This window comes from Diabrotica undecimpunctata, chromosome 2 (genome assembly GCF_040954645.1).
Source record: "Diabrotica undecimpunctata isolate CICGRU chromosome 2, icDiaUnde3, whole genome shotgun sequence".
Taxonomy (NCBI): domain Eukaryota; kingdom Metazoa; phylum Arthropoda; class Insecta; order Coleoptera; family Chrysomelidae; genus Diabrotica; species Diabrotica undecimpunctata.
In genome coordinates, this window is record NC_092804.1 from 149,419,202 (window position 1) to 149,542,155 (window position 122,954).

At 33.1% G+C, this 122,954-nt stretch overlaps 4 protein-coding genes across 6 annotated transcripts; 3 read left to right on the plus strand and 1 right to left on the minus strand.

The window, feature by feature from the left end:
* Positions 1 to 596: 596 nt before the first annotated feature.
* On the plus strand, positions 597 to 6,147 carry LOC140435039 (proline-, glutamic acid- and leucine-rich protein 1-like). Its single transcript, XM_072523721.1, has 2 exons — positions 597 to 2,901; positions 5,889 to 6,147. Coding segments are annotated over exons 1-2 (2,139 nt in total). The 5' UTR covers positions 597 to 763; the 3' UTR covers positions 5,890 to 6,147.
* Positions 6,148 to 17,991: 11,844 nt separating this feature from the next.
* PNKP (Polynucleotide kinase 3'-phosphatase) lies at positions 17,992 to 20,688 on the plus strand. The gene is made up of 2 exons (XM_072523722.1): positions 17,992 to 18,108; positions 18,833 to 20,688. The coding sequence occupies exon 2, from the start codon at positions 19,060 to 19,062 to the stop codon at positions 20,671 to 20,673; it is 1,614 nt and encodes a 537-aa protein (XP_072379823.1). The 5' UTR covers positions 17,992 to 18,108; positions 18,833 to 19,059; the 3' UTR covers positions 20,674 to 20,688.
* Positions 20,689 to 31,263: 10,575 nt separating this feature from the next.
* LOC140435041 (DGAT1/2-independent enzyme synthesizing storage lipids) lies at positions 31,264 to 118,188 on the minus strand. 3 transcript variants are annotated; one of them, XM_072523723.1, is made up of 6 exons: positions 117,843 to 118,188; positions 70,943 to 71,179; positions 56,968 to 57,135; positions 42,284 to 42,474; positions 38,044 to 38,247; positions 31,264 to 31,506 (listed from the first exon to the last, which is right to left on the minus strand). In XM_072523723.1, the coding sequence occupies exons 1-6, from the start codon at positions 117,886 to 117,888 to the stop codon at positions 31,396 to 31,398; spliced, it is 957 nt and encodes a 318-aa protein (XP_072379824.1). In that variant the 5' UTR covers positions 117,889 to 118,188; the 3' UTR covers positions 31,264 to 31,395. The 3 variants fall into 3 exon arrangements, with proteins under 3 accessions (XP_072379824.1, XP_072379825.1, XP_072379826.1); XM_072523724.1 differs by lacking the exon at positions 117,843 to 118,188 and adding an exon at positions 78,584 to 78,741; XM_072523725.1 differs by lacking the exon at positions 117,843 to 118,188 and adding an exon at positions 78,579 to 78,710.
* On the plus strand, positions 64,341 to 66,421 carry LOC140433496 (uncharacterized). The gene is made up of 3 exons (XM_072521484.1): positions 64,341 to 64,777; positions 65,124 to 65,629; positions 65,781 to 66,421. Exons 2-3 carry the CDS (start codon positions 65,133 to 65,135, stop codon positions 66,196 to 66,198), a joined length of 915 nt encoding a protein of 304 aa, XP_072377585.1. The 5' UTR covers positions 64,341 to 64,777; positions 65,124 to 65,132; the 3' UTR covers positions 66,199 to 66,421.
* Positions 118,189 to 122,954: the final 4,766 nt, after the last annotated feature.

A 122,954-nucleotide genomic window follows, 5' to 3' on the forward strand; every position in this document is an offset into this window, starting at 1 on the left:
GAAAAGGTTTACAAGACCAAATGACAATATATGTACAATCTAAAATGTAGTAATTTATTAAAAAGTAGAATTCTAATAAAAAGTGTACAAAAATATCTACGGGTTTATTTTTCATGCTATTTTGATGGATATAAAAATCAATAATATCATGGTTTGGAATAAAATTTAACCTTATTTTGTAAATGTTATTTATTGGATGTAATAATTTATGATTTATATTTAAATATATTTAATGCTGGATTAAAATTTCCAAAGTGAACTATCGCCAGAGATATCCCTCCCAGGCCCAGGCAACCATTTTGCTCGATGAAGGCAACTCAGGGATGACGGACTTGCATAGCATGCATGAGACTTGCATGGCCTAGATCAGTGACATATAAGAGAGGCCTCTCTTCCATACCATATCACTGGCCTAGATGTAATGCTATCTTAAGAACACATTAGCAATATATTAAGACTAGGTAAACAGATTTCTTTGAAGCGAGATTATGTTGAATGACAAGATCCTGGACCATAGAACACAAGAAATGAAATAGAAATAAAGTTAGTTCAATTTTTTAAATAATTTTTCAATGTAAAGAGAAGAAGAGTGGTTTGCATTGTAAACACGTACATAACCTCATTTCATCGTTGACCTCATACCTCATGTAATGGTGCTATTCAATTCAAATTCAAATACAAATATTACTAAATGGTTAATAGGTTAATAGTTACAATTACGTATCTGTGAAATAAAAATACCTTAAAAATATTTGATTTAAATATGAATAAGGCGTTTGAAATTTATTCGCATAATGGACCTAGAGATGCTGATATTAAAAAGCTAAATACCTTATTATCTAATTCAAAAACGATCGTGGAGGGTTTGGTGTTATTGAAATTGCTTTTTAAACACTGCAGTGTTGAAGTTCTTAACGAAAATTTGATAAATTGGTTAGATCTTTGTTTAGTGAAACATTCTGAGCATTTTACAGATTTAAAATTATCACTTATTGAAAAGTTTATTGAAGCATCCTTCAACAATCAAGAGTTGGCCAAGAAAATAAGCTCGGAGTATTTATCAAAAATTATTGACCTTTGTCTCACTAGCAAGAGTAACTATAATGAAATAGAAGCTGCTTTTGATGTCCTGAATATTTGCATGAAGAAATACAATAGTTGCACTACACATAAAACCAAGATAGAAGCACATATTCTATCATTTATAGAACATTCTACAAGTTTGCTTGTTAAAAAAGCAGCAGTAGCATTTTTATATCTTCAACAAACTGGTAATGCTGGAACTAAAAGTAATAATTATGTAACTAATTTTAAGACAACAGTAAGTAAGTTATGTGGCTCTGCACATAACTTATTTGATATATTTTTTCAAAACAAGGAAATTGAACAATATACTCAAACTTCGCAGGAATCATTTCAGTTAGATATATATCTTGATGGTGATGTTAATGCCACAGCAAGATCTATAAAGAATATTATTATATTTTTAAGTGTATTCATACAAAACGATTTTGTAGTATGTAAAGAAATAGATGCAGTGGAAATTTTAAATCTTATTAAAAGGGGCATTGTTATACATCATTGTATTAGTGAAACATTGGACAAACAACACTCTTCGGCTGATTATGAGTTTTGTATACTTAATACTGACATTCAAGTAGAATTACTCTCTCTGCTAAGAATATTAATTGTATGGTTAAGAAGTAATTGTCTTATTTTTGCTTTTACAATAAGCAAAATTTTACTCGATTCATTGAAGAGAACTCAAAAGTGTTCATGTTTTAATATGAATTGTGTTTATCATGAAACAGTTTACATTGTCTTAACAGAATATATCAATATATGTCAGTGTTCATTAAATTCACATTTTCAGACAGACATGATTAAATGCATTTTAAATGATATTAAACCCAGAAGAAATGAAATTGCTTTAAAGAAACAGTCAAATGATAAGAAAGAACTCTACTTGAAACAAAAAAGCACTAATACTATAATTTTACGAAATAAAGAAAATCAATATGATATACATAAAAGTAAGCAAGATATAGAAAATGATGAAATTATATGCCAATTAGCTTTAAGTACTTTAACTGCATTGTTCAAAAATAGTTACTTAAGAGTAGAAAAGAGCCTTATACATAGTATATTTAGTTTGATAATGAATGTTTTCAGTGAAATTATGAGTTCAAGAATTCCTCATCCATACAAAAGTAGCCAATCGCAATTAAAACTTCATGAATTACTTGTAGCTTGTTGTGAACAAGAGACATTGACTGATTTTCCTATTATTTCCATGACATTAAATATTTTGCAGCTTTCATCTTGCTCCAAATCCAAAAGTTTAGCTCAAACATGCCAGGAAAACCTTAATGTGTTAGAAAAAATATGTCAACCAATTTCTACTCCATTTCCAACATTTAGTGTTCAATCAAGTCAGTTAGAATATTCAAATGTCAGTGATAGTCCACCTAACGGGAATGGGATTGAACAAGTAACAAATGATAATATAGATTTAACAAATATTAATGATGAAAAGTCAGCAGATAGTTCAGTTAAAGTTAATATAATCAGCAATGAATTGACTTATTCACCTGATCTGTTTGATCACAATAAATCTAGTACTCCTTCATATTTAGATAGGTCTAGTAGTAATAATATTGCCTCGTTGGAAGAAGATTATGATAATTTTAATAAAAATCATAATGCTGATAGTAAAGAAGATAATAAATCAAATGATGCAGAATCAGATGAAAGCTTTGAACCAGTTTTGAAGAAATCAAAGATAGAAGGGAAAAAAATTACTAATAGCCAAAATGTATCAGATGGATGTAAAAATAATTCTGTATGTGAAGATTCATCTGATGTTGATATTTCATTTACAGATGAAGTACAAGATTATTGGTAAGTGTTAACATTTAAAATAAATTCTAATAAGGTCTTTATCATCAAATGTCTGCAAGGGCCATTGGCCTTTTGAAGTTTCTTTCTTGCTTCCCATACTTGTTTCACTCTTGTCTCTTGATTCATTCTTATCATGTGGATATACCATCTCAGCTGGGTTTCTTCGATTTTCTTTTGGTTTTACTTTTACTAAATTGGATGTAGCTTAAAACATTATCTTATTACCTTGTTCCAAATCCTGTTAATTCTAGTTATACTGTACTTATCTATACCTTATATACTTTATCTCAGTGCTTTGTAGCTTCTTTAATCAACTGATGAGTGGCCAACTTTCACTTCCAAAAAAGGTTTCAATTCGTTTTAATGTGTAGTCATTGATTTTTATTTTTGTACTTTTGTATATTTTTCCAATATGCTAGTTTTTGTTTTATATTTATGGATCATCAAATGACATTTAGTAAGTTTATAACCCTATGTTTGTATTATATATCCCATATATTATCTGTTCTGACTCTGTTCCTTGTGGTTTTGTATATACTGATAATGACTTTATGAGTTTAGTATCTTTCTCTGTTCTTTAAACTTTTGTTGATGTCTGTCCACTGGACTCTATCAAATACCTTTTCTAGGTCTATAAAGGTTTGATACAGCTCCTTACATAGTCTATAATGGATTCTTCCTATCTGTTTTTGACTTTTCAATCATATTATGCACATCTTTATGTTGAAAGAATTAATTAATTGCTATCAGAATACTCTGTCTGCAGAAGTCTATTATACATTCTCCATTATTGTTGTGAATCCTACATGTAAGCCTACTATGTGCAAGGAATTTCTTTATCTTACAACAACTCATTTAAGTCTAATATTATCATATTACCCTCTGGGCTGCCTATTACCTCTGTGTCCGTTTCCCAAAAAGAGTCTTTGATGTTTATTTATTTGTTATCAATTATCTCAATAAAACAAACACTATTTATTTACTGTCTTCATTAGAAATTAACCACAATTTCAGTTGTTTATTTGTTTAAATATTATTTTGACATTTCCATTTCCACTTCACAAATTGTTCTCAAAATACAAATTATTGAAGTGAATACTTCTTATATCTCGGTATGATGTTTTGCACAGGCGCCAAATTTATAATATCTTGGGAATGACTGGATCGATTTGACTAAATAAAGTAAAATTAAATACAGTTAAATAAAATTAAGTAAAATATACATAATGTATGTTTTAAACTCACACAAATAATTAGAATTTGTTGTTAATATTGACAGTTAACTAAATGTAGGGCCAAATTTTCCTCATGATTTACAATGGAATTACTAACGGCAGAATTTACTGTCATGATTGGGTGGGAAATTACCTTCAAAAAAATATTAAACCAAACATATCAACAAATTTCTGCTCTTTCCTTTCAGTAATACATTCTGAATCTTTAATGTTTCCTAGACAAGTTTCAATTGATTAGGCAGCCTACACCTTTACTTGTCCTTTCCATTTGGGTTACTCCACAGGAAACTACTGTTTTCTAAAAATGGTATGCTTTTGTGTGTTTTGTCTTCAATATTTCTGTTGTCTGTATTGACTTCTTAAATTCTTTCGCGGGTTGGGTCCCTTTTACATTGAGACTTCTTATGTTCCAAGTTGCTATTGCCAGGTACTTTGTCGTTTTATCCATATACTCTTGATCTTTTTGTTTGCAGTTAGTATGTGGTTTTTTTGGTGTTTCTCCTCTTTTTATTCTGTGTCTTGCTTCCTATGTATATTTATATTTCCATCCTGGTTTTTGCCTCTGGCTGTATAATTACTTGTGTCCTTTTTTGTTGCCTTTTTCGTTGTCATTTTCCAATATTGTTTTTTGTTAATTTTTTGGTTTGAAATAAAATAAAATATTCAATTTCCTTTATTTTTCCATTTCCATTCTTTTTTATTTATCACAATTTATTAGCACTAACCTTTCACTAACACTAATCTTTCTTCCCATTCCAAATCCTCATAGATTTTTGTATTTCTCTCTCTCTCTCTCTCTCTCTCTCTCTCTCTCTCTCTCTCTCTCTCTCTCTCTCTCTGTGTCTCTCTGTCTTTCCCTCTCTCATGGGTAGACGGAATGGACGATATTTTATTTGATTGTGGATAATAGGTCTCTATGTTTAAAGTAACCTAGTGCAGTCATCTCTTTAATTGAGACATTTGAGGTGTTTTTGATATCTATGGCTTCTCGGATAATTCTTGGTTTATAGAAGCGGATGGGGGTTATGGTTCTGGAATTTTCAAAATCAGTTTTGTGACCTATATAAAGATGGTGTTGACCTAGAGTTGAAATTGAATCGGAATTGCGAACATAAATGAAATGTTCATAAATCCTATTTTGAATTCTTCGATTGGTTTGGCCTATGGATCATGGGCAGTCTATACAAGGAATTTCATAAACTTCGTGTTGTCCACTTGGAGTGTTTGACGAATTTGACAAGAGAGAAAAGTTTTTGTTGAGGAGGTAAATATCTTTATTCCATTGGATTTGAGAATTTTCTTGATTGTGTCAGTGAAACCTGTGATATAGATAAAGAAAGTTTTCGTGGGATGAAGATCTGATTCTTAGGATTGAATTGAGCGGGATGTTGATGCCTGAGAATGCCTCCTCTTGATATTATTTTCGCGGTTACCATTTTGGTATTTTCGCGGTTACCATTTTGGTATTTTCGCGGTTACCATTTTGGTTCGATAATCCAAAGAGAGATGACGGTATAGGGTTGCCTTCAAGATGGAGACCTCCTCTTAATTGTAATAAAATATCGTCCGCTCCATCTACCTATCCAGCTCCCGCCTCCATCTCGCGGTTTAACCAGGAAACCTAATCAATTTTTACATTAATTTTTGTAGTATAATATTAATATTAGCTTATATATATATATATATATATATATATATATATATATATATATATATATATATACCTATTAAACTTCTTATTTTCATTTTTAGATATATTTTACAAGTACTCTCAAGACAATTTTTACTGTGGCTGAACTGCGAACTGCTGAAGAGAACAACTGAAGACCCTGGTGCAAAAACCGGCTACGTGCAGTTCTTATAGTTTTGAGAAAAATGAAAAAAACATTTAAGTCATGTAGTTTTATAAAATTTAATAACTTTATATTTTCTGTGGAAAACAGAAATCAAAGGCTTTATATGTAGTACTTTTTGAATTTGAATTTTTGAAAATAAAGTTTTTTTTTTGAAATTTCCATGTGGACTTTGTGGGGTTTTTGCTCCCAAAATCTAGAAAAACTGAAAATTTAAGGAAATACATAAGGAAAAAACTAAAATATCAAGTAAATACAAAAAATAGTAGTATATTTTAAAGCAAAACATTACAAAAATTTTTGTGATTTATACATAAAATACAAAATGGTGGGTAAATATAGTGTATTTTAGTCATAATCACTATCTGCATCGTTTTGTTCTCGTGTAATAGCGTCGAGAGGTACATTTTTTTTAAGCCCTTCTCTCTATTCTGATCGCCGAATATAGACCTCTCCTAATTCTCGCCATTCATCTATGTTGTTTGTGAGACGTTTCCACATTGGTCCTGCAGTTCTTTTAATATGGTCTCTCCAGCGCATTTGCGGTCTTCCTCGTGGTCTTTTGGCTTCATATGGCCGCCAATTCCCGATTTATTTATTCCATCGGCCATCCTTAAGACGTTCGTTATGTCCAGAAAATTTCCATTTCAATTTAGCTGCCTGTTTGACAGCATCTTTTACTTTTGTTCTATTACGAATGTCTTCATTGGTTTTATGGTCTTTGAATGAGATACCCAGCATATGTCGTTCCATACCTCTCTGAATTTTTCTGATCTTATCCATGTTTATTTTAGTGAATGTCCAGGTTTGAGCTCCATATGTAAGTACAGGCAGGATACAGGAATTAAACTCTTTTGTTCGCAGTCTTTGAGGTATATTTTTATTTTTAAGTACATATAAGAGTCTTCCGAATGCTGCCCATCCCATTTTTACACGTCTGCTTATTTCGGCAGTCTGATTTTCTTTGCTTACTTGGACATTTTGACCCAGATATGTATATTCATCTACGTGTTCTATCTCTGTCCCTTGGATATTTTTTATCATAGGTTTGTCATCTTTGTTTGACATTAGTTTAGTTTTGCTGAAATTCATTTTCTATCCTTTTTTTAGGGATTCTGTGTGTAGCTCTTCAATCATCGTATTCAGTGCATTCCACGTGTCGGCTATTAGTACTACATCATCTGCGTATCTAACATGGTTTAAGTATCTTCCGTTAATAGGGATTTCCTTATTTTCCCAGTCTATTGACTTAAAGATATCTTCTAGGGTAGCTGTAAATAATTTTGGAGATATTGTTTCTCCTTGTCTTACTCCTCGGTTGATTTTTACTGGTCTTGTTTCGATTCCATTACCCAACATCACTATCATTTCAGCTTGTTCATAAATATTATGTATTAATATTCTGTGCCTGAAGTCGATCCGGTTGTTGACTAATGCTTCTTCTAGTGCCCATAGTTCTACACTATCAAAAGCTTTTTTATAATCTATAAAAGCCAGACATAATGGGAGATTGTATTCGTAAGTCTTTTCTATTAGGATTTTCAAAGTATATAGATGGTCACAGGTACCCTTTTCTAAATCCGGCTTGTTCTACTGGTTGATATCCGTCAAATTTTATTGTTAATCTGTTTGTAATAATCTTTGTAAAGGTTTTGTTAAGTTGTGAAATGAGTGAAATTGGTCGATAATTTTTCAGGTCTGTGGTGTCTCCCTTTTTGTGTATTAGTATTGTTTTATCAGTATTCCATTGTTCTAGTATGTTGCCTTTGAATAGACATTTATTAAATAGTATTTTTAGATATGCGATGGCTTCTTCTTCGCCTTCCTTCGGCATTTCTGCTAGGATCCCATCGCTTGCAGGAGCTTTATTCCCTTTTATTTCTTTTACTGCCCTTTCTATTTCTTCGTGGCTTATTTCAGGCATCACTTCCTAGTTGACGTTAATTTGTTATCTGCCTTTTCAAGTTCTGCTTTGAGGAGTCCGGGGGATCGTTGCTGAACGATACAGATCGGCGTAGAACTTTTCAATTGAGTTTGCTATATCAGATTTACTTTTTTCTAGTTGTCCTTGTTCATTTTTAATGGTTATTATGTTTTTCTTTCCTAATTTCGGTTTGGTGCATTTGAGACTTCGGCGACTTGTTCTATACGGTCTTCTTGATGTTTTTAATGCTTCTTTTATCTGTTTTCTTATTACTCGATTAAGTTCCTTAAATTCTGCAGTATCTCTTTTGTTTTGTCTCAGAAGATTTTTTCTTTGTTTCAGGATGTTTTTTGAGTCTACACTTATTTTGGATTTTCGTTTACTGTTAGCGGTTGCCACTTCTGAACTTGCATTTAATAGTTCTTTTGTTATGACTTTATTGATTTCATTTAAGCTGAGTTCATCTAGATGTAATACTTTCGCGGGTTTTAACTTGCTTTTATATTGTTCTGTATTAGATTTTAGTTTATCTGTGTCTATATTCCAAGTTTTTATAAATTTTTTTACTATTGGTATAATACTATTGGTAGGGCCTGCGTAGCGCAAGCGGTAGGATGCTTGACTCGCAAGCCGGTGGTCCGGGGTTCGAATCCCACCGCCGGCAAAAACATCTAGACATTTTAAAAATGTCTATAGGCCCCAGGTCGACTCAGCCTGAATAAAAATGAGTACCTTGGGTAAAACCAGGGGTAATAATAGACGGTTGAAGCGTAGCACTGGCCATGTTACCTTCCTTGTATACCGTAGGCCCTAGATATAGCAGACTACCCTGCTATACTCCCAACGCCACGACAGCGGTATAAAACGGGAGACTATTATTATTATAATACTATTGTATTTCTTGTATTTACTTGAGTGAGAGTTTTTCTTTATATGCCAATGGAATTGTATTTAGGTCTATGAATGTACCTGGGTATTTATAAAGGGTAACAGGTTACACAAGTAGGATTTTGAGATTCTGTTACGCACACATTTTCTGGCATTGTAGAATCATAAATAAATATTCGGTACTTGGATATTGTAAATGGTTTTTTCTTGACAACTGAAGTCTTTTTAAAGTGTGCCTCCAAAAAGAGTTAACATCAAAAATCATTTCTTGTGTAACACGTTCAACAACAAATTTTTTACCGCAGCTTTCTACCATAGAGTACCACTCTTCAGGCAAGTGTAATATTTCTTTTTTGCGCTTTTTTTGTTCTATAGTACCAAAGTCACGATCACATGGTAGAAATCTGTGACCTGGCTCTGGAAAATGATGTACTATTTTTAAAAATCGTTTATTATTAACTAAAACTGTTAACAAATGAACCATTACAGCAATTTTGTTTTGCCCGGCCCAGTAGTCAGAACATTGTAAAGGGTTTTTATTTGGTCTTAAACTAAACTAGTATTAAAGTAAAGTTAAATGTGTTAAAGACGAAGGCTATGATAATAACAACTAAATACAAATACTCAAATATTGATATAAATACTACTAATCTTCAAATTGACATTGATAAAATAGAAATCATCACAACAATTAAGTACCTTGGTTTTCAATTTCTAAAAAATTATACTTTTTTTCAAGAATATTTAAAAATTTGTCAACTTCAACTAAAATGACAGTTTTTAATGGAATTATTCAACCTTACTTTGATTTTTGCTCATCGGTTATTTTTCTCTTCAATTTAAATCAATTGGCCCAGTTGCAAAAATTACAAAATCGTGGAATGAGAATCATTCTTGGTGGAAGCAGATATACACCTATCGCAACAATGCATATCATGCTGCAGTGGGTTTTAGTTCAACAAAGGTTATTTTACCATACAATGGTGTTCATTTATAAAATTTTAAATAATTTGGCCCCTGCTTACTTTTGTGAGTTTATTATGCGGAATTGTGATATTCACAATTACCCTACTCGAGGTAATTGCAATTTACACGTTGTGAAAACACAAAGGACGGCTTCAAGAAATCTTTGTTGTTTAAGGGTTTTGATCTTTTTAATAAGCTTCCTCAAACAGTTAAAAGTTTTTCATCTGTACAAATGTTTAAAAGCAAATTAATGGACCATATTAAAAGCACCACTAGTTAGGTACTTGTTTTGTACTCATGTTTGATGTTATATATTATTGTTTTATATTTTTAATAAGTGTAGGTAAGTACTATATTTTAAGTGTAATTGTTATTTTTATCTTATTATGTATTAATATTATAAATTTATTACTTTTGTATCTATTAGGGCTTTCCCTATTTTTGGATAAATAAACTTCTTCTTTTAATGTGTGTAAGTGTGCAGTGTGTATCTGTCTGTGTCATCGTAGCTCCTAAACGGATGAACCGATTTTGCTTTAGTTTTTTTTAATTTGAAAGATCATGTAGTCGAAAGTGTAAAATATCTACCTATTGTTACCTAGTCCCGATTCAAGAAATTCGGTTCAGCCGTTTAGAAGTTATGAACGGTTAAAAAAAAAACACATGATTCTTCCCTTCATTATTTTTGTTGCTGGAGGAGCCACTGGTGGAATCGCTTTCTGCAGTAATATGCTTGTTTTGGAACTCACGTCTGTTGCTTGTGATTTCAGAACAACTAAGAGTAGCTGGTTCTGCTTCTGTAAAAACCATTAAACAACCTAGATAAATAACTAAATCCAAAAAAGAACCAAAACACTTACCTCCTGTATTTTTCTGGCCAGTATCACTTTCCAATATATAATCAGGATCATAATCACTATTATCACCAAAAGGATCACTTTAGCTGCCAGAAACTCTCTCAAAATTACTCATCTTTAACAAGTTTAATATTCGTATTAACACCACACAGAAAGTAGGGTTCGCTCTCACTACCTATTGGGGGCAAAAACCGGTCATGTGGAGCACCTAGCCGCTTTTTTCACTAATGTTTAGAGCCTGACCCACTACTCGGTGCAGACTTGCACAGTTCATTTGTATACATTTCTGATTGTGTCAATGAGGTTTATGTGTATTGTTGGTTGTGAACATGTTTTTTTAAAAATTAATAATATAATTACTTCAATCCATCTATTTAATCCGTTTGATAAATTTGATAGTGTTTATAAGAATAACTCCAAAATTAATTGTAAATAATAGCAATTCAAAATTAAAGATCTTTTAAAATACTTTTTGCGCATTTTTTCCAATAAAAATTTGTTATTTGTATACAGGATGTTGACTGATGTTATATATTAGTTACTATGATACCAACATTCTTATTTTAAATGAAACATTGGTTATATTATACAATTTTTGGATTCTGCACAAAATTCCCAGAACTTTGATATACTTATTGCATGTTATAGTTTTAAATAACTTATTTTAAGATACAGGGTGGTTAATGAATAGATCACTCTCTGTGTGTCTCCTTATGACTTTAAAAGGTTCTATACCTAATTTCATAAAGAAGAGTGAGTCCATTTTCGTATCTCAACTTGTTTTTAATAATGTCTATAGTACTCTAAGATATGTACTTATATTCTTTTAAAATACAGATGTCAAATAAATGAAACCTGCCTATATTTTACCAGATGGTAAAGGATATAATATATATAAAAGTTAATATAGAAGGGATTGTGCCTTTAATACATTGTATAGTAAAAACAGTTAAATAAAACATGGCAAATCCAATACATTAAAGTTCTTTGGGTCTCTAAAACGTTTTTGAGCAAGCCAAAAAAATTACATTATAAGGCATGAATGAATTAAATATGTAGCATCTTTTTTGTAGATGTATTATTCAAAAACAAACTGAAAAGTTATTACTATAAAAAGGGATCTGTATAGCTGTGGCTAAGCTTGACAAAACAACGATTAGATAGAAAAAAAATCACAAATTTTATTAAAATTGTCTATACTTTTTAAATGTTAATATAATTTGGTACTTTGATTTGTATATGTAATATTTTCTAAGTGTTTATATAAATAAATAGTCTAATTATAAATGTGCCATTAGATAAAACTTTGAAAACAATTAGGACCAAATTACAAAATGATAGATTAACAACTGCAACCAAATTAAATGTATCAGCTATAATGGAACTGTTAACATTATCTACTGACAACACTTGAGACCTCTATTTGCAAAACAACCAATCTCCACCCTGGAAAATTTGCCGTAAATCGTAATTTTTTACCGTGGACATATTTGTAAAACCTGGAGCCACAAAATTCGTTATCCATAAACTTTGTTCAAAATTAGTTTTTCGTTGCCAGTTTCTTGGTTGTTATTAAAATACTCTTTTAATTAAAGAAAAATATTTGGAGATTGGCTACTTTGCAACTAACAAGTGGATATTGGCCATTTTGAAATGAATAGACTGATAGAGATTGGTTATTTTGTAGTAAAAACACAAATATTTAATAACAGTACTTAATACATTAAAATATTTATTAATACCAAAATTCTATACTCTTAAGACTTCTTCGTCGTTGTCATTATCGAGTGGTTCGCAATAAACGTCGTCTTCTTCAGGGACACTTGGAACATTTTCGTAATGTAGGACGTTTTTGAAATAAGCCAGTTTCGGATCATTTTGCCATTCTTCGCCGTAATGACTTTCCAGTAGCTTCCTTACGTCCTTCAATTTCTCTTTACTAATATTGGCCAAGTTCCCGACTCCTATTTCATTTGGATTGATGTTAATGGTCGATCTACCTTTTTTTAAAATACTTCTAAACAAACCGATGCTTGAGTTGTAGCTTTCGTCCCCTTTAACTAATACGACATTATTTTGTTTTGTTGATCTTGCCAAACAAATCCTTTTTATTTTAGATATCTGAAAGTGCCAACTCTGCAGTGCTTTGAATGTAGACAATGCTTCGGTTTTCCAATCGTAGAACTTGAAATACATGTTCGGGCGCTGCAAAGTTGTACTTTCAGATATTATTTTAAAATAGTCCTCAGGTGTCGGAATAACTTGCATCCTTTTAAGTTTTTTTTCGATCGTCCCAAACACCCTGTCTGATGGCAAGAAGGAATGCCCTCGAACGGGATACACTATTTCAATATATTTTATGTTTTTTGGCGCTTGTATCAGCCAGCGACTTGCCATGGATAAAATTATTTGGTTCTTATTCTGGCCTCCACATCCGTCACACATTAATCTTACGACACAGATATCTTTTAAATCAGTGTTAGACAGCCTGTGATACATTGCTGAAGCCACTTGATTAGAGCCCTTGCCATACTCATCCTCTGACCATACATAGCTAAAACAATTTTCTTTCGTTAATGGGACTTTAGAATGTCCCACTACGATCGTTAATGGGACTTTAGAATGTCCCACTACGATCGTTAAGTTATGTACATACAGCTGTCTGCTGTAGTACGCTGCCTGATCCGGGACTTTAGGCAGCCGAAGGTTTTTTTGCAAGTCAAAGAATAAAGTCAATAAATAAGGCTTAGCTTCAATAATGCAAAAAAGGCTTTCGCTCTAAGCTTGTGAATTCTTTTAGCGGCCATGAAGGATTGCTTCACCGATAGTGTCGTTTCCTTTGAGATTTTTTCAGTGAGTGAAATACATGTCGAACACATGTCCGTCTGAAATGAAATGTTGAATTTTCTATTAAAAATCATTCGAAAATATCCTTTTTTTTACCTGTCTCTCTGGTTTGGCTTGAGCGTTGTAAATTTTCCACAGTATTAATGCTCAGATCACCTGATGCATACTTGCGCTCACCTCGACCCCTACAGTAATGAGACTCCACGCATTTTATACTTTTAATAAATTCGACCACGCTCCTCAGTTTCTCTTTATATAAATGCGTTCGTTTGTCTCCTCCCCTTTTCTCACATGGAAGATTACTTTCCTCTCTAAAATTGTTCATTATAGTTCGGAGTCGGCCCCTTGTGATCCTCAAGGCATTAGTGAAAGTCTTTTGGCAAACGGGTAACTTGCCATCTGGACCTTTTATGAAACACTTAATGTTGTATGTAGTTGTCTTATTACGATTTACTCCAGTTTTTGGGCGACGTCTGCGAACAGGGTTTAAATCTAGGAATTGCAGTATAAAGGTGTCTTGTTTAACTTTCTCTTCATTTTTATGAAAAGCTTTATAAAATGCCATCACATCCGCAATATTGAGTTTTGTGCACTGGTAGGCTCTCCCGTCATACTTGCATGTTGGCATTTTAGGCTCCTTCGTTTCCACATACCTACAAATAAATTAAATTCCCATTCTATTCTAAATATCTGGTAATTATATGTAAATCATTTTTTGAATGTAAAAAACAATGAAAATTATACATGTTCCCTGCATTTTAACAAAACTGCGAAGCATGTTGCACTCACGACAGACGACATTTTTTCTTCTATATAGATTTAAAAATATACTAACCTTAGCCGTTTTCTCACATTTCTCGCCCATTTCTCTGGTTGTGCGATTCTTTTTCTGCACTTTGTAGGCGATAATACTTCTGGTGTTGTCTCCATTTATTATTAAAATTCAAAAACTTTAGAAAATAATGTTCGTTTTCTCAGCTTTGACACTAGTATGATCGCCATCTTAAAAATCACCGACCACGTGATACAATCCAGCGCTCTGATTGGTGCAGAGGGATATTGGTTGTTTTGAATCCTACACGACCTTGGAGAATGGTCGTTTTGAAACAACAACCAATTTTCTCTATTTAATTTCAATGGGAGTTTGGTAGTTATGTAACGAAATTTATGCATAGCGGGATGCGTCTTTTTACAAGGAATCCAGTGGCGTATGCAGATCAGAGTGCCCAAAAAGTGGAGATTGGTTGTTTTGCAAGTAGAGGTCTCACTTATTTTCATCTAAACAATGATTTCAAACAAAATTTTTTGCTGTGTTTAAATCCATTATTAGCAGCTAATATATCTCTGATGTTTGGGAAAAAGGGCTTAAGTCATAAAATCAAAGTTTACAGGGGGAATACTTGAATGTTTCAAGAATTGTTATAAATCGCACATGTTACCTTTAACCAATTTAGTACAATAGTACCATTTAATGTACCATAATAAAATAATAATTATAGTAAGAATACGATTTTCGTAGATTTTTAATATTTTAAATGCACTTAAGACATATAGATCTTACTATTTACTGACTTAAGACCTACTGACCGCGACTTTTCTATATCTATATTTTTGTGTATCTACCATTGAAAGTGATTATAATGGATTGGGAATTAAAACCAAAACAGCATTAAATATTTTACTGACAAAATATTGACAAATGAATATGTTTTTAACAAATAATTATTAATAAAAATGAAAAAGTAATATAAAAGTAAACCAGATCTAGAAAATAAAGATGATTATTATAGCAACAGTCTTTCAAATCTCTGGATCTATTTCTTCGAGATCTGGATCAATTTCCGGTATATTTAGGGTAGTTGGAAGATCCTTGTAAAATTGATGAAATATTGGAGGTATCAAATCAATGAGATCTAGTAGATCTTTCTTTTTTTCTTTTGTGACAGGAAGAGGACCCGTGTACGCAGAAGTGACATTAATGGTGTGACCGCGACCTCTCCTTCTTAATGACATACGCTTAAAAGGTGTATCACATTTTAGAGATGTATTATAATCGAATTGACCGAATATCCGGCCATAAATCAACCATTGGCACTCACGCCATAAAAAATGCTCACCGCTGTTATTCTTGTGTTTTTGGACTAATGGACCATTTAAAAGTTCTGCGAAGTCCAAAAATTCGTTTTGTTTCATTTCTACTATTTTAAATTTATTACTGGTACATCTTATTAATGTAGCCCAGTCGTGAGGATGAGCTATTAAAGTAGCAATCTTTTTTTTCTTTTTTTCTATTAAAGAATGATCTGCATCACATTCCATTCGGGTGTGGCCGGGTATTAGAAATTTGTGGTGAATTTCTTCTATTGTATTTTTCTGTTGTAGTAGATAGGTGAACATAGCGGCTACGTGCGAGTTCTTGTTCTGTCCTCCACATGTGTCAGAGTATAGAATAATTTTTTTGACTGAATCTGGTAAATCCATTATTTCTTTATAGAGGCACGATGCAATTTCGTTTGCACCACGCTTGGCTAAAGTTTCGTGCCATAAATAACAAGATGCCTTGCCTGTAGCGCAATCGTGAATGGTCAAGTTATATGTCCAATACAACCTTTTGTAAAACGCCACAGAGGTTTCTAGATCTGGCGTTGGAAGACACTGCTGTAAATCAAAGGTGTAGCATTTAATGGATGGATCAATCTGAGCTCTTGCTTTATCCTCTTTCTTTGTGTTATATGCTAAGTCTGCTGCCTCATGATGTGAATTGGTCTCTTCCACAATCATCTGTTTTTGTTCCTCATTATCACAAACTTCCAGTTTCATCTTATATACATCACATTTGTGACACGTATCAGTTTTTCTTTCTTTAAATTTTAATTTCATCTTGTGAAATTCTTCCTCGTATAGGGTCCTGGAAACTGGCTCAGTTACTGCCTCACGATAAAGTTCATACATTTTTTTCAAACTGAGATGATTGGGAAGATACTTGTTATTGTTGTCTCTGCGAGTATAGTGACTTTCGTATTGCGGAAATGAGTTAATATGATTTATAATTAACTCTCTCATATGTTCGGTTTTTTTGTTTCCAGGTGATTTTCTTCCTCGTTTATCTGCATCTGTAATACCTGATCTGTGGTTACCTTTGTTATTTAATGCAATTCTTACAAATTTCTCTTTTTCATCTAAAATATCCATAAAACACGTTTTACATACAACACGACGTTCACCTTTGTATTCTAAATGGTATATATATGTGACTTGTCTGGATTTGGCAGAGTCTTGATTTCTTTTTCTGGTTGTCGTAGTATTTTTGCACGAAACTAAGCCACTAATGTACTGTGTTCGCCTATCGTGAGACCCAAGTGACCAATATTCTTGAAATATTGTCTGCCTTATAGCAAAGGTAAAGAAATCTGCACATTTGGATCTACATGATTTCAATGTCTCTTTTACCATTCTTTGAGCTACATGCTTTCCTGTTACAGTAACATAACTTTCTCCACGATTTTTTTTATCTGTTCTTTCTTTTCGAACAACTCGAACCCAAGGTCCCACTCCTCTTTTTCGTTTTTTAATACTTGTACTTGTATCACAAGGTTCTGTTACATCTGTCTGGTCTACTAAATTATTAGTTATTGATTCGTCTTCAGGTAAAATATAAACGTCCAGACTAGCAATATCAATCACTTCTGTTGTTTTTTCCTCAAGTTGTGAATAAACAATGTTTCCTAAAATATTTAGAAATGCTGCAAAAATGACTCCAAAGAATTTGTAGAATAATCATACCTTTTGAAATTTCAGTCTGGCAATTACTAGAAGATTCCTCAGCAGGAGAGATACCCATGTCAACAATTATTATTTCTGTTGCTTCTAATTTCTCCACTTGTGGATTGACAATGTTTTCTAAAATATTTAAACATGATCATTAGCATTTGCAATTACCTCGTATACGTTGTACAATAACAGACATGCATACCTTTTGAGCTTTCAACATGGTCGACAGAAGCAGTGATACATGCTAAACGTGCTCTATCAATATCAATAAGTACTTCTGTTGCTGTTGTTTTAAGTTGTGTCTCTATATTGTTTTCTTCTAGAATATTAAAAAAATATTAGTATTTAAAATCGCCTCGTAACAACCTAATAATACCTGTTGAAATTGCTGCATAGTTGGTCATCGAACTATTGCATGACTGAGAATCATCGTTATTTTTAATAACGGCTTGATCTGAAAGGAATATTATTCTTATGTTATTGTACTGTCACAATAAAACTTACGAAGTAGATGCAAAACAATAATCTTTAGTTTATGCCAAACAAATTTTAAAGGAAATATTTCAATACTTACCCTTTAAACTACTATGACGTACAAGTGCCATTATCTTTTCAACTCTTTTCATTTTGATATTAATTTTTAAATAGATAGTTACTATTAATAAACTGAAACTGAAAGTTTAACAAAATAATACAAAATGCCAAGTTAAACACTTATACAGCACACAGCTGACTGAAGTGTAAATACTAAGGAATGTTTATGAGTAATTTGACACGTAAGTTTGAATCAGATACAAAATATTTGCGGATTTTGCCAATACAACTAAAATAAAAAAGTGCTGTGCTAGAAATTAGATAACTATTTAGTAAGTAATTAAAATATAACTAATGTCACTATGTATTATTATTTATTAGCCAAACTTTTATTTTTCCGTGTATACACAATATTTTTATAAAAACATTTACCTATTGATCAAACAACCGAAAATAAATTAAGATCAGCAAGGCTTATGTCAAGACATAATATGCCTTCTAGATCATAGCAGTTATTCTCCAATATATGGTACAAGAGATGTAAATTGACTTAAGTCTTATTGCCATACCATATCGAACAATCATGTTTGTGACCTTCATATCATCGTGAATAACTTTGAATTATAATGTGGTAGACTTAAATCGTTTGTACCAATAAAAATAGCTGATTTTTTTGGTCCAGAATGCATCAAAAAAATTTTTTGCGAAATTCTCACTTAAGCCCTTTTTCCCAAACATCAGAGATATTGATGGAAGACTTTAAAACAAACATTCCTAATCAAAATTTAAAGCCCACAATATGTTGGAAATATGTAGATGATGTGTTGGACATATTTCTGATTAATATAAATAAAAGGTAAAAGGAGGAGTCAATAAAATTTACAATGGAAAAGAAATAAAATAATAACTCGTTACTTTTTCTGGATGTTTTAATCTCAAAGGAAAATAGTGGATACATGGACTCATGTATACAAAAAACCAACACTAGAACTAAAATTGCCTATTATAATGACAATTCGTTTTTGCAAGAAAAATAATTATTAACATCTATTTTAGTAAAAAATAATTATCCGATGTCGGACGTCATGCGTAAGTCTGTCAGATGTTATCCCCCATGGTCATTGCCAAATAAAGGTAGAAGAAGAAGATTTAGTTTCGTTAGGTTAGGATTTAATTTTTTATTTAAATTCAGTTACCAATAATGTTATCAAGGTTTAGTATTAATTCATAGATTAGATAAATAATCAGTAATAATTTATAGGTATAATAAATGATAAATTGTTATGGTAATTAGCATTATTTCATTGTGTGGAATTAGATATTTATTTATAAAACAAGTACATATTTTTAAACCTTACAAGTTCAATAGAGACATCAGTATGTCAAGAAAATGTTACCTGGTACATCTGGCTAATAAAATAAGAATTCATTTACCGAATGGTAAGTTAACAAAAGTAGGCCGCAGTGTAGAAACCAAAGTGGATGATGTTTATGTTTCAAAAGAACAAATTGAATGTATAGCTGATACTGATTCATGTACAGTAAAAATAAAACCAGTTGGAAAGTCTATTTGTGGTGTGGATGGATATGCTGTAGTCAAGGATAAGACATATACATTGGGACCTGGTCATGTTATAGAATTCCGTTTGGGATTTCATCCTTTTGAAGTTGTTTTTGAATCTCTAGAAGAAAAAGTGGAACAAGCTGCTAAGAGACCAAAATTAGATGTTATTTATGCAGAACCAAATAATAGTGCCTTTTTTAATGGAGCAGGTAAATGGGAAGATATTGACCAAAGAGAATTACTGATTTTTACTCCAGACAATATTCAGAGTCAAAATAAAATAGCAGCATTTGATATAGATGGTACAATTATTAGAACAGAATCAGGTGCAAGATTTCCTAGAAATTTTGATGATTGGATGATGAATTTTAGTGAAATTCCTTCAAAATTACAGAAAGTGTACAATGACAATTTCAAAATTGTGTTTTTCACAAATCAGTCTGGTGTTGGGAAAGATTCATCCAAAGTAAAGGAATTCAAAAGAAAAATTGAAAATATTTTAAAAAAAATCGCTTTACCCATCCAAGTTTACATTGCTCTTGGGAGATCCAAATATAGAAAACCTATAACAGGAATGTGGGATGTTTTAAAAACCCAAAAAAATGATAATATTAAAATAAATATTAATCAATCTTTTTATGTTGGAGATGCTGCAGGAAGAGAACTACATTGGGCACCAAGAAAACCAAAGGATCATTCTAGTGCTGACCGTCTATTTGCATTAAATATTGGAATAAAGTTTTATACTCCTGAAGAATATTTCACAAAAAGTAGATCTGCACCATTTACAATGCCAGAATTTGATCCTAGAAAACTAAGTTCTGGAAATCTTCCTACTTTCAACTATGAAACCCCAAATGTAATTATTATGGTAGGTGGCCCAGGTTCTGGTAAAACCCATTATTGTAAATCTCATATAGTGCCGAAAAACTATGTCCACATTAATAGAGATACTGTAGGATCATGGCAAAAATGTGTTAAACTATTAGAAGAATCTCTTCAACAAAAGAAAAACTGTGTTGTTGATAATACAAATGTTGATAAAGAATCAAGAAAAAGATATATAGATGTTGCTAAAAAATTTGGAGTGCGTTGTAGATGTTTTATAATGATGACAAGCTTTGAACAATGCAAGCATAATAATAGATTTAGGGAGTTAACAGATAAATCTCATCAAATGGTCAGTGAAATTATTATGAATACTCTAAGAAAAAATTATCAAACCCCAGTAATGGATGAAGGTTTTTCTGGAATGGTTTTAATTTCATTTGTTCCAAAATTTAACAGTAGCGAAGATGAAAAACTGTATAAAATGTTTTTATTAGAAAAGTAAAACTACTTAATTAAACTCTTACCTTTTATTTTTTTTGATATATCTCTTTGATACCAACAGGGCTACTAAGTTTTTTTATATAATGAATAATTTGGGGATTGGCAGGGAATTGTGGGATGTTGGAAAAATGGAAAAGTCTTTAACTTAAAAATACTGACATTTTTCTTTTATACTGACAATGCTATTATTATGTTATTAAGTTGATATTCATTCTATAATGACTAATTTATACAATGTATAATGTAAGAGTATACTGTAAGTGGGAGGTTATGTTAGTAGGTTTACAGGATGTTGTTTCTGTTGGGGAGCTTTGTCACTTGTAGGAAAAGAAAATGGTAACCCTTAATTTGACAAATATATCTCTAGGCATTGTTATTGAAATTCTAGTATATATGAAATAATATTTTAGCCAGAAGGAACGGATTTTAGCCAGAAGTAACGGATTTTATAAATACTTATTTTTTTGAAAAAAGTGTCAAGGGTAAATTGTATCCAATAGAGCTCACTACTAAATATTGAAACATGTTAGGATATTTTATTATATATGGGAAAATTGTTTATTTAGTCATATCTGATATTACTATTTGGCCTAGGATTCACAGGATGATCGTATCTCATGGTATTTATCTTATTTTATCAAAAGAAATGATCAGTAGGTATCTAATCCACTTAAATACACAATCAACCAGAACAAGTATTGATGCCATTAATTTTATCCTAGAAGATTATGCTGAATGTTTTGCTCTTTGTTTAACTGAGCACTGGAAAACAAGAGCAACTGAGGGACTATAATGTGAGGAATTTTCAACTGATCTCTTCATATTGTAGAAGCAGTCAACAGGAGATAGTGCAGTATAAATCAAAGACACATTTATTGCAAAAGCCTGAGATTAGTTTTCCAGATCTAGTTTATCAGAAAGATCAGTGCTTGAGTGTTCAGTTGCAGGGGTGTGAATTGATAAAAAGAAGATTGTAATCCTATCCATCTACCGAACAGAAGACCCACAAGTTGGAATAAACAAATTAGACCAAATACTTTGTGATTTAGTTGACAAGAACTCCATAATTTTTATGGCTGGTGATTTTAACTTAGATATGCTGCTTGAGGGTGCGAGGAGGTCAGACATATTAAAAATGTTTTTGAGCTCCTTTGATATTAAACCTTCCATCAAAGACTAGGCACGCATACAAAGTAACAAAAAAATGTATAGATAATATTTTTACAAATCTTGACATATTTTATTTTGTTTTATTCAATCCCCATACATCTGATCATACTGGTCAAAAGGTAAAATTTGAGATAAATATAATAAAAAAACGAATTTTTAGTGAGGAAAATAACGATTTTTTTAAATTTATGTTGGGTAATGTAGACTGGGTATCAGTTTTTAAGACATTAGAGGTAGATAATCAGTGGGATGCTTTTATGAATATAGTTCAGAAAATTGTTATACAATCTTTTCCACTCAAAGAGATAAATACAGCAAATAAAAAAATCACAAAAGTACTTTAAAAATGATGATATAAAAAACTGTAAATCTAGGCTTGATGTTTTGTTTACATTGTCTAATAATAATGTTGAATATAAAAATATCATCAGGACAGAAAAACGCAATCCAATTCTTTACTCACTCAATCTCGAAAAAATTGGTATAAGGAACAAATTGAAAGTAGTGAAAATAAAACTAAAATGGCTTGGCAATTATTGGTAAAAGAGATTAAGGGTAATTCCAAAAATGAAGGTAATTTCTGTTTAGATGGTGATTCTCAGGTGCTTTCTAACGAAATAAATTGATTTATGGCAAATGCAGTGCCAGAAGCTATAAAGAAAATAAAGCATGTAAAAAATTTTCAAATTAATATCGAACAAAATAATCATTGCATGTTCCTCTTATTTCAGAGAAAGAAATAAGCCACATAATAAATAACTTAAAAAAACAAGCATAGCTCTGTTTATGATGAAATGTCAGCCAACTTAATTAAATTTGTTGCATCGGAGATACCACTACATAAAAATGGTGATGTTACTAAGGTGGAGACTAACTATAGAGATAGACCAATAAGCCTTCTTCCATCGTTCTCAAAAGTATTCGAAAAAGCAATATATTCCAGGCTACAAAACTTTTTTTACTACAAACAACTTATTTAGTAGTTCACAGCATGGTATTCTCGCAGGAAAATCTGTTGAGGCAGCTACCTATCATTTTATATCAAAAGTTTTAGAAAAACTAGGGGCGAAGATGAAAAAACGATGTGCTTTTTTAGACCTATCTAAGGCTTTCGATAGACTAGATCATGTTCTCTTATTACAAAAATTACATCATTATGGAATACAGGGACCGGCATTAAAATGGATAAAAGCATTTCTCACAGATAGGTCACAAAAAGTGTGCTTGGAGAAACAGGGATGGATGTAAGGTTTACTCTGAACCGATCAACTTAAAATTAGGTATACCACAGGGGAGCGTCTTAAGGCCTTTTCTTTTTTTGGTCTATATAAACGACCTTCCAAATGCGGTGGTTAGTGGTTCCTAAAACCTTGTTAATTTTGCTGATGACTTTAACGCTTTGTTCTGTGAAAAATATTAGCAACACTCCTCACAGTGGCAGAGCAAACTCTAAGCAAGGGTGAACAGTGGAAACAGGCTGTTGCTTAATACTGATAAGACAGTTTTTGTTTACTTTAGAACCAGCCAGTCACGAGAACAGTTCCCATATATAATCAATTTTCTATTAAAAAATACAGAACCTGCTAGATCAGTTAAATTTCTTGGTCTTCATATTGACCATAAGCTGGATTAGGAAAACAAATACAAAATACGACAAAAAAACTGAATAGAGCCTGCTACTCATTAAGGATATTGAAGAACTATCTAGATCAGGAGATTTTACTATCAGTATATTATGCAAACTTTTATTCTGTTATGCGATATGGAGTAATCTTCTGGGGTGCTGCAGTGGATAGCTCAATTGTCTTTATAGTCTAAAAAAGGCAGTCCGGGTAATCTTTCTCCGGGCTGAGAAAGTGAGTACCTACTCCCCCTCTACAGAAGAACCGTTGAACACTATAAGAGAAAAACAATACAATATAGAACTACTCCAAGAACAATCAATAAGAGAATTATAAAAACAACGTCTAGACCAAAAACCAAAATTCAATTATCAACTAATTGACTAACAGATAAAAATGAATTCATTACCTACTTTTAATGGCCCAGGAACTAATTATAAACCAACCGATGTTAACAATGGACTTACTATACAGGCTGTCCCACCTTGCAGCACCCAACAATAAGTATTGTATGAAAACAGTGAGCAGACAATACGACCTCAGTGTATTGCAACTTAGCCAATTCTCACACAGTATGCAGCATCAACTAGCAATGAAGAATTCGATGAGAGTAGAAAAATAAATAAAATCCTTGGCAAGAAGCCAAAAAACCTTAAAATGTAGTAAAGTGAATGTAACCAATAGATCATCAGAGACAGTAAAAAATAACAAATTTAGTTCTCTAATACTCCCAAACCAAGAGGAAGAAGAAGCCCATAAAACTAACGAAAACGTAAATAAAACACCAAAACCACCTCCAATATATGTCTACGGAATAATTAAATACGATGAAATGATAAAATAAATGGATCTAATAGCAGAAAACACACAATATATCTCAAAATCCTTAGCAGACAACACGGTAAAGATAAATTGCGATACACCAGACACATACACATACTGCCGTCCTTAGGAAAAACATCGTATATGCAAAAATGATGAAAATTTAGTTGGTCACGAAAATTAGATCTAGAGAGTTTATATTACACGATTATTTAAGAAAAGTACAGTATTCACAATCCCAAATATATATTCTGAAAGAAATACTAAACCTAGCATCTACGAAAACATGCGTGGATTGGTGGAACTATGGAAGAACCCCGGAACTACAACATTACTTAGGTAAAACCCCGCATATACTTGACGGAGCCTGCAGTTACTGTGTTTATTCCAAGCAATACACAATTATCTGCTCTCTCACTCCTATCTGCTCTAAAAAAGAGGCGTGTGAAGGCGGCTTGTAAAAGCAAAATATCTACTCTAAACCTTGATAGGTACGCATATAGAAAGTTTTTAATCCCAATATATCCTATTACAGGCGTGAACACGCCCTGCATCGTAGATACCTGTCTAGTGATTTAACCATATAGGTCATGCACAAGGATTATTTAGCAACCTACCCTCCTAATCAATGCTCGTACAAGGTTTATTGAAAGCATCTTAAAAAATAAAAACATATCTTTCACAAATCTGAACCATGAAGAGTGTGAACTGTGTGAAGTATTCAAACTACACAATAAAGAGCATAATTCTGAGAACTTGAATCCAGCATGTAGTGAATATGATAACTGGAACGAACACATTCATCGTGCCAGAGATTCAAGGAAGTTATACCGTTTGGATACAAATGAACCAGATACATCAACGACCATTAAAGTCTGTGTTGAATTACAAAAAGTCATAATGTTACTAAGAATCGATATGTTTAAGAAAGCAATATTTACCCAAAGAATATCGACATCAATGACAGCTTTGTACCCCTGGGTAAAGGAAAAAAACAAAAAACTTTTGCATGCCTATGATATGAGCGAAAAGAAAAAATATGAAATATGAAATGATATGAAAAGAAAAAATAATTAGCCCATATAATGCTTTATTTGTACATTTCGAACAGTTTGTCGTTTGGGTTGATAACTGCTCAGGTCAAAATAAAAATTGGAGTTTTTTATATCTCCTTGTATATATTGTAAATTCTGACGCTATATCTGCTAAGATATTTGTATTTAGTATTTCGAACCAGGACACACCTTCATGTCCACCGATGAGCTTCTTTAAAAAAACAAAAGAAATCCTTCGATTTTAACGATTTTGTGACAGCTGTTGGAAATGCAATTTCAAAAAAGGTTACAATAATAACAATGCAATTTACAGGTTTTTTAAGTGGCAATATTTCGCGTCACAAGCAAAAATTAAAAAAATAGAGCCTCTTTCCTACTTGGCGAAAAAAGTAGAAATTGTTGCCAACAGGGGATCATTTTCTCCAAAGTACAAGTTAACAAATAAAACAAACTTCGATAGTATGTTTGGAATGAATTTTCTTCAAAATAAAGTTTTAAATAAAAAACTTCCCAGCCCTCAGGCTTTTACATCTCCATGTGAAGTATCAAAAAATAAAAAAAGAAACCCTTATTAAAAATCTCGAAACCATAATGCCTTCAAATAGATTACAATTTTGGCAAAACCTTGAGAAAGATAAGGATTAATAAGATAATTTCTTTCTATATTTAATTTTTTCTCTTTTGTATTAAATTTTGTTTGTTAGGGTTTATCCGGTCTAATAAATGTGGTTTTTTTTTATTAAATATGTATTTTTAATAAATTATTTTTCCCATTATCTGCCATAGTAAGCATAAAATTAGGATAAACTACTGCTCCTTTTTGTTAAACATAGTTGTTTATTTACGGATTTATTGATATAAAATAAAATCGTTTCTATCCGCATTGTTGTAACAATTTTCGCCCTTTTTAAAAGTTGCAGGTTCTTTGAAGTCCATTTACTCATTATTTTAAGTACTGCAGATGCTGTGGTTTTCCTTAGGAGGGCAGTATAGGAAAATAATAAAATACATGAGGGACAAAAATGTAGTACACCACATCTACCAACCTAAATAAGAGCGTGCCTAGAGAATAGTCATCAAACATCTACACCATAGGATGGACATCGGTGAAATAAAAACTGAATTAGCCAAAAATGGACATGAAATCAGAAATGCGATGAATTGCATAAGTAGACCGACGAAACAACTTTTAAATATATTCTTCGTCGATTTAGAACCAGCAGATAACAACAAAGACACTTACAAATTGACAAATCTTCAAAACAGAGTATACAAGTGGAACCCCCAAAAATAATAAAAGGCATCACCCAATGCATGAGATGACAGCAATATGGTCACAAAAAGTAAAGATACCCCTGCCAGGTGTGCTTTATGTGATGGTGCCCATCCAGCCAACTACAAAGGATGTCAATTCTTTCATAATTTATTCAAACCAAACAATGCCAACAATCGCATGAATACTCAACAAAATGCAACAACTAGATCTACGATGTCTACAACCACATCAGTGCCTCTAACCCATTATCCAAAACAGTCACAATGCACAGGCAGCTATGCTAATGCACTAAGAAATGGTACCGAACAACAACCAAATATTAATGACGTAATGAACAAATTCCTAGAGGAATTCAAAAATATGTTCTAACAAAATAATACAATAAAACACCATGATCCTAAACTTGCAAACAACGCTTATATCAAAAATTCAATAGCTTCATTTAAATAGCAGAGTGGAATGCGAATGGACTTCCACAGCACAAAAATGAGGTCGTTATTTCTACTATACAACAAAATTGACATTCTATTAATCAGTGAAAGTCATTTCACAAGTCATACTTACTTCAAGATACCTCACTACACAACCTATTTCATATTCCTCAAACCTTAGAAAGAACATATTCTTAAGAAGCGGAAACAAATTGACCTAAGAATGGAAGATTTAAACTGATTAGTCGGTAGGAAATCGAAAATGACCCTAGAAAATAAAATCCTTGTCTATAAAGCTATCATAAAATCTATCTGGACGTATGAAATACAACTCTGGGGATGTGCGAGCAAGTCAAATACCTTCCCGTTCATGCATGATGTGATTAATAAATATAGCACGAAACACCATGAAGGACTGGAATCACACAGTAGCCCCTTATTTCGACCTCTTATAGAACATATGCCAATAGGTTACTTAACTCAACTTAAGGAACTGGCCAGCTGACCTGAGAAACGTTTAAAGTGGTCTTGTCACTGGAGAAGACCTCACCAAGCCAATAGAAGCCCTTTGCTCTGCAGCCAGCAAATTACCTTATACAACATTATTTGTGTTTTGATTGTTAATGTGTTTTGAGTGTAACTAATAATCATACTACTTTTATAACAATATTAATAATACTACTTGCCTCAGTTTTCGTCAGTTCTTCAGGTCTATCAGGCGCGGCCGCCTGCGAATGGGGGATTCTTTCTGGGTATTTGTAGCACCGATACCCAGAGGGTAGCAGGGACACTTACACTTACTGTGGAACAAAAACTGACACCTGGTAGTAGGTATAAAATGCAAACCCATGAAAATGGTGAATAATGATTTATGTTTAGGGTCGCTGAATGGGCCTGTACGTCGGTGGTAGGGTGTTGAGGCCCTGTCATACAATCAGCTAGAGCCCAACAACAAGAAGTACCACAAGTGAGCCAAACAACGGCAGGAGTTATACTGGCTGAAGGTGCTGAGCTGGAACATCAGCCGGCGCTCACTCAAGCGGGACGACTGAGACAGCGCAAGAAATGGACTGTGTCTATAAACGCTTTTGCGCTTTTATTACAAGGTGACCAACCTAGGTCGAGAAACGATCGGCTCTCGACAACATCTGTATGCCGAATTTTGCAGGGAGTACCAAATAAGAAATAATCTTATCCCAGAGACTAGACGCGATACCATCAGAAGCGAAATCGAACGGCAGATTCATAACCCAGAGCTAGTTGTAGATCAAATCCCTAATGAGCAGACTGCTGAGTCTCTCATACAAGAAACTCAACCTGGTAATACGCAGAAGGACCACAACGAGTTGCACGATAGCCTGGTAAGTGAAATGGTACGTGCCGTACAAGATTTTAATGGGACAAACCTACTTAGTACACAACCGCTACCAAAAATAAACTATTGTAAGAAACTAGGTGCGCTGTTACAAATTTATGAACACTGAAGTCATACCCAAATATATCGTGGAAGCTCATACATTAGAATATGTGCATATGCTGATTCTCTGTGCATTATACTACCAGCTAGAAAAACGCTCCTTGATAGACCCATTGGTCAGAGAAGAGGAAGACCCAGAACAAGGTTCCTTGATAACATCGATGAAGACATGAGAAATATGGGAATACGTGTTTGGCGGAGAAAGGCGATGGATAGGGATGACTGGAGAGAAATTCTTGAGGAGGTTAGGACCCACACAGGGTTGTAAAGCCAGAATTATTTACTGTGCAGCAACAGCAATTGCTTATGTTATGGGCATTAAGATCAGAACACGGCGGGGTATTAATATCGAAAGGAATGATAGCAGAATTGCACCTTGGGAAAAACATTGGACAAATAACGGAATACATCCGAGGAATAAGAAGTAGAAAAATCATCAGGAGAGCTGAAGAGATATTTCTGAATATTCTAAGACACTCACAACATAATTATAAATAACACACCGCAACAATGCCTGTACACATTAAAACAAAAACTTTCCGTTTATTCAGGCCGCCTAAGGAGATACAAAGTAAGCAACAACCGAAAATGCGACAATATACTTTTTGAGTATGCAGAGAAGGCGTTTTATAGGAAACTTAATTCCACTATAGAAAATGAAAATAAATATACCCAAGCCAACAAGAAATTCATGAGTTCTGGGGAAATCAACTTTCAACGCCAGCTTCTCATAACACCAATGCTGGATGGATTGAAGACACAACGAACAACTGTCAACATTACAATAATATTCCTTATGAACCCTTCACCACTGAAGAAGTCTCAAAGAAACTGGAAATCTCCTGGACCAGACGGAGTTCAGAACTCCTGGTTAAAGAAGTTTTGGAGTGGCCATGAGTGTTTTTCAATATTGATTAATCATGTTATCTCTAATCCGCAGGAAATACCATCATTTCTTACACAGGGAACTACTGATCTAATACCAAAGGATCAAAATAACATCCAAGATCCAGCCAAGTACCGCCCAATTACTTGTCTTCAACTTTGTACAAATTGGCCACATCCTGTGTAGCGTATAGTCACAACACTGTGCTCTAAACAATATCATAGAGCCTCAACAGAAAGGATGCGCTAAGGGCTCCATGGGTTGCAAAGAACACCTTATTATCGACTCAGTCATTTCTAACCAGAAATACACCAAAAAAAGGAACCTTTTTACTGCCTTTATTGACTACTAGAAGGCCTTTGATCAGTGCCGCATGAATGGCTTATAGATATATTGAAAATATATAAAGTCGATGATAATCTAGTAACCTTTTTGAAGCATATAATGGCAGAGTGGAAGACTAAAATTCACTTTCAAATACCTGGTGAAACCAATGTCGAAACTGAAGATATCCCAATTAACCGGGGCCTTTTCCAGGTGGACTCGTTGAGTCCACTTCGGTTCTGTCTAGCAATGAACCCACTATCTCAGCTACTGAACTCTACTGACTCAGGATTTAGCATCAAAAATAACAATACTGTTGTGGCGAAGCTTAATCATCTGTTGTACATGGATGATTTGAACTTAATAGCTTCCACTCGAAACCACCTAGATCAGATGCTAAAAACTGTAGAAACTTTTTCAAATGATCAGTATGCATTTTGGACTAGACAAGTGCCGTATACTAAATATTCTTCTTCTTCTTATGCCGTCCCCAGGTTGGCGACCACATTTTTTAAAAGCTTCTCTGTCTTTTGCAACGTGGAATAATTCGTCTACAGTCATGTTTGTCCAGTCTCGAATATTTCGCAGCCATGACTTCCTCTTTGGACCATGATTATACTAAATATAAACAGAGGAAAGGCAGAACATTCAGCCGGAATGTTTCGATATGCAAGATGGCCAAGACATCGAGGCAACGGGTGAAAATGATATGTACAAATATCTCGGAGTAAAGCAAGCGCGGAAAATCGATCACAAACAAATGAAAATCGAAATAACTTCCGAGTTCGTACGAAGAGTAAGACAACTAAATCGGTCATATCTTAATAGTAAAAAATTTGTTTAACGCAATAAATACGTACGCTTGTTCCGCGCTGAGCTACTCATTTGGTATTATAAAGTGGTCAAAAACGGATATAGAGAGTCTTCACGAAAACTTGTAGGAGATACTCCAGCATACCAAGTCACCTAGGGCTCGATAACACGGACAGAGTCCCTAGACTCAAGAGCTCAATCCTTTTGATACCCTAGATATGAGTGAATGTTCCCCTTGGAGGGAGTGTGAGCCGTATGGCTAAATCTGGATACTACTTATATAACAATACTAACCAATTTTTTGCAAAAACTGAACACTCAAACTACTTTACATACAGTTCACAAGAAGGTAAATCTTGCATAAAATTATAGTTTATCACAGTATAATATAAATCTTTACCAATGAAATAAAGAATTAACGATCAATAACAGGTAGAAGAAATTTATAAATTTCAGGTATTTTGTTAAGGCGATCCTGGCAGTTTGGGTTACCGTGATAATCGACGGCAACAGAATATTTACAAACGTTTGTTTAATTTTATTGCTGCTATCGAAATCATTTCTTATAATACGATAAGTTGCAAATATAAAACAACATATTTTCGTTTCAAATTTCATTTATTTTGTAGCCACCATATATCTTTCCTTACTAATAATTTAATTTATTAATACTATGCTATAATAAACAATCTATATATAAATTATAACAATACAGTTTTCAAATTAAGTCATTTTTTATTTAAGTATAACATTCGATTAGATTGCACACGTTGTACATGTTGTAGAGGAATGTAAAAAAAATCACAAAATTATAATAAAAATAATAAAATATAAAAGCAATAAAAATTTAACCTATTTTCTGTTTTCTAAACAAAGGTATCCGATCTAGTAAGGCATACAGAATATTGCCTGGTATTCGTTGATGAGTGTTGATGAGATCTTCGATGGCAGCTGCTACCTACAAATTTAATAATCAATTAAAAATATACTCAGTGACATTATAAGTGTTACACCCAGAAGGAATAATTTATTGAACTTAATTTTTTGGCAACAGAATGACTATATTTAAAACATGCTATGATACAATGCCAATGTTTTATCTTTTCTACTTTTTGTAAAAATACAGTTTTATCTTTAAATTTTTTTAGAGACCGATTTAAGAAAACCGGTTCGTATAGAAATTTTAGTTATTATTCCTCAGTCTAGATGTATTTAGTGTAAGAAAATGCCTCGAGTTCGAAGACACCAAAATTACCACCATGATTTTGACAGGGGTAGAATTATTGCGTATAGAGATATGGGTTTGTCGTATCGCGAAGTTAGCCGTCATGTTAATTGTAGGAAATGACGGTTATGCGTGTCTGTCGTGTATGGAAAAACGAAGGTAGAGGAACACGAAGAAGACCAACTGGTCAACAGGGACGTACCACAGAGTGTCAAGATATGCGCTTTAGATTGCTGGCTCTGCGAGATCGTTTTGGTACTACGCGTCAAATTGCTGACCAATGGTTTGGAGTAGTGCTGTACCAACCGCGATTGATTCGTTCGTATTGATTCAATCACTTCAAAGTATTGAACGACCGAATCCCGCTAGTTCATAGCGATTCAATCGTTCGGTGACAAAATACTATTGATCGACCGCCTACTGCGTCGATCGAGATTTAATCAAAACAAAATCCCACACCCAATACCCAATACCACAACACCAATGCTCTCATTACTTTCGGTCCTCGGTCGTTCCTCACTTGCGACGAAGACCGATATATGAAATGTGGCTGAATGATTGCGTTCGTTTGAATGATTGAAAAATTATAATACTACATATTGAATTAAGAATAATTGCGTACAAGGCAGCGACTTATCTACAAACCGGGAGTATTGGAGTTGGAAAATATTATATCGGGCCCAATAGTTATTAGGTAGTTAAAAAAATTAGGTAGGTAATTAAATCTAAGCCCTAATCGCACTAACATAAACGTATGAAGGTCAATGAAGGTGAATCATCATCATCATCAATCAGCCAATCCCGTCCACTGCTGGACATAGGCCTCCCTCAGTTCTTTCCAGTGTTCTCTACACTGGGCCGCTTGTAGCCAGTTTCCCGCTACTCTTTTTATGTCGTCGGTCCATCTAGTCGGTGGTCGTCCTCGGCTTCTTTTATAATTTCTGGGCCTCCATTCCATAATTCGTCTTGTCCATCGTCCATCTTGGGCATCAAGATGGACAATGAAGGTGAATACACATATGAAATACGGTAAGCAATACTACCGGTTTTCAGTCAATTCAGCACAATCAATCGGTTACTTGTTATTTGTTTTAAACGGCAACGAAAAGTATTGAAACGAACTAACGATTGAAATGATTCGATCCATTTCAGAGTCAGTCACTGATTGATTCGGTCCTTGTAAAATGAACGATTGACACAACACTAGTTTGGAGTAGTAGGTAGACCTGTTAGTGTGCGTACACTATACTGTCGCATTCGAGCCTTTGGACTGGTTTCATTCCGACCACGACTAGTGCTTCCTTTAACTGCGGACCACCGTCATCAACATTTGAATTGGGTGGCAGAATGGCGTAATGTAGCATTCAGCGATGAATCACGATTCTGTTTAGGAATGCATGATGGTCGAAGGATGGTAAGACGCCACACGAGATATCAGGTTTGCCATTGAGAGGCATGTACACAGGACAGTTGGAGTAATAGTTTGGGGGGCTAATGCCCATGGTAGCCGATCACCACTTTTTCAGCAAGACAACGCGGGTCCCCATATTGCTCATCAAACTTAGGACTTTCTCCAAGAAGCTGGCGTTAATGCTTTGCTGTGGCCGCCCCGTGCTCCGGATTTAAAGCCTATCGAACATATATGATGGAATGAAGACTGTCCACTTTGCACCATCCTCCACAGACTCTGGCACAGTTAATACATAAAGTTCAAGTTGCTTGGAACGAGGTGCCAGAAGCAGACATCGATTATCTAATTTTGTAAATGCCTAGATGTATACAGGAGTGTATTCAGCTACGGGGTCGCCAAACACATTATTAATTTTTTTTTGATTACTTATTAATAAAAATTCTTGACAACATTATCGTTTCATTTTTGATATAAATCTATCATGTTCCAAAAAATTAAGTTCAAGAAATTCTTCCTTCTGGGTGCAACACTTCTAATGTCACTGAGTATAAATACAAAATTAAAACTACATAAAATAATTAAACCAGGGCGGATCTGTTTTGAGATGGATGTGAGAGGTAGCATTCGGATTTTTGCAGAAAAAGTTGTGTGATAGCTTGTGGACCAGACGAAATAGATGCAATAAAACTAATAGATGATAACAACATAAAACTACTAACCCTTTTAAACTATTAACATCTTTTTAACAACATATCTAAAAGTTGCTTAATACCAAAGGAATGGCTTAACTCAGAATTCATAGCTATACCAAAGAAATCTAGTTCCCGAAAATGCGACGAATTTAGGCTCATTAGCTTAATGAGTCACTTACTAAAAATATTCTTAAAAATCATACAGAATTGAATTTATAAAAAATGTGAAATAGGCATAAGTGAGTCTGAGTTCGGATTTAGAAGGGCCTTGGGAACAAGGGAGGCATGGTTTGCGAATCAAATACTCATTCAAAAATGCCTCGATCACCAGAAAAAAAATATATCTCTGTTTCATCGACTACCAAAAGATTTCTGATAGAGCCCAGCATGAAAAATTATTGTTGTATGAACTACAGAAAATGAAGCTAGAGAGAAATATAATCGCATAATTCAAAACTTTTATTGGAACCAAGAAACAATCTTAAAATATTCCAACCACACTACTAAAAGCGTCCGTATACAGAGAGGTGTCCAACAAGGCTGTGTCATGTCTCTATTGCTCTTTAACTTGTACACTGAATGCATATTCAAACACGCACTAGACGGCGCCTAAATTAGTATAAAAAAATGGTAAATATATTAACAAAATCAAGCTTTAAATGACTAGTGAGCATAGAAATTGGAAACGTTCCTACAATTGACAATCCACAAGAAATGGAGGACAAAGTCCTAGAGCTCGAAAACATCATAAAAGAAGCACTAAGGAATAGCATTACGGAAAAAGAATATGAAATTTACATGGGAAGATTTAGAGATATTAATCGGGAAATAAAAAGAATTGATGATTATGAAAGAAGGGAAAAGAACAGAGCCACTAATAGAACATAGAAGCCAAAAGTGGGACAATTACGTAAAAGAAATGGAGGAAGAAGAATAAAAAATGCAAGGAATATGGAGGCTACAAAGAACTTTAAGAAACGATTAATAATCCATTACCCCACTACATGGAGAAAACGGAATCATCTACTCTGAGAAATAGAAAGTCGAGGTGATGGGAAGGACTCTTGGGAGAGGAGTGTACCCTCTTCAAAGAAACAATAAAGCTGATTTTTCCTAAAAGTATGTTTTCCTTCAGAGGAAACGAGAGGCCTACATGAAGTACAAAATAATCAAATATTCCAGAATCCCGAGACACCTATAGAAGAATACGAAATAAAACAGAGCAGTTGGTACAAAAGACAAAAAAAATGAATACTGGGAACAGTTTACAAAAAGGATGGAAAGCGACTTCTACGGTATACAAAAACAAATATGGAGATTCATAAGAAACCAACGGAAAGAAATGGCAGAATTGAAGGAATACAATAACATACCATCAAAACGAATGAGAAAGATACCTGACGAAACTGTTTAAAGGAAAGGAAAATAATAATCAACACAATAACGTACTTGAATTAAGACACGAAATAGATATCAGTTTTCAGGAAGTAGAGATAGCCATAAATTCACTCAAAAATAGAAAGTTATCAGAACCAGACGCCGTATTTGTACTAAGACAAATCACAGAAAAGGCCATCGAGTACAATAAAACAGCATATCTATGTTTTATAGACCTGACAAAGGCTTTCGAACGCATCCAAGTCGAAGACGTCTTACACCTACTGTATAAAAGAAACCACCAATCAATAATTACTATTTAGATGAGAATAAGTCACAATTATGATAATTATATTTAAATGGAGGAATGGAGTATCAGAATACCAGATGAATGGAGGAAAGCGATCATGGTGATGTTCTTCAAAAAAGGAGATAAGAAAGACCCCAATAATTACAATAAACGAACAAGAATTTGTTCGTTTATTGACCTCAGATTGACAACAAGAATAATAACGACAAAAATAAACAAATGAATATCTCTGCAAGAGGAACAGCAAGGATTTCGGACAGGAAGATCATGCACGGATACAGTTTTTGTAATAAGACAAATAAAAGAATAGTCACTGGAATACAACAAACCAGCATATATGTGTCTGATAGATTTGAAGAAAGCGTTTGATACAGTGAGAATTCGGGACGCGATACATTTATTATATGAAAAGGGAATATCACTGGATTTAGTAAAAACCATTGAGAATATATATAAAGATAACATAGCTATGTTAAGATGTAAAGGAAAACTATCGCAACCTATCAAATATAAAACTGACATTAGACAAGGAGATTCGCTGAGCCAATTAATATTTAATCTGATAATGGATGAAATCATAAAGAAAGTTAAAAAAGAAGAGGATATAGAATGGGAGAAAAGGAAATAAGGATAATATGCTACGCCGACGACACCATAATAACAGCCGAAAATGAAGATGGCCTACAAAGATGAATTAAAGAATTCGAAGATACGGCGCTCATATACAACATGGAGATCTCAACAGAGAAAACTAAAGCGATAGTGATATCAGCGGAACCGAGAAGATGTAAACTAGTCGCAAATAACAAAATAATAGAACAAGTGATGGAAACTGAATACTTAGGAATAAAACTGTCAAGCTACGGAAAAGTGGAAGAAGAAGTACAAAAACAAGTGAACATGGCAAACAGAGCAGCAGGATGTCTCAACAACACAATCTGGAGAAACAAATACCTCACAACGGAAACGAAAACTAGGATATATAAATCAACAATAAGACCGATAATGACGTACACAGCGGAAACAAGAGCAGATACGGCGAAAACACAAAGACTACTGGAAACAACAGAAATGAAAGTCTTACGAAAAATAACAAACCAAACTCTAAGAGACAGAGTAAGAAGTGAGGAAATACGAGCGAGATATGGTATAGAGGAAATAAATGCGTGGACCAAAAGAAGAAAAGTGGAATGGAATCAACACATCGAAAGAATGACAGAAAATAGAATAGTACGAATAGCAAGAGACAAATCGCCAAATGGAAGAAGATCATTGGGACGACCGAGGAAAAGATGGTCAGACAACGCCAATTGAGGCTAAAAACCGAAGTAAAACAGGCATTTTGCCTATTTATAAAGTAGGAAAAAGAAGAAGAAGATATTAAAATTATAGTAATTACTTTAAAATGTCACAAGAAAATAGCTTCAGAATAATATACCAATCACTATTATACAAACCATCGAAAACATCTACTTCCATAATTGAATACAGGTAAAGATAAATGGAAAGCTAACACAGTGTATATCAGTACAAAGCGAAGTCAGACAGGATTACTCGTTAAGCCACCTTCTCTTTAATATAATAATGGACGAAATAATACAAGCAGTACGTAAAGGTCATGGTTACAGAATGGAAGAACAAAGAAATCCAAATATTATGTTATCGCTGAGACAGAAGATGAGCTCCAAAGATTAACACACATCTTTAATACAACAGCCAAGAAATACAATATGATATCAGCAGAAAAAACCAAATGTATGAGACCTAAATACCCACTACGATGTAAAATCGAAATTGAGGAGAAAATAATAAAGCAGGAAGCAAGGTTTAGATATCTGGGAGTAGATATAACTAGTTACAGAGATGTTGAAGAAGTACGACAACAAAGCTTAAAAGCATCGCCGCCGAAAAGCGGCGGGATCTCTTAATGACACAATCTGAAGACATTAGTAGAATGGCAAAGGATAGGATAGTACGAATAACACGAGATAAGTCACCAAATGAACGAAGAAGTATTGGCAGACCAAGAAAAAGATGGTGCGATAATTTAAACAATTTAGGAGGCTAATATTGAAAAAGAAACACGCTTTAAAGCCTACATACAAGAAGGAAGAAGAAGATGTTTTCCTTCAATTATTTGTGCAAAACTTTTAGCGTACGCTTCGTATTATCAATCTTGCACGAGTGGATGATTAATTTTTAATATAGGGATTAATAGGTCAGTCAGTGTAAGTCAATAAATAATATAAATGAGTTTCTTAGAGAGTTTACGCTTTTATTTATAAAAATACCGCCACTACTAACTTCTAACGGTAGAAAATAGTCAAATTCGAAAATAATTCTCAAACTTTCAACAATAGATTGACCAATGTATTATAAAACTAGTTTTTAAGAATTTATTAACTTGTCATATGAAGCTTACAATGTGACATACGAGTAAAAATGTTATAAAGTACTATTAATTCATCTTAGTAATTTACCTTTGACTGTAGCTCTTCTGGAGTCAAATTCTTGTCATAGGGAATCGGTTTTCCTAAATGAGTAATCATTTTCGTTGGAAAACCTCCATATATAGGAGCTAATGGCAACTTAAAAAGTGCATAAAGTCGAAGAAATATCCTTCTTCCAATACTGACTGTTCTAAATGCTTCTCTTAGGTTTTCGGTAAACATCGGTATTATAGGCTAAAACAAATATTATTTGGTTAGCTGTACATATACTGTTATTGTCACTGTTTTGCAAGTTGATAAAATAATTTCCTTGTTCTTCTTGCATACTTTCCATTAAAAAAAAAAACACGGAAACAATTTCAAAGCGTTTTGCGATAGAGTAGACCATTTCGAACGAATTTAAAAAAATTCTTATTCAATATCGTTGTTAAACGCTACCAACAAATGTTCAAATGACTAAACTTTTTGCTAATTTCTTTCAATGTAGTTTTTGACGTAACGGAAAAAATTTGTCATTACGCTAGCAAGACACAGGCGTTACGTTTCTTAATAAAAATTAATTAAGGTATCAGTAATTGAAGGGCTTATTGTTATATAATAATAAGACACAAAATGGTGATCGGAAGTAAATCAGTGTTTATCAGGTTTAAATAAAAAATATAAAATCAGAAACATATTTATTCTTCATTTGATTGGTTTAATTGAAACAAGTATCTAATAATCTATAATACAAACTACAAAGAAACATACAGTTTGCATTGGTATGCTCAAAAACACATAATTAACATTTTTTATGTGGCTTGTTATACTATGCCAAAAGAAAAAAAACACTTTTTGATATACATGAACCAATACAATTATGTTATTCCAGCAATTCTGCTTCACCATCTTCATCTTGGTCAGGCTGAAGGGATTCATAATAATGGTGATATAGGGGTGGTATCTTCTTCTTCTTCACTGGTTTTACAACTCGGGGTGAGTCTTCGCCGCATCCACTATCGCCCTCCATCCTCTACGATCTTGCGCTTCTATTTCCCATTGTTGTACCCCAATTCTAGATAAATCGGCTTCAACATCATTCTTCCATCTTTTTCTCGGTCGGTCTACTGATCTTCTACCATCTGGTCTTTCAAAAAACACTGTCTTTAATACTCTGTCATCCTCTGATCGTACCACGTGACCTACCCATCTTATTCGGTTTGCCTTGATACGTCTAACTATGTTTTCAGTTCGATACAGAGTCGCCAATTCAGCATTGCGGCGTCTTCTCAAATCCCCGGTGAATTCATCTCTTTGAGGGCCAAATATTATTCTGAGAACCTTTCTTTCAAATACTGGAAGCTTATTGATTTCCCGCTGGTTGAGAGTCCATGTTTCACTGCCATATGTAATAATTATATATAGGAGTGGTATATATGGTAATAAAGTTTTTATGTAGTCTATCTTTTTTTTCGAAATTTTTACAGGCTCTTTGTATTTAAGTGTTAACGAAAATTAACTTCCTGGTATGCACCATTAACAGCGTACGTAACACAACAAGCATTGGGAGTATTAATGTCGAACATAAATGAAAACACCCCTGAAAAATCAAGTTTATTACCGTCGTCAGTTTTGGTCGCTCTTTTGGCATTCTGTTGTAGTATACTGATGTGTTTAAAGTCATTCTGTTCCCTTATTGTCACTTCAAAAGAATTTCTTTTATTCGATTTTTTAATATCATACCAGTCTGATGGGGAATATATTAATGGAGCATATTTCCGATGGTGTTTTTCTATGAGAACAGTCCCGATCTGATGGTAAGTGCGCGTGGCCGAAGACCCGGAACTGGTCTATAATTTTTTTAAATTTCCTTTCTTTAACTATTTGCAACCACAAGGCCATTAACGTCCAGTTTTTATTTTGTCCCGGACAGTTGTCGTGAACAACACCACTTCATCAATGCATGACTTATTAGATAAAAACTTTAAAACAGTACTTCAAATTTCATCTCTACCGCTTTTAGCTGTGTCTTCGTCCATACAAACACGTGTCCCGAACCACAGTCATGTATACCAACATTATAAACCCATACTTTTCTGCAGTAAAAAGCTACTCCTGTAGTCGGTTTCGGTATTTGCAGGGCCTGTTGTAAATCAAATGTTACAACTAATTTTTTATCATTGGTTTTTGCATCAGCAGTTTCCGTTTTTAGCGAGTCCTGCATTGCATTTGCCCGTGCTTTGTGAACATTTAAATTTGTCGTCAAAGAAGCTGCCAATTCGTTATTACTCTCAACTTTTGCTGTTTCTATTTTAATCAGCGTTTCATCACAAGTCTTGCAGGTGTCGAATTTTCACAACTTAAAACCTATATTAAAATCGGTACAAAAGATTTTCCTATATGTCGATGCAGAAACAGATGGTATACCCTTACGTTCACACCATGAAACATAAAACTCTTCATATAAACGAGTTACTGACATATCACTATTTAAATAAATCTTTCCCATATTATCAGATCGACTATAGTGACTCTGATACTTAGGAATACGGTTAATATGGTCTTTAACATACTGAATAGCTTCGTCGCTATTTATTATTATGTTCGGTGAAGACCATGAACGGACATAAATTCGGATTTACATATTTTGATGGTTTCTGTATTGACAGTGACATAGTATTTCACATGGTATTTTCTTTCAGACACTGCCCTTTTAGTTTTTTTTCAGATAATGTCGTTTTTTATTACAAATTTTAATGCATCCAAATAGGTATGATTTTTGAATATCAAAGGACCCAAGATTCCAGAATTGTGTAAAAATAATTTCTCGATTTTCGTTAAGTTTTGCTGTACATTGCCTTGAACAAAGACAAGGTAATCCAATTTCTCGAGCTTCCATAACTTTGTTTTACTTTCACTATAATATTCCTGTCCCTTATTACGTTTTACTTTTCTTTGGTTTCTTTTCTATTCAGATGATTTTCGTTTTCGCCAACGGGATGATTTTTTTTGCATTTTCACCTATTATGTTTTCTAGATTATTGCCTTTGGAAATGTTCTCACTCGAAACATTTTCCGAATCGTCCTGAAAAAATAAAGATTATATTCAATATGCTATATAATGACAAGCCATATTAAATTCTGCACGATAAGATTAACAAAGAAAAATGTATTACAAACATAAGTAAAAATCATAATAATAACTTATTATAATAATAACTTATTATAATAATGGTTGTTGCCATTCTTATTATTTTACAAATTGGCACAATAAAAACAGAAAATGTCGTAGAATAGTTATTAAAATATTTAAAAGGTAGAATATGATAATCCACACAAAAAAAACGCTTACCGTTGAATCTGGATCATAATTTGGATCTTGATCACTATCATCTAATGGTGGATCACTATGTCCATCATTATTTCTATTTATGCTATCTAGTTGCTCCATATTTTCACAAAAAAATACCGTTTTATCGTCACAGGTTGTCAAGGGCGAGTGGGCGGCTTCCATATTAGAAAGTGGCTTGTCACTATCTGCATAAAATATTTCATAGAAACACCACTGTGCAATACGGTTTCTGTACTGCCATCTGTGAATTGATTGCGGAACTACATATCCTGTGGCTTAGCATTATATTTCTTATAAGATTAATACAAATATCCAGAAAATTAACAAATGTGGCTTGTATAGTAATAAGCCCTTTAATTAAATTTTGAACATGAAGTTGGCCATTGTCTGTAGAGCTGCACTAAGCTCAGGCAAGTTGTTTGGGTGGGGTAGTCGAACTTGGATTCGTCTTCCCAGTATGTTCCATATACCTATGTCTAATTCGATTGAGGTCGGGGCTGCATAATTCATATAAACAATCCCGACGTCTTCTAAGTACTCATTAACGATTGTAGCAAGGTGGGGACAAAACATTTGTTGTTGTTAATATAATTTTAGTACAATTAAAAATTCTGAACTCAAAACTTTTTAATGCGAAATTGGTCTGGTTGTTACAATCAGTACGATAACAAATTAATTTCTTGTCGCTTATTGAATTTAAGTTTTTGACAAAAACATAAATTCCTGTTGCGTATAAGAAATGTTGTAAAAAATTTAAAAATAATGTGTAGAAATTAATAATTGTACTTATACGGGGTTTTCTCTAAATTTATATATGTCATAAGTTTTAAAACTCGCAATTAATGGAAAATATGTGATGGATCGATTTGAATTTGATCGCACATGAATTTTTTCAGATTCTGTAACATTTCATAAAGTCTAAATATATCAGATACTTACAACTTTAGCTTCTAGCGCTACTTTCGCAAACCCAAGCCTCTTTTTCCACATTAAATTATAGTGATGACTAAATTGTGCTTCATACACACCTCCTGGCGATATTGCTAAAACATTCCCCTCTTTCAGAATGCCAGCACATGTCTGGACTGTGCCAGGTATCACTTTCATACAGTCTGCAATTATACTAAAACCTGAAAAAGGTAAATTAATAAATATATAAATGTATATAGAGTATATAAACAAATATTCTTGTCTAATGAATATTTCTTTATTTTATCAGTTTTTTATAGTTTCTGGAAAAAGTATTACATGGATCGCTGGATAACATCCAGGCATATATTATTGCAATCTAGCAGTGCGCAAGAAAAATTAACACGAGGGTTTTTAAACTGAAGTGGACCAATACATGCACAAATAGATAAACGGCTATGTGGACTCACAGAAGCCCTAAGATAGACTCTGGCCTACTGTAAGAATGCCGAGAAAAACTCAATGGACTAGCTGAAAATAATACCGTCACAATGGTATAGGTACCAGGTCAACGTGGAATATACCGCAACAAAAGAGCAGGTGAGCTTGCCATTCGAGAATCAGCTATAAAATACTGCGATCCTTATTCTTGCATTCAGTGTCTCCTGTGGAGGTTACTGATGGCTATTTGCACATGGTTATTTGCACTTTCACAGCCAACAAATTCTTCTACGTCCTCCTTTTATTCGTTTAACTATCCTTCATTGCATTATCAATTGTAAGAACACACATTTTGTTCTCTAGAAACGTGCCCAAGGAACTCAAGTATTCTCTTCTTTATAGTAAATATAATTTCAGGTTCAATATTCAGTCTTTACAGCATTGCCTGATTTGTGACTCTATCCGTCCAGTACACTCTGAGAACGCTTCTGTAGACCCACATTCCAAAGTTTCCTATCTTTTTAAGAAGTTCCTTATTTAGTATCCAGCTTTTTACATCATAGAGAAGTATGAAAGACACATAACACTTTACCATTCCGATTCTTGGAGTCATAGAATGATACGGTACTGTCAACAGTTTTTTCACTTCTAAACATATATGAATCGAATCTAAATCTACTTTAAAACATTTATGAATCCTTTTCATTAAGTTATATCTTGTAATTCTGGAAATATGGTCCGGTGTTGGAGAATTAAAAGCAAGTAAGACTCTCTACATCATATCTTCCTCTATCGTAACAGGTTTGGAAAATACCAATGAAACTTCAATGCCAAAATCTAGAAGTCAGAAAAAGAAGTCAGGAGAGCGAGCTGGCCAACCAAACGGACCCTGATTAACAATCCATTTATCACCATAATGTCGTAAAGATGCTGAACAACAGGCGATGCGCTCCATCTTGCTGATAACAAGCTGAAGACGCTTCTACATTTCTTAAAATATGTAATTCCGGTCGTATGGCTGCTTTTAAAAGATGGTAATATCTTTCACCATTGAAATTTTCATCATAAAATTGTATCGTCTTTAGATACCTGATTACAATTAATACCTGATGATTGTTTTAGATTTTAGAACATGCAGAACTACTAACGTTTTTCATAAAACCAAAAATTAAAAAAAAATCCATGTGGTTCCAGCTTAATTGGACAGACACATTGTATATAATCAGAGTCACAAGCCACACTTGATCAAAAAGTACTTATTTCAATATATATTGCGATCTAAAGGATCGCAGCCACTGAATCCTCGCTGAGCCGGCTTCTTTGTTTCCTTATGGCTAAGCCAGCTCTGTAGGAGAGCCTTTCTGCTGGGACGGACGTAGCTGGAATTGATAGGATATCCCTGGTCAAACGAGCCATGATAGGAAGTTTATTCTGGTTGTCTTTCCACCGAGATAAGATGTCCACGTTCCTGTCTTCTCTTTCTTCTGCTATTTATCGATCGAGATATTGAGATATTCTTCTCCCCTAGAAGACCCAGAAGAAGATCCAACTTCCTTATTGACGCCCCATTTCGATAAAGTGAAAGCTTCCAATTTGTGGCGGGAATCGATTACTTGATATTACCACTAATTTGTTTTATTGTAATATTTGAAAATCTTATTTCTTGCTGCTATAAAAGAGCTTTCAAATTGCATTCCTCGTCATTGTTTTGGTCAGTAATAATTTCTAATATTTTTTTGTTGAGGTAGTCAAATAATAAGTTTATGTACATGCACACATTGGGAAGCATGACATACTTTTTCCCTCCTAGTACGTCTGTAACCTTTTTGCAGTTTTTTAAGAAACCTTCTATTGGTTTTAGTAAATCCCATTCTACTTCTTGGATTCTGAATATTAATAATTTCGAATTACTGACACAAAAGAAAGTAAAAAAAGTTCTTTTTATATGTCACGTTCACAGTTAACTTCAAAGGTATCATTATCTGGTGGTGACGCCGTAATGTGGGGTGGCGGTTTATTAGAAGGACCTAAACAAAAACATTTTGCATACCAGGTAAATTTTCTTAAAGAATACTTATACAGAAAAATAATATTAGAGAAGATCGCTGGAAATTAAATATTATAAAACGATAACGTCGCGGAAAGCTAGGAATAACTCAAAAATAACATAATCAACGCAGCAACAGAATCACTTGGAGAGAGGAAAGTAACGAACACTAACATATCAAAAATGAAAACACCATGGTTTAGAGAAGAAGTGAACACAAAATGTGAAGAAAAGAAGAAAGCCTTTTTACAATACAGAACACAACAAACACAACAGCCATATAACCACTAAACGAATCAGAAATGAAACGAATACTTTAGTTAGACAAATAAAAATGAACACTGACAAAGCGGAACACAAAAAGAAATATGGAGAATGATCAGAGGACAAAGAAAAAGGATGAAAGAACTAATAAAAACGAAACACATTCAGAAGGAAACATGGGTAAGACTACTTTCGATCCCTATTTGCTAAAGGTGACGATAATGAACCACCAACACCAGAGGTGACGATAAAACGAAGAAATAAATATTGACGAGGAAGAGGTAAAGAAAGCATTAAGGAAATTAAAAACTAAAGAGCGGAGGACCAGATCTGACCAAACAACTATTAAAACTAATCCAAAAAATATTAGAACAAAACAGAAATCCTCAAGAATGGAGATCAAGCATCCTAATACCTATCGTCAAAAAAGGAAACAAATCTGACCCGGAAAATTACAGAGGAATTAATTTATTAAGCCCAACACTAAAATTAACAACCAAAGTCATAACAAATAAACTAATGTTTTAGGTCGGGAAGATCATGCACCGACGCTATATTTATAATGAGGCAAGTGCAAGAGAAATCATTAGAATACAAACAAACCGGCATATCTATGTTTCGTGAACCTTAAGAAGGTATTTGACCGGGTCAAATTAAAAGACGACGCACGAGAGATACCTCTAGCAATAATCAAAACCATCGAAAATATTTACCAAAACAACACAATAAAGGTAAAAGTAGAAGAAGAACTGACCGATCCTATTGGGGCTGGCAATGGGATAAGACAGTGAGATTCCCTGAGTCCTCTCAGAAGAACTAAAAAATGAAATCAAATGGGAGAAAAACAACTTAAAATAAACTGCTATACAGACGACGCAATACTACTCTCTTAAAGTGAAGAAAATTTAACATGTTAATTTCCTCAAAAAAGACAAAATTTTCAACAGCAAATTTACAAAGATGTAAATTGGAGCTGGAAGGTCAGATAATAGAACAAGTGATTGAGTTTAAATATCTAAGCATCACATTATCTACTAGCTACGGAATGCTCGAAACTGAAGTGAAAGATCAAGTGAATAGAGCAAACAGAGCCGCAGGCTGCCTAAACGAAACAATATGGAAAAATAAAAATATCGTAAAAAAATGAAAGGCAGAATTTACAAAACAGTCATCATACCAATAATGATATACGCGGCAGAAACACGACAAACACGAAACAGCAGAGATAAAAACAATTAAAAAAATTGATAGTAAAACACTATGCGACAGGGCTAGAAGTACAGATGTACAACGTAGAAGTAAGGTGGAGAACATCAAGAACTGATGTTCTCCACATTCTAAGCCGAATGACAACAAATAGAGTAGTAAAGACGGCAAGAGACGATTCCCCAATAAGAAGAGGATCAGTATGAATACCCTGCCTAAATAGCAACAAGAAGAAGAATAAGGTAAATTTTCTGTTATTCTAAATGTGTTAATTATGTTTCATCAATAAGAATTATTAAAACAGAAAACTTTTTAATTTCTATAAATATTTTTAAAGTTGCAAACATAATGCAGATACTTGTATAACTTTAATTATCAAATCATCAAGATAATAATAAAAGTGCAGTTTTTCTGGGACATGCGGATCGTCACGCGGGACAAAGTGCCAGTGCGGTCCCGTATTCCGTCCCGAAGAAAAATCTCTGTCCCGTCTCGCGCCCCGTTTGCATCCCTATTGATGATACCCAATCCAGAATGATGGAACCTTGTATCAGCTTGTACATGTCTAGTAGATTGGTACCTTATGTTTTTGTACACTTAAGGAGAAAGAGAAAATTTTGAAATTGGAAGATATTGGAAAACTTTATAAATCGATACATAATAATAAAATTTTTAATCTAATTTTATATTTTTCTACGTTTCAGCAATTACTATTTAACGAGTTCTGCTAATACTGCAACATTCATTGATTAGTGAGAGCTCTCTGGATAGAATTGTCGGTCAAATATATAAATACTCTGTATAAATAAATGTAGAACATGTTTTACGTTTAAGCTACAACTGTAAATAATATGCTCACCGTTAAGATTAATAGTTATCTTGTAATTGATATCCGAACAAAATTCTAACATGTTTTTGAAAATAAGTGATAGTATTAGTTTTAGATAAAGCCAATTTACTTTGTTTACATTATTGGTATGATTTATTGACCAATTAAAATAATTAACAATAGCAATTGATTGTAATTAATAGAACTAACATCCGGAAATAATGTGGATAGTATTTGTCTAATTACTTAAAAATAATAATCTACCATAACAATACTGTGTACTGCCTCAGTCCAACATTATTTTTACTGGCAATAAATCATATAATCAAAAATATTCAAGCACCCTTACAAGCACGTTTATACGCTGACGACCTAATGGTATCTAGGCAAAAATATCTCCTTAATATCCTCAATTCTTCAAAACTTTTTAGATACTCTCGAATATTGGTCCCACCTTACAGGTTTTCATTTTCAATAGAAAAATCAATAGGAGTTGTATTCCCTTCAAGCTCCTTACCACAACCCCCAAACCTGAGAATCTATAAGAAACAGCTGGAGTTCATTACAAATTCTTGGGTTTAATCTTTGATTCAAAGCTTACATGAAAATATCACATCTCACAACTCATCCTTTCCTGTAATAAAAGTGTTAAGATCTCTTTGTAACAAAAACTGGGGCTCAGACCAATCCACTCTACTTCTTCTGTATAAATCTTTAATACGCTAAACTAGATTATGGAGCAATTGCCTATGCCACTCCTAATCAATCTCTTCTTAAATCATTAGATGCTATTCATAATAAAAGTCTTAGATTAATTATAGAGGCTTTTACAACTTCCTCGGCATTTATACTCTTTTAAGAGAACCACCCCTAAATCACCGTCGCATGTTCCTCGCCCTATCATATGCAGCCTCATTCGCTTGTAACATTTCAAAATCAATATATCAAAATAATTTTACAAATACATATGTAAACAAATGCCAAGATATTCGCTATACCAAAAAACCATATTACGAGAGAATTAAATCCATACTTCAAAATCTAAACACTAATTTTCCGGATGTTTTCTCCTCGGATATTAAATACCCTGGACCTTAGCTGATCGATTTACCAATCTGTGATACATCTCTGGCCTATTTTGATAAATCCAGTACAAACAATTCCCTTATTCGGCTTAAATTCGAAGCCCTCTTAGAAAAGTACCCCGACTACTACAAAATCTGTACAGATGCATTCAAGTCCGAAGATCGAGTGGCGGTATCAATCGTTTCTTTAGAAAACAATCTTCTTTTTCGTCTACCCCCAATATAATGGCACATATTCAACTGAGCTTTACGCTATATACCGTGCTGTGAAACTTTTAACGAGCTTACCTTCACAAAAGCCCGGATCATAACAGATACCCTTAGCTCTCTAAACTCATTAAAACACATTTTTCCGAAACATCCTTTTGAAATGTTGCTAAAATACCAGCTGTCCCAAGCTCATCAACGTGGAAGAAGAGTTCAATTTTTGTGGGTACCCTCACACGTCGGGATAACGGGAAACGAAGAAGCTGATAGAACTGCACGACAGGCAATTTTAAGCGATTATTCGGAGCCTATAGACAAGTATGTTTCCAGTGACTTAAAAGCTTATTTTAAAAATAAAGTGTTGTGTTTGTGGGGAAATGAGTGGTCTCAAACTAATTCTAAGCTGAATAAAATCAAGAGTAATGTTTCTCAATGGATTCCATCGTCACTTAACAGGCGTGAACAAATTGTGTTTGCGCGTCTAAGTCTAGGACATCCCTCTAGGCGAGCCTCGCGAGCTACTTGATAAAGCTATCGACAGCAAGCATGACTTCGACCTGATCATTGCTTTTGTCACACAGACAATAAAGCATAAAGAAGAAAAAGAGAGGCGACTGCAGACAGGATGACCCTATATTTATTTTTTAACGTGTCTTGTGTTGTAAAAGGCAGCCAGTGGGGGAGAACCCTTTACACCCAAGCCACACTAACTGCCTAATTTAATTGATCCTATTTTATTTTTACACGGTTTTACTTATTTATTTATTTTATCATAGTTTTATTTATTTATTTACTTTATCATAGTTTTATTTTTTATTTGATTTTATTTATACGTTATTGTTCGCTGAACAATTTTATTTTCAATTTCCTTTTCCTGTTTATGTTCTCTATCTTTTATATCTTCTTTCTTTGGCTTCTTTCCTATCTTTCATTTCATCCTTCCTCTTCTTTTTCTCTTCTCTAATCCTATCTTTGCTCTTTCGTATCATCTCTCAATTTCTTTCCTGTGTTTTATGTATCGTCTTGGGACAGTGAATGGGGAAGGACCTTTTACATCCGACCTACACAAACTACCCCATCTAAATGTCAGAATGAATGGGTGGATGAGTAGGTGTATTTAGATGAAAGTAAGGAATGACTGGAGTGGAATGAGAGGAAGTATGAATGGATGGATGATAAAGAGTGAATAGATGAAGGTATGAACGACTGGAGTTATTAGTAACTGTCGACTGACATCTTATGGTTGGTTCCATCTTGGGTTGGGGAGCGTCCCGGCCGCCCTCTTTTCGCTTCGATGTGCAGGGCCTGGGCGGGGTGGGGGCGTTCGTGAGGCTAAACAATCTATGGAATTCACACTAGGGGTGTTAGGGAGAGCTATGAGTAAGGTCGACGGACCCGTCGGCTGGAGAAAGAAGGGGTGAGTTTAGTCGGTAGGCGGTCTCGAACTGAATCCGGCACACTAGGGACACCTTCCCTGACGGTCTTTTGAAGATTCTCACCTCCCAAAAAAAAGTCTAGGACATACCAAGTTACCTTTTCACAAAGAATAACCCACCCATATCACTATAACGTTCGGTTAACAGTTGAACACTTTTTAATAAATTGTGGCAAACATGATCAAGAAGGACATCGTTACAATATCTCGAACTCTAGCAGAAACTCTAGGTCAGGAGTGTTCCTATGATAATATAATTAAATATTTAAGATCTATAAACATTTTCTATAATCTGTAGTTATTCAATTTTGTTCCGTCGCTAATAACCTTTTGGTGGATGCGACCTTTTTTTCTAATAAAAAAACCGTTTTACATTTCTTATGATGCTAATGAATTAAGGCATATTTTTATGCAATAAGATCTCCTCTTGGTGTTTATTTTGCCTACGGTAATTAACTTAATATTTGCATACTTTGAACTAATAAGGAGTAATGCCACTGGAGAAGTCTAAAATAAAGCGTTTGCGATTTTTTATGAAATGATAATAAGGGGATAACAATATTCAAGGATATAATTAATCATGTTTTTCATAGGTAGTTCCTCGCTATAGTTTTCATGCTAAGTGACATGGAAATCCGAACACCGATTACACCGATTATTTTATTTTAATAAAATTTTGTATACAAGCTTAATTTAGTAAAAAAAACCAATTATTAGAATTTCAGCCGTATCAGTTTAGGTTTTTCTAAAACTAAATCTAAAAATTTTAATTTTGAAGTTTAGTACCGATCAAAATCTAGCAGTGTGGGTTTCTTGGTTTTTTGAAAGTCGTTTACAACGCCTAGAGTACGAAGACGTCCAAATTTCCATCAACTGAGTGAGTTTGATAGACAAATTACAAGTTCGCCCTTTCCTCAATGACCACTTTGGTGATGGACAGAGAGAATAGGCATTATTGAATGGCCTGTTCATTCGACAGATTTAACCCCGTGTGTTTTCGCTCTGTGGGGAGTGACTAAAGATAAACCGTTTGCCACCCCAATACGATATATTCGGAATTTAAAAGAGAGGACTGAAGAGGAATTCGAAGCTCTCTTAAGAATAACATTAATAAGAGAATTATATATGCATATAAACGAGACAGTATATAAGCGTAACAATTTACAATAGAATGAAAAACACGACAAGAAACGATATGATGATAAAACTGTAAGGCAATGCCAACACATACTCTGTTATATGGATGAGAATTACAAACCGAAAGGAAGAAGTATGGACAAAATTGCATATAAAAAAAGCCAGAACTTAGACAAAAGGTCACACGAACTATACTTTTTACTACGGATATATCTACTACCTCGTTTTAAGGTTAACTTACACCGTAAATCAATAACAGTTCTGTTTGTTACGATTTTTTATTTATTTTATCATTGACTAAAAAAACAATTAAACGTAATTAATTGAAATAATTTCACATAAACTAGTTGCATATTTTTACCTTAATTATAATTTTTTGTATATAATGTCGTCATTGGGTTTAAAAATACGTTTTCAAGGTTTGTAATGTATAGTTTTTACTATGTATATTTGTACTATAGGTATGTATTATTATTAATTATTTATTTTTTGGGGAATAATCTAATGAAAGATTAGCTCAATTAGGACTAATGAACGTGATTAAAGAAATGTAAAGGAATAAACCACCTGTAAATAATGGAATCCTGATAGAAATGCTTAAAGTACAAGGAAAAGGAAATATCGGTGTTATATAAAAATACTTTTTAACAAATAAATATTTAATTCACAAAAAGAGGGAGGCTAAACAACTGAAAAAATATCGAACAATCTTACTTCTTTCAAAAATGTACAAGTTAATAAGAAAATTGGATGAATAGAGAACAGGTTGAAACTTAAAAGTAGTGACTTATAAGTCACTTATAAATCCCATAAAAAATGGTCACAGCATACAATCTTCATCTTTATCTATGAATATAATGCGTTAGGTTTTCACTGTCATCGTCTAACTTGTTAAACTGTTTGTTCGGGCTATTATACACATATATAAAATACACAATACACATTGTGAGCTCCATAGGATCTCCGTCTTACAGCCTTGCTAAATATCTGGTCGCTATTTTAGAACCACACGTAGGAAAAAACGATGTCTTTGTAAAAGATTCCGTCCATTTGATCGAGAAGATCAACGAAATAACTTTACAGGAACCTGACGGTCTTATTAGCTTTGATGTTGTTTCCCTATTTACAAGAGTTTCCCTAGAAGACGTTCTGAATTTAATTGAGGGACTAGTTTTCAAGGATATGGTGGAATTATACCGTATTTGCCTCACTACCACCTACTTTTCACGGAAAGGCCAAATTTATGAACAGGTAGATGAAGTAGCAATGGGAAGCCATTGCTACTCCATATTCGTCGAAGTATTTTCATCTCTGTACTTGTTTCTAGTAGTCGTCTCGATTTAGATGTGTCAGGTCTTGTCTCCGCCGTGTATGTTAATATAGGTCTAATTGCTGCTTTATAGATTCTTGTTTTTGTGTCTTGCCTTAGGTGTTTGTTCTTCTACATTGTGTCATTAAGATATCCCGCCGCTTTACTTGCTTTTAAGCTTTGTACTTGTCGTACTTCTTCTACAACATCTCCGTAACTAGTTATGTCTATTCACAGATATCTAAACCTTGCTTCCTGCTTTATTATTTTTCCATCAATTTCGATTTTAAATCGTAGTGGGTAATAAGATGTTGTCATACATTTGGTGTTTTCTGTTGATATCATATTGTATTTCTTGGCTGTTGGCTGTGAACCTGCCTTGGAACTCTGCCTGGGGGTTATAGCGCGAGGACTGGGTGGATTGAGTAGCTCAGAAGCCGCGTTCATGCCCACCGCCGGTTCCAAGTCCGGATAAAAGAGGAGGGTTGATGGGACAGGTTAGCATCCTACCTATGGTAAAAGAAAACAAGACTCAAAGGACCGATATGTACATTGTTATGTTCGAAATCATCCACGAATATATCTCCTAATAATGGAGATAAGGATGAGCCCGTGGCTAATCCAAAGTTGTGCTTATAAAATTATTATTGAGTTGGAAATAAGTATTATCTGTGCATAGTGCTAATATCTCCATGATAACTCATACATTCAGTCTGGTACCACACATACAAACAATTAGAGCACATAATATCAATACCGATTACATAGAATAATCAGAGTTTGAAATTTCCATACGGCAAAACAGCCACCTCACATTTTTTTTTCATAAAATTTATGGCTGTTGCCTATAACACCGTAGCCAAAAGTAAATCAACCTCCAATTTTGTTGACATGACATAACCTTGTCATCAATCTTGCTGGTTATACACATAGACATATAATACAAATATACTAACTATTGAAATACAGTGGCGTTTTTCCAGTACGACAGAGAAAACTGACGCAAAGCAGTCATCTCTTTCTAATTTGTCAAGTTTATCGACCACGTGACCTAAATGACCTATGAAGGACGAGAAGGTCAAGTGATCGATAAACCGGTCCCATTAAAAAACGATGGACTGCTTTGCGTCAGTTTTCTCTGTGGGAACGCGACTGTAAGGTAGAAGTCAGTCTATTTGTATTATATGTTTATGGTTATACACCGTTTTTCAATACAATTGTTTAAAGTTCATTCGTTTACCAAATTCCCATCAGTAAACATGAGCACGTGTTGATATTCGCCGTCTCATTCGTCAAGAGGCTATTAAATATAATTTATTACCTTAAGAGAGACAGATGCTCATGTTACAGATCCCAGCTTGCCATAATTTTAAATTCAAATTGTATCGTGTTGATTTTTAAGTTAATATATTGTGTTATATTTATGTTATAGTTATTGTTAAGTTATTTACTGGTCGTGTTATTTTTTAGAATTAGTTTAATTGTGATATAATGATTAAATTTCAAGAAATTCTTACACTAACAGTTTCAAAAGTAAATATTTTTAAAAATCATATGATACATAGGTCGTACATCAGTACGACCCTGTTTGGCTTACACGTGGTTCTATTGACGATTGGGAATTTGTAAAATGAATACGGTATAAAAAAATTGTTTCAGAACGATTTCCGAATTGGAAATCGAAACGTCAATTTTTTTAGGCAAAATGCCATTGTCATTACAATCAATTGTGGCTTATTCCCATATAAACATAGTATTTAACTTGCCACACACATAGACATGCCACAAAAAAACTGCTTCAGAAACTTACTTCTTCGTTTATTACACTTTAAACAATTAAATTGAATTACAATTAAACTTTTTAAATTTTGTCTCTTAAACTTTATTAATTGGCATCTAACAAAACCAGTTTAAGTAACATAACTTTAAATTTTACACGGGTATATTCAATTCATATGAGACACACTGTATACTTATGTTTAACATTTTTAAATTTACTAATTTCGCTGGTTCACATAGAAGACAAATCTAAAAGAGGTTAATTTTTAGCGAAATTAAATATGCTTGCAATGCATATAAAAGAGTATTAGTAGAAATGAAGTTAGAGCTTGTATAGTCGCCTCGTATTTCGGTGAGACTGTGTAAAAATATATTTATCTGTAATAAAAGCAGACAATAAAAAATAAAATAAAAGTACTCTACCAGGAGTAGTTATTAACTGCAAAATTATCAATGACTGAGATGTATAATAATACAAAGTTTTAATATTCTCATCGATATTTACATTTAGATGAGCCTGGTAAAATATGTACAGTCGCTCAGATAAAGTTATCATCGATGCATTCTTTGCGTAAGATAACAATTTTTGCCTGAGCAACCGAAACCATAAAGTAGTTTATCCCAATAAATTTCGTTTCGACCGTCCAGTGGTTTACAATTGGGTAGGCAGGTATAATATTTTATATTATTTTAAACTTTATTTTTAAACGAAATATTGTTTATTTGGATGAAACCTGGTATGGTATTCATGACACCGTGAAAAAAGTTGGACGAATAATAACAAAAAGTGTTCTAATTCATTACCGCCCAATAAAGGACAGAATTATAATTTTACAGTGCGGTGTAGAAAATGGATGCATCGACGATTTATTATTAATATCTGTAAAAAAAATAAAGACGTGAATCTAGATTATCATGAGGATATGGAGGGTTCAATTTGTGAATCATGGTTTGAAAAATCTATATATATATATATATATATATATATATATATATATATATATATATATATATATGTATATATATATATATATATATATATATATATATATATATGTATATATATATATATACATATATATCGCACAAGAAGTTCGAGCGTCAATTATAATGCTTTCAGCTATCAATATGATGGAAATGAAGTATAAAAAAAGTTCAACTCAGGAACCATAGATGTAAACGTTTAATGTTTTTTTTGAAGAAAAAACAGAAGTTAGTTTTTATAAAACTAACTTCTGCAGCTGAAGAGCCAGCGGAACCCTCTAATCAATTGGAATATCTTTACAAAGCCGTGTAGTAAAATGTAAGCGACATTTTCAATACCTCTCTGATGATACCATCCAAACATATGCTGAAACATGTTTATGAAGAATTGTGTTCTAAATGGTCTAAATCAGAAGCAATTGTAGAAACATGTTTATCAGATTGTCCAAAGCAATCTGCTACAAGACTATAGGAGAAACATCTTACCTACATGACAGGACAGAGAATTATAATTTTACACTGCGGTGGAGAAAATAGATGGATCGATGATGTATTATTAATACTTACAAAAAAATATTAAAGGAACCTTTTCTTCCGAGATTACCTAAATATAGTGTGATTATCATGGACAACGTATCATATTATTCAAGATTAATGAGAAAATTCCAAATATTACTTGAAACAAATTACAAATTCAAGAATTTGTTTGAGAAAGATTTGTACTTTGAGGCATCATATAGTAAAAAGGAATTGTTGGAGGTTGTTGACAGTAGACAGTACCAGAAGGAATATGTTGTTGATAACTGTACTCGCAGTAATGGGCATACCGTGCTTGGTATGCCCAGTATTACAATTACTTCCTCCTTACTATTGTAAATTGAACCCAATAGAGTTAATATGGACACAACTTAAAGGTAATAGAAGAAGAAGAAACGTGGCTCCTAAATTTTTGTCTACTGCTCTCCAGTTAATTAGAAGAGAAGTCACAAAGATCACAGCAACCAACTGGAAAAGTGTAATCAAACATGTAATCGCAGTGGAAAATGACTATGTTAAATATTTACCAGCATTAACCAAATGAACTATAAATATAGAAGATACAACTGATACTAGTGATAACAGTGATTATGAGTAGATTATTAAGTTCTTATTTCCAACTAGGTGTTAGTTGAAACCTTTATTTTTATTGTAATTGTACAAATTCTCGTTTTGCTTATATATCTTTGAAAATAGAGTACAAATACACTTCATGATAGAACAAAAACATACAACATAATTTAATTTAAAATAATCAAAGTACAGGTTAGGTTATTATAAAATACCTGCTAGATATATAAAAAAGATGTTCATAAAAGTTTTAGACCTATTACCCATTTTTAAATTATTGAGATACTAAGTCTTCTCTCACACGGTGTCAAACCAAAGTTGTTAATAGAATACGTTGTATATAATTTAAAAAATTAATTCTTTATTTTTTTTATTACAATAACTAAGTTATCAGGGATAAAATGTGATCATAAGTTTTAAAACTTATGAGCAGTTGTGTTATTAAAACGTTTGTATACTAAAATACTTGTACATAAAAAATTTATTTAATTGTATGTGATAATTACTTTTATGAACAATTTTTTATAGGTATTGTTATTTTACAATAAGTTCTATTTAGCCGAGTCGATTAGTGTTATCACTTCCTAGATATATCACAGAAGTTAACAACACCAATATTTTTTATTTAAACTTTATAGAAAATGAAACTTTTTCTTAAATAAAAATAAAAACTTTTATTTAATTAAAAATTAGATATCTACGCTACTGTTCAATAAAGTAGTGGTAACTCTAACAGTGTTGCCATTTTAGTAGTATTTTACTCCTCTGGTTCCTATAAATTTTCTCACGAAATTACGTGTCGACTATAAACTAGCTGTAACTTTTTCAAACTGCGTTGTTTGAAATAAGCTATATGCATATATCATGTACAAAATATGGTTTACCTGGTACCTTAAACAAAAAATGATCCGCAACAGTATGCACCAGTCTGTTTCTCTTATATAATGTTTGCACTATTAAGTAATACACATCGACAGGGATGGCTCCATGATAATAAATTATTAAGGCCGGTCCTGAATCTGGTATGTTTTCAATACCTCTTACTTCATACCCTGAAATATAATAAATAATATTATTAGACTGAGGCTATTATGTAATACATCTATTATAGAACAATGAATCCCTAATTCCTTATGTCACGCCAAACTTGAGAACCACTTTGACGATATCATTCATCTTTTTTTAGTTTTCTAATACTGTGTAGAAGATTCTTACGAAAGAAAATTTTAGAAAATTACACAGAAAATTAAAGAAATTCAGAAGAGTTAAAGATTATTTGAATTTCGCACGTTTAACAAATTTGACAGTTATCATGATTTAAATGTCATACTGATTAATGCAGTGGTGAGTAAGCATGCTTGCCACGCAGGGGAGCGTGATTTTGTTTTTAATTCATTAACTTTTTATCTTTTATTATTTTATATCTTATAAACAAATCAATCAAATTAAAATGAAATAAAAAATATGACGAATGTAAGGAAAATAGTAAAAGCAACAATTTTATTTTTCCATACAAACAGATACTCCTTCGGATTGACGTCACTAAAATCGTGGCTACATTCACGTCTATTTACTTTAATATACGTATGCAGTTTTAGGTTGAGGTTAATTTGTTAATATAAACAAATTTTATATCAATCAAGATAAGATTTTTTCTTACACGCAACTTAAAATATAGTAGTATATTTTAATAATACTAATTTTAATTTTAACTTGAGAGTGCCCGTCTTTTAAAAATGTTATTTGCCTAAGAAATAATATTACCAACAATTATAACATTTTAACATCTCCCTGGTATTAGTGCGCAGTGGGGAAACCTCCAACTAAAACCAACAATAAAGAGGGATAATAAATAACTGGTCGTTGAAAGACTGTGATGGCTTAACTAACTATATCAACAATAGGTTGATATGTCCTTTATACTGTAATCCTTTCTTAGTTTTATAGGCCTGATGATCTTGATGATGGAGTACAAATTGTACTTTTACTGTTAGGAGCACAATATAATGAAGCAATGAGAGGCCGAAATGACGTCATAACGTTGTGTTGATTGCCAATTCAAAATGCAAGAGACTGACAAATTGTGCTCCTACCTCATATACTGTCTTTAATACATTACAGCATTAGCGAGAAGACGTAAACGTTTACACATTTCATATAGCGCACAAAATAGAACACATCATTATTAAATTACCACTTGAGAGGCAAACAGTTAGGAGACATTTGTTAGTCTTTCGGGTTTAAATTTGAATTCAGTCCCAGAGTCTGATAAAGCCATGGGAGGACTAAAATGACGTCCCTATATATATATATATATATATATATATATAAAGTAGTTAGGTATTATTGACTGACACGTTATGTAAAATAAAGTTTTATTTTGAGGTTGCAGTCATTAATAGGGCAGGAAAGTAAAACTCTTTGTTCTTAATTCAAGCTTTCGCAAAATTTATTTGCTTCTTCAGGATATGCTAAAATATGGTAACAGTAAATACAACGAAATTAGAACTAAATAGCATTGTATAAAACTAGTAAAAAAAAAAAACTTACAACATGAGGTTAATCCATTAAATTTTCAAATTTGCAAAACATTAAAACTTAACTTATTTTAAAAATTATACAGTTATGTAAGTACAATATTCCAATTTAATTTAATTTTGTAAAAATTCATTTTGACATTGATTGTTTGATTTATGTCAGAAAGACACTCGTTTCTGTTGTAATTTTAATTATTTGTACGTAACCATAATAACAATCAAGAGCTAGTTATCAACAACAAAAAATATAATAAACAGAAACGAGTGTCTTTCTGACATAAATCAAACAATCAATGTCAAAATGAATTTTTACAAAATTAAATTAAATTGGAATATTGTACTTACATAACTGTATAATTTTTAAAATAAGTTAAGTTTTAATGTTTTGCAAATTTGAAAATTTAATGGATTAACCTCATGTTGTAAGTTTTTTTTTTTTTACTAGTTTTATACAATGCTATTTAGTTCTAATTTCGTTGTATTTACTGTTACCATATTTTAGCATATCCTGAAGAAGCAAATAAATTTTGCGAAAGCTTGAATTAAGAACAAAGAGTTTTACTTTCCTGCCCTATTAATGACTGCAACCTCAAAATAAAACTTTATTTTATATATATATATATATATATATATATATATATATATATATATATATATATATATATATATATATATATATATATTTCCAAAAATAAAAATTTATGATTTTAGCAATTTAACATAATCCACCAAAAAATGATTTTGATGTATAAAATTTGTTATTGCCAACTTTTATATGAATTAAGTTCCATAAAGGAGGTATGAAAAGTTTGATTTTTATTCTAAATAATTAAGTATATAATTCTAAATTATACCGATTAATTAACATGCAATTAACCGCTAATTTGTGCACAATATTTTTCGTTAATTTGTTTTGTGTTAATATAAATAAATTTGATGTTTTAATAACACGTGCAACACATAATTGACCATGTGATAAACATGGATTTTCAAAATCCAAGCTGCAAACAGAAATTGTCTGGCCTTGAGATTTGTTAATGGTCATCGCGAAAACTAAGCGAATATGGAACCGAAACCTTTCGAATGATGTTGCGGTACATAGATACAACACGACAATTACTCCTTCAAATCGCCTAGTCAAAATGGTTGCTTCAATAATATTTCCGGTGATACTTTTAATGGCCAAACGTGTGCCGTTGCATATTTTTTGTCGGTTCAAATTGCGAAGCAGAATAATTTGTGAACTAATTTTCAACTGAAGATTGTGTGGAGGCATCTCTGGTATATCCAGAGAATTTAAAAACTCTGTTGCATAATCTACGGCTTCGTCTTCGTTAACAACAGTCGATTGATTTAAAAGATATCGGATCACCTGGTAACACCTGTTGAATCTGGAAGTTAATTTCGTCAACATCAACATTTTTCACCGCCAAAATTGCGCTCTCACTGAGCCAATTATGATTCACGTAATTATTCAGTATAGACGGGAACACAGTTACAATTAATTCATATTTGTTCTCAACAAAAGTACAGAAATTATCTGGAAGTTTGATGCATTGTGTATTTGGATGCAGTTCTATTTTACCGTTTCCAATATCCAGCAAATGTTTGGAAAATATTTGCGCCAATAGATCATTTTGCACTTGTATTCTTATGTTAATGGTCAATCGAACTTTTTCGACATAACAACGATTGTTTTAAACATGTATTAATCTCACCCGCATATATAAAGAGAGGAATAACCGGTAATGTCTGTCGAAAGTCACCAGACAGTAGTAAGATACCACCACCAAATAGTATGTCGTTGCCGTTTAAACCTTGCATACTTCTATGTAGTGATTCGAGTGAATGTTTATGAGCCATAGTACATTTATCCCAAATAATAACTGAACTCATTTGCATCCCTGCAACTTCCACTTCTTATTTTAATGTTACACATTGTTGCATATTTGTGTTGCTATACATTTTTCTTAATTACCAGTAAGTAATTTTAAAGGTTCTGGTAGACTGGTAAGAGGTGGTAACATAACTTTTCCTGATACGTATCAGATACTAAGTGCTTTATTGTCAAACTTCAATGTCTGACAATAATGGCATACTGTGTTCATTGTACCGATAGCAATTTAAAAAAATAATTCATGTCTGAGGCATATTCAAATGCAAGATGAACACATGATATACGTGTAAATGCGCGGTTGATTCGCTGTCTTTCTCGTTCTTGTGTTCTCGATGTAGCTAGATGCTACTCACGTGCAGCTCTCGTTCTTAATATATTCTGTCGTACACATTGGTCACGATCTGCATGAGATTCTTGTACACGGTTCTCATTCTCTGATCATCATTTCTTTGAGTAGTTTTTTCGTCCGATATATTAGCCCTTGCAATTCGTTTACGGCTTGCCTATATGCATTGTTGGGGTTTAATTTTCTTCGGGACAACTAAAAATGATAATTGATACGCTTTAAAACAATTTAAAAAATTATTGAATACAATCAAGATAAATTAAAAATGAACTAAGTAAAACCCACCCGTTTTTTTTTATTTTATTCTAATATTTTATAGAATTTTATAACAATAAACGTAACCTAAAAATTACCTCTGAAAATAAACTGAAATAACAGTGTAAATAATATACAAAACTTAATTTAAATTTGCGTACTGTTATTAACATATAAAGTAGCAAAGGGCAGAATGATAAGTATGTATACTGGGTTCACTAATCCCAGTCTAACTCTTGTGAAATTACCAATTATTTTTGTTTGTGAAGTAAGTTACATTTTGACAGACTGGAAGTAGCTGTAAACTGAAAATTATTCACTACTAACACATGCAAAATAAAACTGCGTGAAACAATAAATCAAAGGTTTAATGTTTATATGTTTATATTTTTGAGATTGTATAATCGTATTTAGATTTGTATTTACAAATAGAAAGATTACTATTTACAAAATAGCTTTTGAGCCATCACCATTTGTTTGGTGTATAGTAAAACTAATTACCGCCAATAAAAATTTATTTATTTACACCATATAATGTAATGATCAAATGAACAAAAATAATAAAATCACAAAACAGCGTTGCTCGATTTTCAATCAATAATGAAATTCATTTCTAATCATTACTTTGAATTTGAAATGTTAATATTGAATAATACTAAATCCTATTTGTTATTTTAAGGAAATACTAATTGAAATAATTTCTCTTCTTCTTCTTCTATCTGCTCCTGTCGGTGCCACTCCTATCGGAGATTGAAAATCATCAAGGCTATCCTGACCTGGTTTACAGCTGACCTAAAGCTAGTGGTACAGCCAAACCACTCTCTCAAATTACGCAGCCATGACATTCTTCTACAGCCTGGATTCCGTTTTCCTTTTATTTTTCCTTGCATTATATTTTGAAGTAATGCGGATTTATGTCCTCTCATCACGTGACCCAAATATTCGAGTTTTCTTCGTTTGATCGTTGACAAAATTTCTGGGTCTTTTCCTATTCTTCGCATTACTTCAAAATTTGTGACTCTTTCAACCCAACTTATCTTCAGCATTCGACGGTAGCACCACATCTCGAAACTTTCAATATTTTTTATATTGTTCTGCTTGAGAATCCAGGCCTCTACACCGTATAATAGCGTGTTAAATACGTAGCCCCTTAGCATTCTTAATCGGAGAGGGATGCTTATATCTCTGTTGCAGAAGAATTTCCTCATTTTTATGAAAATAGCCCTGGAAATTTCGATAGGTCTTTTTATTTCATTGTTTTGGTCTCCAGTTTCGTTTATTGAAGTACCCAAGTATTTGTAACTTGATACTTTTTCAATTTGAATGCCGTTTATACTAATAGGTGCTGGTTGTGTCATGTTCTTACTGAAGACCATATACTTAGTTTTTTTGATATTGATACTTATGCCATAATTGTTGCAGGCAATATTTATATTTGTAAGTAATCGTTGTAATTCTTCTACTGTTCTTGCAACTAGTACAGTGTCGTCTGCGTATCGAATATTATTTACAACCTCTCCATTGATTACGATTCCTTCGTTTGCTTGCAAAAGGGTTTCCTGGCAGATGCTTTCACTATAAACATTAAATAGCAGCGGGGCATTAAATACTCCTCGACATATTTCTATTGCTTGTGATATCTCATTTTCTATTTTGATGTTAGCTTTCTAATTCCAATATAGATTGAGAATTATTCGCAGATCTTTATTATCTATGTCCTTTCTTTCAAGAATGTCTGTTAGCTTACCATGGCGTACTCTGTCAAAAGCTTTTTCAAAATCGATAAAACATGCATGTACTTCCTGATTAACGTCTAGGCATCTTTGTGTAAGAACATTCAAACCGAAGAGAGCTTCTCGAGTACCTAATCCCATTCTGAACCCCATCTGTGTATCACTAATATCTGAATCCAACTTTTGATAAACTCGGTTGTGGGTGACTTTTAGAAATATCTTTAGTAGATGGCTCATTAAAGATATTGTTTGATGTTTTGAACATTCTTTTGCATTGGATTTCTTTGGCAGTGTGACGAATGTAGACAACAGCCACTCTTGAGGTATAATACCAGTTTTGTATATTGTGTTAAGTAAGTGCAATATTATACCTATCGAGTCATCATTCAAGAGCTTTAGCAATTCAGTAGGAACCTCCTCAGGTCCATTTGCCTTTCCAGTTTTGGAATTTCTAAGTTCTACTTCACATTTTAGGATTTCAGGTCCCGTTTCACCATTTACCTGAACAATGTTATTTCTGTTGTCCTCAATCCTTTTATGTATTCACTCCATCTATTATTTTTTTCTGTTAAATCTATAATAATCTTTCCGTCTTTGTTCTTAAGCAAACTTATTTGATGTCTTCTTTGAGTTCCTGTAATTTCTTTTACTTTTTTATGTACATTAAATGTGTCATATTTTATTTTATAGTTTTCCATTTCTACACATTGTTCTTCAATCCATAATTATTTGGCCTTCTTTATTCTTTGCTTTATGTTCTTATCAACCTCTCTGTATTTTTGTGCATTATTCTTCATTTTACGTCTTTCATCCATTAGTTCTAGTATGTCTGGTGTCATCCATACCTTGTGTTTCTTTGCAGATCTGGTTAGGTGTTTCTTTCCCGTAGTTCTTATTGTGGTGTTTATATACTTAAGTGTTTCATCTATTTTGTCTGTTCTGCGGATTTGACTTTCTGCTATTCTGAGGCTGGTGTTTATTTCTTCTTGCACTGTTTGTCGTAGGTATTCACTTTTTAGCTGGCTGAAGTCTAACGCTGGGATGATGGCTTTTCTTATTTTCTTTGGTCTAGCTTCTATCACAGATACTACTGGATTATGATCCGAACCGATATCAACTCCAGGATAAGTTTTAATGGATTTCACGGCATTACGGTATCTTTTTGTCACCATTATGTAATCTATTTGGTTTCTGATTACTTTTTCTTGAGTGTGTTGAGGTGACGTCCCCGTATACAGTCGCCTTGCGGGTAATTTAAAAAATGTATTAGTTATTATTAAATCTTCACTTTGACCAAACTGAACTAAACGGTCCCCCCTTTCATTTCTGTTACCTAAGCCATATTTTTAGTAATTGTTATTGTTATATGGGTCATTGTTTTGAAAATGTACATTTTGATGTCCTTCAAGCAAAAATAAGGTATAGTAACAAAAAATAATTATCAAAATATTACACTCAAATAAAGTGCATTAAAACCTAAGTTCCTATGATTTTTTAAATTCCACAAATAAAATCTACTCTGTATTTTTTTTTAATTAAAGGGTTCAATTCTCACTTTCGTTAATGTCCCCACCTTGTTCATATAAGCTTTGAAATAGAAAAACAGCATTCTAATATATTACATCTAAATAAATAATTACAGAAAATTATAAAATGGCTGACATTATTTCTTAGTTTTATCATTCTCTATAAAATAATTTATTTTATAGTTTAAAATTCGATTTTTATAGGTGTCCTCATCATTCATTCTCACTTTCGTTAATAGAATTATTATTTGACATAAATTTAGTTAGTCGGCGCTGATAGTGTGACATTAAAAGTGTTTTGACAAGTCTTGTTTAATTTAATTAAATCCTTGAGAGAGGTATGTTGTTCTGTGAAATTTAACAAATATTAACAGTAAAACGGTGTTAAGACCCACAAACGGTAAGCATAATGTTTCACTTTTGTTAATAAGTGTATTTAAAAAAAAAATTTAATCAATAATGTTTGCAAACGGTATATGCTAGGAAATTAAGCAAAGTAGTTATTTTTAAAATGGCGTCACCATCCAAACAATTTACACGGGATTTGACGGGAAATTTATAATAAAACCTCACTTAAGTTAATCTCACTTGCGTTAATTTATGTGTTAACGAAATTGAGAAAAAGTTAACATAAATGAAGTTTGATTAAATTTTTATAAAATGTTCTTATTTTGTACTTAAATCTTGATAACATATTTTCTAAAAAATAAACATATATTTTTTTAATTTAATATGCTATTTTGAAGTTTTTAGACATGGCAAAGTCAGCGAAAAACAATGAAAAAAAGAAGAGCATTCTTCGGGAAAGATCAAAAAATGCGATGCGTACGTTAAGAGAAAAAATAAAAAATAATCCGGCATTACATGAAGAAGAAAAACGGAAGGTTAGAGAGCGATATAGAGCTAGAAAAGAAGCGGGTAAAGTAAAGAGAATTGATGAATTATCAGAACGAGAGCAAAGAAATATTAGAAAATGTTGGCGAGAAAAAAGTAAAAAATCATACTATGCAAAAAAAGAAAGAGAAACACTTTCGGCTCAGCTTAATGAAATAATCCCATCATTTACTCCAGTTCCTGAGGAGTTTGCAGAAGATATTACACCTCAACAAAATCCACAGCCTGAGTCATCACGACAGTCTTTAAAAGGAAAACAAATAGTACGAAGAAATAGGAAAAGAATGAAAAAAGAAATAGAGCTTTTAAAAGCTAAATTAGAAAGGACATGTAAGAAGGTTTCAAAATACAAAAAAAGGTAGGTATTATATATCTATGAAATAATTTAAATCTTAACAAAAATAATAGAATCAATAAGTAAACATCATTTAAATTTCATAATTTCAATTACAAAGTTAGTAATATTAAAATTAAAAAAAAAATGTAAAATAATATTACCTTTTTTTTAGATATGAAAGATTAAAGAAAAAAGGTCCTGGCACTCCAACTAAAAATGTTCGGGAAATGCTCATTGGGCAGAAGGTTACTCCAGAAGTAAAACGGAAACTTGTAATTGGAGAAGTGCTTCAGCAGCAGGTAAAGGAAAACTACAAAGAACAAAGAACATTTAAGGACAAGCAAAGATTTGTTGTGAAGCAACATTGCAAAGCAAAAAAATATAGGTGTGAAAATTTGGTAAGATCAGTTAGTTCAAGAAGAATCCTAAAAAATAAAAATTCTGGGCAAGTATTAAAAAGAAGAAGGTTATTGTTTTTAGGATTAAAGGAAGTTATCTCAAGCTTTTTTGAAAAAGATGAAGTAAGTCGGTTATGCCCTGGCAAAAAGGACACTGTTATAAGAAAATTAAAAAGCAGAAACGGTACCTAAATGATTCCTTAAAAAATCTTTTTATTCTATTTAAGGCTAAGCATCCTGAAGTTAAAGTGGGCTATTCTAGATTTTGTAGATTTCGACCTTTTTGGGTGTTGTTTCCCACAGAAAAAAGCAGAGAAACATGTCTTTGTATAATTCATGAGAATTTCACTTTACTTGTAACTAAATTAAAGTCATTGCATATCATAAATGCTGCTAATTCAACAGAAGTAGTGAAGGAAATACGTTGTGATGTTAGCAATGAAGAATGTTTAGGGCGTTTATGTTTAACATGCCCCCATAAAGAAATACAGCTCTTCAATGTTGATGACAGCATAATAATTTATAAAAAATGGCTTTCAAAAAAAGTGAAATTATTGTTAAGGGCGAGAAAAAAATGTGTCAAAAGACAATAAAGGAAGAAGTTGAGAGCACAAAAGAAAATATTGTAAGCATCTTTAAAGAAAAACTGCCCTATTTTTTAAAACACTAACTTAACATTAAACACCAATATAAATGTATCGACACAATTAAGAATAGCCTAAAGGAAAATGAGGTTTTTATACACCTGGACTTCTCTGAAAATTATATATGTAAATATGGACGAGAAATCCAATCTGCTCATTTTGGTGGTTCCAAACCACAGATAAGTTTGCACACTGTAATGGTTTATACCCAAAACAAAAAAAGTCCAATGTGTACATTTTCCGAGAATCTTCGTCACGATCCTTTTGCTATATGTGCCCATTTGACACCCATTGCAGAATATGTAAAAACCTTAATTTCCAGTATATCTATGGTACATTTCTTGAGTGATGGACCATCCACACAATATAAAAATAAAACTACGTTTTTTTTAGTAGTGGCATATATTTCGAAGCTTTTTACCTGTCAAGCTATAAGATGGCATTATAGTGAGTCTGGACATAGCAAAGGAGCACCAGATGGTATTGGGGGATGTTTGAAAAGGACAGAAGATAGTTTAGTGGCCCAAGGAAAAGATTTAGACAACTTTAATAGTTTAATTAAAGAACTTCGAGAAAATTGTAAGGGGATTTTATGTCATACAGTTTCTAGTTTGGAAATTAAAAAAATTGAAAATGAAGTATCCACTTCAGATTTAAAAACATTTAAAGGTACAATGACTATAAGAGAAGTTGTTTGGACAAAAGCCTCCTATAATTTACTAGAGGCAAGAACATTATCATGCTTGACATGGGGAGTTCAAGAATGTTGTCATTATAAAATTGGTACCATGGACATCACACATTTAAATCCGTCCCAAAATAAGAATGATCAGCACCCACAGATGCAATCAAATGAATCTATCCTTTTTTATACTTTGTTTTTAACTTTAGAATTGTTTCTTATCCGACACCCTGTTAGGGTAAAAGGAAGGGGAGAAAGAAGAAAGAAAGAAAGAATTGTTTCTTTTTGCTTTATTTTTAAGATTTTCTTAACACAACTTGTAGTATTACATGGTACATCTGGAAAACAAAATAAGGAAAAAGAAGTAAAGTTCACACAACGAAAACAAGTTCAATACAAAGATATATACTCATCAGACTCGGATAGTGATGAAATGACTCTAAATGAGTCTAAGACACCAAAAACAAAATATTCAATTAGACGAAAACTTAATAACTTTATTGTGGTTAAGTTATCTTCGAAAAAGTATAGTAAAAATTTTGTTGGACTGGTAATAAATATTGACAAAGATTATAATTATACTGTAAAGTTTTTAAAACAAATTCATAAATACAAATTTGTCTTTCCTGAAAAGGAAGATGTGTCTACCATTTCATTAGACGAAGTTGTTTGTATTTTGACGTCACCTGATCTAAACAAACGGGAACAATATATTTTTAGTTCTTTGCCAAGTAATATTTATATTTCATAAGTGTTTCTGTTTTTACAATATTATTATACAATTTCACATTGCATTTTTATAACTAAGAATACAATTTTTATTTTCAAACTTGTTATTTTAATATAGATTCCTATTTTCTCACTTTTGTTAATTACTATCTCACTTGCGTTAACAAACAAATTATAAAATCTAAAAATTTAAGAAATATAAAAATGTTTAAGCTTTACCTGTTATTAGAGTATTAATATTTAGATCTTCTGGTTCTATGAAGGTCTTTCATAGTTGGCTTTTTAAATTTTTAACATTTAATTTTTTTAAAATTGAAAATGTACATTTTAATAGCAATGACCCATATAACAAATAATAAAATAATAATTGTAAGTAATTGACACCCTGTGTATTTTGATATAACTTTAAATACGTCTGCATTTTCTATAATTAAGCTTGTACCCACAATTAAAATATTGTTTAGCTAAATTCATCGGTTTCGGAGTTATTAATTTTTTTTTAATGCCCTACAATTTAAGAAAAATCGAAATATCTCCGGAATTACAATATTAAGGTATAAAAAATGCAATAAAATACTGGGCGTTCCATAAAAGCAAACATACGTTTGATACGTCCACTTTATGAGAACCCTGGTATATTTCAAAATAATTTTAAAACTGCCTACATTCCTATTCAGTTATATCAGCAAATTTGTTGTATGTATTTTGTTTCGAACACTTTCGGTAATACATCTGTTTTGAGAGTCGACACTTGTTCCTAGAACGGCATCCATTCCATACCCAAACAATTCAAACACAGATGTTGTTCTTTACCCGTTTACCTCTAAACACTCATTTATATGTAATTTCTTAGGGTAATAAAAAACATTTATAAACAATCCAGGAAACACACTTTTGAAATAATCCAATAATGATTAATTATGATTCATTAATAGGATCTTATTGCAGAGAATATTTATTACAATTAACATAAATATCTATATAAAATTTAGTTTTTATTTTATTTTTCATGTACCTAGTTACTATAAATTTTCTAGAGGCCTATGTAACCACTCTCTTGTATATAAATAGACAAACAATTTTATATAAGTTTAGTTTTAAGTCTTAAATGTACCATTGATATAGTCCAAGATAAATATTGTAAATAAACAATGAATATACATTGAACCCAGTGTTGTAATCTTTACAATCTAAAAAAAAATAAACAAAAAATATGTAGATGTGTACCAGAAAATATCATTTTATTATTTTTCTTCGAAAAAAAAGCGTTAAACCTCTCTATGAAAAGCAAAACCTTTAATTACAAACTCTTACAATTATCTTTATTGTAATATGAAGTCAAAATTGAATAATTCACTCAAAATATTGTCATACATCACCTTCATATTTTGTCATATCTACATCATGGGTACTTTAGTTTATTGTTAAACGCATTTACGATTATGAGAAAAAACTCTTATAAAATACTACTTTTTTGAACTTTCATGACATAAATACTTGGATCTTCCATAAATAATAAACAATAAATAACTTTTTATTAATTTCACGCCTTAAATCAATTATTTATCAAATACGCTATCAATATTATTTAATAAACAACTCAAAATATTCCTGAAGCCGTGTCAAATATTTAGTAGCCTTGTCACCACATTCAGTTCGACTGAGTGCGTTGTATGACAAAGATAGCAAATATTCGATTTGGAAAATATCACCACGGACATGGTGTTCATTTTTTTCGAATCCTGAAAAAACTAATAAATATTTTTGAAAAATTTAAACGCAGAATGAAAGATTACATTATTACCGAGGGCCGAAAGTCCCTTAGAATAAAAAATAAGTTTTTTTGAATGAGATATTTGAGATTAAAAATCACACTAAATTTTCTCTTCTTTTTCACCCCTGTAACTTATTACAATAAACATTATAGAAGTTTTCAGGGACTTTCGGCCCTTGGTAATAATGTAATCTTTCATTCTGCGTTTAAATTTTTCAAAAATACTTATTAGTTTTCTCAGGATTCGAAAAAAATGAATGCATTTAAAAAGCATTGACCCGAAATTTTGCGCCTTCGCTCTTAAACGTCACTTTGTTTAAATGAACTACCACTGTAGTAGAGGTAGGGTCGTATACAACATTTTGTATAAGGGTAAGGGTATAAGGTAACTGTTTGTATGGGAAAATAAAACCGTTGCTTCTAATATTCTGTTTATGATTTTCTCACCTATTAGACCTTCCTAGGACTTCAAATAAATATCAAAGCCAAATCGATTCAATCGTTCTCGATTTATTAAAAAATAATAATAAAAACGTAAAATGACGTTTGTTAAACGTCATTTTATGACATTTTATATGTAGTTGTAAAATATCACAAAATGACGTTTAACAAACGGATCAATTGAACTAAAACTGTAGAGATGAAGTCGTATAAAATATTTTGAATTTACGATTAAAAAAATAAGGGTCCATGCCTCGTCAACACATGAAACCTTGCCAACAAAGTATAATACTGTATAATTAAATAAATAAAAGTAATAACCTCTACTATATATTAAGGAATATGCATATCCAATTACAATGCTCCCATACATTATTCAGTAATGGAAAATATTTGTTAACAATAAGAATAAAAAAAATATTAAACAAACATTAATGTTCTCACGAAAATTGTCTATTCACACGAACTATAAACGTTTGAAGACATTTAATTTGACTTAATGAAATAAATTTTATTAAACAATAAAATGTGCAAAAAATAACTTTGTAGTAAAATATAAAAAAATAAATACAATAATTGTAAGAAATGTTTGTGTTCAGAAATAGTGTCCAATTCCATTCCATAATAAATAATATTAATAATAATACAAAGAAAATATTAACTTACCATGCCATATCCATCCGTGAGCATCCCACAGTGCGCCGACTGATTTTCTAGCTGCATCCCACTTGTCACCAGTTTTTAAAGTTCTTTTAATGGATTTCCAGTGAAGTTTGTATATATAGAGCATAAAAGCACTACAATATAGGAGAAGTGCAATCATTGCTGGTAGAAGGAAAGTTATTATTAGAGGCGCTAAAAACCATGTTATCCATAACGAATAATCGATGTCCACGTAATTAACTGAAAGAAAAAACAAAATAAATATTATTGCAAAAACAGTTTCTCGTATGAAAATAAGGTATATTAACGTAAATTATAAAATTTTTAGGCCCTACGATTAGCCAGGTACTTTTTTCCTCCATCGATGCATCAGACCGATCGCAAATGAAATTGAAGAGTTAAAAGGTAAAAAAAGTTTTACAATCCACTCAAAGAAGTAACGAAACACACTAGGGTATCTAGTTATGTCACCATAAGCATATCAATTCCAATGACAGCTTGTTTATACCAGCAGTATCAAGGAAGTCAACACTTACAGTGTGAACTTGTCAAAAAACCAAAATAAAAAAGAATTAAAGAAAAAATTTGGGACCATTGAACAACCCATGATTCCAGTAATAGCAACAATACTGGACACAAAATTTAAAACCATACACTTTATGTGGCGCTTGCAAAAACAATGCGCTAGTGGCAAGTCCCAATAAAGCGTAAAAGAGCAAAAACAAGTACCAAAAGAAATACTACCAGGATATACACAATATTCGCTATGACAGTGTGTAAACCTTTCTTTTTACAAATCTTTAGAATATCAAGTTGCAAAGTCAATGCAGCATATGAAACGTCCACTGGGTGTTCGAGATTGTCGTGGCCACAGTGGAGATAATAATAAAATTAACGAAAATCGTATGCAAAACGTAATTGAGCACATAATGAAATTCCCCAAGTACAAGTCACATTACAGAAGAACTAACACAGAAAGAGAATACTTATCAAAAGACACAACATTAAGTAAAATGTATGAATTGTATATTGAAGAAGCACACAATGATCCTATTAAATGTTCCTTTGACAAAAAAATATTTTTAACACGAGTTAATCTTCAAAGAAAAAATTTAAAAAAAGATACCTGTAGTAGATGTGATTGTTTAGAATCAGAAATTAAAAATTGCTCATAAAACGAAAATTTGACACAATGTGTCAAAATCAGTTTTTGGCGCTTGGTCTAGTGATGCATGCGCCGTCCATATTTGAGTCTCGGTACTTTTGCATAGTATTAACCACCCGCGATTCAGTGCCTCACTGTGGTGCAAAATATGGTTGACTATTTCAGGTTTTATACCACAGAATATTTTAAGTCTGTAGCTCAAATCTCCATGAAACAGAAGACATATAAACTCCATTAAGCTCCATTAGGAAGGATAGGACAGTTCCTGTAGATATGCAGGACAGGCTGCCAAATAAGTACCCGTGGATCAATTGAGGACATGACACAGGTCAGCAGCTGTGTCATTAGTGGCCCGTGGCTGAAGAATACAATTCCTGACAGATGCGGTACCAGAAAGTCGCAGGCGGCAATCAAGTTGATTTAACCGGCTGTTATACTGCGAACACTCACCAACCCGTCTGGAAGGCGTGGTGTGTTAATGCCAATATATCCCTTAAAACCGCCATGTCAGATTTTAAAACAAATACAGATTTACCCCAGGTGGGAGGATGCGTTGTCATCAACATTGACAACGTAACAATCAAAGGAAAGGATAAATTCAAATACCTGGGGTTCATAATCACGAAAAAGGCAACAACAGAGGAAGAAATTACACAAAGATTAGGACAAACAAGAACAGCAATCCGACAACTTAACTCAGTATGGTGGGATAGACACCTAAATATGAAGACAAAAACGCAGATTTATAAAACATTAGTGCGAAGTATTATGACATATGGGGCCGAAAATTGGATCATAAACAAGAAAAACAGCAGTAAGATAATAGCAACAGAGATGGAATGCCTGCGAAGATGCTGCAGAGTAACAAGAATGGATAGGAGAAGTAATGACGAAATAAAGCAAAGAACATCAATAGAAACAGACATACTAACATATATAGAACAAAAAAGACTAAAGTGGTATGGACATGTAAGAAGAGCTAGCGACAGCAGATGGATAAAAAGAATAACCGAATGGAGCCCCATAGGAAGGAGGAAAAGAGGACGACCCCGAAAATTCTGGAGGAACGAAGTAGACGACGCCATGAGTAAGAGAGGACTAAACGATGGAGAATGGAACAACAGAGAGAGATGGAAACGGTTGAGCGAGGGAAGGCAGTGAATACTGTAGAATCCCTAAATATATATAGGGAGGATGCGTCCAAAATCTTAGACTGATTTATCAGTTTGTCTCAAGGATTCTGGGGAGGGGGGGCTGACTATACGGAAACCCAAAAGCCCCATAATTCTTTACGTTAGCACATACAATAAGACAACAAGTCTACTGTTCCAGGAGAGATTCACAGAAATGGAAACTGAAATGAATAAAATTAAATGGGATCTCATAGTATCAGCGAAATTAGAAAGAGAGGTGAAACTTTAATAACACTGAAATTAGGGCATATATTCTATCAGACTGGCCCTAAAACTACATCAGTTGGAGGTACCGGTTTCTTTGTCCATAAAAACCACGCGAACAAGATAATAAACATCCAAAGTATATTATCTAGAGTGGCATATCTTATTCTGAAGTTGAGCAGTAGATATCAACTCAAAATTATCCAAGTATATGCTCCAATAACAGACCATACAGACGAAGAATCGAAATATTTTATGACGATATATCTACTGCGCTTAATGATTTTCATCTCATCTTTATGTGGCGACTTCAACGCAAAAATAGATGTAAAAGAAGCAGAGCTAGATCCTTGGGAAAATTCGGTTCCCCAGGAAGAAATAACCGAGGAGAAACGCTATTAGGATTCCTACTCCAGAATAATTTATTCAACATGAATAGCTTCCTTTACAAAAATATGCACAGAAGATGGACCTGGGAAAGTCCAAACGGTAGAACAAGGAACGAAATCGACTACATCGTAAGTGTCAAAAAACAAATAATTAAATATGTAACAGTACTCAACAAGTTCACCACAAGCAGTGACCACAGAATGATACGAGCGAAAGTCCAAATCAACACAAAAAGAGAAAGAAACATGATGATTAAAAATAAATCTCATGGTATCTGGACACCCCCATTAGATATCAACTAATATCAGGCACATATCAGTAATAAGCTACTACTGCATAAAACTGTCAAGAACGATCTTAACGACTTGAATAATTGCATCATAAACGCCTTACAAGAAAGTCACCGAAACTAAAAAACGGTCACCACTGTCCTAAAAGAAAATCAGATAGTAAAATCACGCTTATTTCGGCGTAAAGCTTGGTGATCAGGACAAACCTTGGGCTCCACACAAAGTGTGCTTTCAGTGTGTCGAACTACTGAGAAAATGGACAAAAGGTACACGTAACTCTTTACCCTTCGGCATTCCTATGGTATGGAGGGAACCAAAAAACCATGGAGACGACTGCTACTTTTGCTCCTGCGATATCAAGAGTTTCAATTGAAAAAATAAACATAAAATTCAATATCCTCATTTAACTTCTGCTAAACGACCTAACTACGACATGACAGCCCTGCAACATCCGGAAGTTAAAAAGCAAGTGGGGGAATATATTAACAACCAAGTTAAACAACTAAAAGAAGAAAATAACATCCAACGAGAAATCAACCAATTCGAAGAAATAATTAAGAAAACTAAACAAGATCTGCTAAAACCAAACAAAGAAACAAAGAAGAAATCTTGGATGACTCCAGAAATCCTTCACTTAATGGAACGCAGAAGGTTAATTAAAGGAAATAAAGATGAATATAAAAAAATGCAGGCTTACATCAGAAGAAAAATAAGAGAAGCTAAAGAAAAAGAAGCTGTAGAGAAATGTAAAGAAATAGAAATACTACAAGCCAAGCATGACAATTTTAATGTACACAAAAAGGTAGAAGAAATGACGGGTACTTTTAAAAAGCGAACACAAATGAAACTCATAGACACCAATGGAAAATTAATCATTGACACCCAAGAGATGAAAGACAAATGGAGAATATATTTGGAGACACTTTTTCAAGATCAAAGAACGGATTATAGGCATCCATTTTCAGAGAGGATGACGGGCCCGGACATACTTAAATCCGAGGTAGAAGAAGCAATAAAACGGATGAAAAGCAAGAAAGCTGTAGGGCCTGATAATATCAAAGCTGAATTTTTAAAACTCTTGGAGGTAGAAGGAATAAACTGGATCACGGCTGTCTTCAATAAAATATACAATACAGGAATCATCCCTGATAAATGGCTAGAATCAGAATTCATAGCGATACCTAAAAAACAGGGGGCTAAAAAGTGCGAAGAATATCGAACAATCAACCTAATGAGCCACATGTTGAAACTGTTTCTTAGAGTCATCCATGGAAGAATTTATAAGAAGTGCGAGGAACAAATATCGGACAGACAGTTCGGCTTCATTAATGCAGTGGGTACCAGAGAGGCACTTTTCGGAGTACAGGTACTGATTCAAAGATGCAGGGACGTTAACTGCGACGTATACGCGTGCTTGATCGACTATGAAAAGGCATTTGACAGAGTTCAACATCAAAAGATGATAAATATTTTAAAAGAAGCAGACCTGGATGACAAAGACCTCAGAATAATTTCAGAACTATACTGGAATCAGACCGCATACATGAAAATTAACGGAGAAGAAACAGATCACATAAAAATACTACGTGGAGTTAGACAGGGATGTATCCTATCGCCGTTGATATTTAATATGTACTCAGAGAAAATTTTTAACGAGGCTCTTTACGGAATAGACGAAGGCATCCTTCTAAATGGTGAAAGAGTAAACAATGTTAGATATGCCGACGACACCATGGTGATAGCAGATAGTTTAGAGGGACTTCAGAGGCTAATGGACAGAATAAACGAGTACAGTCAACAGTACGGACTAAACATTAATACCCACAAAACGAAACAAATGATTATCAGCAAGGAGAATATAAATGGGGCTCATCTATACATTAATGGGACGCAGATAGAGCGAGTAAAACAGTATTGCTACCTGGGAACTATTATAAACGAACAGTGGAGCAATGTACAGGAAATAAAGTGCCGCATAGGAAAGGCAAGAACGGTCTTTAACAAAATGAGCGCCATCTTCAAAAGTCACAACATATTCCTAGATACAAAAATGAGACATTTGAGATGCTATGTTTTCTCTGTGTTGTTTTACGGGGCGGAGGCATGGACGCTTACAGAGACCACTATTAAAAAACTTGAAGCATTTGAGATGTGGCTTTATAGAAGAATGCTGAGAATATCATGGACGGCAAGGATCACGAACAAGGAAGTTCTAGAAAAAATGAAGAAGGAACCAGAGATTGTGTTTACGATCAAACGCATAAAATTGCAATATTTGGGACACGTTATGAGAAATCAGCACCGTTACTTCCTGCTGCAGTCTATATTGCAAGGTAAAGTCAAAGGTAAGCGAGGACCCGGTAGAAGGAGAATATCATGGTTGCGGAATTTAAGAACATGGTTTAAGAAAACCTCAACGGAGCTGTTTCGAGCCGCAGCCAGCAAGGTCATGATTGCCAATATGATTTCCAACATCCGAAACGGATAGGAACCAGAAGAAGAAAAAGAAGAAACGACCTGTATCTCATGGAGCAGGAATCCCTATTCCTCCACCTTTTCTTCACACCATCCAACAGCAATCATCAGAGGAAAGTTTAAACGAAAAAACCGATGAAGACGAATTCAATCCTGAGATAGATCAACCTCAAAAGTTTATCCAAGCTGAAATAAATGACTTAGTGAGAGACTTGGGCCTATCGAAGGATGCTGCACAAATCTTAGGATCACGACTGAATGATAAAAATCTATTGGCTCCAGGTACCACATTTTCGTAGTATGGGCGTCGTGAAAGAGAATTCGCGGAATATTTTTCTCAAGAGGGCTCACTGGTGTATTGTCATAATATTCCTGAAGTAGTCATGAAACTGGGAACTGACAATTACGATTCCACATCATGGCGGTTATTTTGGTTCTTCTAAGAGAAGTCTAAAGGGTGACTTGTTGCACAATGGTAATACTTATGCTTCAGTGCCCGTTGCTCAATCCGTGCATCTCAAAGAAACATAAGAACCTTGAGCTGTTGCTAAATAAAATAAAGTATAGCGAATATTGTTGGCAACTCTGTGGAGATCTCAAAATAATATCCATGCTTTTGGGTCAGCAGTCTGGATTCACAAAGTAACCATGTTTTTGTGCGAGTGGGATAGTCGAGCACGAAATTTACATTACGTTAAGAAAGAGTGGCCACAAAATTAGTTCTTTTGCCTCTTCTTCACATAAAGTTAGAATTGATGAAGCAGTTTGCCAAAGCTTTAGATAAACAAGGTGACTGCTTTAAATATATGTGCGACAAATTTCCTGCACTTTCTGAAGCTAAACTTAAAGAAAGAATTTTTGTAGGCCCTCAAATTCGAACCTTAAAATCGGACAGATTGTTACAGAATACAATGATCCAGGATGAATCTGAAGCATGGAGTTCTTTCGTAAAAGTTAGAGACGGTTTCCTAGAAAACAACAAGTCTCCAAACTATAAAGAAATTGTAGCCAATATGGTAGAAAATTATAAAAAACTGGATGCAATATAAGCGTCAAAATTCATTTTCTGAATTCCCACGTTGACTATTTTCCCGAAAATCTTGGAGCTCTCAACAAGGAGCAGGGAGAGAGATTCCATCAACATCTAAAAGAGATGGAGAGACGTTACCAAGGAAGATGGGATATAAGAATGATGGCTGATTACTGCTGGACCTTGAACGGAGACACGATCACAAAAACCCTTAAAAAAAGACCACAAAACGTAGTTTTCATGGAAAGAGAGAACGATTTTATTCAAAAAAACCAAATATTGTCTAACGTAGGATATACTGAATTCTTTTTTTAAGAACAACTCAATTTTGAGTGTAATCTTGTATTAAATAAAGTTTCAATAAATATTTTCTCGGTATTTTTGGCAATTTCTATGAAAAATTTTAAACACACTTTTCTTGAAAACCTAACATGCTGGAAAAACACTAAGTAAAACTTAAAACAATGTTTCATGAAAAAAAAATGTAGGCCTGTGTTATTATTGATCAATTCCATTCCAATAATATTTGTAGTTAATTTCCAAAAAATCATTCATCATTCTCTTTGTCCCATTGAAAAAAAATTAAATCATTAAAACGTAATATTCTATTTGATAATAGCCTCAAAACTATATTAAGAAACAAATGGAATGTAACTATTAAATTTTAGTGGTAAACATTTGCATAACTACGGGAACTATAAATATATGAATGGATTACGAATATAAAGTGGAGAATATAAATTGTAGATGACTGGAGTAGTTGTATTCACTCACAAAAATGGAAGTTAAACCCAAAGGCACCGAAAACATGAAATGTACTAAAACTGAAATGATCCACATAGAGTTGATTAATTAATCGTGACTACGTTAAATAAATCTAATTATTAAATACCATACTTATCAAAAATCCAACGATTAAGAGACACTGTCCAGAAATATTCATTATTTTTAACCAAAGTTTATTTTACTGTACACACAAACACATATTCTACAAATGATTGTAATTTGACTAGTAAAGCAGGTAAGCAATAATACAGATTGTCAGCATTTTTATTTTAAACAATTTGGGTAAATATCATAAGGTGTATATGTTATAGAATTTTCAGCGCCGGACTTGAAAACTCCAAATCCTCCAACCACTAATAAGTTGTATTTCCGCTAATTACGTTTGAGTTATGCGGATAATTAAAATATTAGTAATTAAGTATACAGTTTGGTGGTAATGAAAGGAATAAATTCGTTATTTCGTAAACCGGAGACTTTAAGGAAAAATCCTGAAACCCGTCGATTTTTATTTTTAAATAAGCTATTCGTAAGAATACATTTTTATTTTTGACGTCATCTATGTGAGCGTGATGACGTCATTGCTAAAATTTTTAAATAGAAGGGGGGTATTGTAATACATCATTTGAAAGGTCTTTTAAATACCTATTCAGCCATATCAATATGTCTGAGTAATTGATGTTTGTAATTGTTTAAAAAAATTATTAAATATTTATTATTATAATAAATATTTATTAAGTATTGATATGATGTATTATTGACACCCAAAAATAAATTTTATAAAGGCCATCACTGGTAATGAAATGTATTTTTTATCTACTTTTTACCTTTTTAAAGAAACTAGTTACCTTATCAATATGAACATTGATAGTTGGACATTCAAACTTAATTATCTTTCTGTCAAGTGATTAATAGTATTATTGTAGTAAACGTATTCAAAAAGTCTTTGTATCTTTGAACATGAAGCTAACTGAAACGCAAAGAATTGAAATTCTCATAATGATTGGTTATGGAGATAAAACACGTACGCAGAAAGAAGTATGTGCGTTATTTAATAATAAATACCCCCGTCGAGAACCAATTTCACAATCCACTGTAAGCAAAATTGAGAAAAAATTTAGAGAAACGGGTCATGTTAAAGACCTTCCTAAAGGTAGTAGAAAACCAATATCTGAAAACCAACAAGTAGACGTTTTGTTAGCTTTTCAAGATAATCCTCATAACAGTTCACGGCAAGTAGCATTAGATAATGACATGGACCATTCAACAGTTCTTAAACAGTTAAAGAAGGAAAAGTGGCATCCCTACAAAGTAAGTTTAGTACAAGAACTTATGGAAGATGATTTTGATAGACGAATTGAATTTTGTGACATTATAATGGAACTAAATAACAGAGATCCGATGTTTTTAAAAAAGATTATTTTCTCTAATGAAGCTACATTTCTACTAAACGGTCATGTCAATCGTCAAACTTATCAGTACTGGGCTACGGAAAATCCACACTGGATGCAAGAGTACCGTACTCAATACCCAGAGAAAATTAATGTTTGGGTGGGAATAATAGATAATAGGTGTATTGGATCATACTTTTTCGAAGAAAACTTAACAGGTCCTCGATATTTAGAATTTCTTCAAAATTTCTTGCTTCCAGAATTGAACCGGTTGTTTCCAAACAGAAATGATTTATGGCTACAGCAAGATGGTGCGCCTCCACACTATGCTGTCTTGGTACGTAACTACTTAAACAACGTCTTTCCAAATCGGTGGATAGGTCGAAGAGGAACAATAGAATGGCCGCCTAGGTCACCTGATTTGACTCCTCTTGATTTCTTTTTATGGGGATATTTAAAAAGTAAGGTGTATCAAAATAGACCACAAAATATTAATGAACTGAAAGAAAGAATACGTAATGAGGTTGTTCAAATAACTCCGGAAGTTTTAGAGAATGTTAGAGAAGAGTTCGCGGCACGCCTTTCTCATTGTATTTTAGCTGAAGGTAAACAATTTGAGCACTTAATTTAGGTTTCGATGTATTTATTGAATAATACTTAATAAATATTTATTGTAATAATAAAAATTTAATTATTTTCTTAAACAATTACAAACTTTAATTACTTAGACATATTGATATAGCTGAATAGGTATTTAAAAGACCTTTCAAATGATGTATTACAATACCCCCCTTTCTATTCAAAAATTTTAGCAATGACGTCATCACGCTCACATAGATGACGTCAAAAATAAAAATGTATTCTTACGAATAGCTTATTTAAAAATAAAAATCGACGGGTTTCAGGATTTTTCCTTAAAGTCTCCGGTTTACGAAATAACGAATTTATTCCATTCATTTCCACCATACTGTATAGTAAAACAGTATAGTATAAGTGTAGGAATTAAGAAGGCGAAATTTTTATTCTTTCTTTCTTTCTCCTCTTCCTTTTACCCTAACAGGGTGTCGGATTTGGGCTAGCTATTTTAATTTCCATTTACCCACCTCTTCCATTCTTTTCTGTTTCCTGCCATTATTTTCAATTCCTCGAGTGATTTTTGTTTAAGTTTTCCCGCCTCTACTACTTGCTGTATCCATTTTTTTCTTGGTCTGCCTCTTTTTCTTTTTCCGATGTTTTTTGCTTCATAAATTTTTCTTGTTATTCTATTGGATTGCATCCTCATCAGATGCCCATACCAGTTCATTTGTCTCTTTGCTATTTTGTTCATTATCGGTTCCTGGTTGGCCATTCTCCTAATAGTCTCGTTGCTTAATCTATCCCATTTTGTCTTTCCAACTATCCTTCTTAGATGTCTCATCTCCATTGCGTTTATCCTGCTCTTATGTTTTTCCAGAATTGTCCAGTTTTCACTTGCATAGAGCACAGTCGGTATCACTATTGTGTTATATATTTTTATTCTTGTTTCTCGTGCAAGTTCTCTTTTTCCCATTATTGGGGCTAACGCATAATATAACTTGTTTGATTTCTTTACTCTATTTGTTATTTCCCAGTCTAGTTTTCCGTCATTAGTTATTATACTTCCCAGGTATTCGTAAGTTGTTACTATTTCCAATTCTGAGTTTTTACATTTTATCTTTATTTGATTATCTTCCTTATCTCCTTTGCCGCTGATTATCATTATCTTACCTTTTTCCTCGTTTATCTCCATTTTAAGTTCTTCTATTTGTTCTACCCATATATCCATTAGTTTCTGCATTTTATTCTCGGAATCTGCTATTAGTACTATGTCGTCTGCATACATTAAGGACTCTATTGTTACCGGTTGTAATCTGCGGTAACCTATTATTGTCTGTAGTTGATTAGTTCTGACTCTAGTGTTTCTTATCAATTCGTTCATTACTATTATGAATAGCAAAGGACTGAGACTATCTCCTTGTTTAATACCTCTCTTCCAATTAAATGTTTCCGATCTTTCCCCTGTTATTTGTACCCTTCCTTTTACCTCTTTGTAAGTACTTTCTATAATTTTTATCAATGCATTAGGTACGTTAATTTTCCTCAAGCATTTCCCTATAATATGTCTTTCTATCGTGTCAACGAATTTTTTTTATTAAATAGTTAAATTAAATAAATAGTTATAAAAAATAAAAACTTAAACTTGAATCCTCTATTTTGTCGAAAACTAGTAAAAAATTCGAAATTATCTTAATCATACTGTTATTTTAAAATTTATAAAATTTACACATTTCCAAAACAGTATAGCAAATATGTTTCTGGAGAATATTAATGGTTCTCAAATTCATACTGATTAATATCCCAATAGCTACGTAAAATTATTATACCATGCGGTCGATATGTAAGGAATAAATTCATTTTTAGCGTCATTATGTACTTTCTGAAAAAAACCTAAAACAGGTTGATTTTTATTCTTAAATTGACAATTTATAGTATGAAAATATTATACCCCTCCAGCACCCCCTTTGAATTATAAGCACCTCCTCAAATATTTTAAATAACAAAGGGGGTCGTATGGAATCTTGTTAAAAAGGGATTTTAGTCCTTTGTTCAACAATATAAAGTTTTTTAAGTTTGGTGCAATCATAACTGAGAAAATTGATTTTTAATATATAAAGTTTTGATAATGTCTCTATCACAAAACTTTAGGTTGAATGAAGATAATAATGTCAAAATATTTACAACGTATTTTTCAATGAACTTTACAATTAAATTAAATGTTCAAAATGACCACCATTATTAACTTCTTGACAATAACCGAGGCGATTTTGGAATTCTCGTACAACATTTTACATTAATTTCATTATTTTGTTAATTTCTTCCGTTATCCTAACTTTTAAATCAGCAATAATGTTTGGTCTTTTAAAATATACTTTAGATTTTAAATAACACCATAAAAAGTAATCGAATAATCAAATCGAGGGATCTAGCCGGCCATTCGATCGTTCCACGTGTTCCAATTTACCTATTGGGAAAAACCTCGTTTAAATAATTTCTTACTATACGTGCAAGATGCGGTGGAGCTCCGTCTTGTTAATATGGTGCCCAAACATTAACTTTTTTTAGGATATTGCGTGTAAGTCTCACACACCCAGTGAGAATTTTCTCTGTTCCAATATCTACAGTTCTGTATGTTAATCGTTCCGTTTAAATGAAGAAAAAACTATTGTGTTTATGAACTGCAAATCTGCGTTCATTCTGTCCATAATCATTTCACAGAATTCTTGCCTTCTATCAGGATTATCTTCATTTAACTCCTAAACCAACTGAACTTTGTAAGGGTATTTTTCTTTATGCGAAACTCTCAAAATAGATGATTTACTTACATCATTGACGGCGGCAACTTCTCGAGTTGTCTTATGCGGATTTCCCTCAATCTCTAGAAGTACATCTAACTTTTTTTCTTCAGTAAATTTAACATTTCTACCTGGTTTTTCCATATTTTTTTACATGTCCATTATAACGAAACTTCTTTTCAATTTTGCTAACTGTAGACTGCGAAATTTGTTGACCAGGGTATTTATTATTAAACATTTCACAAACCTCCTTTTGAGTTCTTGTTTTATTACCGCAACCAATCATAATTAAAATGTATATTCTTTCAGTCTCGGACAAATGAGCTATAATTAAATTAAATACGCGCACAAATATACTGACGTCTTTTACTAACTTTAAATATCTAAATGACAGCAGCCTACTAGATTCATATCAATTGTTTATTTGGCTTTTTGATTAATATTTTATTATCTTTTTTATTAAGTTTTTTCCCTATTGTTTAGCAGAACAGATACGAAAATACCTGATAATTTCTAAAGTATATTTTAATAAACCAGGCAATATTGCTGATTTAAAAGTTAGGATAACGGAAGAAATTAACAAAATAACCACCGAGGTCATACAAAATATTGTATGAGAATTCCAAAATCGCCTCGGTTATTATCAAGAAGTGAATAATGGTGTTCAAGTTAAACATTTAATTTAATTGTAAAAATCAATTTTCTCAGTAATGATTGCACAAACTCAAAAAACTTTATATTGGTAAACAGAGGACTAAAATCATTTTCTAACAAGGTGCCACACGACCCCCTTTGTTATTTAAAATTTTCGAGGGAGTGCTGAAGCGGGATAATATTTTCATACTGTAAATTGTCAATTTAAGAATAAAAATCGACCTGTTTCAGATTTTTTTTCACATAGTACATAATAACTCTAAAAATGAATTTATTCCATACATATGGACCGCCTGGTACATAGTGAATGTGGTAGGTATTCTTCTTAACTGCATGGAACATATTTAAAGCAACTTTTGTTCTTCGATTCACGTTCAACCCAAAGATAGACGAGAAACAAAATTGGGGAGAAACTGGCACCAAATAGCACAAAACAGAGAAGTTAATAATGCATGGGTATGCCTTTGTCCAGGAGCAAATGCAAAGAGGGCGAAGAAGATTGCTCTCTGAAACCTTTCAGCGATGAAACTGTCCTTATATTGTAAAAATCCAAACATATTTTTCCAATCTCTAAATCCAGACGTTTACCTACATTTCGTAAAACTTAAGCCTATTACTACGTGAACATAACCTAACCAAACCTTCGCTCACCTTATCTACCCAATCTCAAGCACTTGAAAAATATGTTTATAATTAACTCAAAATAAGGATAAAACTTAATTATTTTATGAAAAATACTAACAATTATAACCTTCAATTGATTAAAACTCTGTCAAGTTTTATTTTTCATAAGAAACCATATTTTGTGCACGGATGACAACACCGATAAGAATGATCTGTATTGAGTATAATAAAGGGTGATTCATTTAGAGGTACTTTTTTCAACAAGAAAAAACAATGGGAAAAATTAATTTTATTTGAAAATATTTATTATCATACAAAAGAATCATTCTTTAAAATTACTTCTTAAAGATAATTTCTTTTAAATGTTGGCCATGACTATGATTAAGTTGGTTCATTCTGAAGTTCCAATTCTCGATGACTCGTTCCAGCATTTCGATTGGTATTTCACCAATGACTCGAGTAATATTGGCCTCCAATGCCTCAATCGTATCTAGTTTATTCATGTAGACTTTGGACTTTAGGTAGCCCCAAAATAAAGAGTCTAGCGGTGAGATGTCACAGGATCTAGGCGGCCAATTCACTGGTCCAAAGCGTGAAATAATTTGTTCACCGAATCGGTGTCGCGGTAAAGTCATGCTTTCACGGTCTCTAGGGCAAGTGGCGTCGTCCTGTTGGAACCAAATGGTGCCGAAACCACGAGCTTCAATTTCAGGTACCAAATAGTACGTTATCATGTTACGATAACGGTCTCTATTCAGAGTAACATTCTGGCCGGCCTCTGTTTTAAAGAAATATTAACCAACGATTTCACCAGTCCATAAACCACACCAAACAGTTGTTTTTGAGGGTGTAGTGGCAACTCTTGAACCTCTTTGGGTTGTTTATCACCCTAAATACGGGCATTTTGTTTATTAACGTACGTCAAAAATGGGCCTCATCTAAAAACAAAATTTTTCTCGAAAGCAGTGGATCTTCTGAAAGCTTATCAAGAGCCCATCGACTGAAACGGTGACGACTCGGAAGGTCGGTCGGCTTCAGCTCTTGCACTAATTGAATTTTGTAAGCTTTTAAACCAAGATCTTTACGTAAAATACGCCAAGTTGTTGCATATGACAAGCCAAGCTGTTAAGAACAATGACGAATCGATTCTTCATTATTTTCGAGTACACTATCCGTTACCGCCGCTATATTTTCTTCAGTACGTGCTAAATGTGGTCTATTTGGTCGCGTGTTATCTAAAAATGAAAACTGGGTTTCAAACTTACTAATCGTAAAGCGAATTTTAGGTTCGGTAGGCCGATTATGTGGACCATAAATTACTCTAAAGCACATTCCTCACAGAACTCCCATTTTCAAAATACAACTTAATAATTTCTAGACTCTGTGCCGGGCTAAGTCTTTCCATCATGGAAATGTCAAATAATACTGAACAAAAGCGAAATATCAGTTTGACAGTATTCATGCACGATCTCCAATCAAATCTCCACCAAAAAAAGTACCTCTAAATGAATCACCCTTTATAACAACTGTCATGGCTGTTGCTGTTATCAATTCATAGTAATCACTCTTTCATCTCTTTCATTTCATAATTCCTTGTTAAATGGAAAATACATAACGATTAACGTTAGGCGAACAATAATTCGGTTTAATAAGAAAAATTCATAATTTGTAATATACCCCGTCCTATCAATGTCGTCTCGTCGGCATTTCCGTCCTTGCCTCGTATGCTCTGTAGAGAGCTTCGGCTGTCGAAGATGAAGCTCTGCTTCAAATCCATTTTGGTATGGTTTTGCGTGGTTGGTTGCTGCTAGTCTTAATAAAGACTAGCTCTTCTTACATTTAGAAATAAAACACCTATTTGAAGTGCAGTAAAATCAGCCTCAGTAGGGTAGACTGTAAAAGGAGCAAAGCCCCAGCAGGAGGGCTCCCTGTAGACGACTCTATGTTGTGGAAGCCCCTGAAGAACCGACTGAGATGACCTGAAAATCGCACATATTTATGCACGAGTCGAGGCGAGGCGATGCGCATCAGCGTGCACTGTAGTCATCGACTAAAACCACGCGATGACCTCCACCTCTTTGTGAAAAATTTATTTAGAAAAAATAAAAGTTAGAGAAATACAAAGTTTGGAAAAGGTACAAAGTTAGAGAAAATGCAAACGTTCGAAACAAAACACAATACATCACAACAGCTTCCAGGACGTGGTGGTGTGGTGGCTTCATCTTCTTCTCCTACAGGTCATAAAATACAACTCTAGGGCTATGACAGCAAGACTAGCATATAAATTATACAGAAATTTCGAAACAAGCATCATTGATGCACCTTGGTATTGCCTAAACAGCGACATCCATCGGGACCTTCAAATGGAGACTATTAAACATGTATAAAATTGCTAGTAGTCACGAACAATGGCTGCTTTAGCATGTCAACGTCAAGACCATCCAGCTCCTGGACAACACGGATATAGTGAAAAAGTTCAAAAGGACAAAGCCTTTTGAGTTAGTGAAATGAGTGGCAATGCGAAGAAGAGTATGGTGCGGGAAATATGCTACACAATAGTTATAATGTAGATAAGTTATTTGACTCTGAAGTTATAGTTTCTTAGGTTAGAATAAAAATTGATCTAATGTTAATTAGATTGTAATATTTCTGGAAAATAAAAACAAATTGAAAATCATGCTGTATACTTATAATATGTATATACATTATACAAATGAGTTTCAATTAGTGAAGCTTAGTTCCAAAGTATATCTTATTTAAATTGCTAAAAACAAAAGATAGTCACAACTAAATAAATTACATTATAATATACTAAAAAGGTTCAGGTCTGGACTACGGATAACGGACCATATTTTCCACAAGGAAAATGAAATTCCTGCAGTTGGCTGTATGCCATGAATCACAAAAGTTTCATTTAAAAATCCTTTATAAAAGGAATACGAGCCCCTTCCCATATCAGTTGGCCCACCTATGGAATTTGCAGTTTAAGTCGACTACCATAAAAAACATACTCTGCATGTTTTTATAGGTTTCCATTAATATGGCATTTTTATTAATATTTATTAAAAACATTACCCTTATGGTTTTTTATTTATTTTCAACAATAAAAAAAAATTCACTAAACCCTGGCTATGCATTCACGTATGTTGACATACGTTGATTTTTTCATAATTACGTTAAATCCAGAGGTGGCTATGGAAAAATGATATCAAAACAATAATATTGTCAGTTAATGTCAAATGTATTTTGTAGTATTGTAAAGCTTTTTGCCGTTTGTGAATTGTACCGAGTGGTCCAATAAGCCGATCTCTCGGCTATATATCAGAAACTATTCATGTTATAACTTTAGGAGAAAAATATCCTGAGTAAAAGTGGCCAAGAGAAATCGCTGGAAATAACTTTTAAGTTTCTGGGTTAACCGCTAGGGGGCGTAACCTGTGAAGAAAAATTTGAAAACCAGTTTTTTGTGAAATATGCCCAATTATACCAAGTGTTAAATAAGTAAACTAGAAGGAGGCCTAAATTCCGCACAAAGTTGTTCAAGTACTTTTTTTTATTTTTTCAAATACAGGGTGGGGGAAAGTGGGAAAGTATTTGTGAATAAATACCTATAACTTTGGTTTGGATTAACCGATTTTAACGAAATTAGTGTCAATAGAAAAAGTGTGGATGGTTTAATTTACATCTACTATAAAACAATTGCATTTAGTTTTAATTGTCATGGGAAAAGGGTACTTTCGAATAGAAAAAATTAAAATTTGTTTTCCTTCAAAATGTTTAATGGAAACACCTATTTATTAGGAAATTATAATGGAACTGGATTAAATTCATAACAAAATGGCGCCAACCGCATGTTGATAGCTTTTGTCGAACTCGAGATATAAATAAAAACGCATAAACATAAGTAAGTAAAATATTGACTCACCCTTTATTATAACTTAAAATTAAATATGTGAAAGATCATACAAATGTCTCGATCATTAAAACTTAATGTCCAATTAAATGTTTAAATTGTTTTCCATCGTTGTCCACACAAAGATGTAATCTTTCGCGCGTAGACATAACAGCTGCTTCAATCTCAGTTGTTGATATACTATTTATTACGTTTATAATGAGCTGTTTCATGTCGTCTCGCGTGGTTTGTCGAGTTTGGTTTGTCGTCATGTTGTAATAGCATATATCTTCTTGTTTGTAAGGAAATATCTTCCAATAAAACAGGCAACTGACTTTCCAGAAAATCCAAATATGTTTCGCCATTTAAAGTTCTATCAAAGAAATATGGACCTACGATCTTTTCATCAACTATATCATCAGTTGTTGATATACTATTTATTACGTTTATAATGAGCTGTTTCATGTCGTCTCGCGTGGTTGGTCGAGTTTGGTTTGTCGTCATGTTGTAATAGCATTTCTCTTATTGTTTGTAAGGAAATATCTTCCAATAAAACAGGCAACTGACTTTTCAGAAAATCCAAATATGTTTCGCCATTTAAAGTTCTATCAAAGAAATATGGACCTACGATCTTTCCATCAACTATACCACACCAAACATTAAGACTCCATCTACCTTGAACCTGCATTCATGTATCCAGTGCGGATTTTCTTCAGCCCAATAATGCATATTATGCAGATTAACACCACCCGCACTATTAAACGTAGCCTCGTTTGTCCACAAAATCTTTGACATGATATGCGGTTGTTCTTTTAGCAGACCTAACATACAATTGCAGTAATCTAGCCTTGCATCAAATTCTCTCTCATGTAAAGCTTGGTGGAGAACTACATGATAAGGATGCAGTCTAAAAAACAGAACAACAAATATTGGTCAAAAAGAAACCACTATATTTACTAAAACTTAAAAAATCTTAAAAAATCCACAATTGTTTCACAAGATAAATCGTGCATAAGTATTTTTAAGAAACGGATAAAAGGATAAAAGCGCCGTGTTGTCGTTTTTATCGGAATATTAAAATAACAGTTGAATAAAGTTTAAAGGGAATTCCAAGTTTCTGACCTAAACGTTCACTTTATAATATGAAAAACCAACCTGTGATGTTTTAAAATCCTTAGAACAGTAGTTTTGGGTATGTTTAGTTCTATAGAGATTTGCTGACTACTTATATGTATGTGGATTCTGTCTTCGGTCATACATCTACTACGTCGTTTAAAACAAGGACGATGAAAACTACCAGTTTCTCTTAATCTTCTTGCCTTTCTTTCAAATACTTCTTTGCCATAATGTCTCCTGTCAGGATATCTTACAGAATATATACGTGAGGCAATAGCGGCATTTTGGTGACATTCGAAATAAACTCCAATCATATCATACAATTCTGCATTTGATATACTCATCACGAATTATGACTACTGATAATTAATTACTAATATTAGCAATATTAATATCTATTGAAAAAAGTGCAATCTTCAATTCGAGTTATAATATAACACTTCTTAACAATGTTTTGACTGCTGTCAATAAATAAACAATATGAACTCCATGTCAAATTCATTGTCGTAGCCTACTTAGTTTCGAAAAAACTATTTTTAATCGTATGAAATAACAATGGTCAAAATAGGATTAAACATTAAGATTCTTTTGCTATAAAAAAATTTAAAAGTACCTACTGACTGATTTTTTAATTTAATTTATAATACAGGGGGAGTCAATACTATACTTACTTATGTTTATGCGTTGTTATTCATATCTCGAGTTCTACAAAAGCTATTAACATGCGGTTTACGCCATTTTGTTACGAATTTAATCCAGTTCCATTATAATTTACAATAAATAGGTGTTTCCATTAAACATTTAGAAGAAAAACAAATTTTAATTTTTCCTATTCGAAAGTACCGTCTACCTATGACAATTAAAACTAAATGCAATTATTTTATAGTAGATGTAAATTAATTCATCCACATCCTTTCTAGTGACACTAATTTCGTTAAAATCGGTTGATCCAAACCAAAGTTATAGGTATTTATTAACAAATACTTTCCCACTCTCCCCCACCCTTTATTTGAAAAAATAAAAAAAAGTACTTGAACAACTTTGTGCAGAATTTAGGCCTCTTTCTAGTTTACTTATTTCACACTTGGTAAAATTGGGCATATTTCCCAAAAAATTGGTTTTCAAAGTTTTCTTCACAAGTTACGCCCCCTAGGGGTTAACCCAGAAGCTTGAAAGTTATTTCCAGCGATTTCTCTTGGCCACTTTTACTAAGAAATTTTTTCTCCTAAAGTTATAACATGAATAGTTTCTGATATATAGCCGCGAGATCGGCTTATTGGACCACCCGGTACAATGGGTCGAGGTAAAGTTATCGATGAAAAAATTTGTTCAATCATTATTAGTTTTTTTAATTCTGGAAAATCCAATTGGGAAATCGCGAATATGTTGCAATTGTCACGCTATAGTGTAAGAAATACAGTCAGAAGATACAAAACTACATTTTCGGTCGTCACAAAACCTAGAAATGCACGAAAAAGTAAAATAACCGAAGCAGATTGAAGGGCATTAAGACGCATTATAGTGAAAAATAGACGAGCAAATTATATGGAGTTAAGGGTTTTATGGAGTGACATTATTGAAAGACACGTTTCTAGATCAACATGTTCACAAATTGGGATTTGGTACTTACAAACTAAATTTTATATTAGGCTAAGGAAAAGCTACTTTTAACATTACGACAAAAGAAAAATAGACTAAGATGGTCAAAAGAGCATAAAGATTGGACTCAGTCGAAATGGGATTCAATATAATGGAGCGATGAGTCCAGATTTGAAGTGTGTGTTGGAGACAGTAGGAGTCGCGTCATTCGTAGGAAAAACGAAGCTTTCCATCCCGACTGTCTAAAAGAAAAGTTAAATTTCCTGCATCTGTCATGATCTGAACAGCATGTCGTCTAAAGGTGTGGGGAAGTAACATTTTATCGATGGGATTGTAAACACGGACAAATATTTAAATATTTCAGAAGAATCTCTTTTACCGATTATGGAACACCATTTAACATCAGCGTAAGATTTTGTCTTCGAACAGGACGGCGCAGGTTGTCATACCTCAAAAAAGAGTTTAAAATGGATTGAAGACCATGGCATACCACTTCTGGAATGGGTTTCTAACAGTCCCGACTTGTCCCCGATAGAGACTTTGTGGCGCGAAATGAAAACAGCTTTGAGAAAACATCCTGCCAGGTCCGTCAACGAATTGAAGGAAAAATTGCAAGAAATATGGGATTCGTTTACATTAGAATCTTGTCTGAACTTGGTAAAAACTATGCCTCGAAGAATTGTGGATGTCATTAAAAATAAAGGGGATGTAACTCAGTGGTTAACTTTCACATTTTTTTTGTTAATTGTACATATTCTATGCGTATTTTTAAATTCATTATTATTCTGTTTAATCAATAGTTTTCATTAAGTTATAAAATAATTTTCTATAATTAGGAAATTCAAAAATGCGCTTTTATTTTTGTTTCCTAAAATTTAATTTTCTTATCAATCTAACGTTGGACCAACTGATATGGGAAGGGGCTTGTAATAGCTGAATGCTTGGAAGATCTACAACAAATATTTCACAGAGTTGTAAATACCAACGAGGATCTCTTTTCTTCATGGCTTATCCCTTAACATGAAAAAAAAAACACAGTTTATCAGAAACCTTAACAATAGGCGGAGAATAAATAAAGTTCAAAAGTATGAATATCTGGAAACTTCCATTAAAGACAATATTAAGGACACTGAAGAAATTAAAGGAAAAATAGGGCAAGCAAGAAATGCATTCAACAAAAGTGAAAGCATATTCTGTAGCTGTAGCATAGACATCACAATGGCTTTAAAAAGAGAACGTCTTAGATACCGTGTCTTCTCCGTGTTATTCTACGAAATGAAAGCTTGGACATTATAAATAGATTGGAAGCCTTTGAACTAAGGAGCTACAGAAAAATACATCAGATAGACTAGGTAGATTGAGTCAAGAATGTCGACGATTAAAAAGGATGGGAAAATACAGGTAAGTTTTGAATACCATTAAGGCCAGAAAATTAAACATCTACGATATATCATGAGATGCGATATTAAGGTAATATTGCAAGAAAAAAAAAAGTCGAAGAAGGAGACGTATTTTCTAGTTGAACAACTTAGAGCCTGGTTTGAATGTAATTTCGTTGACTTCATTAAGGCGGCGGTATTGAAAATGGGGATTGTCACAATGATTGCCAATCTTCTTAGAGGAGATAACACTTATAGTAGTAAGATCTGGCCACTAAATCAGAACAGAGGTTTAAGGCTGTGGGAATGGATTTCCGGAGAAGATCTGCAGAAAGATCGAGACGAAAAAAGGGTAAAAAACGGGAGGAAACATCGAGTCATGGCAATATGTGGAAACTCGGGAAAACGGGACTACCAAGAGAGTTCAGGATTAAAGGAATTAAGTCGAAAACGCAAGGGAAAGAAAGAGAATTGGAAGTTGGACAAAGAACAGTGGCTGTTGGATTTTAAAACCAAAAGTTGTTTTATCGAAACAACTCTGTGAGGAATAAAATGAAAATTTAGTAAACAACACAGCTTTTATTACATAGCAAGTAGTAGACGTTTACAAATAAAACACAGGCAAAACACTTCATATAAAATATAGCGAACTCTTATAATTTAATTGTTTACCTTTTAAAGCTGCAAGCTGCATTTTTCGCGTAAATAAATACTTTAGATAACTGATCACAAAAAAATTGTTTAAGAAATGTTTAATGTAGATTTATAAAATGATCAATTAATAACTGTTGACTAATTATTCGGTAACATACAACTTGACATAGCACCGAAGATTAGAATTTTGATATCGATCACGGAAATTGGTCTAGATAAAATTAGTTCCTTTAAAAACGGAGCATTTTATAAAAATCGAATGCACTAAATAAATATTAAAAGAAATATCGAGATGTAAAAACTGCAAAAATGTATTGAAAAATTAAAATTAACGAAATAAAAACATAACTTGTTGGATAAGATTATCTATTCATCTCTCTTTTCAGGCTACATATTTAAAGTAACAAAAATGTGTCAATGTGCCGAAACCGGAAAAGAAAGTCTGCATTGCAATAGGACCATGATGGTTTTCTAAAGCGATGATAAAATTATTGACCAGCTGTATTTGTTAGAACTATAATTTTAATGAATTTATATTGATTAACATAGGTCTAGATTATGTATTGGGTGTATGAGGTTAAGCGACACCGATGTCAACCTCATCTGCTAGAGCAGCGTTTCCCAAACTGTGCTCCGCGAAGCATCCACAGATGCTCCGCTATATGGCGATAATAAACGGCTGCGGTAAACATTAGAAAAAAAAAGCTCCGCTATATCGATGGCTGAAAGCAACAGTGATATATCACGTCAAATTGAAATTACAAGATAATGATAATTAAAGTATGCAGTAGTATTAAAAATCTAAAAAAAGTAAAAAAAAAGAAATAGGTGACCAACAACTTATTTTTATTGGATATTACTCTATCATATATAATACAAATAAGTTTTTGGTCACCTATTTCTGATTTTTAATACGACTGCACACTTTAATTATCATCATCTTGTAATTTCAATTTGATATGATATCTCACTGTTGCTTTCAGCCATCGAATGGCGATAATAAACCGTTAAACATTAGAAAAAAAAATAGATAAGATTTTTAAAATTAAAATACTGGTTTGACATGCGCTCCTAATATTCTATCGGCGACGTTTCACGGTCAAACGGCACTTCTGAACTTGTTTAAGACCTCTCCTTACTACGCCAAACAAAGTGTACCTACGGACGGAAGTGATTGTGATTAGTCATGTTTCATTCTTGTATTGTGCATTTGTGCGGTCACTCGATCCTTGCGGTGTCAGTTAAGAAACATAGTTAATACCACATAGCACATAATACAATCTCAAGCAGCATCGGAGACTTGGCAGAGGATGTGAAAGCTACCTTACCTTCTCGAATAAAATCTACCAAGTTTTCACTACAGATATGCGAGTCAACATATTATGTAGCTGGATTGGCAATTTTAATAGCATTTGTGCGGTACCAGCACTTAGAGTATTTTCAAGAGGATCTACTTTTTTGCAAACCATTGAGAACTAACACAACTGGTTCCGAAATTTTCAAATAAATAGAAAGCTTTTTCACAGAGAATAGCAGTCCCTGGGATAACTGCTTCGATGTGTGCACAGACGGCGAGAAGGCGATGACTGGAAGAACATCGGGCGTCATTTCAAGAATGAAGGAAAAAGCCAAGGAATGCAGCAGTAGTCACTGTATCCTCCACCGCCATAGCCTCGCTGTGAAAAAAATGCCGTCTTCCTTAAAAGTAGTCTTGGACGAAACCGTTATAATTAATTTTATCAAATCACGACCACTGCATACAAGGCTGTTTAGAGTGATGTGGCTATTATACATTCGTCTTTACTTCTTCATACGGAAGTAAGGTGGCTTTCTCGCGGCAAATGTTTAGCCAGGCTCTTTGAAATGAGAGCTGAAGAACTTAGAACCGTAATTTATAAGTAATTCACAATAGAGTACATAAGAAATTAGATGAAGGCATAAGTAATACACAAATGGGATTTAGGAACGGACTGAGAACACGAAATGCACTGTTTGCAGTAAGTGTTCTTTCGCAGAGATGCTTAGATATAAATCAGGAAGTATATGCCTGTTTCATTGATTTTGAGAAGGCATTTGACAGAGTGCAGCATAACCGGCTTAAAGAAATTTTATTAAATAAAAACATAGACAGTAGAGACATTAGAATCATATGTAACCTCTATTGGAACCAAACAGCAAAAGTGAAAGTTGAAAATGAACTGACCGAGGATATCCAGATTCGCCGTGGGGTCCGCCAAGGGTGTATTTTATCACCCTTGTTTATTTATACAGTGAAGCCATCTCAGAATTAGCGCTTGCCGAGGTCAGTGAGGGCCTTATAATAAACGGTGAGCCACTTAATAACATAAGATATGCTATCAGTTTAGCTTAGTTGCTATCAACAAGTCCTCGTAGACACTTTGTCTCAGAACCAGCAACCTCCTGTAGAGTCTTACGTTGCCATGTTATCAATTCCTGTTGTAACTTTAACATCATAACATATAAGATCCAATAATGTAACTTAAATTCAAATTAATATTATTGAACGGGTTTTTACCCAAACATTTAGTGGCTCAAAACATGTACACTTAGACACACTTATATAGATTCCGAAAACGTTTTGTGATGTAGCCCGATTGGGTGTTTTAATTATATACCTGTTATAGTGTATTTTTATATAAATTTTTTTCTTTCCTTAAGTTCCGTAAATTGACAAAAGCCTATCTATCTGAAAGACCATATTATTCAGTGGAAGAGTGTCTTAACGAATAACTAAGAAATTGCAGTACCTTCATGTACAAGTAACTAAAGTATTTTTAGCTATATTTGGGTATCACATGCAGCAACTTCAACTTATTAGTTCTTACGGTTTTATTATGCAATTTGCAATTTATTTAAATTTTGCAATGGATTGTTTATTTTATTACCTTTTATTTTGTGATATTGACGATTTAGTACTTTCAGTCAACTGTAATTGTTATTTTTTGACATTTTGTAAGCATTGTCCATAAAATTGTACAATTTTCAGTGACAATAAAGCATAATTCATATTCTATTCTATAAAAACTAAATATAGTATAAATACTTAATTCCCCCGTATACTTGTATTACAGATCATCAGATTTTAAAATATTATTAATAGTGGTTTTAACTACAACTATCTGATAAATCAATTTTAGAAATAACAGAAAATACAGAAAGATTTAAATTTATGTATTTTTAAAAACATTAATAAAATAGATAGGACTACTTCAATAGTCTCCCGCAATATATATAAATAAAAAACCAGTTGTAATCTAACATTGTCGAGTCAAGATTAGCTAAGATTATAATGAATGTTTGACTGTTTCTCTAAATATTCTGATATTTTGTTATATAATGTGTTATTTATAAATATAGTATTTGCTACTATACCTGTAAAATATATATATATATATATATATATATATATATATATATATATATATATATAATATATATATATATATATATATATATATATATATATATATATATATATATACTAATATAAAATCTACAAGATTATACGGGTTATATCCTTTATTACTTTTATTTTTGATAAATTTTCATATTTTAAATTTTAGTAAATAACTTCCTTTTCAAGGGATTAATATTTTTTGTAATAATAATTAAATAATTTTTTCTAATCATTAATTTATACATTTAACTATTTATAAGGCGATGCTATAATACCCCCATAATCTTTCGAATTGCCAGGTATTTGTGTACACATACAGTGAACGGCTAAATTATGGAATATTATCATTATTTCGAGAACCGTCGAGTTTTGAGAGAAATCCCGAAACAGGTCGATTTTTGTTATAAAATATCCATCTTATAAAGTACATAGAGTAGGGATGACGTCACCGGTGTGGGTGTAGTGACATAACCGTTAATTTTTTTAAATAAAAATTGGTATAATGCGACACCTTATTTGAATGAGAATTTTTTTAATTCTCTATTTAACGACATTACATTTTTAACTAAAATTCAACTAAATTACAACTAATGATTTAATATATCTTCTTCTTCTTAAATTGCCCTCTCCTCAATGGAGGTTGGCTACTACAATTTTAAACTCTTCTCTATTCAGCTGTCGGATGTTTCTGAGCCACGATAGTCTTTTCCTTCCTAGGCCTCTCTTTCCCTCGATTTTTCCTTTCACTATAAGTTGGGCATATTGGTACTTATTATTTCTCAGTATGTGGCCTAGGTATGATGTTTTTCTAACTTTTACTGTGTTAAAAAGTTCTCTTTCCTTGCCTATTCTATGCAGCAGTTCTTCGTTTGAGGTATGCGATGTCCATGAAATTTTGAGTATTCTCCGGTAGATCCACATTTCAAAGGCCTCCAATTTATTTACGGTTGATGTTTTAAGGGTCCACGTTTCAACTGCATATAGAAGAGTCGACCAGACGTAGCATTCTGATAAACGTAGTCGAATTTCGAGTTTTATTCGAGAATCACAAAGCAGTTTTTTTATTTTTTCGAAAGATTTTGTGGCCTGTTCTATTCTCGATCTTATTTCTAGATCAGGATTTAGGCTGCTATCGGTCCAACATCCCAGGTACTTAAATCTATTGACCTGTTCTAAAATGTGCCCATTTATTGTGCAAGGTTGAGGTACGTTTTGGTTTTTTCGGATTGACATCACTTTGGTTTTTTTAATGTTTATTTTCATACCAAATTGCTCACAGGTCGAGTTGGTCTTGTCGATGAGTCGTTGTAGACCTAAGTCGGAATCCGCAATTAACACTGTATCATCGGCGTATCTGATACTGTTGATATTTACGCCATTCACATTGACTCCATCCTTGGAATCCTCCAATGATTCTTTAAATAGAAACTCGGAGTAAAGATTAAACAGCAGAGGCGACAGAACACATCCCTGTCTAACTCCCTTCCTAATTTCTACTTCTGCGGATGTGGAACCTTCGATCCTAACTCTGGCTTTTTGGTTCCAGTACAAGTTTTTTAAGAATTTGATGTCTTTTCCATCTAAACCGACTTCTTGCAAACGTTCTAATAGTAGGTCGTATCTTACTCTATCAAATGCTTTTTCGAAGTCTATAAAGCATATAAATATATCTTTCTGTTGGTCGTAGCATTTTTGGGCGAGAACTAGTAAACTGAACAGGGCTTCTCTCGTTCCCATGCCGGCTCTGAATCCAAACTGATCGTCTCCGATGATTGTTTTGCACTTTCTATAGATACGATTATGTACGATTTTTAGTAGGACTTTTACTGCATGACTCATAAGGCTTATCAGACGGAACTCATTGCAGTGTTGTGGGTTTGGTTTTTTTGGTAGTGGGATGAATATTGACTCCAGCCAATCTTGGGGTATTTTGCCTGTATCATAAATGCGATTGAATAAAAGGACAAATATTTCGATATTTTCTTCGCTGATTAATTTAATATATAATGTACTTAAAGTAACCAAATTATGCATAACATTTATTTTAAATTAAATGTTCGAAATGCCATCCATCGGTTCCTGCCATGACTTTCCTGAAGTAAATACTTAAAAAGGTAAAAATAATAATGAACACAAAAAGTTATCTCATAAACACTGAAACTTTTTGTCAAATGTTAATTCAAGCAAGTGATAGTGGCATGGTTACTGTAATATTTATTGACGTAAATGTTTTGATTTTGTGAATTGTCATCAGTTGTCAATTGTAATTTTTAGTTTTGAATACTAAATTATGGTTCACCTAAATGATACACAACGCATAGAAATATTAATTCTTAGCGGATGCGGAGATAAAAAAAGAACACAGAACGAAGTATGCAATTTATTCAACGCAAAATATCAAAACAGACCCATCAGCCAATCAACAGTAAGTAAAATAGTCCGAAAATTTGGAGAAACTGGGCACGTTAAACATATTCCAAACGCTGGGCGCCCTAAAATTGAAGGCAATGTGAAACTTGATATTTTATTAAATGTACAAGACAATCTTCACAGTAGTTCAACACAAATGGGTGAATATGCTTGAGTTTCCCAACGATCGGTATTACGTATCTTAAAAAAAATACCATCCCTACAAAATTCAACTACATCAGGAATTCAACGACGACGATCCAGATCGCCGGCTTCAATTTTCTGAAATTTTGCAGGATTTATGTATCAGCAATCCACATTTCATCAATCAAATCCTTTTTTTCGATGAAGCCACATTTTTTATACATGGTACCGTGAATCGTCAAAATTGCAGATATTGGAGTCAAGAAAACCCACATTGGATGACTGAGTCACACACGCAATATCCTCAGAAAGTAAATGTATGGGCAGGGATCATTAATGACAGAATAATTGGTCCTTTTTTTCTTTGAAGAAAATCTAACAGGAGAACGTTATTTCACTTTTTTGAGAAATCAACTTATACCTGTCCTTGCTAAAATGTATCCAAATACCAAATTTACCTAGTGAAAATATCTGGTTTCAACAAGATGGAGTCCCTTCGCATTACGCACGTGAAGTACGTCAATTTTTAAATCATTGCTTTCCCAGGAGGTGGATCGGAAGACGAGGTTTTATAGAGTGGCCAGCAAGGTCGCGAGATCTAACACCTCTAGACTTTTCCTGTGGGGTTACATAAAATCAAAAGTTTATGTCAATAGACTACAAAACTTACAGGACTTGAAAGATAGAATTAGGCATGAAATGAGTCTAATTACTCGAGAAGTCATCCGCAATGTACTTGATGAATGTATCCGTAGATTCGCATATTGTCAAGAAACCGATGGATGGCATTTCGAACATTTAATTAAAATAATTATTATGCGTAATTTGGTTACTTTAAAGTACATTTGGTTAAAAATGTAATGTCATTAAATAGAGAATTAAATTCTCGTTTAAATGAGGTGTCGCATTATACCGATTTCTATTTAAAAAAATTAACGATAACGTCACTACACCTACACCGGTGACATCATCCCTACTCCATGTACGTTATAACATGGGTATTTTATAACAAAAATCGACCTGTTTCGGGATTTTCCTCAAAACTCGACGGGTCTCGAAATAATGATAATATTCCATAATTTAGACTTTTACTGTATAACAGGAGAGTTAGTAATTTTTTTTAACATTGATAGACTTTTGACATTAATTCCGTCACGATAATGTCAACTTAACTTGTTTATATATTTTAATTCTAAGCCGAAGTGCAGAAATACTTTTTCTAGTAGGCGAATAAATTTACCTTTTTTTTAAATAAATGGTTTGTACTTTTCTTATTATTCAATTTAGTATTAAGGTATACAAATTAGTTGATAAGGTTACTGTTTTTTTAGTCAGGTATTCTACAAACTTTAATAAATCAACGCAGATTATGGCTTACGCTGACGATCTGGATTTGATCGCACGTACTACACGAGGACTTAAAGAGATGACTTCCATCTTCTTGACAGCCGCACAAAATATGGGCCTTAAAATAAACGAGGAAAAAACCAAAATGTTAGCATCTATTCCAAATAACAGAGATAGAGCTAGAAACGCCGAAGAAAACTTCAGTATAGACCAATATAATTTTGAGGTAGTAAATAAGTTTACATATTTGGGTTTTCTCATAACAAACGATAATGACACATCTGAAGAAGTAAAACGGAGGGTACTGCTAGCAAACAAATGTTATTTTGGACTAAGCAAGCAGCTAAAAAACAGAAATTTAAGCCAGAAAACCAAACTAATAATATATAGAACACTCATCCTACCAGTGCTGACATATGGGTCAGAAACATGGACCATCTCCAAAACAGACGCAAATCTTCTGCTCGTCTTCGAAAGGAAGATACTAAGAAGAATAATAGGCGCATTCTGTGAGAATGGTATTTGGAGAAGGCGATATAATTTCGAATTGTACGAGAAGTATCAAAAATAGTAAATGGTAGAGATGTAATATCCTTCATAAAAATAGGTAGGCTTAGATGGGCTGGACATGTGTCAAGAGCAAATGAAAATTACCCACCCAGACGAACTCTATTATCGGTCCCAGTGGGAAATAGGAGTAGAGGCAGACCACGACTGAGATGGAGGGACGGTGTGGACGAGGACGCAAGGAAAATCGGCGCGGCAAATTATTGGCAACGGTTGGCGATGAACAGAAACGACTGGCGAAATAGACTGGGGAAGGTCAAGGCTCAACTAGAGCTGTAGCACCACTGATGATGATGATTCTACAAACTGTACATAATAGGTGAAGAGTAATGTTAAATTTATTGTTAATTATATATTTTCTATAACAAAGTAGTAGGGATTAGAAATAGGCAGCAGAATAAGACAATGGAATTCATTGAGCCCCATGCTTTCAAATTGATCATGGATGAAATCATCACAACCGTTAACAAAGGAAGAGGATACAATGGGAGAGAATGGGAAACAAAGAAATCAAAATACTCTGTTCTGCAGACGACGCAATATTGACAGCCCAAGACAAAGGTCCACAGATTTAACATAAGAGCAAAAGAATTTAATATGACAATTTCATCTCAGAAAACTAAAACAAGTAGTCAGCAAAGAACCAACCAGATGTAAAATAGAAATTGATGGCATCAGTATTGAACAAGTACCTAATGGAAATAAAATACCTGGGAATTACACTGTATAGCTATGGAGACCTAGACAAAGAAGTGAGAGATTAAGTACAAAAAGCAAATAGACTGGCAGGGTGCCTTAATAACACTATATGGCGAAACAGACACATTAACACTGAGATGAAGTCAAGAATTTATAAAGCCAGTGTAAGACCAATAATGACATATGCCTCGGAGACAAGATCCGACACATCCACAACGCAAAGGCTACTGGAAACGGCAGAGATGAGAGTACTGAGAAGAATTACAGAAAAACGCTGAGAGATCGAAAGAGAAGTGAAGACATTAGAAGAAAATGTAACGTAAATTGTATAAATGAATGGACCCAAAATAGAAAAAAAGAATGGAATAACCACATAAGCAGAATGTAGGAGACCCGTGTCGTCAAAATAGTAAGAGATAAGTCACCAATCGGAAGAAGTATCGGACGACCGCGCAAAAGATAGAGTGACAACCTTTCATAGAGGTATTAATCCGCCAATGAACAAGCAGAATTGTTTATAAAGAGGAAGAAGAAGAAGAAGAAGTAGGGATTAACTTGGATTGTACTTCTTCTTCTTCTTCTTAGTCGTTAACCTGATGCAGGTATCGTGATATCATGAAGCTATTAACTAAATTTCCCAATGTTCCTCCACGTTTTTCTATCTTCTGCCATTCTAGCACATTCTGACAATGGAGCGCCAATGGTAGCAACAATATGGTCCGTGTATCGTGTGGGAGATCTACCTCTATTTCTTTTGCCTTCTACTTTTCCCTGGATGGTAAGTTTTTCAAGACCATTTCTTCGAAGGACATGTCCAAAATAGCTTATTATTTGTTCTGATATTTGTGTTCTTAGTCTTTTCTTTATGTTTAGCTGGTCCAGTATGGATTCATTTGTTCTTCGGGCCACCCATGGTATTCTCAGCATTCGTCTCCAGCAGTACATCTCAAATACATCTATGTTCTTTTTGTCTTTCTCAGTAAGGGTCCAGCATTCCGATGCATAAGTAAAAACTGGAAAAACTAGACTTCTTACTAGTCTCATTTTTGTATCGGTAGTTATTTCATGGCTTTTCCAAATTTTTGTTAATTTTGTCATAGCGCTTTTTGCAATTGCTGACCGCCGCTTTATTTCTTCAGTACAGCCTCCTTTGTTGGTTATTAATGAGCCCAGGTACACAAATTTATCTACAACAGCGATATTGTTTATCATGACCAGATGATTTTGATTGTTGTTAGCTCTGTCAATTATCATGATTCTCGTTTTATCTCTGTTTATTTTAAGACCCATCGTTAAGCTTACGTCTTCTATCCGTTGTAGCAGGTGAATCAATTCAGCTTCAGAACTAGCGAGGATAGTAGTATCATCTGCATATCTCAAGTTGCAAATCTTCTTCCCGCCAATGGTGATGCCACCGTTCCAGCCCTCAGTAGCTTTCCGCATTATCCATTCACCATAGATGTTAAATAGAATTGGGCTTAGTATGCAGCCTTGTCTCACGCCCTTTGTGACCCTGAAACTATCGGTTAGTTCCCCATTTATTCTAACTCTGGCATAATTGTTATTGTACAGACTTTTAATTAGCAGTATCAGATGATTGGGGACTCCCATTTCAGACAAAACCTGCCACATTTTACTCCAGTTGACCAAATCGAAAGCTTTACTATAATCTATGAAGCACAAATATGTTGTGATGTTAAATTCTCTGGATTTTTCTACAATCTGCCGTACGTTTAAAATTTGTTCTCTAGTACCACGTCCGGGAACGAAACCTGCTTGTTCCTCCGCAATGTTAGGTAGTAAAAAGGGCTTTATCCTCTCGAGAATTATGTGTAAGAGTATCTTACTGCAATGCGCAATTAGAGCAATTGTGCGATAGTTACTACATAAATCTTTCGCTCCCTTTTTATGTATGGGAATATATAGTGATTGTGTCCAGTCCTCAGGCCATTTACCTGTCTCCCACACTCTTTGACAAATTTGATGTATTATATCCACTCCAACGTCATCTAGGGTCCAAATCATTTCAATAGGTATGTTATCTGGACCGGCAGCTTTCTGACTTTTTTGCCTCATAATTGCTGCTTCAACTTCACTTTTGAGTACGTCAGGTTCCGTCACCAAACTGGCATCTTCTTGTTGTGATGGGGCGTCTGTGCTTTCCTCCATCATCAGTCGTCCACAGTATTCTTTCCATCTGTGTAAAATATCTTTTTTAGAAGTGAGTAGAGTTCCGTTATCATCTTTGATAGCAAGGTAGTTTGGTGTAAAGGAACGCGTTATCTGCTTTATTTTTTTAAACATGTCTCTGGTCTCAGTTTTGGTTTTATGCCCTTCTATTTCCATGCAGATTTTGTTCAAGTGTGTGTTCTTGTCCTTTTTGCAGAGTCGTTTTATTTGACCGTTCAGTGCTTTATAGGCCTCTTTATCACTTTCACTGTTCAGTCCTGTGGCTTTTAAGCACTTCCTCTCCTGTATTTTAGTCCACGTGGAGTCTGTTATCCATTGTTTCCTTCTTTCTTCTCTATCACTCTTAATGTTTTTCGCAGCATTATGCAATATGGATTTTGTTTTTGTCCATATGCTATTTGAGGATCCATTGCTATTTGGGTTGTACATATCTGTTTTATTAGTACCATTGTTTTCCTCTTATTTTCATAAATTAATTAAAGCAACCCTTAGAGCAATATAATATACTTTGGAAAGTAACCCTGGTACTTTCCTGGTACCCACAATTTTCTTTTTAGTTCGTTCTTTATTTCAGTACTCTTTTCTTGTTCACTTATCCTAAATTCTATCAGTTATTCATATTCATTTCCAGGTAACTGTCTTTTAGAGGCATGCAAATTGGCGGAATCCTTCCTAAGTTTAATTGGTCATTCTCTGGAGTAGCCTACTAGCCAAGCGGCATGTCTCACAATATTGTGTAGTGAGCACATCTATTCCATTTTTGTTACATTGGCCACTATATCAATCAACTTCTTTTCTTGTTAAATTGGCGCTTCCCACAGAAGCCCACATATACAATTTTTGTTACACCCTGTTTCTGATGGGTAGTTATATTGTTACAAAATTAGTTCATCATGGTTGAAATGTTAAAATTCAGCTGTAAACTACTGACTACCTTGTCAGAATTTATACCTTTACTTATACTTTTTTAACTTGGGTCTATTTAATCTGATTTCGTAAACTAATAATAAGTCCCATCCCATTAACATACTTAGCACCTGCTTTTGAATATCAGCTGAGTTTTAACAAAAAATATGAATAAAATAAATACTTGTATGCGTGATAACGAAGTTATAGGACTTATAGATATGTATATATACACAAATGCTTATAAAGCATAAAAATTATGCCTAAAACGTTTGTATCTAATATTCTTATGTTATCGTTGTAAATTAATTTAAAACGGCAAACCTTGAAAATTTGAATAAGTTAATTCTAAATTTAACCTAATATTGTATTTTACATACTACTTCGTATACTGTAATTACTATAAATTGATAGAATTATAACTACAGTATATTAGCTTATGTGTTGACAAATAAATTGGTCAATCTTATCCACATAAAAATTAAAAACTATAATCCATGATTATTTAATTACAAAATGCCGAAACATTTGAAAACAATAAACAAGAAACAACACAACGACGTTTATTCCGCAAAGAAGATGATAATAAAATAAAGCCTATGAATGCATAAATTTGTTAAATCAAGAGCCCAAATTTACTAGAAAATTCATTACCAATAACTTATAACCTACCTTTATACATCAGATTAATAATCATAATAATATACATTTAATTAACTAACTTCTGAATTTGTGCGAAGAGTAAGACAGCTAAATCGGTCATATCTAATAGCAAAAATTTGTTTAAGGCATATTATACGTACGCCTGTTCCGCGCTTAGCTACTCATTTGGTATTATAAAGTGGTCAAAAACGGATAAAGAAAGTCTTCAGTGGAAAGCAAGAACACTACTCACAAAGTCACAAAAACATCATCCACGCAGCGCAGTAGAGAGAACAACCTTACCGCGGTATCTAGGGGAAAGAGAACTTATGGACAAAGGGGAGCAACTGGATAAACAGGTTGTTAATTAAAGAACCTATTTTCAAACGCAAACTGCAGGATCAGATTATTACAACTAAAAATTCCATCATCATCAGTGGCATTACAGATCGTAATAAGCCAAAGTCTTCTTCAGAACAATCTTCCATTCGCCCCTGTCTCTGGCAACTCTTCTCCATGCTTTAACTCCGATGGATTTTAGATCATCCTCTATGTTATCTTGATACCTAAGTTTTGGTCTTCCTCTGACTCGTCTTCCCACTGGTCCTCTTCGGTCGAAAATTTTTCTGATCGTTGCATCTTCATCACGCCTAATTACATGTCCTATCTATCGAAGGCGTGCTAATTTAATACATTTTAGAACGTCAGATTTCGTTTGTGGCCTACGCCACAAACCCTGTGCTTGGACTCCTCCATATATTTTCCTTAGAATTTTTCTCTCGAAACGTTTAAGCAATTCTTGGGCGTTCTGTGTAAGTGACCACGTTTTTGACCCGTATGTTAACACTGGCCTTATATATGGTAACTTTAATTTTTCTGGGTAGTTTTGGGGCCATCTGTTTCCTCGAGCCATAACAGCACTTATTGGCAAGCACTATTCTTCTTTTAATTTCTTCGCTGACATTGTTGTTTTTGGTCAGCAGCGAACCCAGGTAGACGAAGGTGTCCACACCTTCCAGTTCCAGATCATCAATTAATAGTCTAGGTATCTGGTTGCTTGATCTAGTACAATACATATACTTGGTTTTCTGTGCGTTTATTTTTAATCCCATTCTCAGTGCAGACGCCCTTAGTGATCGAAATGCTTCGATCAGAGATTCTGTGGACCTAGCAATAATATCTATGTCATTTGCATATCCGACCGGATTTATTAAAGATGGTGCCATTCGTATTAATATGGCACTCTCGAATTACTTTTTCTAGTGCAAGGTTAAATAAGAGATACGACAGTCCATCTCCCTGTCTCAGTCCATTTTTACATTGGAAGGGTCTTGAAAAGTCATTTTGGATTTTGACTACACTCTCTACGCCTGTGAGTGTAAGTTCCGTTAGTTGAACAAGATGAAGCGGCATTTAAAATTCCACCATAGCCTGTAGAAGTTTTGTCTGTTGACTGAGTCGTATGCGGCTTTGAAATCCACAAATATGTGGTGGGTGTCGACTCCGAACTCAAGCGTTTTCTCAAGAATCTGCCTGACTGTGAAGATTTGATCCGTTGTTGATTTATTGGGTCGGAAACCGCACAGGTAGTTCCCAACTATTTGTTCAGCATAGGGGATCAATCTTCTGTACAATACGTTGGACAATACTTTATATGCCACGTTAAGTAGGGTGATGCCTCTATAATTATCACACACCATCATATCTCCCTTTTTGTGAAGAGGGTTCATTACACCCAATTTCCAGTCCGCAGGCGTTTCCTTCCGTTGCCAGATTTCGGTTACTAATTTATGCATGTGTTTAAAAGGGTTACCTAAAAGAGTTACAACTAAAAATTACCTGAAATATATTGTTAAAGATCCCCAAGTCCAAAATGACAAATGCCGATATGGATGCTAAGCCCAAGAAACCATCCAACATCTTACCGGTGGCTGATAGGTATTTGTTGCCACTGAGTATAAAGAACGCCGTGACTCAGTAGGAAAGATTATTCACCAGGAATTAGCCAACAAACTGAGACTTCTCCAAACCGACCATCTCTCTTATTATCAATACGTCTCTGACAGAATGCTTGAAAACAATAACTATAAGCTATACTGGGACAATACCATCCTCGAAGTGCAGTAGAAAGAACGACATTACCGCGATATTAAGGAGGACGAGGACTTATGGATATAAGTGAGCAATTAGAAAAGCACATTGCTAATTTAAGAACTTATTTTGAGATGGAGGAAAATATTATAAGGAACGGCATGACTCAGTACGGAAGATCCTTCATTAAGAGATAACTTTAAAACTGGAACTTCTCCAAACAAACCATCTCCCATATTATCAATACGTTCCTGAGAGTATGCTTCAGAATGACAACTACAAGCTATACTGGGACCGCGCAGACCAACCAGTGGCGCATAATAGACGGGACCTCGTACAAGTTAATAAACTAACGGGACAAACAACACTAATCGATGTGGCCATACCTGCAACACAACAACAATCCGCGTGTTAAATAAAACGGAATGATCGGCAAGTACAGAGATTTGGAAATTCAATGGAGAACATGGAGACAATGGAGAATGGAAAGTACTTAGACAATATCTATTATTCTTTTTACTACTATAGTCATTCCGAAGAACCTCCTAAAAAAACATAAAAAAGCTCGGTCAGAATGAACATCTCTATAAGACCATGCAGAAATCTGTACTCCTTCCGACGTCCAGATGTATACGAAAATTTTTGGGAGATACTCCAGCATACCAAGTCACCTAGGGCTCGATAACATGGAAAGAGTCCCACCGGAGCTCAATTCTTTTGATACCGTAGGTATCTGGGATGAGTGAATTTTCCCAATACGAGGGAGTGTGCAAAAAATAATACAGTGTCTGAATCAATTGTCTAGGTTTTATTCTTTGATTAAGCTTATTCTTTATGCTTTGATAGAAAATTACGGACTTTTAAACTAAAACAAAGTAAATCACATAGTTTAAAATAAAGAATTAATACCCTAGGAGTACAATAAAAAGCGACTTAATCAACTTATAAAGAAAAAATTCCCAGTGGTTGGCTGTATATCACAGTTTAAAAGCATGTATATGTATATACAGTTTACATGTAGTATTTTGAGAAAAATGGTAACATTCGAGTGGACAACAGAATGCCAAAAAGCATTTGATATCCTCAAATCATTGTTAACAAACCTTGTTAACAACCCCCTATGATAGAATTTCCAGATTTATCTGAGAAAAACAAGATTATTTTAAGAACTGATGCATTGCCAGGCGTTGCCTTAGGAGTGACTGTCGAACAATAACAACAAAGCGGAAATCATTATCGGAAATTATTCTATGATAGAAAAGGAATTGTTAGCAAAAGTATGGAGTTTTTCCAAATGAAGGCATTATCTGCTGCAGATGAAGATTACCGACCATTGTTGTATATATTTAGTATGAGAAACCCTTCAAGCAGATTAACCAAATTCAGATTGAAGTTAAAGGAATTCAACTTTACAATTAGATACGTGAAAAGAGTTGAAAAGGTTACAGCAGATGCCTTATCACGAATATAAGTCACATCATAAGAGCTCAAACAGCTAAATCAAGAAACAGAAAGAAGTATATTGGTGTCGGCAAAAACCCAGAGTAAGAAGCAGGTAGAAAGAGGATGTTGTCGAACTGTTGAAATTCCCGTAGAGCGCGGTAGAAGTGAAACTAATAGATAATGACGAATACAAAGAAATGAAGATAAATTCTGCTAAAGTACATTCACAGAATAATATATTTTATCATGGAAAAAGTGGAAGATATTTATTTGATTCGGAATTCTCGATTAACTTTTACATTACGAGCGTCTTTGAGGAACTCCACATATCAAGAACCTCGATCAGGGTCTGCACTGCGAGCGTCGCTGAGAGACTTGATACCAGTGTGCACACAGAAGAATATAAAGGAACTAATAATTGTGAAAAGTAATAAAACTTGACGAACTATTGAAAAAATACGTAAGGATACTAAAATGTAAAAAAAAGATGTAAAAATATGGATAATACAACACAAACAACATAGCAGATTAAAACTTAAAAAGTATTATAATTAATGATTTCCATATGCTACCGACAGAAGGGCATGTAGTAATAAAATATAATACTTATACAAAAACATGACGAAATATTATTTTTGGAAAGGGTTACAGAAAGATGTTGGGGAATATATGTAGAGATGCGACAATTGCCAAAGACATAAGCTCTCAATCATGACTAAACAACCTCTAACTACCACATCGACCGTCACTATCGCGTTTGACACAATATTTATAGATCTAGTAGGCTCATTTGACATAAACGACGACGGTAACAGATGTATATTGACACTACAATGTAAATTAAGTTAATACATAGAAAGATATGTAATAAAGAATAGAGAAGCCTAAATATTAGCCAAATCATTGGCAACTGAAACCTAACAAAAAATAAGATTAGAAAAAGAAAAGTCAATTCTGTTAATTTTATAACTTACTCTTTATGAATAACTAAGTTATCAAACCTAAATTAATATGAATTAAGTAGATACATAATGTTTAACTGCATAAATGTCATGTGAGTAAACATGTTTCTGCTAATGATTTTGTTTATTAGATTATAAGTGTGTAGGTAATTATAGTTGGAAAATTATAATGAATAACATTTTAAGTGACACTTTAAAGCCTGTAAGCACTCACACTTTAATTCAAAATGAAATAAAATGTATTTATTTGAAGAATGGCAATGTAGATAAATCAATATTATAACACCTGAGTCTAATCTAAAGGTTATTTAATTTTACTTTTATCGTAAGCAGTGATGATTCGAGTTTAGATGAGCAAAAAGTAATGCAAAATTGTTTTCGTACAGCAGACTTAAAAATTTTATGCGATCTTTAAGTGATTTTCATTAACTTGAATTATATCGAAATATTTATCTTATTATGTATCAAGTTTAACTTCGTCGTAGCTGGTTCCAAGTTCAGTTGAGAAAGGAGGAGGTTTAGTTCATTGGGTAAGCTACCCGGCATCTCGAAACCAAAAATATAAGCTAACTATCCGAATAAAAAGTCTTAGATACCGGACGGAAACAAACGGAAACCAACTCAGCGGCGAAAACGTGACAACGAATAAAGGATCAACGAATATAGACCCATAGGCAGAACTTACTGTTGCCATGGGAAAGTTCCATGTAGCCTCGATACAAGAGCTCTGTGCTTACAAAAGCAAAATATGAGGTCTATCGGGCATTGGAGGAGTCCCAAGGACCTGCACAATAGTTAAACGACATATTAAAATACTTCTGTTTTGATGAAAACCACCATCAAAAGAGTTCGAACAGCTACTGAGAGATTGTAGAAAACATGGACTACAATTAATCATTGGCTGTGATGCGAATGCGTACCATCTGGTCTGGGACAGTACAAACCCCAATGAAACTGGTGAGTCATTACTAAAGTTTGTTATGGAACATAATTTAGACATACTAAACGTACGAAACAAACCAACTTTCGTAACTTCATAACGAAAGGAGGCAATTGACTTAAAAGATAGTGAGGAATTTCAACAGGAAAGTACTCTGGTGGAATAACACTCTTGCAAATCAAAGGATAGAAGTCGGACGAAAATTTAATTTCTCCAAAGGATCAGGTAATTGAGACCCATTTTCAATCAATAAGTTTTAAAATTTTATTTACATGTAATAAAAAAATACTTTAAATATTGAAATTTTCATACCTTTTTAAGTTTTAAAGCGTGGATTCATAAGTTAAATAGCTCCGTTTGTACTCCTTTCCCACTTCCCCCCAACTATCTTTCATGATATAGTTTTAAGCCGACGGAAAAAGATGCTTAGAAGTTTATTTGATGGAAAAATACCGAAGAAATGAAAAATGGGTTACTTAAGCTCCATACATAAAAATGGAAATAAAAAAGTCTCCAATAATAATAGTGGCATTTGCGTCACACCTTCTGTGGGTAGGTTGTATGGGAAAATCATTAAAGAAAGAATGGGGGCACAGCTGCGAACTTAAGAAGACCGGAATGGTTTTGGTCCCGGACGCTCATGTACTGATAATATATTTTCTATAAAATAGCTTCCAACATTTAACATTGTATTAGTGGACCTCCGAAACGCTTATGATAGTGTTCCAATCAAAAGTGGAAAGCAATGAAAAGTCACGGAGTAGATAATACCTAGATACATAAATGTCGTACAATCACTTTACGAAGACAATAGCATAAAAGTCAGACAAAACTACTCAGAACCGTTTAAAGTCGATAAAGAACTTCGACAAGGATGCTGCCTATCACCAATCGCAATTTGCCGGTTGACCAAATAATTTTAGCAGACGACAATGACGATATTGTCTACATGATAAAAAAGCTAAAAAAAGAATTTTGAGGCTGGAGTTTGGAGATTAATTATGATAAAATGCAATATATGGTTATTGGAAACACCTCAGAAGACCTGCAAGTAAATAACAACTCAATAAAACAAACAAATAAATATACATAAATATTTGGGAGTAACTTTAACCAATACAGGATCAGATGAAATGGATATAATAAAAAATAAATAAAGAAAGACAATAACACAAAAATTACACTCGATTATACCATGCGGTCCATATGTATGGAATAAATTCATTTTTAGCGTTATTATGTACCTTCTGAAAAAAACCTGAAACAGGTCGATTTTTATTCTTAAATTGACAATTTACGGTATGAAAATATTATCCCCTTTCAGCACCCCCTTTGAATTATAAGTACCACCTCGAAAATTTTAAATGACAAAGGGGATCGTGTGGCACCTTGTTAGAAAGGGATTTTAGTCGTCTGTTCAGTAATATAAAGTTTTTTGAGTTGAGTGCAATCATAACGGAGAAAATTGATTTTTAGAATTAAATTAAATGTTCAACTTGAGTACCATTATTCACTTCTTGACAATAACCGAGGCGATTTTGGAATACTCGTACAACATTTCGTATGACCTCGGGGGTTATTTTTTTAATTTTTTCCGTTATAGTAACTTTTAAATCAGCAATATTGCCTGGTCTATTAAAATATACTTTAGAAATAATCAGGTATTTTCGTATCTGTTCTGCTAAACATTAGGGAAAAAACTTTGAAGATAATAACATTAGTCAAAAAGCCAAATAAACAATTGATATGTATCTAGTAGGCTGCTGTCACTTAGGTATTTAAAGTTACTAAAAGACGTCAGTATAATATTTGTGCGCGTATTAAATTATTTTATGGCTCATTTGTCCGAGACTCAAAGAATAAACATTTTAATTTTGATTGGTTTTGGTAATAAAACAAGAACTCAAGAGGAGGTTTGTGAAATGTTTAATAATAAATACCCTGGTCAACAAGTTTCGCAGTCTACAGTAAGAAAAATTGAAAAGAAGTTTCGTTATACTGGACATGTAAAAAATATTGGAAAACCAGGTAGAAATGTTAAATTTACTGATGAAAAAGAGTTAGATGTACTTCTAGAGATTGAGGAAAATCCACATAAGAAAACTAGAGAAAACTGGCCGCTGTCAATGATGTAAGTAAATCATCTATTTTGAGAGTTTTGCATAAAGAAAAATACTACCCGTACAAAGTTCAGTTGGTTCTGGAGTTAAATGAAGATTATCCCGATAGAAGACAAGAGTTCTGTAAAATAATGATGGACAGAATAAACGCATTTTTTGTAGTTCATAAACAAAATAGTTTTTTCTAATGAAGCGACGAAAATTCTCACTTAGTAAGTGAGACTCACGCAATATCTTAAGAAAATTAACATTCGGGCTGGTATCATTAACAATAAAAGTATTGGTCCTTATTTTTTTGAGTGCACAGTTAATGGTGAGGTTTATCCAGATTTTTTTATTAACTTTTTAGTGCCTACATTACGAAGATTGTTTCCTGATGTCAATCATCCAAATAAGATAGATCGATCTATTTACTACCAACAAGACAGAGCTCTTCCGCATTTTGCACGTATAGTTAGAAATTATTTAAACGAGGTTTTTCCCAATAGATGGATTGGAAGACGTGGAACGATCTCATGGCCGGCTAGATCCCCGATTTGACTCCTCCCGATTACTTCTTATGGGGATATTTAAAATCTAAAGTATATTTGAGTATCCTGACATATGGGTCCGAAAACTGGACAATAAACAAGAGAAATAGAGGTAGAATAAGAGCAGTAGAAATGGAGTTCCTGAGGAGAAGCTGTAGACTTACAAAAAGAGACAGAATTGAAAACGCAGAGATTAAGCGGAGAATGGGAGTGCAATCAGACATAATCGACTATATAGAGGAGAAGAGACTATCCTGGTACGGCCACGTCAGAAGAGCGGACAGAGGACGCTGGATAAACAAAATCACAGAATGGAGCCCGATTGGAAGAAGAAAGAGAGGAAGACCCCGAAGGTCATTCAGAGATGAAATCGACGAGGCTATGGAGAAAAGAACCCTGCGAGATGGAGATTGGAATGACAGGGAAAATTGGAGAAAACGGTTGAGTGAAGGAAGACAGTGGAAACTGTGGAAATCCTTAGTAGTAGTAGTAAGTATATTTGAATAGACCAAACAGTATTGCTGATTTAAAAGTTAGGATAACGGAAGAAATCAACAAAATAACCCCGAGGTCGTACAAAATGTTGTGCGAGAATTCCAAAATCGCCTCGGCTATTGTCAAGAAGTGAATGGTGGTCATTGGTCATTTTGAACATTTAATTTAATTGAAAATTACATTAAAAAATACATTCTAAATATTATGTGACATTATTATCTATATTCAACCTAAACTTTTGTTAAAGAGACATTATCAAAATTTTACATCTTCAAAATCAATTTTCTCAGTTATGATTGCACCAAACTTAAAAAACTTTATATTTCTGAACAGAGGACTAAAGTTGCTTTCTAACAAGGTGCCACACGACCCCCTTTGTTATTTAAAATTTTCGAGGTGGTGCTTATAATTCAAAGGGGGTGCTGGAAGGGGATAATATTTTCAAACTGTAAATTGTCAATTTAAAAATAAAAATCGACCTGTTTTAGGTTTTTTTCAGATAGTACATAATAACGCCAAAACTGAATTTATTCCATACATATGGAACGCATGGTTAAGAGCAATGATATTACAAGCAAAACTAAACATCACATCTTTAAAACAATAATGGAAAGCTGTTCACTTTATGGCTCAGAAATGTGGGTGACAAATAAAAGAATGGAAAACCGAATAAATGTATTGGAAATGGTGTTTTGGAGAAGAAACTGCAGATTAACACTAATGGACAAAGTGGGAAATTAACGAACTAGAGAACAAATGAATATTAAGGAGACACAATGATAATGAGAAGGATTGACGAGACAAGAATACCGAGAGACGAGAGAAGAGAAGAAGGACGAGAGAAAATAATATTTCTGAAGATATATGTGACAAGACGAAATGGCGATTGGGATATGGTAAATGGCAAACAGAATATGGTGAGTGAAGCCACGGAAGTATAAATAAGTACGAATGTATCAAGTTTCTGTTTTTTCTATTGACAACATAACTATTAGAGCCTTTAGTCGCTCATTTCTCATGCTGTTTTTTAAAAGATTTTTATGTACTGAAAGGTCGAAAAATAATGTTCTGATTCTGCTATAGTCATTGGAATTGTCCTAATAATTTGCAACCATTTTATAGCTTCCACAAACATTCTTGGTTAAAAGAACATAGTAAATTTATGGTAACGGGTTAATTTCAATCCAGGGTCGAACACTTTAGCCGTGATTCCCCGTATAATGTAGTTAATTCCTCTTTTTTTTTTAATATCTTAGAGTATGTTACATTTGAACACTATCTTAATTTCCCGATTTTAGTTGGTGATTGTTGAAGAATATTAACATGGAGTATTATTTCATAGAATACTGTCAACCAAAAACATGAATTCTTGACCTTCCAATGCTCTTCTCAAATTTAAAGCTTCATCTAAAGTATGTAAGTTTTCGACGATGTTCAGACAGCGAATGTTACGAAGAGTTTTCAGTCAGTGCAAAGGACCATAATTTACGTTGATTCATTAAAGATAGTTCCCCTATTGTATAATTTGGCATATCTTCAGTGCTATGTTGAAATAACCAATAAATTATTAAGCAATATTCGTCCTTTGGAATTTTGCAGTGCCATTCAGATATTTTTCTTTAATATTAATTTGGATCCCACCAAGACAACATTTACATTTCTATGTAGGTTTTTAAATTTAGTTTCATCTTACCTTTCATTCTAAAAGAAATGTATGCCACCTTAACAGATTAAGTGCCAACGATTTTTCACCAAAATGTTCCCCTGGACCAAAGCAATATTAAATAAAATGTTAACATTTAATCCGCATTCAAATCGAATCCCCAGAATTGCCAGAGAAAATGAAAGAGGAATGTGTGTTCTTAAGTGGCATGACAAAAAAGATGTTTTGGTTTTATCCACCTGCCACAATGCTGAAATGGTCCAACTTGAACGTTGGAGAAATAATATTCAAAAACCAAAAACGCTAATTGATTACAATAATTCAGGTAAAGGCTCCATTGATTTATCCGATCAGAAATCGCATGAAATCGTGTCCTCGCGGCCAGGTAAGAATGATGAAAAATTTAAAGTAAAGAGGACACTAGTGTCCGCCGTGACCCAGAAGGTTAATTTCAAATCAAACACCTGTGTCCGCTGTGGCGCTTTACCTGTTAAGGTCTCCCATTTATTTGACAGACAATCTGAATTATTAATATGTGGCAAAAATTCTTCTCTACAAACTATTAGCATGCTATGTAAAATATAATATCAAATACTTTTGTATCCTTGAATATCCAGTACCTTAGGATTGCATGACATAAATTTTACTTCAAGATATCTATAAGATCTATAAGACAAATAATGAAAGTGATTGTGTAATTGATATTGTTGCTGGGACTGCAAAACCCAACAAAGAGTTTCTATAATTGAAGATAAATTAGTACTTCTAACTTAATAAATACTTCTAGTATTATTACTTAAATCAAGTTTTTCAAAATTTCATAATTCTTATGAAATCTGATAGATCTATAATACCTGTTTTGTGTTATTTCAGTAAATCAAGAATTTAACAACAATTCACATACATAATTCTTTTTATGGACTTAATGGGAATAAAAATACAAAACAATATTTTTTGCATAATTTCATTTGTCAGTTATTCAAGTCATTAAAATATATTTTGTATAGATGACTATAAAATTTATGTAAACAAAACTACAGGATGTGTTTTTTTCTTGGTTTTTCCTCATGATTTATAAGAGCATTAGTAACGAGAGAATTTCATGACTGGGTGTCTTTTGAAAGACAAATCACATGCTTTGATTTTTCTGAGGAAGTTAAAGTTGATTTCATGTAATGAAATGAACTATCTCCAAAAAAGTCATCCCAGGAATGTATCTCAAGTATATTGACAATATCGTCAGTCTCAGTTTTCATAGCTCTGAGATTGTTGAGTTTTATTTAAGAGATTTACCTACAGGAAATTTTAACCATATTTATACAGTCCAACTTTTATATTGTTCCCTTGTAAAATAGTGAAATATGCCTCATCAATCTGAAATCCATGCTATGCATGTTACATCCACAAAAATTAAACAAGTACAACGAAAAATGTTTGAGGTACCTAGCCTTTAAATCTAACATAGCTTGTATTGATGAATATAATAAAATTATAACTTGAATTTTTTCCTCAATAAATTCCTCCCACTTACACCAAAAGAGATCATGACAATGGTCTTCTAATCTGGTCTAATGTTTTTTTAATAATGCATTCAATTGTTATCAGTCTGTACTTTTTGATTGAGATTAGTAGAGAGTCACTCATTTGGTGAATGGCTTAGCAGAATTAGAATTATTTACTTTGTTTATTTGTCATCCTCATTTTAAAATATTCAAGGGTCTATTTATATTGGTAGAGTAATATATGTTTGTATTTTATTACCTTTTAATTCTGTGGTATTTTATTGCTGTTTTAAACTTTTTGTTTTTATTTTAGGTGGTTTAAATTATAAGGTAGGTGTTAATATTATTAGCATGTTTTATTAATGGTTTTACCTTCTTTTTATATGACATGCTATGTAAGTATATTCATTATGTTTAAAAAATATATTTTTTTTTAATTTTGAGCCACAAAATCGGTGGCTAAGCACATTAATAAAAATAGGCCCTTATGGTTCAACTCTCTATTGTTAGAAGACAGATGATCAGGACAATGGACAATTTATAATAGAACATTTATTGTTAATAAATAAACATGTAGGTACTCTTTGATATAATACTTAAAAAAAACAAGTTAAGAATCACTTACCTACAGAATCCTTGATCACTTTTGCATATTCCTCAAAATAGGACATGTTAATGTCATAATATCATAAAAACAATTTAAATAAAAGCGCCAAGGGAAATAAATACTAAATCATGTTTACTGGATAATTATCTTCCGTCTTCCACCACAGTTGATATCAATTAATGTCTATAAGGTAACCATTTATATGATTATCATTATTAATATATCTAAACTGTGTATCACTATGTAGTGTAATTACTGTTATAATAACTTCGTGCAACGGTAATTTCGATAAATTCCATCCATCAATTCACCTTAATCCAAATATATATACATCATAACCTTAACACCTGTCATGAACGTCATACGAAAAAAACATAAACAGAGAGGTGGGGAAAGTGGAGTGGTATTTTGAGGAATTTAAAAAGACATGATTTTACTCATACAGTAGAAGGTATTTTAACATTTGTAACAAAAAAAAGTTGAAAAAGTTACACACTTACAGGTTTGATTATATTTTTATAAATATCGAGCAATGTTTATGACAACGCTTTAAAAGTATAATTGTATATGTTTATTACAGTGTTTCAAAAATAAATAAAAATATAAATATATGTTTATTTGCTATTTTAAATAAATTTAAAAATACAGTTAAAGGGATTTAAAAATGTTATCAAATGACAGCCAACATAATTTAGTGGGAAAGTACATTTGACTTGTACGTTTGAAACGATTTTTCTTACTTTAGTTTCGAGATATGAATACCTGCTAGTTTTTGCGTTACAAATTATATTTAAGTATGGAATGTATAGAGGTGCAAATATTGACTCCGATCACTATCTCATAGCTGGACGTATCAGAGCACGTATATCAAACGCCAGGAACGATAAAACTAAACCAAAAATAATCAAATATAATGTTGATAAATTAAAGTGTACTGAAGTCGAAAGAAACTTCCAAATATGCTTAGATCGTAAAATATCAGAACATCCCAGAAGTGAGGTAGGTATATCCCACTGAGCTTAACACAAATTGGGAGTTTATGAAAAGCACGCTCAAAGAGACCGCAGAGGAAGTGCTGGGTGAAGTACCCAAGGGACAGCGAAACAACTGGTTTGATGAGGAATGCCAACGAGTAACGAAAGAGAAAAACGACGCGTATCTGAAAATGATCAACAGAAGGACTAGGAACAATGTTGAAGAATATCGAGTAAAGAGGCGAGAGGAAAAACAAAAACACAAACAGAAAAAGCGGCAATAAATCAATAAAGAGTTCGAAGAAATGGAAAACCTTAATAGAGAACACGAATACAGAAAATTTTACAAACAGGTTAACACAAAAAGAAAAGTTTTCAAGCCACAAGCGAACCAAGTCAAGGCCCTTAACGGAATTCTCTTAAACGAGAAAGTGGAAGTACTAGAAAGATGGCAGGAACATTTTAGTAAGCTACTTAATGAAGAAAGTAGAGCTGAAGGTAGATATGATATAGAAATAGAACAGGAGGATACTGAACTACTAACTTTGGAAGAAATAAACAAAGCAATTCAGTCTCTAGCCAGAAACAAGTCACCCGGAGCAGACAACCTAGCCGCAGAAATATTTAAATGTGGCGGTCAAACATTTGTAACCCTCCTTCACAAACTACTAATACAGGTATGGCAAGAACCTGCGCTAGACGAGAAATTAGAACCTATGCTCTACATATTTGCATGCTATCAAAGAATATAGACGCTTAAGCGTCTATCTTCTTTGATGCTATTTTGATGCAGTTTATCGTCAAAATTCATGTTGCAAATATAACAAAATTTAAAAATAAAATTTAACCTTATTGTGTAAGTTTAAATGTTAATTATTGGATGTAATAATTTGTGTTTTATATTTTAATATAGATATTTAATGCTGGATTAAAATTTCTAAGTGAAATATCTAAAGTTAATGTTTCGATATATTTCTTCTATTGGCAATAGTGAGTGGTGTCTCAAAACTGCTTAAACAGATATGCTATGCAAGACGGAATTACATAGCATGAGACTCGCATGGCCTAGTGCTAGATGTAAAGCTACTTTAAGTGATAAAAGGCGAATGTTCATTGGGATATAATGTCAAATATATCAACAATGAAGAAAATTACAAGGGACACTGGAATGCTTCCATGCTTGGTGGTTCAGAAATAGTCACCAAAGAAAAGCAAACAAACAGCGCATTTAGTAACTTAAAAGTGCAAAAATAGCGCTCAAAAATTAACAAAAAATGCTTCACACAAGAGACTAAAATGTGTTCATCAATGCGTCAAACAACATAAAAGATCTATATGCTGATATCTAGTAAACTTAAATTTTGAGAGTCAAGTTCCACTTCCAAATAGTTTTTTTTGTGTTATATCAACAAGTTACATAGCTTCTCCAAAAAGAAGTGTCATAATTTGAGCGTTACAGCGTTGCCTGATTTTCAAGGAATGGCGAAATTTATTTAGAATTCTGCTCTCCATTATTATTTAGGAAGCTGTTAGCTATATTTTTTAATATATTTTTTTTACGTACGACCATAACATAAGTTTACTGTTGTAAAATTGATCATTATATCTTTGTTTTGAATATTAATTGCTATTGAATATTTGCATGCATCAACAAGACTAAAGGTAAAAGATATGTTTGGCAAAAGCGCTGTTCAACTTTTGTGTTTTCGAAAAATACCATTGCCATATTTGGTGTGCTCATTTTCCCATTTCATGAGTGATTCTATTATTCTTTACGCAGTACATATTTAATAATCTTAATTTGGTGTTTTTTGGAATTATGTGCATAGTGCGTAGTAATTTAATTTATTTTAACACTTTAGCTCCCATGTGCACCACCCGTGGGCACAGTAAGATTTCCGTTCAACCCATGTGTCCCACAGATGGGCACAAAACTTATCCTTGTTCATTTCGGTGTGTACCTCTTATAACCGCAGATATAGACTATTTGTATTAATAGGCGTGGCATACGGGTTCTCTAGAATGCCTGTGGACGATGGTTTGTTACCCCCGCTATTTTTTGAGTAAATACAGCAAATAATGTTCTTAACATTAATCTTCAAGTCCTTATATCAAAAAAGTATAATGGGTTGGCATAAAGTTTTTCAAATTATGGCCTGGGAGTTAAAGTGTTAATATAATAGTTAACCAGCACGAGATTTTGAATGTGAATCAAATCTGCTGAGTTATATTGATATTGCAGATCTCCACCCGGTATGAATGCATGGTGCTTGGTTATTATTAGACTTCGGCAAATATGCAAATAAAAATGTAGAAAATATGCGCATAAATATGCACGTGTTTACCCGAAAATATGCAAATATTTTACAAAATATGCATACAAATAAATAAAAAAATCGTAAAATAGTAACAGTTTTATTTAAAAAAAAAAGTGTACATAACTAAATATTTCCTACTATTCATTAAGATTTACATTTATTTTAAGTAACTACATCATTTTTAAGTATGAATAAACCCTTTTAGAATTATGGTAACAATAAATGACCAAGTGGTGTTCAAAATTTTCTAACAAAAACTTGTGGCTTCTGTCTGAGTACATATATTTATATATGGAAAAACTTCGTTCAACATCAACTGATGTAACGGGAGCATTTTTCAAACTAACCAAAACATTTGGTTCTAAATTAATTGTTTCCGAAATATTTCCAGCTAGAACACTGACTACTTCAGAAAGAATATGGTAACCTTTATTTTTTTCCATAGCAGCTTCAAATTTTTTTAAAATATCTTTTCCAATATTACCTCTAACGTTCCGACAACATGACGCAAATTCTTTTATTAATGCTGTACTTTCGAACAATGACAGTTTTGGTGATTCTAACTGAGTAATTGTTTTTTGAACAAAACTAAAATTTGATTTTATAAATGAAAGTTCTTGTTGAAGCAAGTTACTCTGAAAAGTTTGTTTAGAATCCAAAAGAGATTGGGAACTTTCATCTGTTAACGTATCAATTATGTTCTTTATTTTAACAAAATGATCTGCATAAAAATTAGCTGCTTCTAACCATGTTCCCCATCGCGTTAAAATAGGTTGTGGTGGAAGAGGAATGTTAGGTAGCATTTCTTTATAAAGTTGAATTCTTATAGGAGATTTAAGAAATACTTTTTTGACACTGGATATCATGGTATTTACAAGAGGAAACTTTTTTCGTATTTCCTCTGCAACTCTGTTTAATCCATGCGCTACACAAGTAACATGTATTAAATCTTGGAAAAATATTTTTAAATTTTGTCCTGCTTTCACCATATAAGGAGCAGCATCCGATAAAATAAGCAGTAATTTATTAGAAGGAATAGTTGTCGGAAGAAAAAAAGTTGCTAATGTTTCTTGTATAAAACGCGAAATTGTTAAAGCATTTGTTTTCTCAAGTTGCTGGCATGAAATAAGATGAGATTTTGGTAAGGTATCTTCTTTAAGAACACCAATCAATAAATGAGCAATATACTTTCCTGAGGAATCAGTGGTTTCGTCTACAGATATGTAAAAATAATTATCTGCAATTTCTTCCTTAATATTAATTAACACCGACGAGTATAGCCCGTTCACATTATTTCTTCTTAGAGACCGATCACTTGGAACATTAAGTTTGCAATATTTTTTTAGAAACGAACTAAAATTTACATTTGCTAATTTTGAAAGCGGTATGTTTGCAGACACTAATGCGCGAGACAAGTCTTCATTAAAAGTTTCTTGCTCATCTAATTTTTTTGAAGTAGATTGGAAACATTTAGCCATTGAAGTTTGATGTTTTCCTCCTAAATAAAAATAAAAACCTTTATTTTAACCCAACCTTTAAAATATAAAAATATACAAGGTGTTTTTGGTTAATCAAATAACTGGTTTGGAAAAAAAAAACACTCGCTAAGTGTTTTAAATGCAGTATTAATCCACAAATTAGTTTTTGTTACTAACCATTAGTACATCATATAACTTATTTTAAAATTCAACAAAAGTTTTTTTTTCTGTTAATTCAATTACAATAAAAAAAATTGTGTTTTAGAATAGCTGACTTCATAAAAAAAAGTAAAGGTGAAAAATTTTTCTAAATACACACCATTGTATTGTACCATGGACAATTTTTTCTCACTAAAGGAA

What these genes read in the sequence shown, in the direction of transcription:
- LOC140433496 (XM_072521484.1), top strand. Translation starts at nt 65,133, where the DNA reads ATGGCAAAGTCAGCGAAAAACAATGAAAAAAAGAAGAGCATTCTTCGG. An exon ending in GTTTCAAAATACAAAAAAAG is followed by an intron (nt 65,630 to 65,780) that starts GTAGGTATTATA and finishes CCTTTTTTTTAG; the next exon opens with ATATGAAAGATTAAAGAAAA.
- LOC140435041 (XM_072523723.1), bottom strand. Translation starts at nt 117,888, where the DNA reads ATGTCCTATTTTGAGGAATATGCAAAAGTGATCAAGGATTCTGTAG. An exon ending in AGTGATCAAGGATTCTGTAG is followed by an intron (nt 71,180 to 117,842) that starts GTAAGTGATTCT and finishes TTTTTCTTTCAG; the next exon opens with TTAATTACGTGGACATCGAT. An exon ending in TAGCGCTAGAAGCTAAAGTT is followed by an intron (nt 38,248 to 42,283) that starts GTAAGTATCTGA and finishes TATTTGTTTTAG; the next exon opens with CCTATAATACCGATGTTTAC.
- LOC140435039 (XM_072523721.1), top strand. Translation starts at nt 764, where the DNA reads ATGAATAAGGCGTTTGAAATTTATTCGCATAATGGACCTAGAGATGCT.
- PNKP (XM_072523722.1), top strand. Translation starts at nt 19,060, where the DNA reads ATGGTAATTAGCATTATTTCATTGTGTGGAATTAGATATTTATTTATA.